Source organism: Labrus mixtus, chromosome 16, assembly GCF_963584025.1.
Source record: "Labrus mixtus chromosome 16, fLabMix1.1, whole genome shotgun sequence".
Lineage (NCBI taxonomy): Eukaryota > Metazoa > Chordata > Actinopteri > Labriformes > Labridae > Labrus > Labrus mixtus.
This window is the reverse complement of record NC_083627.1, coordinates 17,183,923-17,322,110: the sequence shown is the minus strand read 5'-3', so window position 1 is coordinate 17,322,110 and position 138,188 is coordinate 17,183,923. Positions and strand designations below refer to the sequence as shown.

The 138,188-nt window shown below is 41.0% G+C and overlaps 6 protein-coding genes across 14 annotated transcripts; 5 read left to right on the top strand and 1 right to left on the bottom strand.

Moving 5' to 3' along the window:
• The first annotated feature begins 4,651 nt into the window (after positions 1-4,651).
• Positions 4,652-23,927, top strand: LOC132990781 (oxysterol-binding protein-related protein 3-like). 6 transcript variants are annotated; one of them, XM_061059210.1, is made up of 22 exons: positions 4,652-4,788; positions 13,005-13,197; positions 13,578-13,694; positions 14,601-14,654; positions 14,746-14,859; positions 15,004-15,156; positions 15,304-15,394; positions 15,575-15,678; positions 16,424-16,513; positions 16,606-16,765; positions 16,857-16,975; positions 17,087-17,218; positions 17,798-17,891; positions 18,513-18,748; positions 19,246-19,383; positions 19,886-19,949; positions 20,455-20,533; positions 20,675-20,819; positions 21,414-21,558; positions 21,673-21,799; positions 22,516-22,638; positions 23,108-23,927. In XM_061059210.1, exons 2-22 carry the CDS (start codon positions 13,135-13,137, stop codon positions 23,202-23,204), a joined length of 2,445 nt encoding a protein of 814 aa, XP_060915193.1. In that variant the 5' UTR covers positions 4,652-4,788; positions 13,005-13,134; the 3' UTR covers positions 23,205-23,927. The 6 variants fall into 6 exon arrangements, with proteins under 6 accessions (XP_060915193.1, XP_060915191.1, XP_060915190.1 ...); XM_061059208.1 differs by having other exon boundaries at positions 13,554-13,694; XM_061059207.1 differs by having other exon boundaries at positions 16,857-17,218.
• Positions 23,928-27,035: 3,108 nt separating this feature from the next.
• Positions 27,036-33,503, top strand: LOC132991274 (gasdermin-E-like). Its single transcript, XM_061059983.1, has 10 exons — positions 27,036-27,352; positions 29,012-29,240; positions 29,344-29,536; positions 29,896-30,073; positions 30,467-30,587; positions 30,962-31,108; positions 32,150-32,271; positions 32,481-32,649; positions 32,756-32,826; positions 33,153-33,503. The coding sequence occupies exons 2-10, from the start codon at positions 29,030-29,032 to the stop codon at positions 33,387-33,389; spliced, it is 1,449 nt and encodes a 482-aa protein (XP_060915966.1). The 5' UTR covers positions 27,036-27,352; positions 29,012-29,029; the 3' UTR covers positions 33,390-33,503.
• Positions 33,504-36,008: 2,505 nt separating this feature from the next.
• nup42 (nucleoporin 42) lies at positions 36,009-39,896 on the top strand. 4 transcript variants are annotated; one of them, XM_061059960.1, is made up of 8 exons: positions 36,009-36,338; positions 36,945-37,049; positions 37,125-37,320; positions 37,423-37,511; positions 37,645-37,721; positions 37,909-37,995; positions 38,106-38,208; positions 39,154-39,896. In XM_061059960.1, exons 1-8 carry the CDS (start codon positions 36,137-36,139, stop codon positions 39,675-39,677), a joined length of 1,383 nt encoding a protein of 460 aa, XP_060915943.1. In that variant the 5' UTR covers positions 36,009-36,136; the 3' UTR covers positions 39,678-39,896. The 4 variants fall into 4 exon arrangements, with proteins under 4 accessions (XP_060915943.1, XP_060915942.1, XP_060915941.1 ...); XM_061059959.1 differs by having other exon boundaries at positions 37,122-37,320; XM_061059958.1 differs by having other exon boundaries at positions 37,119-37,320.
• A 5,577-nt stretch (positions 39,897-45,473) lies between these two features.
• Positions 45,474-82,975, top strand: rims3 (regulating synaptic membrane exocytosis 3). Its single transcript, XM_061059411.1, has 7 exons — positions 45,474-45,703; positions 59,746-60,094; positions 78,385-78,526; positions 78,615-78,727; positions 80,383-80,484; positions 80,580-80,719; positions 80,828-82,975. Exons 2-7 carry the CDS (start codon positions 59,830-59,832, stop codon positions 81,038-81,040), a joined length of 975 nt encoding a protein of 324 aa, XP_060915394.1. The 5' UTR covers positions 45,474-45,703; positions 59,746-59,829; the 3' UTR covers positions 81,041-82,975.
• A 4,721-nt stretch (positions 82,976-87,696) lies between these two features.
• On the bottom strand, positions 87,697-107,713 carry smap2 (small ArfGAP2). The gene is made up of 10 exons (XM_061059039.1): positions 107,640-107,713; positions 107,266-107,541; positions 96,172-96,305; positions 94,215-94,379; positions 94,005-94,064; positions 93,533-93,590; positions 93,179-93,336; positions 91,993-92,173; positions 91,452-91,867; positions 87,697-91,331 (listed from the first exon to the last, which is right to left on the bottom strand). Exons 2-10 carry the CDS (start codon positions 107,369-107,371, stop codon positions 91,206-91,208), a joined length of 1,404 nt encoding a protein of 467 aa, XP_060915022.1. The 5' UTR covers positions 107,372-107,541; positions 107,640-107,713; the 3' UTR covers positions 87,697-91,205.
• A 767-nt stretch (positions 107,714-108,480) lies between these two features.
• trappc3 (trafficking protein particle complex subunit 3) lies at positions 108,481-114,416 on the top strand. Its single transcript, XM_061059791.1, has 5 exons — positions 108,481-108,656; positions 110,179-110,276; positions 111,737-111,836; positions 112,953-113,135; positions 113,716-114,416. Exons 1-5 carry the CDS (start codon positions 108,615-108,617, stop codon positions 113,833-113,835), a joined length of 543 nt encoding a protein of 180 aa, XP_060915774.1. The 5' UTR covers positions 108,481-108,614; the 3' UTR covers positions 113,836-114,416.
• The last annotated feature ends 23,772 nt before the right edge of the window (positions 114,417-138,188 follow it).

The following is a 138,188-nucleotide window of genomic DNA, read 5'->3' as shown; positions in this document are numbered from 1 at the left end:
CCTCCGACAGAGCTGTAATCAATAGGAAATGAGTCAAACTAATAACAGATTGCGTTGGTGTGTGGTAATCTTGTAAAGCGTGTGAGGGTCTATATTGTGCATTTGGGTGTGTTTGAACTTTTTTTAAACTACTTTTTGTGTTCTTCATTTGTTAAGGAACAAATGTGCAGAGACAAAGAAAAGACAGCAAAGTAAAAGGAAGGAAAAGAGGCAATGAGGAGGTTGGCTAGTGTGTGTCTTTATGTGTGTGTGTGTGTGTCTTTATGCGTGTGTGTGTGTGTGTGTGTGTGTGTGTGTGTGTGTGTGTCTTTGTGTGTGTGTGTGTGTGTGTGTGTGTGTGTGTGTGTGTGTGTCTTTATGTGTGTGTAAGGAGAGTTTACATGAGCAACAGCTGCTGGGATCATTAAGTGCTTTAGCTAAGTCTGGGAATATCAGATCTAGTCCGTGTTCATGTGCATTAACAGTATGTTTGTGAGTGCATGAGTGAGTGTGTTTATGCTCTTAGACAGAGATGGTGAAAGACTGTCCACTCAGTGAAACGTGTCTGCAGCTCCACTGACATGTGGCTGATAGCAGAGATGGAATATGTTCAGTGTACTGTTTTTCAAACAGAAAATGCAGCCACAATTTTAGGCACGAAAATGACATAAACTATAGAACAAGAGTGGAAGGAACACCTGGGTCCCTGTGCTTGCGACCCTCCACGTACCAACTGCTCAATTGCTCAACTCCCCCAGGTGGTTCCAATCCAGGAATAGGAGAAAAGGAGGGAAAGATGGAGGGAAAGAACAAGGGGAGACAAAGAGGAACTTCTCTACGAATCATCACTCTGAATATCCACATTCACATCAGAGCAGCAGAGCATGTCACACAAACAGCACTGCGGACCGAATGGCTGATTGCAATAAAACAAGCACATCATGCAATGTGGGAAATGCGTTTGCCTTTGCATTCCTTTCTGCTTTGGGAGAGCTCCAACCTCTCCTCTCCTGCATGACCTCCCGGGGTCATGTTTTGTCGTTGCGACCAATCTGCTGAAAAAGTCTGGGGGGGAGAAAGAGGGAAGGAAAAAAAAAAAGAGAGCGAGAGGGAGGGGGGACGGTGGAACTGTCAGGGTTTCAGTCGACCCTATGAGAGTTCAGAATGGAAGGGAAAGAGCAGGGAAAAGAGGAAAGGGAGGTACTTGACATCTGGAAAAAATTACAGAGCATGCGATTGCCCTGTTGAAAGGGTGGAGTGAGTGGAGGGGGCGATAAGGGGAAGGAATAAGGAGAGTGCAGTGTAAAGGATAGAGTGTGTGTGTGTGTGTGTGTGTGTGTGAGGACAATGCTTTGATGCAGAGAGTTTGATAGAAACTGTCTGCATGCACATAATTAACCTCAATCACATAATGACACAAAGAGAACATAATGCCTCCAGATCTAAAGAATCCAGAGCGGCACAGAAGATAACACTCACGCTCAAGGACTTGGAAGTCTGTACAGAGCTGCATAAAAAACATCTGCACGCACACACACACACAATCACGATCATGCATACACTCAGGCTAACACAATGCAACGTGAGTAAAACAAGAGCAGAGACAACGTTGGCCTTTATGACTCACATAACAAAGTCGCCAGTCAGTAATTTGGAGAGCTAAGACATCTGATCTGCAGCTGTCGAGTCTGAGTTCCCACACACTGCTTTTGTGCAACATCGCCCTCTGCAGCTGAGGAAATGAATAGCAAGCGAAGGCACCAGTTAAGTTCTAATGTTTAAAAGTGGTGATCCTTTCTGAAAAACCTTTTTTCCTGGTATCCTCCTTCATCATAGAGAGGTCAGAGTAGGATACTACAGAGAGGCTGAACATGGGGCAAGTGTTTTCGGGCTAATAATGAAATGAAAACTCGTTTTTTATATGAATGCAACACAACAATGTAATGTAATTATATATGGTTAGGTTCTTGAGACATCTTTTTTCTAACCCAATGTTGTGGCCCCTAAATTTAAAGGAATAGTTCAGCATTTTGTAAAAAAAAAAAAAAAAGAAGAAAAAACTGCTTCATTGTGAAGAGTGAGATAAGGAAACTGATACCACTCTTATGTCTGTGTGCTAAAGCAACCTAGCAGCGGATAAGCTTAGCAAAAAGTAACAAATGGCAAGACTGATATGTTAAACAAGTTGTAGGGGGGGAAAAAAGGAAACAAAATCTGCCCACTTGCACTTCTAAAAGCTCATTAAGTAACACATATTTAGTTTGGTCAATCAATGCGATACACTCAACACAGGACATTATGTCCTGTTATAAAATCCAGCAGGCCGTTTTAACTCTTTATCTCCCATAGGGTTTGGTCATGGGTTTAAAGTTATTGGAAGTTTGCATGTTGCAACACAACGCATGGATTAAACAGCCCAACTAAGATAACCTCTGCTGGCTATGGAGCTTATTAATGTTGTGCTTAAGTAATGCGATTTCATACGATTTTATTTAATACAATTCTGCTAAATGAAACGAGTTGCAGATCTCAAACTAGTACAAACCCAACACACACAGAGGGGTCAGGGTTTTCGAGGGAAACTAGGGGTCAGTAAGACCCCACACATAAAGCCCCCTTGTTGGTTAATTGGCCTCAGGAGCAAAGGTCATGTTCAGCTGTGGAACAGGGATGCAGTCAGCTCAAATGCTCCTACACTTTTAAAATAGATGTCCTCAAGTTAAAGGGAACTTTTACTCTCTGCTCTACAATTTGAGGGAAAATTGCATAGTGCATGGAGAGCTGAGTAAATGACCCATTTTTTTTTATGCTGGGAAAACCTCATTCAGACTTTTTCCTGCAACTTGTGCTCTTTTTTTTTACAGGAATCCACATGTCCTCAATGACAAACTGCAGCGCTTAAGGCAAGCAGCATTTTGAGAGTACAGCAAAAATCTGCCAACAGTATGTGTTCAATGTGCAGTAACTGTATTCAACCTACAGATGACACTATAATACACAATCTGCTCAGTGCTCACACAGAGTGTGTGCATTTCTGTGTAAGTGACAAATGGTGATAGGAATCTAAATAGAAACGCAAAGCAAAGACTTAAGGAGTGTTATTTATCAGATAATGATCTCACTTATGACGGTCTCTTCTTCATTTTTCCTTTGTCCTTAATTATCATGCTTGAAGAAATTGTTTTTAAGTCATCACCTGTGTATGTCGTGCGGCTTACTTCTTCACTGCGTATCTGTGTGTGTAACCAGGTGGGGTTTGTCAGGTATGTCAAGGTGTGTTTCCTTGTACGATTGTGCGCTGCTTTAAGGGAATCCACCTGGCGTCTGGCACAAACACATATAACAATTTCCCTTCATTTGTGTGTCCTGCTTTAAACATCACATTTCTGCATATCAGACATTCCTTTCACCTCCAAACACTGCCACTAGTGTTGCTGGCTCTAAATCTCAGGACACACCCGACCTTCCCTTTCAAAGACCTTTTTTCCCTCTATTTTATGTTTTCCCTTCCCTCTGTTGCCATAGAAATACGCCTTGGCAGGAAGTGACAGCCTCATGCCCATGCAAAGGAGGAAATTTGTTTTGTTGGGTAAACAAATTCAAGACATGAAGGTGGTTCGCAAGGACAATGGAGGTGAACAGACCGAGCAAGGCTTTCTGTACAGATATCTTCAGTAGCGAAAGTAGGGAAAAAAAAAAAAAAACATGCTCATTTTGTTCACCCACACACTCAGTCTGTCTGGGGGCATTCACACAACTTCTCTCACTTACTCATCGTCTCAGCAAACAGTCTGCACTTGTTGGTAAAGTCGGCTTTTGCAATCAGAGAGTCTGAGGAAAAAGCACCAAACAATCTGTCATCAGACATGCAAGACATACTGTATCTCTAAAAACCAACTGGGTTTTATTTATGAACAAGCTGTTAACATCAATTCATAATAAGTCATAGCATTTGACTTGTTTTTGAGCGAAAATGACAAATATCCCTCCACAGAGATAACAAAAAGCCGATTTCCTGTGCCTTTATTGATACTCAACAAGGTTTTAGAGAGATGTTCACACAAAATCAGCAACTCAATGACACCTCCCTGACTATGGGAAATTGTAGGCCTCCATTGGTCCTTCTTCACTATTAGTCCATGGGCCAGACCAGAATCTGGTACCACTCAAGGTGGCAAAACTTAGTGATGATTTTTGAAAATGTCCATGTCTGTAGATCATATTTTGGTATGATAGACTTTCCTGAGTGGTAGCTGAGTCACAGTAACCAGCTCTACAGCTATATAGACCTAATTCACATGGTGTTCCACACACATTGATTGTTCAAATTGATTCACATTAATCAGTATTCAAAACAACTGGATTGGGGATCTTGCTACATGACGAGTGACTTTCTGACCTCTGACACCAGCACGTGATCCCAGCTTATATTAACACACAGCAGCACGTTCAGTCGTGCAGGCACTATTACCATGACTTTACATAACTTTAACAGTTGAAGCTCGCCTGACTGTCCAGCCATTGTCTGCCGCTCAACTCTCACCTGGTTGCATCTTTCATTCTTTGACAATATCGTCTACGTCACTCAATGGTCCGTTCAAAAACGTTTCTGCCCAGCCCTTGTCTACCGGTCCCTTCCTAGCGTCCTCTATTTCGATTGGCTTAGACGAACGTCAGTCACTCCTGCCCACAGAGTTAGCCCCGCCCCTTCCACGAAGCTCGCGTACTGAAACGAGGAGCAGAAGCCCTGAAGCCAGGTACAGTGTGTCTCCAACACTGTTAGGATGCTGTAGCTTTCGCCACACAACCGTAAGAATGTTCTTTCATTTATACTTTTACTCCAGTGATGTTTAGACTGTGTGTTCTGCTGGCTTTGTGTCGCTTCTGTTTGGATAAAGGCGTCAGAGTTGACAGCGCTCCTGTCGTCCCTTTAGCTCACCGTGTCAGTGCTCAAGTCAAATAACGCTTTCGATAGAATTATTAATGGACTTCCTTGTGACATTTGGTGCGGAATTTGGTGTGCGAACCAGTTTGATGATGTGTTTTGGGATTAATCGAGGCTGTTCAGCCTTTGGGACCACATGGGGAAAATAGGCTATGAGACATTTTTCGTCTTCGCTGGCAAGTTTGAATTGCTGTGTCGGTAACAGGAACTAAACTGGGGGCTGTGAATTCAAACGGGACACCTGTGGTTTCGGCTTGCGGAGTTTTCCCGACAATGACTATTTCATTTCACCAAACCCGCATTTGCTTCAACGCTCACACTATCCCCAGCAAGGCAAAGTATCATTCTAAGTGTTTCATTGTGTATAGTCTAACTTCAAAGATCAAATATGGCTTAGAGAGCATAGGCTATGCTTGGGTTGTGATGTGAGACATTCATAGTTGCTGACAAGTCAAGTTGTTTATGTTGTTCAGCACAGGTGAGATGCTACACACCATTGAGGATGACATTATTTATTTCCTTTATTGATTGACAAATACAAAATAGGAAACAATTCTGATAATACTTTCAGTCATTTCTAAAGCAAAATTGATAAAATTTATGTTGCCCTAAAACTTCTAAAATACGGGCCTACATTTTGTTTTAGCTTCAGCCTCATTAGTGTATTTATTATAAATACCTGTGTGTAATAGGCTATTAGTTTAAAAAGAAGATATGACTTGAGTATCTGGGATATTCTAATGGCTTCTTTTCTTTTGTCTGAATTGAAAACAACATTGGTTGTTGCATTTTGCTGTTTGCATCCCCATATAAATCATTAACAGGTGTGAGATGACTGTGAGCCGTTCATCAACCGCTGATCTCTTTAACCTCGGGCCTTTGTGGGGCTTGAGTGTTTTTTTTATTTATTATTAAGAGCTATTGTAATTCAGCCCTTGGCCTTAGCACCTCTTAGCTAGAACAGGATCATGTTATGCATGAGTGTTGGTTGGTGGCATCACTATCACTATGTCATTCACAGATTGCCTGTGCAAACACCGTGAACGTATATCAGTCTACACACATTGCCAGCTGGAGCGTGCGTAAACAAATCTGAAGCCTTGAAGTATTTCAGTGAGGTTGGTTCATGAACATCTAACCACTTTTTTAAATGGGAAATCATGGAGGAAACGTATACAAGTAAGGATCTGGAATGCAGAAAATATTATGAAAGAAAAAGTCCAAAAATGAATTTGCACTTATTTTGTTGTTTTCACTGAAGTGCTTTTCAAACCAAAAATGCCCATAATGCTTAAATGCCTGTTTCATGATTGTGCAGATTTGCAGCTTCGAACTGGTTTATTTTGAACTCAGCTTTGGCTTTAATATCTTTGGGCTGTTTCTATGAAGAAGAAAAAAAGGACACTATAGACCAAACGATAAGTCAATTTAACTAAGTTCTTATAAAAAAACAAGTAGCATAGTAGCAGCCATAGACTGGGTGTGCCTTGTGATTCAAACAGTCTATGTGCCTGTTGAAGGGCAACGCACTGAAAACTGAATCCCTCCTGACTTCAGGGGGCGCTGTTCCAGGCCCGTCTCCCTGCATTTGTGTGATCTCTCAAACCAGCAGAGAATTCCACTGAAGCAATCAATGGAGTCTGTCAGTCAGCTGATTTCTTATTCCTTCTTTAATATTCTGGGTGTAAACATCCAGCGTGGCTGATGTGACTCACACTGAGTTGTCTCTGTGTCACTCTCTCCTTTACACAACACCCACTTTAAAGCTGGTTAACACAGCGCTCCCTGCAAGCCTTGACTAATTCTGCAATGACGGCCCTGAGACTACCCTACCCTGGATCTCTTTTGGCTTCCCACGAATTTAAGGGTGCTTTTCCCCTCTGCAAGCCAAGCCGTCAGGTCAACACTGACACTCATGTAAAAATCATGTTCATGCTGTTAACAGCACAGCTCTATAAATAGCCCCATGTATTATGCCCCCAGATTTCACGTAAAGAACAAACAGACTGAATATATATTCCTGCCGTTGCCTTTTTGTATCCATAGCAACCGGGGATTGGGCAGTAACAGAAGTGTCCCTTGTCTCCACAGGAAAAAGGCGTTCTTTTTTGCATGCCTTTTCAAAATAAAACATTGGACAAGACTGCATGGGCATGCTGGCTCCTCATATTGTTCTCTTTCTGTCACGAGTGGTAGGAAAATAAGTGACTGCTGAATGGCGGATTGGGGCTGCTTTTTGCTCTTTGATCACTTGCTGTTGCTCACATAATTTTCTCTTCAGGCATACAGGAAATACCAGCACTGAATTACTTTGAGATCAAAAAAATATTAATAGAAACAGCACACTCAGCCAGACGTGAAGTCAGAGGTCGGATTAGTTAAGTGCTAATGCTGCTAAAACCATGTGCTTCCACAAATCTATTCCTCTATTTTTTTTTTTATAAATTTAATTTAGGTGTTGAATGTTGATGTATCAAGTAGCCTGAAAATGTGGACAGATGCGGGTCTATTTAAAGCATCCTATGCTGGCTCTCAGCTTGATTATCAGTGGATCATGCACAGCTTTAAGGATAATTCTGTGAAGCCATACTGGAAGACGATTTATTGGAGGTAGAGGCACAGATGTGCCATCTGTGTGAGGACCTCTTTGCAGTCCCAGTCAGCCTGTAATGGGGAGGATATACTGCTATGTGGATTGCTGTGTTGATGATGGCAGTCCAGCTGTTGTAAGAATGTGTATGGGCTGAAAGCAGATGGTCGGACTGGTAAGTCAACGTCTGTGTGTTTGTCGTGCCGGACTGGAAACGCCAGTCTGACAGTTCCCGAGGCCGCAGCCTCTTCGTCTCGAGATCCTGTCATGGAAATTGGTGAACAGCAGATGAGGCTTTGCTTTCCTTTTAAAAGCCACGGGGCTTTCTGTGAATACACAATTTCTCCTGTACTGGTAACCAACACAAGAAGGATGTAATGATGCATCCGATGACTTGTTGTATTGTTGTTTAAGTTGATGGATTGATTGATAGCAGCATTTCTGAGCAATTCAAAGGAAATTCCTGTCAATAAACACCAACAGTTATGTGCTTATGCTCCACCAAGACTGAACACACTGATATTGATTAAAGGCAACCGATGTTTTTTTTTTTTTTCCAAGCTGCAAGAAAATATAACATTTCTGTGTGAATTGTGCACAGATTATGTACCAAAACACAATGTGAATGCATACTCAGAAGGGCGCTTTCAGATAGGTATTATTTAAGAACATTAAGCATTATTACAATGGTCATCCGATCTATAGTGCAGCCTACTATCTGATCTGCCGTCATGCTCTGCTACATCCACTGCAGACAGTGCTGTGAGTACTGTGACCTACTCTTGGAAATAAGAGCATACGCAGCTGGATAACTAAAATAACTTTCATTGCACAACCTCAAGCAGTTAATTTGCATTATATTTGCAAAAAACTGAAATGTTGACACATATTTTAAAACATGTAAACTGATACTGATGTACCTGTGATGTAGTCATATTGGTGGATATTATCCACTGACATATTATTTTGATCTACACATGTACTGCTTAAAGAATGTCACGCGAAAGCTTTGAGGGAATGTGAAAGGTTGTGGGTAATTTTTGTATACCAAACAAACTTGGTTGCTATGAAAAGGACAAGTGGAAGAAAATGTCTATTTTCATCTCCTGCAAGTATTTACATCAAGGTCAATCCTCAGGCTACAGATTAGACTTCTACAGAGAAGTCAATGTATATATGTGTAAATAGCTTTAAGCCTGTACTGCTACCTTAAAACTGAAGCCTTGCATGCTCACTGCTGTTCACTGGTGGACTTTTCCAGGGTAAACTAATATCTCCTTGGGTTTTTTTCTGTCAGTAAGTAAGTTTTCATCATTTGATGGACCTCACTGTTGTAAGCCTGAAAAGACTTTCTAGCTGCTTTACATACGTTACATAACATTGGCAGACAAAGACAGTCTATAGTTGCAGAACATTCAAAATGTCTTTAAACTGTATACACTCGATCAGTGAAGAAAGATTATTTCTGGTAAAACATGGGGATTTTTCAAGCATCATAAAAAAGTATGTCTTTGTATCACTGCCTAGAAAACTTGCTAATAAAAGACCCCACATGATATCAGTATCAAAACAAGTCTTTTCGCAAAGAGTGACTGGACATATCTGTTCTCCTTAGTTAGTTAGTAGTTGGTACGTTTTCCTTCCGTACCAACAGGAAAAACACAGATGAAATATGTTAGGGGGAAGAATAAAAAGAAGTTGGAATAATTCACCATGCATAGGTCGTCTGTCAGAGCACACAGCACTTATTGTGTTACGGTAAGTGTTACCACTATTATCACAATGTCATATGACAAAACACATCCTTTTCCACCTCCATCTCCTCCTCTCTCTCATCAGCTGGTGTCATGAATGCTGACAAGTGATAAAAAAACGAAATAAAAACACACAAAGCGGCCTCGTCCTTCACCTTTAGACCTTCTCTTACCTTGTTTAGGCCTTGTGACTCTGTGGCACTGGCCCGGGCCACGCTGCAACAATGACCCCTTTTCCATCTTAACAGATCATTTACAAGGTGTTGTGCCATTAATCATTGACTTCCATTACGTAAGTCTGAATGCAAAACCTCAGCACTTCTAGTCTTACAGGGCAGGAGGCTCGTTGCATGGTGTACAATACTACAGTAATCACTCAGTAAGTAAGTAGGGCACTCGGTTTGGGGACTGACATCTCCCAGGTTCATTTACAGAGTTTTTACAGTTCATCTGTGGAGGAAAGCATCCTAGACGAGCAACTTCCACGAGAGCTTTCAAAGCTCGAGGTAGTGACACTTCAAACAGAATCTTTGCACTGGTACCGAGGCATTTTTTGAGGTTTTGCTCAAAGGAAGTTTGTTGCAGACGTTGCTGCGAAGTTGGGTGAAAGGAAGAAGAAAAAAAAAAAGAGAGACTGAGGATTGGAAGGCAGGGCTGAGTGTGTTATGTAAGGTGCATGGCGCTTCATGCTGCTGCACTTACTCACCAACTATTGTGTTTATAATCATGGTCGCATTCATCCCAGAGTGCAGTTAGAGCTGGAGATTTACCACGGAGGCCCTGAGCACCAACACTACATGCCAGATCATCATGTTTCACATATTGAGAGTCTAGACTACATACAGTTGTATTTACACAGATGTAAATGTGCAGGAGGTTACGTGTTCTGAATTCCTGAACTTGACTTACATCCATGTAACGCTTCAGCTGAAGACGGCAGACATGTCACAGCCTGAAAAGTGCGAAAACACAACAGCTTGATGAGCTGATTTCAAGCTCCCAAAGTTTCTCATCTGCAGCCTATACTCAAATATGTTGCCTGTCCTTTTTAGTCTGTGCTCCCGAGCTGTGAAGTATAGTGGGCCGTCCAGTCTGCTTTTAGCCCAGTGTTGACTGGAGCTAGCTGTGTGTTATGGTGTGTCGAGGGGGTATCGAAGCAGGGAGCACATTCTTTCCTGTTGATGACTCACGTCCTGGGCATGGCACTGACTGTAAGCCAGGCCTTGGGGAACTACAGAATACACAACAAACACACACAAAAAACACCAAACTGTTTGCAGAGGATGTATGAAGTTGGCTTCACAATTCCAAGAGTTTACACACATTTGCATGCCAGCTAACACAAAGCAAACAAGGCATTGTTTTTAATACAACTAGGCAAGGTTGTGCAGTAGCCTATATACAGAATCCACGCAGGCACTTTGGTTAGGTCTTCTGGCAGTGTCAGCGCACAAAGGGAGTGGCGTTACCACACATAGATAAACACAGCCAGGTTGTGGCATGAATAAGGACTGAATGTTACATCCCAGTGAGAATGTGGTGTTCTTATACTCTACCCTGTACAGCCATAAACATGTGCAGTACATCTCTGTAGAGACGTGAGTTCATGTGACACCCGCTTATCGTGATGATGGTTTTGAAGAAATAACACACACTTCTAATCTGATAGTGTGAACGCAAAGCGAGCTCCTTTTAAAAGACATGAGCTTACAGGAGGACTGCCTCATATTGGTCAGTATTACAATGTGGTAATTAGATAATACCAGAGTGTATACTCTTACTCACAGATTCTGTCTATCTGCTGTTTGCAACATTTCCATCCTGAATCCGAATAGAATCCCCAAATCTCTTTTTGTTATATTCTAAATTGGTAACAATTAAAGTCATAGTAGTAGTGATAACTTGAGCTTAATCTGACTGTATCAAAACGATGTGAAAGCATGGCCGTTATTGCCTAGGCCTCTATCCAGAAGGAAAGGGTCTTAAGCAGGATAAGCATGGGTTAAAAACCTTTGCTACATGAAATCATTTGTCTTTCTTTCTTTATTTGTGTGCGATACATTGAGATCACTGTGGTTTGAGTATTGCAAATGCCTCATATCACCATAACGATGAAATGATTTGCCTAGCATACAGGCCTTGTAGTTAAGATTCAGATTCACAGCACAGGAAGAAGTCAAGATTCACATACAATCCTCAGAAAGTGAAATACAGCATTTTCAGACTGGGGGAAGTACAATTAATAGAAAGTAGTCAGTGGTTAAGCTCATGCGACCAGTTTCTACTTTTGCAGTACGCAGTAGTTGTTGTTGTTGCATTAGTTGACGCTGTGTCATTTAAAATAGGTTTCAGTTTGGAGATACAAGCAACATGAGAATATAAAATAGGGCTGCACAATAGATCACAATTTCATTTTTAATAATAGGAGCATATGTATTAAACACATCCCAAAAGACTAAATGGATTGCAATATATATAACAAAGATGATTTCATGTTTGTTAGTGTTGTGGTACTGGAAATCGGTCTTGGTCTCGGGGCCATTTTTGAAGATCTCTGTCTCGGTCGAGGACTGGGCAGACTCCAGATTTTAAACCCAAACCGTTAAAGACCACCACTGACAGGATATTATTTCTCATTATTGAGATTTGAAGGAAAAAGCTACTTTCTTAAAGAACAAAGAATATGTAGTTTGATTTTCATCCCCTGGTTACGGTCGCAACCTCCCCAGTGTTACGGTCTAAGAGAGTGACACGCCCAATGTGCACAAGTTGATTCTTTTTTAGTGATTTTTATGGTCTTTGTCTTGTCTCGGTCTCAGAGCACTCTGGTCGTGACTACAACACTAATGCTTTCTCACTCAGCACCAAATTGCATTTTGGATTTATTCTGGATTCAGGAGGGAAATGATGCAAACACAGGTATTGTGTAAAAAAACACGCAATACGAGAACACTATATAGTCAATCATTCTGAGTTATGGGTTGTATGCACTCTTTATTTTTTGTTTATTAATCACATATACACTACAGAGAGGCTCTTTTCATGAACAGCTTTTAAATGATGGGCTCAGTGGATTGTTTGGGGGTTTTGACTTTTCATATGTGGTAGATATGGAGATTGATACGCCTCTGAAATCATAACCTTTGATTTTATTATAATGAAAGTCTTGTTCCTATGATGATAAATACAATTGAGACACTTTTCTAGTCTTTCTAGGTCACACCTACCTATTCACACCACATTCACACGCTAACAGCCGAGGCTGCTATGTAATGTGTCCATCAGTATTAACTAATCCAATCATGCTCATTCACACAAGCAATTAGCGGTTCAGTTTTTACTGAATTTTTTAGGACACTTTGACATGTGACTGCAGGAGCTGGAGTTATTTATCATAAAGCTTATATGGCACTATCATTGTCTGACTTTTACATTTGTTTTGGTTAAACATGTGATCTAGAATACTCCATGTGATGTTTCACAAAAGGGCGGATTAAGAGCACATGATGAAGATCTATTAGCGTCTCATGTGTTTCTATTCTCGACATGTCTGTTGTTTCCTTGGATTTTGGGAATTTCACATCCTCAATTAGGCGTTCCAGTTAGTCAGAGGCACAGTGAGTAAGTGATTCCTCTCCGTTTTTACCCGCCGCTCCTCCACACCGCTTCTGCCCTCCTATAAAAATAAGCTTTTGTTCTGCTCCGTCATCCATTTGTTTCGACCTCTCCTCTGCAGTGCTGACTGTCGCGGCGTGGCCTTCAAAAGGTCAGAGTGATGCTCCCAGCGGCTCTCTTGTGATCTCTGTTGCTGCGGTTTCCACGGGAACGAGAGGAAGGTGGACAGAACGCAGTCAAGTCGCCAAAAGATGACGTCGCTGTCGCCCACTCACAGTGACAGCAGCGGCTCCTCGAAGCATGACAGTAACCAGGTATGTGTGGGAGGGTGGTACTTAAATGTACAGTATGAGAGCTTCTGTTGTGCTAACAGCTACTGTTCGCATTTCTGCATTTGTTTTTATGTACGCTTCTCTGTTTTTGTATTATTTGTACTTGTCTTTTTGAATAATAAACCGGATTTCAAAATGTTCCGAGTATGCAAACTGAACTCTCTAAACACTGAAAAAATGCTTAAAGAGCAATAAAACAGTTTTCTCATTTACCAGCGCTGCAGTCACATCAGCATTGCACCTGAATGGGATGTGTGGTGATGCTAATATCCTGTTTATGTTTGCATTGTGTTATGCCTCAAGGGAAATATGTTCACCTGTCTGTCTAACTCAAACAGTACTGTGTCTGTGTGTCCCTGCAGGACAGCTGGGAGATTGTCGAGGGGCTCAGGGGGGCTCCAGCCAGCATGCAGGAGCCCGACAGACAGGAGGGCCTCCTGCTCAAGAGAAGGAAGTGGCCCATGAAGGGGTGGCATAAGGTGAGCGCCTCAGCAATCCTTTTAAAGCCCCCAGACAGAAACATGTCTTATTATAGAACAGTGCTGCTCCTTTTATTGAACCAGAGAGCTATTTTCTCCCCGAGCTTGATTGCTTCTGAAGCAAGACACGTTCAACTGTGTGCTATATTTCGAAGGTTGTGAGGGGTACGTTTGGATCTTTGGTGCTTAAACTCTAGGGCTTCTTTTTTTTCATCAGGTGTTTTTAAAGGATGTATAATGCTCTAAAATGACTCATATCCAAATCTGAAGAAATACTGTAGTCATGCAGTTTAAATCTGAGAGATGCTGTACATGTTCCTGAGCTATCCCAGCTTTAAGTCCATCCCAAATGTCTAGCTACAGATCTGACCTGCTATCTTTTAATACCTTGAGCTATTTCTACATCCCCTCCTCCTCACCACAATGGTCCTCTGTATTTCCTTCTTTCTATTCTTTTTATTCCCAGCTGATTATACTGTAACCCTGACTCATCGTCCTCCCCCTCTTCTTCTCTGTGACTGTGCTCAGACCTGGAAAGTTCTGCATTACAACACGAGTGAATTGCCTCTTAAACTGGCAACGTTTTTTAAATGGAAAAAAAAAAGTACTCAAGTACTGTCAAAGTACTTTATCAGTGTATTCTTTTTATAGTAAACCTTCAAAGGTTTTTCTACGTCTACTCAAGGCCATTGTCCATTCTGCTGATCACTTATTTCATTGCTGCTGTTGTAAAATGTGAAGGTCAAGGGAAAGTGGTTTTATTGGTGTAAAACTACAGAATGCCTACATAACATTTTTTAACAGGGTTTTTTTTTTCTTCTATTATGTAACCAATCAACGTTTGATTTGAAGGACTGAAAAAGTGTGAGAACAAAGGTTGACCCAGTTTGATTTCCTTCTTCTCAGAGGTACTTTGTGTTGGAGAAAGGCATCCTGAGGTATGCAAAGCGGGACACTGATGTAGGTATTTCCCTCAGCAGCACCATCTGTCTGTCACTCTGGCATTAAGACCCATGCAGACACATGCTTAAAAACAGTGTTTCATTTACAGCTGAAGAAGGGGAAGCTCCATGGCCGCATCGACGTCGGCCTCTCGGTCATGTCAATCAAGAAGAAAGCTATGTGCATCGACCTGGACACTGAGGATAACATCTATCACTTAAAGGTAACTCCTGACCCTGACTTTAACAATCTGAAGATTTGTTGAAATCAATACTGAGTCTACTCGGAGAGTTGCGCATCAACACTTGTGCAAAGACACTCTGCAGCGTCAGAGTTTCTGCTCCTAATTTGACTCCGTGCCACCCAGGTGAAGTCTCCAGAGCTGTTCGAGGAGTGGGTGTCAAAGCTGCGTAATCACCGCGTGTTTCGGCAGAACGAGATTGCTGTGTATCCCCATGAGAGGCACCTCTTCCACCCACACGCCTCATCCTCCCCCTCCCTCAACGACTCCCTTAGAAAAGTAAGATGTTCCTGCACTCTTTTGTATGAAATATTTAAACAAAGAGGAGTTTTTTTGTTGTTGTGTCTTTTAAAGTCGACGCAGTAGGGATTTAGTGATGTTAGCTGGTGTGTGCGTCATTCATTCTGTTCTTGTTTTATGGAACAGAGGGCTACTCTGACAAAGCAGGCGTCAATCCAGCAGGCGAAGGTCAATTCTTGGCTCCATTCCTCAGAGGACATGGATAAGTGCAGCAAAGGTTGGTTTTTTTGTTGTCTCATGTCTTTTCTGTTTCCCTGCCTGTCAACATTTTTTTTTGTTTCAAGTGTGTCTCTCTGCAGTGAATCTTTTATGTTATTTTTTTCCTCCCCCTTATCACTGTGCCTGCATGCACCCGATCTTTCATGTTCTAATAATCTTCTTGTTTTTTTCCACTCAGACTTGGAAGAATGTGAGTCGTACCTGCTGGAACTCAACCTACTGCTGAAGAGTATGGAGGTCCTCCATCGCACTTACTCAGCCCCAGCCATTAGTGCACTACCAGTAAGCACAGGATAATGATTCACTTGGTCATTGTGCAAAATGAAGAGAGAAGCTTTGGCTTTATTGAAGCTGTTTGTGTTGAAATCTCAAGACTGTGTTGGTTGTAAAGGATGGAGGTAGATTTGGTTTGTTCAGCATATTCCCCTCTGCCGTCTTTTATTTTGATACCAGAAATCACTTTATATGGATGAGAGGGTGGAGGGTATGCTTTGTTCCCAGGTAGTTACATCCTAAAGCACAGCCTGCCTTATCTTCAGTTAAAACCTAATGGGATCATCATTTACAAAATGAGCATTATGCTGTATTAAATATTACTGTAACTACTAAATAAACTACTCAGAGGAAAGTGTTTCCTGACATAATAAATCACCAGAGAAGGTGGATTTTTCTCATCTGGTTTTGTACTATTGTACTTCTTGCATGCAATTAGTGGAGTGTCCCTCTGCTGGCCACAACAGGTAATGCAGGTATACGGCAGTTTCCACATCATATTCTGTTTAGATTCCATTTTGAGGCTACATTTCACTTATTATATGGTCTATGGCTGACATCCTGTTCAAATAATAAGTGGTCTTAGATGAAGAGGCAGTAGAGTAACTTGAAATAATCAACTAACTGATTTAATTGATGTTGGAGTAATAAACTGCATGACCCATTTTTGGTGATCGGGTTATACTTGAAGCAGTTTTGTTCACTACTCCATCAATATATTTATATATATTTTGTGTCTTTTTGCAATACCCAGGGGTCTAATTTTGACATCCCCAAAAAGGAGAAGAGGCCAAGGAGATGGAGATCCAAAAACAACGGAAAAGAAACCAAAGCCACACTACAGGTACATTTACAGGTTTTATGTTGTGCACAGAGATTTATTTCCCAAAAAAAGGTAACAGTAAATTTGACACCTTCCTCTGTTTTTTCTAATAGGTCCCAAGCTGCATCTCCTCCCAATCTCCTCGCCTCCACGCCTCCAACCCGAACCTCTCCACCACGGAATCGAACACTCAGGAAGTCTGTCCCGAGTCCCCAGACTCACCTACAGATGTGTCCCGTTTACAGGAGGACTTCTGCCAGCTGGCCAACAACAGTGAGTCCCTTTGCTTTCTGTTTATCTGCTTTCTGTGGTGAGATATAGTTTCCATGACAACTCTGTACTGTCTCTGTTTGCCTCTCTCCAGTCCACGCCACACTGAAATCAGCCTTTAGTTCCCTCGCAGCAGAAAAAGACAGACTGAAACAAACCCTGCAGGCCCCACAGCCGGCACAGGTCATGGGTCTGAAGAGCGCCTATTCCTCAGTGAGTGTCTCTGTGATTCAGATTATCATGGGTCTGCATCACACATCACACATGTCCTTTACATTTTCACCAGGGATCTGTTTCACCCACTTCGCTTGTTCTCATTATCAGGAAAGTCCAAGTGGATCCCACTCTTTGGTTCACCAGACGTCCAATGAGAGCAGAGCATCAATCCCAGAGTCCATCTCCGAGTTTTTTGATGCTCAGGAGTACCTCCTCTCCTCTTCCTCCTCGGAGAATGAAGTGAGAATTCTACTGCTTTATTCTCTTCCTCAACTCTGTGTTTGAATCCAAATGCATTGCTATGATGATTATGTTGTACGTATAAATAAATGTGACAAACTGATGGGAATTTTTTCCAGCATAGGGGTCACTTTTTCATTTGACTGTTTTCATTTCAATAAAAGTCCAAAACTCAGAAGATGTTGGGTTTAGAATGGTGTTTTAAAAGCTGCTTATTATAAGATTTGAGAGTTTAGGGGGTTTTTGTGTTCTAAAGGACTTATATATTCAAAGTCATTTTAACATTTTTTGAAATTAATACATATTTTAGGCTATTTTTTTTAGCACTAAATTAAGTGGAAAAGCTTAAATTCAGGTCTAATAATTGGATGTTTGTGCAGGGAAAGTAATCAAGAAGGGGCCTGGATAGTTTTGACAAACATCTGTACACACTGCGGGAGTTTTTCTATTCTGATGATTTAAGACAATTGGGGATGTATGTTATTCATGTGCGTGTGCGTGTGCGTGTGTGTGTGTGTGTCTTCTGATTCTATGTCCTGGTCGCCCACTGACCTTTCATCGTCCATTCTCTGTCTCCAGGTATCTGACGACGACTCGTACATCAGTGATGTCAGTGACAGTGTTTCCATGGATACCTACAGCAATGAGGGAGGAAGTGAGAGACACAACTCTGGTACTTGAAACAGTTACTAGTTGTGTGTGTCTGTGTATGTCTGTGTGAGAAAAACATTAATCTCCTGATAAAACAGAGAGTTGCACAGAGCTTTATACAGTCAAAAAGAGGCGGGGCTTCTCCATCTTTGTGTGTGCAGGACCTTACCTCTATCCTAAAATATCCTCTATTAAATGTTTGTTTAATGTCTGGAATCCTTGTAATGACTCACTTGTTAAGACAATGTGTTTAACAATGTGTTTAACACGACCACAGTCAGTCTCCAGACTTGTTTACAAACTTGACATTTCATCATTCATTATTTGACAATGCATCGGTATGCATGCATCATTCATTCACTATGACAGATGGTGTTAGTTTTATATAAAGACACAGACATAATGAATTCATTCAGTGCCAAAAAGCAAGATTTTCATGGATTTTCCTGTTCTTGATTATAAATGTAGAACCTGTGCAGGTCACTTTGAGAATTGCTCTTTAATCTACATTTCTCAGACCAGGTGTTAAATTCCCATTCAAGCAGCAACCTCTCCTCCATCTCCCTTCTCACACGCACTCTTCCTGCCTTCTTCCCGCCTTCCCCTCTTACCACCCTTCCCTCCACGCTTTACGCCCCTCCAGTTAGCAGTGTGGTGACCTTGGCTCGTCGGCGCTCCACACTGCCCTCTACCAGCCCGACCAGCAGCGTGAGCCTGTGGAACATCCTGAAAAACAACATTGGTAAGGACCTGTCCAAGGTGGCCATGCCGGTGCAGCTGAATGAGCCGCTCAACACCCTGCAGAGGCTGTGTGAGGAGATGGAGTACAGCGAGCTGCTGGACACCGCCAACCAGACCCATGATCCCTACCAGCGCATGGTGAGAGGACGAAAACACAGATAGATGCATGACAAAACCAGCAAGAGCATGTTGCATAGATAGGGAATGTGTTGACCAGGAAGCTTGTTGAATAATACTCTGATGTTCCTCATTTGCTCTGTGGCTAGACTTCTATTAAACACTTAAGAAGAAAGTTGTTATACCTTGACCTTATTTCCAAAGGATTTGAAGTACACTTATTGTTACTAAACTATAGTTTTTTAAGGAGGCGTTCGCACATCCAATTGTCTCTTCAGGTAGCTGCGTAGGGCAACAAACTATGACTTGAAAAGAAAAATCCTGCACACTACTCTTGCTCAGTATCACCAAATTTAATAGAAAAAAGTCATACTATACTATAGTAAAATAGTATGTATGTAAATTATTTATGGTTTCTACAGCCATACAGTTTTCCCATGTAAACACAATCACATCTGAAACACAATATGTAACAAATGAACTCAACAAATGGAATCAATGTCTTATTTTCTGTGCAGGTGTATGTTGCTACTTTTGCAATATCTGCATATGCGTCCTCCTACCACCGAGCAGGAAGTAAACCCTTTAACCCGGTCCTGGGAGAGACGTACGAGTGTGACCGGCCGGACAAAGGCTTCAGGTTTATAGCTGAACAGGTAGAGATCACAAAATTCCCAACACATGTGATTTACTGCATGAGATTACACTCTCCTCACAGGATAGTCTACCTTAAAGATGAATGTTTGAGATCTTGAGAACAAATGAAATATACAGTAATTTAATATGTGGAGTAGTTGAAGTCAGATTTTTAAATGTATTCCCTTTTATCTGGAATCTTGGTTTAATTAAGATTCTACATTTAGGTAATTTTAAGCATCACTATAAAATGTAGAGTTTATACTTATCCTTCTTTTTACCTTAAAGCTATTTAGTAATGCACTGACCTGTCATTCTTTTCTGTGATCCTTTGTTTTGTAGCATGTTTACTGATATCTCAGAGTTAATAAAGTAATTGGTATTTACAGGAAATTAATGGTGTCACCATGTCACATTTACTTTTTAACTGATAAGTAATTCCAGAGCCGCAGTGTGTACTGTTGTGCAACTTTTGATGAAGTGTTGTGTATCTTATCTGGCGTCTCTTAACTTGTTTCCTAGGTGAGTCATCACCCTCCTGTGTCAGCTTGTCACTCTGATTCAAAGAACTTCAGCTTTTGGCAAGGTGAGCAGCAGACAGCCTGTTTGGAAATAAAGATCTCCGTTTCTCCTCCAGTTAAATTTGAGATGAATCCACTGCTGCCACATACTTTTTTCTGAAATTTTCTTACTTGCTGCTGATTATTTTTAAGGTAGAAATTGGTGTATTGGTAGATTATGTGACTTTTTTTAACCTAATGACACCTCTGTAATCGTTTGTAGAGCACTAAATAATCATTTAATGGAAGGTTACACTAAAGTAACCCTATCTGTAAACTCTGGCACATACAACTCTGGTATTTTGTTCCAAACAACTTATCAGCTATCTGTAGTGGATGTAGGGTTGTTGCCTTGTTTGACTTTCCTCTGTGCACACAAATAAAGATCAGATTTTTCAAGAGATACTACTGTTTACTGAAGAGACCAGATAATACCTCAGAGATTTCAAATTGAGAGAATGTGGCAATCTTCATCATCACAAGCGCTCACTTTTTCCTTTGTGATCTGTTTTTTTTTTTTTTTTTTTTTAGACGTCCGATGGAAAAATAAATTCTGGGGCAAATCCATGGAAATTGTTCCCATGGGAACCACCCATGTCACGCTACCTGCGTAAGTCCTTTCCTTATTGTGCATAGGTGTGTGTTCTGATCTGCACAAATGTTGAAGGCGAGGGTACGCTGTATAGGCTTGTAAGTATTTGGGAGAAAAAGACAACATGAAAAAAAAAAAAGGCATGTGTGATTTCTGCAGCTTCGGGGAACACTATGAATGGAACAAAGTGACGTCCTGCATCCATAACATCCTGAGCGGTCAGCGCTGGATAGAACACTACGGAGAGATGTCTATCAAGAATATCAACAGTGATGTTTGCCAGTGCAAAGTCACATTTGTTAAGGTCAGAAAACACAGATATATGTTTTATATATATATATACATATATATATATCTTAACAGCATCACAAAGCAGAAACAAATGGTTAAGTTCTGATGAGATGTGTCGAGCTCTTTTCGCAGATTTGTTTGTGTGGTCAATTGTAAAGACAAACTGTTCCTAGTTTTCTCTAAACATGCTATTGTTTTTGTTTCCCTCCTGTTAGAACATGAGACTCTGTCTGCATTCCCTGAGCAGACATGCTGAATAAGCCCTTTAGTAAAAAGATGCTGCAATATGTCTTGCTGTCTTCTCAGATATATGATCTTACTTTTCTTGCGATCGCTGCCATCTGCTGGACAAATATAGGAACTCGATTCTTTTTTTTTTTTTTTTTTTTTTTAAGATTTATTTTTGGGCGTGTGGGGACAGTGGATAGAGTCAGAAATCAGGGAGAGAGAGAGAGTGGGGGATGACATGCAGGAAAGGAGCCACAAGCATGAGAAAACCTTTATACGTGTACAACATCATTATAGAAGCGTAAAATGTGTTTGCCCTCATTGAATGTAACATTTACCTTCCATCTCACATATACTAACTTGTTTACCTTGTTTTCAGGCTAAATCCTGGAGCTCTACGGTGAACGAGATAGAGGGCGTGGTCACAGATTCAAATGGAAAAGTCATGCACTCCATTTTTGGAAAGTGGCACGACTCCATTTTTCAAGGAGACCCACCTGCGGCCACCTGTATCTGGAGGACAAGTGAGTGATTGGTCCTTGGAAATGTCACAGGACGTTTTTACGACGGGAGACTACAAACACACAAGAAAACTGGCTTTGCCTGACGGTTTTTAAATTGTCTTTCTTTTTGTTAAGATCCCATGCCAGTGGACCAGGAGCAGTACTACGGCTTCACCCAGTACGCAGTGGAGCTGAATGAGCTGGACCCCACCCTGAGACTTCTTCTGCCCCCCACAGACACACGCTTTAGACCGGACCAGAGGTTGGCACTTTTTATTCTTGTCTGAAATTGTGATTTCTACGAGTCAGTCCACATTTATAATTTCAACACATTTTACAGACTTCATACTTTGTTACTGTTTTTTTTACTGTTTTGTGAAATATCATGAAGGCCTGTAAAGATGACTCTGTTGTTGAATGGATTTAAAGTTGCTGAAGTAGAGCGAACTTTCTTTACAAAAAGGGTTTTAAGGGGCGGGACATGTTGGAAACATAATATCTCATAAAAAGAGAAGCAAAGTGTGAGGGAGGGAGTTCTGGTAGAAAGAACAAAGACGGTTAGGTAGAGAAGTACATTAATATTGTGGATTTATTCAACTGAAATGCAGAAAAAAAGTTTCAAAGTCATGACACTTTTCCAACTCTATCGACTATCCTGTCTATCAAATAAATAAAGACATAAAAATCCCAAACGTTAAAACCTAAACCAGGAGAGGACATCTAATATTGTTTTATCTACAGACATGTTCTAATGTCAGTGTTATATCTGATGCCACATTTCAATCAATTAACACTGGCCAAGATTGACAGATCCCAGAGGGTCACTCAACTAGGACTTCATTGTTGTATGAATGTATTAAGTTTGTATTGTAAAGTAGTTGTACTTTTTGTCAGCAAAATGTAGGATGAATGGTGGTGTTGGAACTGAATATCTCTTCTTTCATTTCCTCACTCACTCTTCTTGTCTCTTCCGTCCAGGTTTCTGGAGGAGGGGAACACAGAAGAAGCTGAGGAGCAGAAACAACGAATCGAGCAGCTCCAGAGGGAGAGGAGGAAAGTGCTGCAGGAAAACAACCTGACCCACCAGCCACACTTCTTCAAGTACGAGGCTGTTTGCTTATTTGTTTGTCTGAATGTCTTTGTGCGCAATCAGACACAGCAGTTTGTGTGCGGTTACATGTGTCCACACATGTTCAGAGATCACCTCCACCTCCTGACCCAGAGTCTCATTTGATCAAAATGTCTGTGACTGTAATAGTCTGCGGACTCGTGAACATGTGAGGAGAAAGCAGTTGTGCTCATCCTTACCAAAAAAAGTTTTTATTGTCAATGACATCACATCAGTTCCATAAGTCACATTGCGTGAGATATAACTCATCAGATGCTCTAACCGTAATGAACTTTGTGTTACACCCCAAAATAATTTCCACAAAGCCCATTTTGAAGACAAAAACCTTTTTTTTTTTTTTTTTTTTTATTATTATATGATTTAACCATTGATCATTTGACATGTATAAATTCATTTGGAAATGGTAGTAAAAACTGATTTCTTTTCTGTTTTTGTCTTCAGGAAGTCTAAAGACGACACGTGGGTGAGCAACAACACGTACTGGGAGACCCGCAGAGACCCCGGCTTCAGTATTTCTGACTTCCCTGTGTTGTGGTGACCGTTGGATTTAACCAAATCTCTCCACCACAATCTATCATAAAGAGGGAAGTATAAAACTGAACTGAGACCAGTCTGCCATGGTCCTGACCTGGTGAACATGAATCAGGAGATGTCATGTTAACCTGAACTTATATGGAGTTCCTGCTTCCTCTTTCAGGACTGAGCGGAGCCTGTACAATTCTTTTTTTTTTTCTTTCTGTTGTTTATAAAATTTTTCCACAGGTGCACATTTTCTCCTCACATTATACTGACTTTTATTTACACAGTATCAGTGTAGACTGTAGAGGCATATCATCATGTTCTGTTGCATCTCAGCATTTACCAAAGTGCCTTTTATTGCAGTGCCTCACTAAATCTGCTGCTCTTGCATTAATGCAAAAAAAACAAAAACTTTTTAACCTGTTAGGATGATGTCAGTATCACATGTGGACCTCGCTGGAGAGTAAAGGATCAGATTTAGAAGTGGACTTGTTCTTTAGGTCCAAACCTGTTCAAGTATTACTCCATCAATGCAGCATCATGATCCGTGGATGTTTCCATGACTTCAACCAGTGTCTGACTGGAGGATATCGTTCTAAAAGAGGGACTTCAGCCTTTTTATGCTGCCTTGTAATAATCCGTCATGGCTGTCATAGGACTGTATACCATGTTTGTCAAAACAGCAATAATATTCCATGTTTAAAGAAAATAATAATAAACTGTACAATGGATGGACAAGTTATTCTGTGTCACTCTTTGTTTTAAATTGTTTTGCTCGCCTCCACAAATGCTGTTAGAAAGTCTCTCCAAGGATAATGTCACGTAGGTGGCATGTAGAATTATAGAATGAAATACAATCCCCCGACCGAAAAAAAACATATTTTTAAATTTTTTTTATTTAACCAGGAAAGAAACTCATTGAGATTAAAAATCTCTTGTTCAAGAGTGTCCTGGCCAAGACGGGCAGCAGCACAATTAACAGAGTTTCACACGAACAACGAGCAGCCAAACATCCAAATACAAAAATACATCATTAGGCATTAAAAGACACCAAAAACAAATCTGAACAACAAATGTTTGTCAAATATCAGCCTCGAAAAACATCTGGGGGAACATCTACAGCCAGATGTGTCCGCCTCCAAGTCATTTAACATGCTGGAGATCAGGTGGCCCTGTTGTTGCTGTCCTTGTCTGAGTCCACTCTGTTGATCGATACAAATGATCTTTATCCTATGATGAAGCGGTGCCTCAATCCATGGGGCACAAGTGTTCACCGACTGATTTAATGAGAATGAAAATGATGTCAATAAGGGCAATTAATCGCAACGTCTTCATTGTCGAGATTTGAGCATTTGCAATAAACACCTTAAATATTCTGAATTTATATCAATAAATATTTACTTTTACATAAACAAGCAATGATTGTGCACTCATGATGTGTACATTTTTACCATTTACCCACTGGATAGAGGCATGAGCATAATGGCCATGCCTTAACACTATTATGATGCAATAAGATGAAGCTAAAGCTAGCTATCAGCTAACCTCGGTGTGATGGGTGCCAATTAGGTGGTGAAAAAAGTTCTTTAATTACATGAACTGAGCTTTAGCTTATATTCACTATTACGTTTTAGTTATTGAATCAAAGTGAGTTGTTATTTTTTTGTGATTTTTATTTCTAAGATGTACTTAAAAGAATGATCAACAACAAACAAAGGAGACCACTTAAACATCTACCTTCAAAAATGCATTAAAATGTCCAATGACATAAGCATTGTTATAATTATGTGCAGATTCATAGCGATTGTAAAAATGTTTATATTTTTCTATGTTTAATTGCGTTGATGTGTTGGTCTATTTCCTATTTTACAGAGCTTTTCCACTATGTGCAAAAGACCCTACAGGAAGTACTTCCTGTATATTTGGGGCATTTCTGCCCACTGTGCCCATGTTTGTTGTTGATCTGTAAGCTGCTGCTCTGCCCCGGTGGTACTAACTTCAAAGGTTATGAGTGTGCTGACTCTTCTGTTTCCTTCTAGCCTATATGAGGTTGTGCACTTGCAGATTTATCACTGATTGAGTTTGCCCCTTTTTCTGCTCTTTAAAATATGTATGTAATAGCCTTCCTATCCTTGCATTTCCAAACCGTTGACACTACACATTTTGATCCACAGGTTAGCTCAATGTGTTGATACGACTCACAGAAACGCAGAGAGAATCACAGATAGTTTGTGTTATTATGCTGACACAGACTGGACAAAATGAGCACTTCTAAGAAATAAAAATAAGTTAGACAAAGGATACTAATTTGCCCAAAAATAATTACAGTGTGTTGTTTTCCATTTTAAAAAAACCCCACAAAATGACACAATTTCAGTAGTTATTAGTTATATCGCTTTATTTGTAGTTTGAATTTTCTGGTGTATAGTCTTCTTATTATATCTGTGTGTTTACGGTTACAAATATAAGATTCAAGATTCCAAGAACTTTATCGTTTATCACACAGTAACATAACAGAAAAACTTTCACACCCATTAGACTCACATGAAATCATACCAAAGGTTCTATAAATGAAAGCACATGACGCAAAGCATGTTAAAAGTTAGTGTTTATCTAGCCTTGTTTAAAATTAGTATTGCAGTGGAAATAAAATAATTTTATACCAGTTGTAACCATTGATAATAGTCATTTTTAACACGGTCAGATAGGATTATGAGTGGGGTTGGGCATGTTTGGACCGCAGAATAAAAATTTGACTCACACAGAGAGGTGAGGTCATCAAGCTTTATTAATAGTTAAGTATGCACTCAGTTAACCGTAACAGCCTAACCAAAGGGTTTGACCTCAAATGTTTGGTTTTAATTTCAATTTGTAGAGACTGAATTATATCTTTACCCTATCCTACTACAACAGTACATAAATGCTAATACAAAGTAATACAGGAATATTATTAGTGAGTTTTTGAAACTGGCAACTGTCTCAATATCAGTCTTGTTACTTGATTTTTGTACATTATGCTGCTACAGCTAAAATTTAGCGTACCACTTAATGATGAAAAAAAAAAAAAGTAAAGTACCTTTATGTCTGTAAAACATTTCAATGCTTCTTTCACCAAAGCCCCAAATAATGTGACGACATGTGTGGCTATTTGTGTATCCATAGCTCAGGGGGACAGAGGCCTGTTATCACTACATCTGTTTGACAACTCCCTGTTAGTCTTTACAAACCCTCCACTTATCACTGCTACAAAGCATGTGATGGAACAAACTACACCCTCCTCTTTACACTTCTGGCCCAAGTCCTTGCATCATCACATACTATGCCAACAACTACCCACAATGTGGTTTCCTTCACTGTTATTGTAACCCATTTCAAGAATTACCACATGGTATGTTTTAATTGGGGTTACTGAAAGAAAGGTGAACGTGTGCCGCTCTCTCAGGAGGATAATCATCTTGCTCTGCTCCATGAGCAGAGAAGGTATAGGCCGACTGATTTCATTGAGTTTGGGGCTTTGTGTGATTTTTTTTTTTTTTTACCTTTTTGACAAAGTTTATAAACTCTAAAGTAGTTTGTTTGATGAATTCTTTTTCTCATTAGTCAGGATGTGGTGTTGCAGGGGAAAACACCACCTGTGCTAGGTTCAAAGCATCACCTTTGTGCAGATTCAGAGCAAGAGGGAATTAAATGAATCAATAAGGCACCATTTACTGTATTCTCACATATTCTCTACTTTTTTTGTCTAAAAAAATAAAAATAAAAGAGGCAAGTCTACTCATGTCCAGTAGTATCAAACACGCACGCGCATACAAAGAGTTCATATGTTCATAATTAACTCCACAGTGAGAGTGGGAGGGGAGGCGGTCTCTGTCTTGCGCTGTGAAGTGAATAACGGTACAGTACAACCTTCTCCCTCCATTCAGCCACAGCTCTGACCCAACACAGCTGCTATCACAGATTATTATTATTATTTTTTACTTTTTCTGTTGTTGTACCTAACGGACAATATCGATTCAGTGATTGTTCCAACCAGGGGACTATCTTGTGGGACACATTTGGACACTTTTACGCATGACGACTTCGATGACACTTCTGGGGTGACAGCAGGACCTCGTCGCGTCACGACTCAAAGCCCTGAATCGTTCGGGAAGTTTTAAGCTAATTGAGGTAGGCTAAAACTTCATTTTCTAATTAAGAACATTCGTCAATGACTTTGAGAAGCAGAACTAATGACTCTGTTTTCACTCTAGTCGGATGAGAAACGCATGTTAATGTTTTGAATACACTTTGTTCGTCAGAAAAAAAATGTTTTTATTTACTTTTACACTCATAATCCGAGTCATGCGTTCCCAAGACTCGAGCACAACTGACCTCATTAATACGAGCACGCGCAGCTCTGCAGCCGGGATACATTAGAGAAAGTGGACTGCCGGGAATCAGACACGCGCGCTGGGCACTTGCGGCAGGAATGTTGTGGGAGACATTTTTTGCGAGTTAGGTTAACTGTTTGTATTGACGAGGTTTTTAATGGGAATATCTTTTTTTTTTATTGGAGCTTCCTTTGAACTTTCGCTTTTGTGAATCACATTTCAGCTCTTACTTATAGTGTTTTACATGAGCTTAATGCTAAAAATAGGACAATACTTTTTATAGAAACATTTTAATGTACTTTGCTGTTTGCTTTATGGTAATATGCTTCCGATGATATTTTAGGAACCATTATAATAAACTTTACAACACTAATATAAATACGCTTACACATAACTTTAACCACGTAAACTAGCCTAAATGGAGGTTATTTCTATCATGTATTTTGCTCTTTCACGTATAGTCTTGTTTCAGTTTTGTTCATCCTGAAAGACAGAAACATAAAATATTTGGATAAAGCATATTTCAGCTTTTGGTACTGGAGTTTGGGGTTATGGCGTAGAGAAAGGTCCCAGCTGATGTACTCCTAACTCTTCAATAATTCAAATCTAATGACTCAACACGCTGAAACCATGTCGAGTCAAATAGGGTTTGTGTTTACAGTGTTTCCCCTACCACCCCCGCCCCCGGTCCCCCCCCCACCCACCCCCCTTGAAGGTCAAGTAAAAAAAAAAAATTAAGATTTATTTTTGGGCTTTTTGTGCCTTTATTGTAGAGATAGGATAGTGGATAGAGTCGGAAATCAGGGAAAGAAGTAAGGTCATTGTATCCATTTAAGGATACCTTTCCGATAGAAAAGGACAGCTGTCATTACAAGTAGCATGAACAGCAAGATTCCTTCAAGTGTTTGTGATGGCGTGTCAGCATGCCCCCCCCCCCCCCAATGCTGTAAACCTAGGGGAAACACTGGTTTATGCAAACCAGGGGCTGTTCTTGAGTTCATGAAGGGAAAAAGCATCAGAAATCTAAGCCTCTCCCTCTCTTATGTATTCACCCAAACTGACTTCTCCCTCGGTCCTCCTGCCAACACTTAGAGTTTGTTTAAACATACCTTTAAACTTTCTTCCAAACCGTCTGCTCTCTTTCGCCTCACAGCACAAATCCCCTTTGACGCCTGATTACTTTAAATATTTAAGCAATAAAAGCTGAGCTGAGTGTAGGGGAACTTCCTTAATGCCAACTGAGTCACTGTAACTGCAAGAGTGGTGCCGGGTTACGGGAGACCCCACACAAACAAAAAGGCTGCAGGTTTCTGAAACTGAATAAACTACATCAGGAGGGTTAAAATAGGGAGAATACCTACTGTAGTCTTGAATGGAAACCCCCCCTAAGCTTGGTTCTTGCTCTTTGTGGACAAAGTTAAAGCCTTTAATTCCTCTCTTTTGCAGCTGTCTGCAGCCCTCGTCTGCTGAAGCCATGTTTTCCAAAGCCACCGCCAACTTTGTTCGCGACATTGACCCCGAAGGAAGCCTCATCCACGTGTCCCGAGTGAATGACTCACACAAACTGGTTCCCATGGCGCTTGTCGTCAAACGCAATCGCATCTGGTTCTGGCAGAAACCGAAGTACCATACCACAGATTTCAGCCTCAGCGACTTGTTGCAGGGAGACAAGGGACTCAGTCCTGGTATGTAGGTGTGCACATGCACAAAATATAAACTTCTCTGTAGATATTTTCACATTGCACGAAGCCACTTAAACCCATCCTGTCTGTCAACATTTGTTTTCAGGTGTGTCTGAGGAAGAGTTTCTTTCCTTCGAGGGGAAGTATTGGGACAAACTCTCAGCGAAGCTGGACACTGAGGCTAGCTCCGTCAGCGCCACACTGGAGGGGTATGGCACCTCCAAACTGAAGTCGTGTTTTGGCAAGCTGAAGAAAGAGACTCTGGATGTGAAGAAGCTGCTGGAAGACTCCAGCAGCAGGTGTTAAAATATCCCTTTGTTAAGTATTCGCACAGTGCAAAAGCTAACAGGAAGATGATTCCATTATTAATGAGGTGAACCCTTTCTAAATGTAGTTCAACTACAGACTTTTGATTTCAATCACCTCTGTCAATTTAACTATTTCTAATCTCACCTTTTTATGTGAATGCAACCAAGCCCATTAATGATTTATACAACCCAAAGGTACACACACACACACACACACACACACACACACACACACACACACACACACACACACACACACACACACACACACACACACACACCCACACACACACACACACACACACACTGCTAAGCAGTTGTAGATAAAAGCCTTTTTTTTTCTTCTGTAGGCTGGTTAACATGGAGCATGTGCTGGTGCAGCAGCTGGAGAAGCCAGCTGAGGTGCTGGCAGTGGTGAAGGAGCGCATCTTCACCACCGACTCCTGCTCCGTCAGCCAGACCAAAAAGGAGCAGTGCCTCTTTCAGGGGGTGCTTGGTCTCATTGGCATGCTGGGAAGCCCTTTTAAGGTGGGTGCGGATGACACTGATTTAATAGGATAGGATAGGATAGTACTTCCCGAGGGGAAATTCGGGCGTTACAGCAGTACAGACAAGAAAGCTCAAAAATACACATTAAACAGAATAGATAAGATAAATAAAAATAAAAATAAAAATAAAAACAGGGGCCAACAATAAACACTGAAACAGTGCAAAAATACTTAATAAAAGCAAGAAAATAGACAAAATAAAGAAAAAAGAGTCGGAGCTGCTGCAACAGGCTGCCGACTCTCAGCGCCCGGAAAACGGTTATCGGTAATATGGGTGCTCTGCAAACAGTCGTTAAGTTACTGGTCAGAACATTGATGCAAAGCATTTCCCCTGGATTCGATGAAAACACGTGTGTATTATGTGTCTTTTAAGTTGTGTGTTAAGGAGAGAAACAAGATTGAGGCTGACAGCGATGTTTCCTTGAAGATCCCCTCCGGTACAGTTGTCGCATATAGCGTCCTTGAGCTGGAGATTAAGAAAAATGGACACTATGGTGAGTATTTGTGTGTGTGTGTGTGTGTGTGTGTGTGTGTGTGTGTGTGTGTGTGTGTGTGTGTGTATGTTTTGTTAAAGAGAGGGAAACTTTGATTTATGACACTTCTCCATTGCTGGTTGTTTTCAATGATGTCAAATACGTACAACCAAGTTCCCTGAAAAACTTTGTCATGTTGCAGCTTTGCATCTTAAAGATTATGCAATGAAAAACGTACAGTGTCAAGATGTTGAAATAGCAGATAACACCGTGTCCACAGTAATAAAGCGCTTGGAAAAGGGAAGTGGATCACTTGATAGTTTTGACTTAATTTTTTTTTCACTGTAAATGTCCTCCTCTGTATCTTTTTAACACGTGTTTTTCCATATTTTCAGGTATTTGTCTAAGACCTGGAGCAATAGGAGGAATTGAGGCAGACTCACCCGTGACAACGCCATCCCATGATTTCTTGGACACAGTAGACGGACAACGCAATGGGCAGAAAGCTCCAGAAACAGTACCATTGAGTGCGTCACAAAATGGTTTGTAACAGTTAATTCATTCATACATTTGGCCAGTAACACAGACGATAAAATTCAGTTATTCAGCTATAACTTATCTTTCCCATATTTCTCTTTTTCTGTGAGGAAGTGAGGATTTTGTGGGACCCCAATGAGTTCCTTTTTTCCGGGAACAAATGACTTTGTGGCTTCAATGAAAAAGTGCCTGTCATTTAACTATACTACTACTTGTATGGAAGCTGGTGTTACGATGGTTACAAAAAAATACTATGATCACAATACAAAGAAAAAACTGACTTCTCATGGTGCTCAGTTGGGTTTATTTATTCCCCTGTAACAATTATACATATAGTTACTTCATGTTCTTATTTTGCTAGAGATCTCCGTTTCCATTCCCAGATTTCCAAATGACCTTAAAATACCAATTGTCAAACCAACCTACACATCCAAAAACAAATCCATACTTTGTTCCCAATTTAAAGAAAAACACAATTCTCTCATTGTGTCATTTTAAAAATATTTTGAAGTTATGTCATCTTTGTCTTATTTGTGGAACTGATTCAAAATCAAGGTGGTGATATAAACTGATGCTGGTTTTGTTATGCGTCCTCATTCCTGGGAGAAGTAAGATTTTATAGTGGAGTAAACTGTGTCACACTTATGACTATACGGTAGCTTAATTTAAATGAGTAATGTTGCCTCACTAGAAATTTAAGCAGCATTCAAAAAATGTTGATCGCATAATGCTGTGAGGAATTACAATAATAAGCATATGAACCACTATTATCAATATCAAAACTGATGGTCATGTGAGTATTTAAAGGGCAGATTTGGACAGATATGTGTTGAAACATTACATTTGTTTATTTTAGGATGATAGTTATTGTAAAAATAATCTTTAAATCCTAAAAAAAGATCATACATTTCTAACAAACTAACAAGGATTATACAATTATCCAGGATAATAATAAAGGTGTAAGACTTAGGCTAAGATCAGCCACATTTTCATGCTGCTGTAGCTTCTGTTTAAATCCTGATATAGAATGTTCCTCTCTCTTACAGGCTCACATGAGATGGACCTTTCTCCTCTGGCAGAGCTGCCCGAGTCTGCTCGATTTGCCTTGTTCAAGCGCCTCCAGGACACTCTGAGGGACAGAGGTGCTCTGTCATACCTGCAGTGTTTGGTAAGTGATACAATGACAGCAATACACCGCAGGTTTTTATGATGGCCACTTGTTGTTTTGGGTTCGTTTTCAAAGTTACACATGTAGATGATTGTGTTACAATTGGCTTCCCCAAACAGAATCCCAGAACAGCAGTTTAATAAAGTCAAAGACAGAATCTGTGACACAGGAAATATTCAGTTTTCTCTGTTGCCCCACCCCTCTGTCAGCTGGAGGACTTGTGTAGCGGTGAAACACTCGACATGGCCGAACATGGACAGCTATCGGGCAGTCAGGAAATAACGTTTTCAGCCATACTGGACGGTTACCCTGAGGACAGCCAGGGTGGTGTACCTGCTCACCTAATGGCTGCTCACCTGCTGGTCAGCGCCATGGAAGGTAAGGGGGTCAGCTTCAGGCTGAAACATTATTCCAGAAACATTTTTGAATTAAAGAAAACATTTCCAAAACCTAATCATGTGTGTCATATTTGTTGTTTTATTAGAGTTGCCTGATAAAACTCTGAGCCTCCTGGCGGGAAGCTGTCCTGAATTCCTGGAGGCCTTCGACACACTGGTCAGTTCATACACACTTTTACACTACTGACTTCAAAACTGTTGAAAATATAATGATCAGTTATGAATTTGATATGAAGCTAAACAAGTCTAATATTTGAATGTGTATTGGCAGAATACATATATGAGTTTATAGTTTGGCCTTTATAAGAAATATGCTTATTTGATTGATACCACTCTTGAGTGTGCACTGCAGCTAGTTAGCCTAGCTTAGCATAAGGAGAAAACAGCCTATGTGAAGGTAACCAAACCAAACCAAAAGCAAAATGTGAAAAATTCTACATGTATTTTTTTCCAATCTCTCCATCCATTTATCCATCAAACCAGATGACCAGGTTAAAGGACAGCAGCGAGCCTCTCTCCATCCAGTGTCTTCCGGTCCTGCTGCAGGACAACCAGACCTTCCAACTTGCTGAGCAGCTGCTCAGTTCCACCAACGTGGCTTTGAGGAGAGATGCAGACTGGCTACAGATGGAGACAGGAAACCAAGCCGGAGTTCCCTGCGTGGTCCTCTGTCTCAGCATACGGGGTTTGTCAATGCTGAGCAGAGGGCTGGAGGAGTAGAGGTGTCTGCATCTGCACTTTCTTCCAATTTCTATAGACTTTATTCAAGACGTTTATTTCTTTATTGTAAAATGAATTTGGATTAAGCTTATTGGAGTCTGTTATAAAACATTTCTTTGAAAAAACAACATTTTATTAATAAGTATGTAACGTAGAGATATTATATAATTGTATTGTTCTCCCAAATGTTTCTATTACCAGGCAAAGACTTCGTATTTTTGTATAAAGAAATAAATATATTTTATACAATGAATTTGTGTAAGTTGGGGCAGCTCATAAATGGTTCATACGAGTGTCTCACTAGTATTGCTTGTAAGCCATTGAACTTTATAATGCACCTTATATTAATCTGTCCAACAGATGATTTGTGTATTTTAAAAATCCAGTTTTTAAAAAAAACATATGCTAAAACTTGTTTTTACACCAATACTTACCATTACCTTGTTGTATCGACTCTGTCCAGCTTTTTGGAAGCTTGATCCAAGTGAAACTGGACTTGTGAAAAGATATTGAAGACGTTTCACCTCTCCTTCAGTTCTAAACTAACTGGTGGATGGAGCTGGAAATTTAAGCCTCTGAGGATCATCAGCTCCGTCCACCAGACAGTTTAGAACCAAAGAAAACTTTCAGCGGAGAGGTGAAACGTCTTCAAGGTCAGGTCAAGAGAAAATCAGGTCCTGTTGCCTTTGGATCAAGCTTCAAATTTACTATGACCTGGAGGACTGAGAACCTACACAGAGTCTGTATTTTATTGCTGCTACTGCTCTTGATTAAACCATGCATTCATTTTCTAGTTTTATTTACGAAGAAAACAACATTTTAAGCATTCCCTGATATATTGGAATTTAATGCAAAATCATACGAAACATAATGTTATGATTTATGATTTGTATTGATGTTTTATTGTTCAAATCATGTGTACATGAGCTATAAAGTTTATGAAGCTACCTTTGAAATGCAACTATTACCACTCTCGGTTAACATTCATATTTCATATTTTGTGTTAAGAAAAGTACTTTACATATTTATTTCATATTCTTTGAAAAACAAAGTTTTCATGTGAGTCTTTGGGTCAATGTTTTAATAAAGTTACAACAGTATATCATTGATCCTGAATCAATGTATTTTTGGTAAACGTTTATCATTGGGATTAACCTGTGTAGTCTATTTAAAAAAAGGTCGCATCAGATACACTTTTATCATATTTTTACATATTTTATTGAAACTGCTCATTACAGAGTTTTAATGTCTGAGGTCTCAATCCGCCTTTGTATGATGTTTTGATATAATTCATTTTCATATGTTGTCAGAAATCATGTTTATTTTCACATACTAAATAAACCACAGTCACCCATGTTGTGTTGGGTGTGTTTCTTTTATGGCTGAAGACCTTTTGTGTGAACACGGCTCACAGACTATGATCATTGTGTTTGCAGCTCCTGTTAGTATGAGACAGGTTACATCATCTATTGTTATTGTGTAGTCAGAATCCAGTTAGTTTAGCTTCAGGGCTGAATTACTAATCAGGTTTTAGAGGACAAATATCCTGTACATGGCCTTACGAGCCCCAGTTCAACCTGTTTCAGGGTTTGGGAAATGAGTAATTTCTTTAGTTGTTAGAAATGTTGGATATCTTCTTGTCTTGTAAAATTTCAACTTTGAAAGTATAGTTTCAAAAACATAGCTCCTCCCTTTTTAGGAATTATAGTCAGACAAAAACATTGCACACAGCTGTGTGAGTGTAAAAGGGCCATCAGTTTACATTAAAATCACGTCAGTTACATCAAGCATTTTTTTCTGGATTGCAAATTTGCAGCAATGTTACACAGCAACAATGAAAAACTGCGCTGATGAAATACTACCCATGCTTCAGCGGGGATCACTGATGTAACATTAATATGAGAAAAAAAAAATGTAAGTAAAGATTTAGGTTCCTGAAAATTACCATTGTATCATCACCATAGACCAGGGGTGTCCAAAGTGCGGCCCGAGGGCCATTTGTGGCCCTTGAGGGGATTTTTTTTGCGGCCCGTGACTTCAAATAAAGAATCAGAAGATTTTGGCCCGAGGCCTCGATTAAGATTGGCACATTATCTTATTTTTCTTTTTCATGTTAACAAGGGCGGAACAATATTCCTAAAATAGAAAATGTTCAGTAACATGTATGTTGTTGTTTGTTTTTCTACAGTTTTTACTATTTTACACACATTTTTGTAAACTATGAAAAAAACCGTATGCAAAGTTTTTTCAAACAAGCTGACTGTTGTTTAACCATTTAATGACCTGAGCTAAATGCAGAAAGCTTTTCTAAAAAAATGAACCACGTTACAGGCTTGATTCTGAGAAAAAAAACAAATAAAGTAGAACGAAGAAATCTAAATATTTGATTTCCTTTTATTAAAAGGTTTCTTTAGCGAGCCTTTTGATTCTGATCTACAAAGCCTTACTATTTTTTCAACTATATTTTAAAAAACAAAACCTGTGGCCCGCGAGCGATTCTAACACGACAATTTTGGCCCGCAAGAAATAAAGTTTGGACACCACTGCTCTAAACTGTAAGGTAAATATTCATATCATCACCAGAGGTCGCTGTTTGTGTTCTCGTTGTGATTGGCCGATGACGTAAATTCTCTGCGACGGCAGCTCATTCTTCTTCCTCGGTCGCATGAAAACATGCTGCGCTGTTGATAGGGGGAACTATTGAAGAAAGGGTTTGTTTATTTTTTTACAAACAACATCGTGTGGAAATGCCAGTGTGCAATTTCTTTCTTCAGGGACGTTGTCGTTATGGCGAAAAATGTTGGAATGAACACCCGAGGGGGGGAAGCCGAGGAGGAGGAGGAGGAGGAGGTGGTGGAGGTGGTGGAGGAGGTGGAGGAGGATACAACAACAACAACACCAACTACAACCGCTCCTCTGCTCAACAACAGCCCAGAGGAGGAGGTGGAGGTAACGACCAATAAACTCACCAATAAATAGGTCGTCAAGTTTTCACTTGGAAAACAAACAGTAATGATAACACTAGCTAGACATTCTCAGTCGATTTAAGACTTTTAATGAACTTTATTTAATCATTACAGCCTCTTTACAAAAAAAAGACTAGCTGCTCATTATTCATATGAATGCATTGAAGTGAAGTCAGCAAGGCCAGTGGACAAAAACAAACAGTAATGGACAACTAAACATGCAGGGATTCAAATGTTAGAAAGTAGAAGGCACTATTTGCTACTATCTGTCATTCTGCTACCAGATATGTCTCGGAGCATAACAATCTACAAGTCTGTTTACTATGCAAAATAACAAACATACAGCATCCACTGCTTTTGAACCCTCATTTCCGATAAGGAAACATAAGGACACACAACCCACTTATCACAGGGCTGAAAGATGGATGAATGGAAGAGGGATCCCTCTCTCTTGACAGACAGTCATGCTGTTGTAGTGTATTGTTGTTGTTGTTGTTGTTGTTGTTGTTGTTGTTGTTGTTGCTGCTCACTGGTTTAGGATCTACATCTTTTCCCTCTTTAATGACTGTTGTTTGCGTTTTGATTTCAGGGTATGGAAACCGAGTGTGGGTGAATCCTTCACAGCAAAAAGGAGGCTATATCCAGCCTTCATCCTTCTCCTCTCAAGGGAGCAATGACTGGGGAGGTGGAGGAGGTGGAGGAGGAGGGAATGACTGGGGTCAAGCAGGAGGAGGAGGAGGAGGGAATGACTGGGGTCAAGCAGGAGGAGGAGGAGGAGGAGGAGGGAATGACTGGGGTCAAGCAGGAGGTGCAGGGAGAAGAGACAACTTGAAGTCCTCTGAATTCAGCTTCTCTAATCAGAACAGATTTTCATCGCTGGCTCCGTCCAGTACCTTTGACAGAGGAGGAAGAGGAGGTGGAGGGCAGCAGGTGCCGACTGGAGATGAAGATGATGACAAAAAACTGTGAGTCTGCTTGATTATTATTTTTTTTTAGGGGTGGCAAAAAAAAAAAGACAGTTTTGAAAAGGAATTCACTCGTGTGATGTCTGTCTTACTGTCCCACAGGGAGATCATTCAGATGGACATGGACATTTGGGAAAGCTCAGGACAGTGGAGGTTCTCGTGTTACTCGGGCTCAAAGGACCCTTTATCTGGTCCGTATAATGTGTACATTTGAATACTTGATTTCTGGTGTTGTTTGAAGTCACAAACAATCTTAGTTTTGAATGATAAAACCAATAACCAAGACACAACAACTGAGTAATGTGTGATATTTCTTGTCCACAGGTTTCACTGACCTCTCTCCTGAAGAGCTCAGGCTGGAGTTTAACGCCACAAGAGTCTCAGGAGATCTGCAGAGTTATGTAAGTGTCTAGAATGTTACTCCTGATGTTTGTGTCCAGGCCATTAAGAAAATAAAGAGGTGAACTTCTGCAGTGAACTTCTGTAGACTCTTGACTTCCTGAATAAAGTCTACTATTCCAAGGTAATCTCAGAGTCTGATCAGACAGTCATTTTCAAAATCAGTCTAACAATGTTGAATGTTTTTAGGTTAACGGGGTCAACCAGTTGTTCAACCAGTGGAGAAGCAGAGTCCAGGAGCTGAAAGTCATGAGTCCAGCCACCCGCACAGCTGTGGTGAGACACAAGCACACACACCGTCTAGTACTCCTGTTTATGTTTATGAAGGCTCTTTAAGAAAACGGTAAACATGTCATGATTTTTTTTCTGCGTTTACTCTTTTACAGCTTGCAGAGTTAAACAACCCAGCACCTCAGGCATCGTCAGGCGGCTTCGATTCAGGGACAGTGACTGGATTCGGATCCTCTTCATCTGGCTTCGAAAGCAAAGGTTAGACAGAGTTCTTTGCGTTTGTCATTTTGACACCAAGCTCCATTTTTTTTTTTTTGGAGCAAATGTCATGACACCCCAATCTATGCTGCCATGGCCTGGTGGGTCTTAAAAATTAAATTTGTCAGGTGCATTGTCGGACTATTTCTGCCATTGATTAAGAGAAAAAAGCACTTCCACTCTGCTTGTTACACAAACAGGGATACACTGCAGCGCTCCCACTCCATCTTTAAATACCTGATTATTTGCTCATCTGCTGTCCAATTGATTTGCTGATTGCACACAGGAGCACAGGAAGGCAAGCTTGTGTTACAAACATCTCCATGCGCCATTAAAGCATTTTGGTTTTGTGCAATCGTTGTGGTGATGTAAGCAGAAAAGGACCTCACATCAGGACGCTTTAGTAGCTGTTAGAATCCTGCACAGAGCCAAGGCGGCAGACAGAGCCTAACCGGTTCCCAGACAGACGGCAAGATTCCTTTTAAGCCGCCCTGTGTCTGGAGATTTGTATCTGTCCATGAAGTTACGCAGCTGTACCTTTTTATAGGTAAATGAACGTAGTGTCCTTCTTTTTTTAGGGAGACACACTTATTGTCAAAACTTTTTATTTGAACCACAATTATTTCTTTTTAGATGACCCTACAGACCCAGACTAGCTGTTTTCATTGTTCTACCCTTGGTGCTTCTGTCTGTAGCGTTAATTCAACTTACTCCATAATAACCTATGACTATAGTACTGGAGCAAATAACTGAACTACATGTGAGATGTGACTTTCTGACTGCCGTGCCAAGTGATTGTGAAGAACATGACTGCATCTGAATTTGAGTGTGTAGGTTTATAGATCACAATTTTCTTTCTTCATCTTGTCTGAATATGGTAATAGGATTTAATATGATCTGCGCTGGCTATTCCTCGTCTTTGAACTGTAATTTCTTATCATGTAGGTTTTGGAGCTGCAGCACCAGCCCAGGCCAGCACTTTCAGCTTTGCTGCTCCCAGTGGGGGATTTGGTTCCTCAGCACCACCGCCATCATCGTCCGCAGGTTTTGGCAGTGCCTTAGCTGCGCCTACACAGCCTCCCTCTGGGTTTGGTCAGTCCTCCTCGGCCCCCTCTGCTCCCTCAGCTTCTTCTTTCTCCTTCAACTCTACAACTACAAGCACGCCGGCAGCCACTTCAGGATTCGGCTCGGCCTCCGGGTTCAGCTTCTCCTCGACAGCCGGCACAGGAGGAGGATTCGGAGGCGGTTTCGGGGCCGGAGCACCAGCAGCATCAGCAGGAAGCAGCAGCGGTTTTGGTCAATCTGCTCCACCTGCAGCAGGAGGTGGGTCCGCTGGCGGGGCGTCAGACTGTCTTTTTTCACCAGCGAGCGAACTGACTCCAGAGGAACTGAACCAGTTTAAGGCGAAGAAGTTCACTCTAGGCCAGATCCCTTTAAAACCTCCTCCAGTAGACATGTTGACAGTATGATGCTTTGGGAAAAACCTCCAAGAAGTTTATGAAATAAAACAATAATTTATACAAAGCTAAGATTTCTTATCAGTTCCTTCTGAGTAGTGCTACATTTAAACCAATGTGGTTATACTCTTTATAAACATATGGCTTATATAAGGGGGGAACTTTCTTTGTTTACATCTTAGATTTTTGTGTGAATGCAAAGTGTGCTTCATATAAAGCTGCTTAAACACAGCATTTATTTTTGTATTTTTTTTTTGTCATATTGGCTTAGTTTTTTCCAGATGACTGAATGTCTTTTGAATCGGATTACCAATTTCACTTTTCTCCATTTGTGAAGATGCTGACACTCAACAATGAATTTGATGTGCGACATTTCTGCTCATCAATTTGCCTTTTTATGAAATCAAGTACAATCTTAATAAAAAAAACATACCTTTCACTTGATTGGACACTTTTATCTGCATAATAAAAGTGGAGTAAATCATTCATAATATCCTTAGAAACAAATTCACTTCACAGGATTTATTGGGAGTTGATGCCATTTCTTCAGAATCTGTTCTCTTATGTCCACGTTCATTCATTTTATAAAGTTGTAATAGCAACACAGAAACAGAAGAGGGTGTCATGCTAAAAAAGAAATAAAAAAAACATCTGTCTTTAAAGAGGCTACAAGAATAAACAGATATGGTAACTGTAAATACCTGCACAACCTAACACTAATTTGAATGCCATGTATTAAACTGTTTAAAGTGTTATTGATTCCCCATTGGGGGAAAGTTAGTTGCCACAACAGCTAAAAAAAGAACAGGAATAGAATCCACAGAAGCAGCAAGAAGAGTGCGAGCTCAGATTGTACCATGACACAATATTGAAAAAACTCGTCGAGGCCCATCATTCCAAAACCATCCATCCACACCAGCGTGACAATATTAACGATGGTTTTGTTGCTGATTAGAACTCTCAAGAAAAGCTGTCGATGTTGTTAATGCAGATATATTAACTTTTTTTTGCCTCTGTCCATTACCTTACAGTCCCGGGTTGTCTGATGGGACTTAAAGCTGTTCGTTAGCACTCACTGACGTTGATTCCTTCTTTCCAGATTCTTGCTTGTGTTGTTCTTACTCTCTGATGAACGTAGCTTTGGATAAAAGCATCTGCTAAATGAATGGGGGGGGGGCTAGAATTTGGCAGTTTGTGTATATGACAGTGAGTGAGTGAACCATTCACTACGTATTCATTAGGTGTTGAGCATCCAGTGGGACCACAAGAAGAGGAAAGAGACAGCAATAACCTATTCTGCTGCTATAGGGGCTCCTGCTCTGCTGACTGGGGCATATTTTCAGCTGACAGGGGGCTTGTGATATCAGGAGGGGGTGAAATTGGGCTGTGTGTGTGTCTTGGTGTGGGTTGTGTGTGTGTCTTGGTGTGGGTTGTGTGTGTGTGTGTGTCTTGGTGTGGATTGTGTATGTGTGTGTGTGCGTGCGAAAGTATCCCAAGTCAGTATCTAATTGATGGTCAAGGAAATTGTGTTTGTAGGCACCTTCAAATGCCAACACACACACAAGTAGATTTACCCAAGCACTGCACTCAAATACACATTTAAAGTTCTATTCTTGAATATTTCCATTTCATGCGACTTCATACTTCTATTCCACTGAAATTCTTCATTCGAGCATGATTTTTAAAATGCAGAGATTTACTTGTAACAGAGTATTTTACGTGCCGCATCACCTCTTTCACACTGCCAGTGACGGTAGGCAACATAATTCTCCATCCTACAACTCAGTCTGTCAGCAGTAACCTCCCACCCACCCCCTGCCTGCAGATAACACATAAATAATGCAGCAGATTAATGAGCAATTGAAACAGACTAGCTCATGAAAAGGCACTGGCCTGCTCGTTTGAATGCAACTTATTACAAAAAAATTGCCCGCCCGGTGACGCTTTAGTACGTCTTAACGGAGAGATATAGGCATTTGAGAATCAGCTGCTTCTGCAAAGAAAATAATCAGATTTAATCACTAACTGCTGCGCTGACAAACTGCAAGACTAACTGTGTTTATGCAACGTATGCATGAGCTGAACAGGGTGGATGAAAATTAAAGATGAGTGATGAGCGTGTGGATGCCTGCACACACACACACACACACACACACACAGACACACCTCATGAATACCTGTATAACACTAGGGCGCACGTTTCAGTCATTTTATTCTAAGGATATCACAGTCCACCAACCTGATTTGTGAGTCATTCCCTCCTGGGGATTCTTCAGTATTCCCAACAGGGAGCTTGGATTTGCAGGGATGACATTTGAGTTGAAATGAACACGCGCACACACTCACACCTTTCATGTACTGAACACTCTCCTCGTCTCCTCTAACCTACCCCACCCTCCTGTGAAAGCGTAGCTTACACAAACCTGATCACATGACCATCATGTGTACTGTAATTCAATTGACTGTGACCTGACTCCAGCTACACGGAGCAGACACACACTGTAGCCATACTATGCTTTAACTTTTTTTCCATAGGGGCAGTATAGTCAGCCGGTCTAGTTAACTCCTGGTTTTGGTTTGTGCAGCTGTGTATGTCTTTTCCAAGCTGTGAACGGATCAATCCTTTGAGTTATGACTGCTGCTGCAGCTATTAAAATTCCTCCTCCTAGGGTGGCTCCTCCAGATCACTGTGTTTTATTTTGCGCTATCTAAATGCACACTTTGTTCATTGTGATTACAAAGCCATTGTGGTCTCTGCATCAGCTGATTGCAGCAACAGATGCTCTCACCGTGGCTTGAATCCCCGCTCTCTTCAGAATGTTAATGAGCTGATTCGGATTCAGCGCTGGTATTAATGTTGGTTGGGGGCTTATTCCGCTCGACCCTCCTTTCTGCTGCATCGGGGAACGAGAATTGATTATGCTGTGCCACATCGGTTTCGCCTATGGGAAACAGGGCATTGATCCAAGGCCGGTGATATATGCCTATTATAGTGACTTGCCACATGGCTGACTGAGTGGCACATATTTCACCTACAAGGTCCTGGAACTGAATTTCTTGTGCTGCAGATGTTTATGGGTTCATATAAGGATCAGTGCACCGCGTTCCTCTGACAGTAATAACACACCATAGTGAGTAAATACTGTCAGCAAAGAGAATATATATGTGCTGTATATGATGGCAGAGCGGGAACAGCCTGGATCCTCTGACCTGGAGAGGCACGAAAAGGCTTGGCAGAAAATGATGTTACATACATTCATTATGTTAATTTCATCTGTGTATGCAGACGGTGTTGCATGCTCCCTAAGCAGAGAGGGGAAAAAAACATCTAAAGCCCTCTAAAGCTCTCTCTTTATGCATCTGGTTTATGCATTTAAAGGTTTGGCATGCGTTTCCATTTCTAAAACAAATTACGAATACTTTTCAGGGAACATCATGTCTGCTCGCTTTGTTTTCTTCTTCAACGTTATGATCATTGTGCAACGCAGACAGAGCGACACAGATGAAACTCCGCCAGCATTATGTGACAGGTTTTCTTTTCCAAGCAAGACCAAGTTAAGTTTATTAAATTAGTGAGTGGAAAAACACGTTTGAAATGTAATTTGCAAAGAGATCAAAACTTAAACGCTTTATCCACTGTACTTCATAATAGTTGAGCAGCTATCTGGGTTAAAACAACATTATTTCCCTCCTTCAATGGGCTTTACCACTTTCACAATCTCCACTTACTCTAGTTGTGTTTCGAGTTAGCTACCGGTATTTCTGTTGTCAAAGAAAAACAGTTTTGCTTTTGCTGTAAGAATGTCCTGTGTGTTACATTTCCGATTATTGTTACATAAACCTGTAGACATTGTTGGTTGTTTGCTGTGTATACAATTCTACAATTCTACAATTCACTTAGCAGACGCTTTTATCCAAAGCGACATACATCATGTGGGCGGCAGTAGCTCAGTCTGTAGGGACTTGGGTTTGGAATCGGAGGGTTGCTGGTTCAAGTCCTGACATGGACCAAGTCCAGAAATTTGTCTGGTAGCTGCAGAGGTGCCTGAGCACTGCCAAGGTGCCCCTCAGCAAGGCACCCCCCCCCCCCCCCCCCACCAGCTCAGGAGCACCCACTGTGGGCAGCCCCCTCCCTCTGAAACCTCTCCATTAGTGCATGTCCATAGGCTCCTGTTTGTGCATGTGTGTGTATTTCGGCCTATGTTTGTGTAGCATGTTAACTAGACAGAGTGTAAAAATGAATTTCCCCTTGCGGGATCAATAAAGTATAAATTATTATTGTCAGAGAGTAAGTACAACACAAGCAAGGATCTAGAAAAAAGGGAACAATGTCAGAGCAAACGATCAGCTTTGAGTCCGATTGGACACACAGGTGCTGACAGGAAGCGACCAGAGGCAAAGCACAACATTGACGGCAGTTCTAGAGAGCTCTAATCAGTATAGAAACCATCTTATAAGTCATTGTTATCAAACAAAAACAATCGTCACAACCATCATCATCATCATCAATAATATCGAAACCATCATCATTAAGTTAGTAGGTATTCATGAAAGAGCTGGGTCTTTAGCTTTTTCTTAAAGGAGCAGAGGGACTCTGCAGATCGAATGGAGTCTGGAAGTTCATTCCACCACCGGGGGGCGACAGGCTGTATAGGCAGCTCCCATGGTCCCAGTGTGCTTTCATATCACATGTGGTGTTAGCATTAACTTTAAGGTTGTTGTTGCACTTGTTATTTTATTTTGTAAAGTGTCCCAGCACATCTACAGCTCATTTGATAACACAAAATGTGTCATGTGCCAGGCTAGTTATTGGCCAAAGGTTTCTCTTTCTTGAGCCTTGTCAATCAGAAATTGCCACATAGGTGCCTCCTAGTTCATATTATTTAATGTTTTATCGTTTTGTTTTTTGTTGTTGTTATTGTAAAATATGGCCCTGTTTAGTATTCTCTTTTATCAAATAGGCTAGATGCGCTTTGGAGTTCATGCAGGTCTGTATTTTACATATAGACTGTAAATAACTGTTACAGTCTCTGATTTTTACACAGTGGTTCTACATTGCTATTTCTTGCTACTTCCTGTCTTAATGTTATGCAAAGCTAACATGCTAATGCCTGTAGCTTCATATTTGGATCATGAACCTAATCTACCTCTCAGCACAAAAGTTGATAAACTTGCTCCACAAAATGTCAAACAATTTCTCCACTAGTAGGCCTATATTTCACTATCAGGCTTGTTTCCGTTTAGCCAAATTCCAAAACCGGGTTGGTGAAAGAGGCCATTTAAGTTTTGCCATTATAGCCCTCATGCTTTTTAATACGACCATGCACTTCTGGGGCCAAATTATTGAAAATGTGCTGTAGTGCAGGGGTGGGCAACTGGCGGCCCGGGGGCCACATGCGGCCCATATCAACCATCAATGTGGCCCTCAGGTCAATTTTTACATATCAATTAATTGGAAACATGAAGAAAACATGACAAAATCTGCCATGAAATCATGAAAACCAGAAATATGTCAATAATAATATTTGATCACTGGCATATGTTGAGTTACGTTTGAGATATAAATGACTGTAATCCTTTTGTATCCTACAATTTGGCCCTCTGGCAGTGAGAATTAAATGAATGTGGCCCTTGCTGTGGCCAAAGTTGCCCCATCCCTGCTGTAGTGCATCTAATTTAGTTAAATTATAAAACTACAGTGCTAACAAATGCTTTTCCCTCACTAGGCCACACGTGGTCGCTGACAGCTCCACAATCTCTTCCCTCCTCCTCCTCTCCTCCTCTCTACCTCCTCTCTCCTCTCTCCTCCTCTCCACAGCAGCGCGTCTCTCACCGCGCCTTGGATGCCGTGTGACCAGCAGCAGTGAGCGGAGAAGCCGTCCAGCACATCGCCGTCAAGAACACCAGCACCGCAAAAAAAAAAAAATATATATATATACAACCTAAACGATGACATTCTTACAGAAAAGACAGAAGCAAACAATCATTTGACAACTTCCGAGTCCGCACCTTGCCTTCGCTGCTTCTTGCTGTAAGCGGTAAGTGCTCTAAAAAAAAAAAAAAAAAAAAAACATTTTTAGTTGCAGAGCTCGCAACGCTCAATTTCCCGCACGGAGCATCGATAGCGCCAATGCACTGATGATGTGAATAATGTCATTAATAGCAGAGCAGATGATCGATGACAAGGGAAGCATGTCGGCTTATTAAACTGGGCGCAGTCATACAGAAATGTCTTTAATTATTACAATGTACAGGCCCATTGTAAGCAATATGCACCAGATTAGATGTAATCAGCTGGATATACTTCATCGTCTTTTATTCTCTCACCTTGGAAACATTTTAAGCCTCGCAATGCCAAAGCAGTTTACGGCTTCAGTTTCATGCCTTCTGTTACTTCAGTCAATCTCATTAACTGTTTAAATGGGAGATTGTGTGGACTAGACATTGCAGATTAAGGCCGTTAAGAGAATGTAATACCACTTTCCCTATTTAGCCAATAACTATAATTGATAGCATATTGTGCTTTGGCATTTACATGTCCCTGCGTTGGTGTTGGAGAAATAAGACTCTAATTGTCAGTATTGATTTAGGAATGTAGGGACCATGCCAGAGTTCAGCTCTGCCCTTTCAGGGTTAGGGTTAGGTTCATCTATGGAAACACTGCAAGGGGTCAAAGGCACAGAGGTGGGTTTAGGAAAGGTGAGATTTTAAACTGCTACTCCAGTTTTGATTGTGTTTGTATGTGCGAGCGCATGTAAGTGAGGGTGTCAGCGTGAGGGGGTGGGAGAGAGTAGAATCACATTTGGAGACGCCTGAGCCAGCACTCGGTGTAGGCCAAGAGCATGCTGAGGTGTTAGATTATATCAGATGGCTGCACGCATGCACATGAATGCATACGCAGCGGCAAACACAAACACAACAAAGTCCAGATCTCAACTCAAACTGTGCGCCTCCACCTGGGAATGGGGGGGGGGGGGGGGGGGGGGTAGAAACACGTGATGGGGCTTGCACAGTCTCTAAATGTTGAAGAGAATCTGACAGAAGCTGTTGCTCACATTTTTGTTTGGGTTAAATAGAGTCAGACTCATTTTACATTATGTAAAATGTGCAGATTGGAGATATGGCACCCAATATTTTTTTGTGGTGGAAAAAAAAAAAGCCTTGAGAGGAAGCCTGCTTTCTTTATTCATAACTTCAACAATGGATACTTAACATTATTGTACATTGGTTATTAGTTTTGGTGTGTCTCAACTCGCATGCGCAGCACACAGTGTTGACATTATTGCGTCGAACTGAGCTCTGCTGGAAAAAACAACAAGACAACCCCAACGAATATCATGGCCAAATATTTATCTGTATTATATTATATATTATATGTCAGAAAACACATCTGTTATATAAACCCAATGGCCTTAATTGTATTGGCTGACTGATATACTGGTCAGGCTCTAGTGTTGAATAGAGTGTGACGCATACATTGGGTACATTAAGCAGCTCTTAGGAGAGGGCTCTCCTTGGATCGCGTTGAGGAGAAAGAGAATAATTATCCCTGCGCTTAACTCCTAAAATCCTTTCCTGACTCATACTTGATCCGCTGAATAATCCATTGAGACAGAATTGAGACAGTAAAAGCTGCGCAGAGACTCACCCCTCTATGTGGAAAGTTTAAGTTTCTATACCTACATGTAAATATTTCTAAAACGTATAAAATCTGAATTTTTTTCCATAAATTCTGCATTCTGTACCAGTGTAAAAAATGTTTTTACTGAGGTACAATGCAGTGAAATGAATGTTTATAAAGAATATATGTATTCATGGAACACTGTAGGGGCTGTATGGTGGTGCAGTGGTTAGAGTGGTTGCCTCACAGCGAGGAAGGTCCTGGTTCTAATCCCCTTCGGACAGGGTCTCTGTGGAGGTTGCATGTTCTCCCTGTCTCTCCGGGCACTCCGGCTTCCTCACACAGTCCAAAGACATGCTCGTAAGGTTAATTGGTGACTGGAAAATTGCCCGTAGGTGTGAATGTGTGGCTGGTTGTGTGTCTCTATATGTTAGCCCTGTGATTGTCGGGCGAACAGTCCAGATCCAGCCCCCCCCCCCCCACATCTGCAAATGGAAAAAGCGGTATTGATAATGGATGGCTGTGACACAATAGTTTCATATTTGGAGAGGTGTGGCTGCCAATCACATGTGCAATGTGTTTGAAACAGCTTCAAAGGGCAGAGAAAACTATGCCTTTCTTTGTATATGTCTATTTACAGAAAGAGATGTGTCAGATTGTTAAAGAGAAACCGGCAACTCAAAAGGCCAGACTTGCTGGTTGTTCAGTGTATCATCTTCCATCAAAGCTCACATGCAGCGACCGCACGCACTCCTCAACATTTATAGCAGGAAAGGGCAAAGGCAAAGTCCAGTACAGCTCCCACACACACGCACACAGACACACACACACACACACGCTCAGATATGCAGTGACACATCTGACCACACTTCAGATCTGTAGCTGGCAGCTGCTGGTTGTTTCAATGAAAATAAAATGAAAACAACCAAGGGGCAGAGCAGACACTTATCATAGTAATGAGCAGCCTTTGTGTGTGTGTGTGTGTGTGTGTGTGTGTGTGTTGTTGCAGCAGTGTACACTTGAAGACAACCCTCTGCACAATTTTCTGGCCAAGTGGTATACGCATCGTCAAAGAGAAGTGCTGTGACTGGCTGACAATGATTGGTTGCCCCGTATCTCCTCTCACTTCCCTCTTCATACTGGGCTTGCTAATGAGACTAGATAGTGTAAAAGAGATTATGTTACACACTCGCGCACACACACACACACACACACACACACACACACGCACACACACACACACACACACACACGCACACATTGAACTCGCATCCAGATGAGCTCAACCCGTATAGATGTGGGTGCTGGTATTGACCTATATTTTTGAAGTATACATTACACAGAGTCAGGTGATCACACAGTTGAACACGGCTGTATTTTTCCAAGCTATACAGCAATCCTCAGAAAATCAATTCCACTCAACACATGATCTGTGTTTGAGGCTGCTGCAGGAGCAAAGGTGACCTCCATGATATGCATGTGAGTCACTCACTTGCTGGTCGAACAGCTTAGTAGGAAATAAAGTAGGGCTTCATAGTAACTCATAATAAGTGATTAATGCATTTGCAATGGCCACAGCAAAAGTCTGATTCTTTTTGCAATGAATTAAAAAAATATATTTCATGTTAACATGCAATGCTTTCTCACTTTCTCACTCAGCATGTGTAAGTTGTTCACATTGGTCGGTTGCCTGGATCCACACTATCTTAATGTAGTCAGATGAAGCTAAAACGAGCTAACTGCAACCCTCAGACAAATAGGTGGAAATTTAGTGGAAAGAAAGAAATAGTGTTGGATTGATTTTGGCTTCAGGAGGTTCATGTAGCAAGCACAGGGATCGTGTAAAACATGGAACACAGCAGAAAGACAGAAAGTGTGAGCTTGATTTATCCAAATACTGATGTATTTGTTGAATTACTGCACTGCATACCGTTTACGCAATATTGAACAATTTAACTGCAGATTGCGTAACATGCAAGCTGACTTATTTCTTTTTCTTAGAATGAATTATTATGTAGGTCATAATCGTAAACCAGAAAAGTGTTTTTTTTTCATGGTGCCAAATCACAACAAAAGTTCTCACATAGAGAGGGGCTAGACTCTACTATTAAAGCCCACTACCAGCTTGACTGGTCAGCCATAAACACACAAGCAACCATTGATGGAGATACATATAAAAGCAAGACGGTACATATTTAAATTCATAATTAATGAAATAAAGCTTTAGAAAGAAGTCTTTTAGTGCAGAGAGACAGATATACAGCTTGTATCTTGTCCTCCTGCAGGATCAGACTACATTCCAAAGTCCAGAGTCTAGCTGTAAATAAGAAAGGGAGGCGAGCTTCTTTGACCCCGGCCTCATCCCCACAGGACTGTTGTAGCCCCCCACCTCAGGACCACACAACTTGTGCTTTTTTTAACTGGAACTAGTGATCCAGGCATTGCACGCACTTCTTCAGCCCAGGCTGGTTACCACATCCCAGGTGGGATTGAGAGACGAGTGAAGGCGGGGAGGAGGCGTGGCTTAAGGGGTAGTGAGAGAGATGTCACTGACCACATTAGTCATCAGAGAAAGCAGGCCATGAGTCAGGAAAGCTCCAAGTCTCATCCATCACGCCCCTCTTAACCCACTTTCCTTCCAGTCCAGCCACTCCGACTTTTTTATTTTTCTATTTTCTGCTAGCGCTCCATCCCCCAGCTGCTGACAGAGTCACTTTGCCATCCCTCTTTTTATTGTGATGAAAAGGAGAAGCGGGAGCGACGAGAGAGGTTCGGTGCTGGACAGATTGCAGATTGAGAGGAGATTTAGGGTCGACCTTTTAGGCACACAGTTTAAAAAACCGTGCGTTGTTTTCCTAAATTTGAAGAAAAACGAATACAGCGGTTAGAGCCGGTTTGTTGAATCTGTGTGATTGTGGAAAGAAAGAGGATAACACAGTGACATAGTGTGTCTCATCCTCACACCAGATTCCCTGTGGTGGTGTGTGGAGAGAAACCCTGTAAGCTGGTGAGACTACTGAAGAGTGATAAGTGTGGATATTAGAGCGGTCTCACTTCTCGAAAAGACTCCTGGCTCAAATCCTGGATGAGGTATTTGATTCACTGCAGAGACAAAACATTGTATTGCTAGCTCAGCAGTGGAGGGATTATCCTGGAATATGGTGGGAGCAGGGGATGAGTGAATGAACATTTGAAATGATACTCAGCACGGCAGTGATTTAATGGCTATCAATGTGGTTTAGTGCCAGCATTTTTTAAATTGATGTTACTGTTGAAACTATGAACGGCCAGCTACCATACCTTAAAGTGTGTACAATTTAATCTCAACCTCTTAGTTGTAGTGACTGGCTTTTCCTCTTAATAACGTGTTTAAATGAATCCTGCTGAAGTGTAAGCTTGTTCTCGGACTGCTGCATGTTCCACATTCAGATTTTCCTTTGTAGTTCTCATGTTGCTGTTGGCCCACATGTCATTTTCTGCCGGTCTATGTTGTAAAAATTGCTAAAAATGACGGACAAATGACGCTTTTGAAAAACCATGTTTGTCCTGTCATTTGATCACTTTTTAACCTGATAACTTTTTCAGCACCTTCAAAACAAAATTAGTGAAATATGAGCATGTTGTTTAGCACATAAACTAGAGTTGACATAAGTGTTTTGAAATCTTGCTAAACAATGATTTTTTTTTTTTACTTTTAAAAGTAGCCCTCCAACTCAAACTAGTCTTTTAAAGGAGCAATGTGTTACTCTGACACCTAGCGTTTAAACTGGTTACTGCAGTCCAAATTCAAAACATTAAAGAGTGCTTTCTACCCCACTCCTCCCTAGAATCGATGTTTCCATGTTGTGGACACTTTGTGGAACCTGTCTTCGCTCGCTTCATTTTTCAAAAGCATCTCCAATATTTATCCAAGTGTTGCCATGTTTATGGTCGTGAATCAGTTATAGCTGAACCAGTTTGCTTGCCTGCTTTCATCGCTGAAACACCTGTTGGTTTGACGTTTGTCTGGCAAACCAAGGGGCGTCCAAAACAGCCTTATGGGTTTGCCTTCTCTACTACTACTACTGTTTGCCTACTTCTCTGGTCAAAACAAAAACAAACCATTCAAGACCGGAATCAAAACTTGGAAGGAGAAAATACTGGCTGCTGCATTGTTGACAGAGAAGACAACACTTCAACATAGCGTGTTTCCTTAATGTCTGATGATATAATAAGGTCATGTTATGATTGAATCCAGTAGATTTCTTAGATATAGATCCTATATTTGTTACCTGATAATGTATTTGCTGTGTTTTTGGTGCTCCCATCTTCGCTGAATCGAGGCAAACTAATCAGGCATGGGCTATAGTTTTATACTGCCATGTGTATGAAGGCGTTTAAAAAGCACTTTAATGTAAGCTGCTTTCGTGAAAAAATGCATTTGCATGCACAGATTGATTTTATAACATTTATAACACAGATTGAGTTGATGTTTGTCACATACTGGTATTTGCCTTATAGTAACAAGAGGCATATCGATGTCCTTGTCTACTGCTAGCACTGCTAACATGTGTGTGGCTAATATTTTAAATGAACCTTTGCGATGCCTTATTGCATTTTAAACCTTCTCAGTCAAGCTCATTTGACCCTTTAATTGTAGCGCTGAGGGAGAAAATGTGAACTGTGGCTTCAATGCCATTGCTGATTCAACATGATCCAGGCAATTTGTTTGAAAACATGGTGTGACGGATCGAATTTATGTCTGCTGTCACAAGGTGATGTAGAGGGTCTGACTCAATGACTCACCTCATTAAAGACTGAAAAAAAAGGTGTTGATTGGTCCACTGGGGGAGGCAAAGCGAAAGCTTCTCATGTACTCCTTTTTCTGTTCATTTCATGGATGTTAGGATTTGATTCAGATTTGTGTGTGTGTGCGTACCCGACATAATATCCCTCTGCAAAGTGTGAAATGGGTAATTTGTTAATATCTAATGGTCCTGTGACTGTATCTGATGTTCTTCTTTTTATTGGGTACACAGAGCACTCTCGGTCAAAGTGATACTGTCAAATCTAATTTTGTGTTTCATTTGGAAGTCATTTCAAGTCATTTAGCGAAGACACCAGTGTCACTGCCCCCATCATTTCATATTTTGTGTCTTTCTTCGGCCACCCTTCTGGCAAGTCCGTTCAGTACAGCATATGTTTGTTTGCGCTACACTGGGTTTCACTGTGCGTGATTTTGTGTGTGATCCATTTGGCTCCGAGTCGTCCAACAACCTGGCACTCTCACTCCGTCTCTGTGCGGAGCTGCAAAACCAGCCTTCTGCTTTTTTTTTCTAGGGATGCCAAGATAGGAGAATCTGGTGGAACCTTTGTAGTCTTAGAAATAACCACTGTTTCATTATTATCACTATTATTATGCGTAGTTGAATTTCATAACATTGCTAATGTATAAAATCACATGGACAGAATTTCGAGACTTGAATAGGTTATTAATTGCTGCCATTCGAAACTGAAATTATACAGCCATCAAATAATAAACAAAGTCTAAACAATAAACAAAGATGAACAAAAAGTAATGAATGATACATTAATGAAATAAGCAAGCACTCGGATTGACTGTATTGATCTGTCAGTGCAGATGGAAAGTATTCCTATTGTAATAAACTAAAACATGATTCTTATTAATACATGACTGATTTTTTTTTTTTAATTTTAGATGAGACCAGAGAAAATCATATCTGTTATGGCTTTTTGTATGTTTGAAGCTTTAGTAGGAACGATAGAGAGATATTGAAAACATCTCTCATGCAGTTTTATTGTTAGCTGAATTGCAATGAATTCAATCTTATGATATAGTGCTGGAAGTCTACGAGGTCTATTGTTATGTTAGTGTCTACAGCTTATAGGTTAAACTACAAAGCAACACACACACATGCACACACACACACGCACACACACGCACACACACACACACACCCACACACACACACACACACACACACACACACACACAAACACGACACCAGGCCAATCACAGTGACCCATGCGCTATCATGACCTGGGAAGTATCCATGGTAGCCTCAGCAGGAAGTACATTACAGCTCCTGTCTGTCCTTGTGCACTGCCGGGGTGATTATCCATTATCATGAAAATGTTTTTTTTATTCCAGCTATTTTCTCTCTTACACTCATTACAAAGTGCATGTACACACCATACAACATGTGCTATGAACATGTTCAGGATTTACTCAAGACATTTTCATGAATTCACTTTTTAAAACCAGTTCCTTGTCTATTTCATCACAGCTTTTCCACTCCAGCTTTTTTCTTCCCATTTTAATTTATATATTTTCTCCTATCGTTCAAATGAGCAGATGCAGGATGCACCCCTGGCCATGTAAGGAAAAGATCAGCTCCTTAGTTGAAATAGAAATGCTTTGTTTTATTTCAGTCATGGCCTTAATTAAATTAAGGCTGACGCACAGCTTCATTAAGGGAAACACCGGTAGTTGGCAGGTTACCCCACACAACAATTGAACAGTCAGGACAGATAATTGACATTGATCATGACATCCGAGAGATGACAATTGGCTGATAAGTCTTGGCGTTCTGTTTTCGGAACATTAGCCAGGTCACTTCACTTTTTAAAACTCCCACGTGGAAAACTTGGCTTCCAGAAGTCTCAATAAAACTTTGCAAAAAAAATTCAAAACGTACTTATTCAACAGGAAGCACACAAAAGCATCATTTAGAAATGGTTACATGTCGTAGTAAATAATGAAGACATATTGACAATTGGTCAAATCTATTGTTAAGAACATAAATGTATGTTTCAGCTCTGTGTTTATTAACATTAACCACCCTGCCTATTCATTGTTTGTGTCCTGTCAGACTGTCAGGCCTGCAGTCTATCTCCACCATCTACTTTGCAGCTAACTCTTAATTAACTGACCAGCAGTGTGAGAGTGGCTTCAACGTTATAGAGCGACTTTAAACAGACCATTAATGGATCGCTCATCCATGTCTAATTACAAGGTTGTGGCACTTGTGTTTGTGGGAGAAACTGAAGGGAGAGATCACATTTGAACTTCTTGCTTCGCTACACCAGCTCACACTGACTGCAGCTATGCTTGGTTGACTCACAGCTGAAGTTGTAGTTTTATGGTCTTATGCTAAAGCATGGCAACTTTTTTAAACCAGTTTGTTGTTTTTCAGTTAAATCTGTGACAGCTTTACCCATTAGTGAGTCACTGTAAAATGTTTGGAGAAATAGCCATAAATAGGAAATATTATTATTAAGCTAATTATCACAAACTCTTAACTAGGGCCCGACCAATATAGGTTTTTTTGGGGGCTGATGCTGATATTGATATTGGGAAGAGAAGAAAATCTGACACCGATATCTTTCATATATCTATGTTCAATCTATAGAGATAGATAGATATAGATATACACATTTATTGAAAGTGATCCCTCAAATCCCTCAGTTATCAAAAACTTGTCAGCACACTCTGCTGGTGAAAAAGAAAGGCTAGTGTAATACAATGAACCTCAAATGAAATGATATTTGACTGTTGAATAAATGGAGTAATATTAACGGCACATGTCTGCGATAAAATTAGCCGATACCGATCATCACTGGATAAGCTTATATCGGCCGATATTATCGGCTGGACGATTAATCGGTCAGGCTTTACTCTTAACACAGAAAAACAGCTAGCATGGCCTTTTCAAAGATGAGAAAAGCCTACCAGCACATCTAGAACTCAGTAATTCACAACTTTTTGTATACTGTTTGTATGTTCAAAAAAAGGACTATTGTTTCATTGAATGTGTATGAATAAATGAATTAGGCTGCTAACCCTCTGCCTCCCTTACGTGTGGACAAGGTGTTATACCTTTACAAATAAAGACGATCCAGGTCATACATGGCAGTGGTCTGTGTGGGAGGGAGACAGGTGGCATCAAGGTGCAGAGGAGGAGCTGATGGCAACCACCAGGCTGGGTGGAGTGGGACAATTTGCTGACAGGAGGAGAAATAAATGAGCTCTGAGATGAGAAGTTAGAGTGCACAGTGACATATGGCAGAGGAGCTGTCTGGCACTGAGATGAAGATAGATTGGCTCCGGGTGAACCTCCAGGTACACAGTGTGGGGACGAGGTACATGGTGACATCTTCATCTGTGGACATTAGTGAGTAAAGGACCTGCAGGGATGACTTTTAGTGTAACTGTAATTAAACTATAATGTATCTCCAGATTTATTCAAGGGTTTAAACACAGGGTGGATTTTTTCGGCTCATGTTCTTTATACTGAAAAAGAAGGGCTACTTTAAATACACAGGTTTTGATTTGTTCTTTTTGTGGTTTGATTTGTTAGACGTGATGTTCAAACAGCAGATAAGTAAATAAGCGAACAAGTAAGTCACTCAGTATTTAGAAATGATCTTATAAGAGCACACCTAAAGGACGAAACAGATTGTAACAGCACTGCTTTTCGTATAGTTTTCTCCAAACTCAAGAATAAATTCAAGATAGGATTAAATTAGCAGCAAGGAAACCAGTGAGGTGTCAAAAAAATACAGTACCTAAAAGGCCCAAAGCTCTTTTTTAAAACAATTTTAGAAGTCATTGAATTTTTTTTTTGCTGGAAACATGAAGTAAATGCCAATCTGAAATCAATGATCTTTTTTTTCATGGTGGAGATAAATCCTTCAAAAAAGTCTGATCACGATGTATGAAGAGACAAATAGTGTGCTTGGAGTCTCAGAGGGGGGTGGGTCAAGGTTGACTTGTTATGTCATTTAACTAGAAGTAACTTCAGCCCTTTACATAACACATCAATACATTCATTAACATAACCTGAAGTAGTTTTATGTTCTAGAATCAACAAGGTAACAAAGCCTCACATTACATGACAAAGTAACGTCTAGACAAATAGTAATGTGACTTGATGTTACGAATTGTCGACCGTACGAGAATAAACATGATGTGATGTGACGTGCATGTGATGTTAAATCAAGTATTGACCCTCTGTCATGTTGTATCAGTGTTGTGAATTGATGTCAAGGGGTAGGTCATTCTTTCCCTAAGACTTTTATATTTCTCTTGCACACTTTGCGTTGGCCATTTTTGTGCGAGCACTATGTGATGCTTTTTAGAGGTCAGGGTCATTTTTTTTGTATTTCTCTAAAATTAAGCTGCAACATTACCAATACCGGGGCAAACATATATACATTATACTATGTACAGGGTTTCACTCTGGAGCATTTCTTCAGCCAAAGACAGACAGGTACACACACACACACACACACACACACACACACACACACACACACACACACACACACACACACACACACGCACATGACCTGAAGATCTCATCATTAAGAGGCATGGATGCATGTCTCATGCTTGTCCCCATCAGTGTCATATCTTCCCTCTCCTTGTCTGCCCTTCACTCCATTAGTCCACACAGAACCAGACCCCATGCTTCCTTCGGTGTTCTTCTCTGTGTCCATTCATTATGAAGCGTCCCCTCCTCCTACGGTTCTCTCTCCCTGTCCTCCGTCTTCCCTCACTTGTTCTTGTCAGTCCTTGTGGCTCTCTGGAAGCAGAATTATTCTGTTTATCTCCCTTGTCTCAACGGAACTTCCTCATCCCTCCCTTATCCTCATTTTCCTGCTGCTCTGCTCGCTGTGCGTTCAAAGTACAGAGGACCCCCCGGAGAGCTGCAGAGAGGAGTGCGTATGGGCCGGAATGAAATAAGAGTGTTAAAGGAGGGAAAAGGAAAATGGGACGAAATTAAGGTCATGTGGAGTCACCTGAATTTCAGATTTTTATACCCCTCTCGCTCCCTTTTTTTTACCACTTTGCCATAATAACAAATGTCACGGTAGCTCTGTATAAAGCAGTCAGTCTTCTTCCTCCTCCCTACTTGGCTATTATAATGAGTTTTAACCCATAATGCGGAAATCTGCCCTTTTCTAACATCCATTGATTGTACATGAATAGCACCCTCTTCAGTTGTTTTGGTATTACTGAATGCATCCCTCTAAAAAAATGCCGTTCAGCCGTTCTTTTGGTTTAGAAGGATCATAAACGTGCTGGTGTGACAAAGCAGGGCAACCATGATGAGCACAGAGAGCCTTTACATTTGATATCCAAAGACATATTGAGGCCACTGGAAAGTGTTCACTGTACTCTGCATGTATAATTTACGATAACAGCCAATGGGACTGAGTGTTTCAGTTGCATGGAGAACATGTGCAGCATTCCCTTGTGTTGGTGGTATGTCGTCGTTACCTTTAAGTCACACAAGAAGCATGGCGCTCGAGATTCTACTGCACGGTTGCCATTCCAGTTTTGTTCAGAGTGAAATATCTCAGCAACTTGACAGGAGTTCATAGTCCTCAGTTGTTGAGTGCGTTTGAATCCCCTTCCTCTTTCTTTTTCTAGTGCAATCACGGCCCACATCATTTCATCTCAACACGATGAATTGTAAACACTTTGTTGATCCCTTTACTTTTTTTTTTATGTTTGGATTATGTTTTTGGCCTTTCTCTTCTTTTTGATAGAACAGAGGATAGAGATAGAAATATGCAAATTGAGAGGGACAGTCCACTTTTAAAAAATGGTACAATCTGGTCTCCTCAGTTCCAAAAACCTGAACAAAGTGTTGTTAAAGGAAAAGTGTATACAACAGAGTAGCAGACATGACCCAAAATGTGTTGTATGCATCAAATTCAAATTGGGCATAACATTTTTAAAAAACAACAACATTTCCTAATTTCAAGATTTGGCATGTTCTCTTTGGCATGTTCTCTTTTTATAAAATGTAGGGTATGAATGTTTTGCAAATCATTGCATATGGTTTTATTTACATTTTACAAAATACTCAAATTAATTAATTAATAATTAGGAATAAGGGTTGTAGATCATGATCATCTTTAAAGAGTAAAACTACAAATCATTTTGATGGGATGAATTATAAAAATAATTTGGTCAGATTCCCCTGATTATTTGTGCAGCTTTAGTTTGGTTTACAATCATAACATCGTCTGTTGTGTTCTCTAAGCATGTGAGGTTGCCTCGTGGCATCGACTTCATTTAGCACGGTTCTTTTTAAAGCGGGTTCAAAGACAGAGAAATACTGCATTGCTGTACTTTCTTCATAACAAAAAAGGTGAGAAGACAGAAGAAAAAAAAAAGAGCATACAGCGGGGACTGTAATAATTAACACAGTGAGAAAGCAGGTGGCAGGAAAAGTTTTATGGAAGTGTTAAAAAGAAGAAAGAGAAATATTAAAGAGGGCGCGTGAAAGCAGGATGTTGGCCACAGCGCAGATATATATTTTATGCACCCTTGGGCCGTTGGTTTAGCTTCAGTATAATGAAGCGGGGCGAGAGAGAGGGAAGGAGAGTAGGAAGAGTGCAGAAATGAAGAGTGACACAAGTTCATTTTACTGAGTATGTTTTGACATGTCGCATTGGGCAAAGCTCAGGAGTAAATGATCAAATCAAAGATGGCTCAATTTCCATGCAGTTTGCATGCTAGTTCACTGTGGTGGATTACCGGGACGCAGGGCCGCCGGGGGGGGGGGGGGGGGGGGGGGGGTCAGGAGCAGATCCCAGCTGTGATTGGGTGAGAGGCGGGGTACACCCTGGACTGTTCACCGGACAATCACATATGACATATACTAACTCCACACAGAAAGGCCCTGTCAGACGGGGGTTTGAACCAGGCACCTTCTTGCTGTGAGGTGACCGTGCGGCCCATTTAGGTTATTTCATCATCTTTTCCAGCCTTAAAAAAATGTCTGTGGTTAGCGTCACTTGAATATTACAAACTTTTCAAACTTTTGAGCGAATGTGTGCACAAACACACACTTGTACCCTCGCAGGATTCAGCCAACCTGTCATAACTTGGAGCTGTGTGAGTTGATTATCTGTCACTGTTTAAGGTCAAACACGGACTAAGATTCCATAAAAGAACACACAAGACAAATACCAGCTGACAGGGTCACCCCTCAACAGCAGGCCAGCCCTGACATTTGTGTGTGTGTTTGTGTGTGTTTGTGTGTGTGACTGGAGATATTTCTTAACTCACTTGAACAGTCTGCTGCCATCTGCACTGTCCTCATCTGCTGACCTTTCTCTTCTTTGTTTCTCTGTTGCACAGCTATTTGAGATTTTCAAATAAAAGTACTTTTTCAGAGTGTTTCATTTCCCATCCATCTTTTCATGTGTGAGAGTCAGTTCTGCTGCCTCTGCAATAACTTTGAGGATTTAATTGAAAACCAAACTGTGGTTGAAAGTTAAACTCGGCCTCCTTCAGCCTCGGGGAGCTACGTCGGCTGTAAGATGAGTTTTTAATTCTGTATTTCACGAGACACGCTGTCCTTTTTATTTGAGCTCCCCCCGTCTCTCTTCTCTACCTCCCATCCTTACTTTATGTCCTCTCTCATCTTCTTCCCTCAGCCCTGCTCCAACTCTCTTGCCCTCCCCCTCCCCCCCCCCCACTCCCACTCCCCAGCCGATCGGCCCCTCCAGTCCAGCAGGACCATGATGCTCAGCAGCTCTGTGGAGGTGCCCAGCCCGGGTGGGTTAAGCGGCCTTAGCGGGCTGAGTGCGGCGGCCCGGAATGTGGTGCGCTCCTCCAGCATCTCAGGAGCCATGTACAACCTGGAGAAGAGTCCCGGCAGCGGGGGCCCGGACTCCTCGTCACTGAGCGGCAACAAGAAGCGGCGCTCAAGTCTTGGTGCCAAGATGGTGGCCATTGTTGGGTTGTCGCAGTGGAGCAAGAGCACACAGCAGCTCAACCAGCAAGGTCAGTTCCCAGTCTGAAAAGATTCTCTTGGATGTTGCCTCTTTCAGTAAAGGTTCATGAATGATGCAAATGAAATGTGTTTTTTGTTTTTGGAAGATTTTTTACAATGAATTAATCTGAACTTTCCTAACTTAGCTGAGCTGTTTTAGTTTAAGTAACAGGAAACTCCAAATCCACTTTAACCCTTTAACAATTAAATTCATTGTCTTATAAGAATAATAATTACTGTAGACCCCGACCGATTCGCCCACCTGGAAGGTCACTGAGGATAGTGTGCACATGGGGGGGGGGGTCTTGAAAGAGACAGCAGCTGAAATGAACCCTTTCAGGCTGAGGCCAAAATGTTTTGTTTTTTACTGACACCAGTATAAGATAAATAAGGAGGTTTTTGAGCTACACATCTCGTAATGCTACTCAATAGATAATTAAAACATTACAGTGAAAGTGAGTATAATAGATCTCCTTCAAAGAATCATTTTAAATTCCTGGTCTGATTCTGAATCCCGCAGCCAAACAAACAGGACTTCACTGATTGCATGCACTTAGTGTTTATTAAACAAAACAGCTAAATTAGCTGGTTTTGTAATATTTTAAACATTTATTCTCATCCGATTACGAGGATGCTTAATGAGACTCTCAACTATGATGTCATGCATGCTTTTGAACTATTTCAAGCTAAATATTCTGCGGCTGTAAATCGCTAAACGGATGTTAGCAGACAGTGATTTTTGAGTGTTTTCACCACCAATTAAATTAGCATAAACCCCTTCAAAGCTGATTTTGTAGTGCACTTCCATTGCCATAATACCTGTAATATCTTACTCAACAAGCCTTTTACCTTTTTTCCTATTATCATTGTAATGAGCTCTTTTAAAAAGCCTGTATCAGCATTGTGAGCATCATTGTGTGTTAAACTCTGAAGTGGGAAGTGCGGCAGGATCGGCTTGTATACAAGGTGCCTGTACGTCAATGATAACAGTGCTATGTTTGTAGGTTTGTCCTGTGGGGTACAATTAGGGAAACTGTGCAACGGTAACTAAAGTGTTTTGTGATGCAGGGTGGAACACAAACACAGTCACTCCTGGAGGGAGAAAGGGAAAACATGTCACACACCAAGTCAGTTCCTGGGGCGGGGGGGGGGGCAGAGGTGCAGCTTATTTCAATGCAGTTATCGTTCATTTTTCCACATCCTCTTAGTCTTAGCACACTCTGTTTCTCCTTACAGCACATTGAACTGTAACCTTTTCAGAGCAGCGTCTGCACGCTTCTTTCTGCTCGGATGCTCGCTTTTATTTTTGTACAGTCTGTGCGTCTTTGTCTGAGAGAACATTCAGTCTTCTTACAAGGTATGTGGGTTCTTCAGTTTGTGTCACAGCAGGCTGGCTCCCCAAGGATAAGTGCACCCATCCAGATATGACAAACTTTTTTTTTTTTTAATGTGTTAGTTTGATTTGCTTTCGTTGGAACAAACAAGCTATTCACCATACAATCTAAAACAAACATGATGGAAGGATCCAGCTTTTCGAATTTTCTTTTGGGCGGAGAACATTTTCAGTCATTCTTAGCATTGGGCTTAGTGCTCCTTTGATCGTTCCAATAATTTATAGAGAAAATATTCACACATTCACATTCACATTCACACGAACCAAACCACACACAAAAAAACACACTTTTTCTCAGAATCATGAAATAACGTTGATGACCCCCTCTGCACAAAGTTACAAACATGAACCTTGAAAGAAATGCCTCAGAATTTCTGTTTTTCCTTCCCCTGTGACACGAAGTGCAAAGGAGATTGCTAGCTCTTTTTTTATGCTGTTGGCTACTGAAAGTGGTCACCTGACGAAGAACGTGTGGTAGAAATGTATGATTATTTAAAATGTATGTGGTATTGGGTAAGAGTGCAGGCTTGTCCTCCTTTGTCTTCTACTGTAGACGTCAATTAATATCCAAAGAAAGGTCCCTCCCTTGTTCCCTTTTGAAGTTATACCGCTCTCTGCCTGCTGTTTTATGTCATGGGTCTATCAAAATATGTACATACAGGGGCACCAGTGGCCTAGCGGTTAGTTGGCGGGCACCATGTACAGAGGCTGTATGGCATGGCGACATGGTCAACATTTGACAAACACACTCTCATCTAAACCCTGTATCATATTAGGGTGTTACCTGTTTTTGGCATGTATCAGTTTGAGAAGTCTTTTAATACACTAGTCAACACACACACACACACACACACACACACACACACACACACACAACAAAGCTTGGTGCATTCATGCACAGCTGACACTTGTCTGACGCAGGGAGAGCTGTCGATATTTTCAACACAGGGGCTTTCATGTCTCTGTGTTGGTGCTGATGAGGAGAGCACTATGGAGGGGAAAGGGTGGACGAGGAGGGGCTGAAGATAAGGAGAAGAGGAAGGGGAGAAGTGGGGTGTGTGTCTAAATTTAGATGTTCTCAGCTGCCGTAAGAGCACATTAAGCCTGAAACATAGAACGTATGAACCACTCCCTCCACCTCTTCCTTGCACAGCGTATACCATACCTACTGCCCATACTGTGGGGATATGCCTCCTTTCAGCTCCTATTTGACCTTGCAAACAAGTTAGCAAGTTAGCAAAAGGCAAAGTGGTGGTTGTAAGTCGAACAAAGAAAAACAGGGACAACTTCACTTATTACTTACAGTATGACTGCGATGCACGTTATCCCTTGAGCTTATTGTGATATAAGGCAGACAAAAATGTGACTTCTACGCACTGAAGCAGTTCGACTTCTGGTTTAAAGCCCAGCATGGAGACTGTGGAGCACCTCCACAAAGCCTTGTCCAGATTGGGCCCGATTGAAGTTTATACATATGTGTTATACACAAGAGTTAATCAATCTCCTACTTCATTATCTAGGTGTGTTAGTTCCACTTGAGAAATATTTGGTAACATTTCAGCATGACTGACATGTTCACATGAATTTTAAAAGTCCAGTTTTTGTCGGACTAACACAATAAATCTTTTTTTCTGACTGTGTGTAAATATACCGACTGTTCAACCAGGAATTTGCAATTTCTACACAACATCTTGCTCCTTGAAATCAACAGAACCATTGACTATGTTGTCTTCTTCACCTCTGTAAATTACTGCAGCTACGGAGGCAAATATTTGTTGCGCATTATTAAGAGTTAGTTCTGATGAGACAGGCGGGTCCCAGAGCGAAGGATGAACAGAGCGCCAGGCAAACATTCCGGCTTCGTCGGTCAAGTTCGATTAGGGTCCTATCTTCTCCCTTCTGATGATCATTAACGGCTTAATCTGGTCAGCTGTCACTGCTCCATGCTCCCAGACACATTCATCGATAGGCCACAGGAGCGGGTCGGCCCCCTGCCTTGCTTGGTTGCTCATCTAACAGCTGAAGAAAAAAAACACAAGTTGAACTGGTCCCCAGGAAGGAATGATGTGTGAGAGTCATATTTGAGACTTTGGTTGCAGAAATTGGATAATGATAGCGGTTCATTTGATTTATTTTCATATCTATTAATCAGATTTATGTTGAATGTCTAATGTGTTTAAACACAAGGCATGCTGCTGATGACACAGAGATATAGAAAAGACAGAGTGAATGGAGTCGACGGGGAGATAAGTCAGTGTCTCACCATTAAAGTGCTATTAAGAGCTAATGTGGTTATTATGTTGTTTATTGTGTCACAGTTTCTTCAGGGCATGTTCTCGTCGTGCCTCCATTTGTGAATTGGATCGGGACAAATTTAGCAGAATCTGTCCTGGTGAGCTCTTAAGCAAGCGGTGTTGTTGTGGAGCAATCTGAAGTGTTTCTAAAAAAAGTATCTCCCCAAAATAAATCTCAAACGAATACAATTAATGGTTGCATGTTGTGAAAAACAGATGTGTTGATATAAATGTATGTAGGGGTTCTTAATGCAGCTTTGGCTTGATTATCGTCCAGTGATGCAGCAGTCAATACTTCACCTCTTCAGGTGGCAACAACAGTCCCCTTTATCATCCTTTATCCTTTTAGTATAGTTAGCACTCCCCCATATGAAGCACTTATTGGCTCTTTTATCCGTCACAGCTCTGAGACAGGTCAGAGAAACATCTGCCTTGGCCAAACCTGTCATGATATACTCCTCTTTAGTTTGTTTTTCCTGCTGCTTGTTTGTGTGTTCTGTTTAATTTAGTCTTTTCTTTTCCTTGTGTTTCTCACTCTTCTGTGTATTATAACTGAGTTCTCTGTGTGTCTTCAGTGTTTCCTGTTTTATTTTGTAGTTCTTGTCCATAGTGTTTCTTGTCTTACTTCCTTTTTTTTTTTGTTTTTCCATTTTGTGGATTCATGGACTATTTGTCGGACTCTTCACGAGTAAGCGTTTGTTTTTCCGTTTTGCTATTTTGTTACGTTAAATATTTTTTTGTAGCACCGCATTCGGACCTTCCCCCTGTGTTTGTGAAAGTCTGCAGTGAATTCAAATGACTTGCATGGGTTTATGCAATACCAGAATTAAACGCTGACACACAAAGCTAGTACAGAAAACCCCTCTTTTTGCACAGTTGTGAAAAGTAAAATATTCCTCTTAATAGGAGAATTTCCTTTTTGTAATATCCAAGTGGCAACCTCTGATGTTGAAAAAGAAAGCCAGTGCTGAAGTGTAAAAAAATGCAGTTCCTTGACTGTCCACTTGAGGCTGGCTCCAGAAAACATGGAATCACCTTTAGCTTGTTAGCATGTTAAAATGCCCATTGTTACAGCAGAAATAAACATGTTTACAGTCTGGTACAAGAAAACCGTATTAATCTCTTTAGCTCATTTTTTTATTCCCCAAAAACAATACAAGCTGAAACAGTATATGCTTTTATATAACTTGTCCGTTCTGATTACATTAAGTCCAAAAGTTGAGCATAAATTAACATAATTAGGGGTGCAGATGAGTTGACTGACAGATGGTTGCAGGAGTCCTAAGGTACGCTTTAGCACCACCTCTTTGCCTGTTTCTAGATTGATTGACAATCAGTCAGAGTCGGCATTTCTAATATGGCCACCGCCATTATGGTTTTCATAACGCCTCTTCAGAAACCAATGGGTGATGTCTTTGAGACCACAACCATGTTTTAGTCTTTTCTAAAATCGCCCATAATCAAAAAAGGCACAATGAGCTGGGAAACATTTAAAATGATGCTTTTTATGAAAAATATCAAAGAATAATTTATTTTGACAAACCCCCAAACCAACTCCGCCACAAGAAGGTCACAACACAAGAATGAACAAAAATAAAACTACACCACCGACAACTTTGCTGCCTTGTCAACATGTTCACGCAGCAGCTGAGACCTCAGACAGTTTTAGTGTTAATGCTTGTCTTTTAATTGTGCCCTCTGGTGTTTCCAAACAACAATGTGTAAATTGAAGGGGGCCATCAGATTTATTTATTACCAAGAATCCATTTTTCATGAAACGTTTTCTGAACACTTCAACAGCTACACTGTATTTTACCATCATTAATCATATCTGGTCAGTGGGGTCTTATGTGCTCAAGGTTATCTATGTGAATATGGTGAATACAGTTTGGTTGATTATAGTTAAAAAGACAGATATGGGTTCATAAAATAAACCTTCAAAAATGAAAGGATCGAGGGAGTAGAGTTAGATCAGGATGTTATATCTTTGTTGTAGTTATAGTTCGATAAGGTTCGCTTCCATATTTAGTTCCCTTGATACTATTTTCATGCTTTGCGGCAGATGTGGTGGATGTTTTTATTCCATTATGTTTTCTCATTCATAGCCCCACCACCCACTTTGTCGTTGTCTCATTATTACTGGTTTTGTAACAGGCGAGTGTTTCTGGATGGTGTTTTGGTTCTGTCTGTTCTATATATTATCGCCTATTATTAGCATCAGTGAGGATCGAGCACACACACACACACACACACACACACACACACACACACACACACACACACACACACACACACACCAATGGTTCCCCAGGTTTATGGATGAGTCACTCCTCCGCTGTTCGTATCTCCTGAGCAGGTTTATCCATGACTGTGAAAACAGAGCCAACAGAGCGGCTCCCAGTACACCGTCAGTCTGTACGGAGGGACGCGGCTCACAAAGAAACAAGCGCCCCCTGATGAGATGCAGTGCACCACGGAGAGTTAGATTAAAAGAAACCAGGCGAACATGTGTGTGTATGATGGTTTATGCTGTTTGCTTGTTTCCCAGTGCATGGCTTCAACCTGATCCCCCCTCAGGTTTATGTACACTGTACATGTGTGTGTGTGTGTGTGTGTGTGTGTGTGTATTTACTGGTGCACATTCACACACCATTGAGCTTTCACGCATCCCTCTCAACACCCCTCCTCATCTTTTGTCAACTTCAGTTTCTCAGTGTCTTTAAATACTTTTCTTTCCGCTGCGTGTTTATTTTGGTGCTGCAATAGATGCTGTTGGAAGAACACCAGAGACACAGAAAAGAAACAGAGACAGAAGGAAATGTGTCAGACAATGCAAGAGCTTGCTTGTTGGTTTTGCACATTACTCCAACCTTGTTCTTAGACAACAGCAAGCACATATTTTGTGTGTATTGTTGATAAACAACAATTTAAGGCGGCCTGGCTGAAAATCCAGCTCCATCCTGGGAGTAAAGATATGTGAAGAGGCTATCCTCGTCGACTGCAATCTTATAAAAAAAATGTATCTCAGTGAAATAAACACAGGTGTTTCTGTTTTATTTGCCATGCGATAAAAAAACATCCGAATTCAGTTTTACAAGAGCAGCACAGGTCCATTATGTCAACAGAGCTACGGAAAATGTCTGACTTCAAAGTAGCATTTCTGCTTTGTATATGATTTGCATCCACTGATTGTGTCATTGAAAATCAGAGTGGTGACAATTTTAGTCTTTTAGAGGTCTTTAAAAGCACTTAAACAAGAAGAATTTACTCTTAAAAAGATACGTGCCATGTTAACTTTAGAGAGGACATGTACCCCTTTTCCACCTTTTTAAACAGTCCCCTGTGGTCTAAATGAAACATCTGTGCTGAGCTTTGGTCAAAGTATAACATGAATCAAGCACCAGAGGAGGTTTCTGACCCGGTATAAACCAGCTCTCTCAGAACGCTCCGTTTTGGTGTGTGTGTCTCTTTAAATGCAATGAGCTCCCCCTGAGTTTTCCCAGTAGACATCACTCCTTTGCAGCGAGAATAGAAATGGCAGACCTGCGCAAAAGTTTTGCTCTAGACTGGGGATGGAGTCCATGGGTGGAGATATCAGGGAAAGGGAGTTTTTTTTTTTTTTTTTTTCTTTTACAGAATCCCACTGTGATGTCACAACTTGAGCAAATTTGAAACAGAGCATTTTTCTCTGTTGTAAGACCTATGCAGACCACAAACAAAGGACTGGATGGATTTATTTCTCAGGTTTAAAACTCAGGTTACCCAAATATATGTTCAAGAACACTGTAAACATGGATTTTTCATAAAATGTCCCTGTAAGAACATAAAAATGTTTAAGTTTTTGCAGTGTGCTGGCACTAGCACGTTTCATGCTTGTTTGGTATACTAACAAATGCTTTGTACATTTTTAGTTATAGACTGATATAATTGTATTGTTTAGAGTTGCTTGCATACATGTTATAGGAACTTACACTATCAGGCAAAGGCTGTAATGTTTAAGGCTTTTCTATCTTCAGCTTACATAAGCCTGCAGTTCTGGTTATTACTTGAGGTAAAAAAAAAACCCAGCGCTGACATTATGTAACTCTGTGTTTGGTTGAAGCTCTGCTTTGATCAGTTTGCAATGAACATCGAAATTCTTTATTCTGTACATTTTTGAAATGTAAACATTGTGTTCTCCAGCATAGGAAGGATAGGACAGGCTGATGTGATGCAGACAGGTGATAGCTATACATAACATGTTCAACCCTGCACCCGTGTTTCATGATCACTCACTTAAGAGAAGCAAAACACTAAGCTGAAAGACTTCCACTGTAGTCAGATGAAGATGTATGACGTTTATTCGTTGGATCAAGATGCTGCTATGTCATTACAATCCAAATTCCAAGAGACTGAGTGTTTTTTTTTTTTTAAATGCAAACACAACAAAGTACAACAATAACATGGTGAAAGGCCACAGTCTACTATGTCCACTAGATAACAACAGTGACCCTCCATTTATAAAGCTTGCAGTCTGGATTGCAGCAGACCAGAAACTAAACCTGGCATGGGTGTTTTTCAGGGTGACTCATTCATGCCCTACTTTTAGCTCAGTGTCTGAGTCACAGCTAGGAAACACACTTGAGGAATTTTGGCAGACATTTTGGAAAGCTTATGGTGCTCTCATCCTTTGAGGGAAACTTCAACACCCCCCCCCCCCAACCAACCCACACCCACCCCCCAAAAAGAGAAAGTGTTCTTCACAGCAAGAACAAAAAGTTAATTAAAATAAGTATAAAAGACCTATGAAGAAAATGAGCGGCGTGGTATAAAGACAAGAGCTGTCACTTGTCTGAGTAGTAACAATGGAAGATACGTCTGAAGTGCTGTATCACTTACAATACCCTTTCATGTAATAATAGCTATTTTACAGGATGACCTAGATATTTATATCTGCTATGACTAACAGAAAAAAATCCTCCTTCTGTCTTCCAAACTGCTATTTCAGGTGAGACTGCTGCTCTGTTGTCTCCCTCAAACCACCTCCTACTCCACCAGCACATTTTTCCTTTGAAGTGTATTGAGTCACTGACTCTCCTGACAAATACAAACCGAAACCTTACTCATGTCTCTAAAAGCTTTCTCTTCCCCTCTGGTGCTTTTAGAGGCTACCAAACAACAGCTAAAGCTGCCCGGCGATCACTTTCTCTCCCTTCTCCCTCTCTTCTGTTTCTCATCTCTCCTCCTGCCAAATACCCCCTTCTCCCTCTTTGTGTTTCCTCCATCTCACTGACATCTTCATTTTCCCTCTCCTTTATCTCTCCTCCCGTCATCGCACTCTTTTGTTACTCTCACTTTCAGGCAAGGCTTATATCATGTTTTCTTAATCTCGCCCACCGACTCCTTTCTGCTTAATGCTCTATTCTTAGCGAGACAGATTGCTGAAGCACTCAGCTGTGAATCTCTTTCCTTTGTACCTACAGTATGAATCTGCTATTGTGTGCACAAACGTGTGTGTATAGCTAGCTTCTGAATGTAATACACCTGCCTCTCAACCAGGAGTGACATTTGTTTCAGTTGAAAGGCACGTTACCTGCAGTCTCATGCAACGTTCTCTGGAAATCTGTATTGTGAAATGATATAAATTTGCGTCTTTGCTTTATTGCAGATGATTTCCAAAAAATCATGTAAGTGTGTAAATAGTCGGCTATATGAATCCACTACTAGGAGCACTTAGCTTAACTTATCTTAGTTAAGTTTAACATAGCTTAGCTTAGCCCTGGGCTTGGAATGAGGCGGACAACAACAACTCTTGCCCTGCCAAAAGGTCACAAAAGTCTACATCACAGTTTAAGGATAAATCTATCTCTATCGTCGGTTGACGGCCTGCCAGAACAATACCCACCCCACCCCTACCCCCTCCCCACCGGATCGTGGGTTGGCGGCCTGCCAGAACCCCCCCACACACACACACACACCCCCTCCCCTCCCCACCGGATTGCTGATGGACGGTCTGCCTCCCCCCACCCCCTTGCTCTCTATCCCTCTTCCTGCATCTTATCCCATCTCATTTTTTCTTACCACTGTAACTTTTGCTGCTTTGCTAAAGTGCTCATGATGGATAGGCCGGATCTTTGTAACATAACAAAGAGTAAGGTCTTTTTACCTGCTTCTTGTAAAGTGTCTCGAGATAACACTTGTTATGAGTTGACGCTATACAAATACAGTCTTAAAACAGTCTTAAGTGATAAGGCCTTAAAGGCAGGGTTGGTAATTTTTTTTAAAAAACTAGCATGATTTTGAATGTAGCATTCCCTCAGTGCTCCGTCTGCACCCAACCCCTCCCCTCTGTGCTCCCTCACTTACATGCACAAGCGCCATTGGTCCAGAAGCGGACCTCGGCTCATGTTTTGAGTTTGGGCTCGTGCACGCATGGGGTAGAGAACGAGCAGGGAGAAAGGGAGGCATGATTGGTTCATCAGATTGGTACCTCGTGGCAGACATTGGTCGAAGTTTTTACAGGCTGCTACAACTGCTACAGATGACAAAAATACAAAACTGTTTTTTTACCCTTTAATTATTGTACCAATTAAGCCAAACAGATATAACATGTTAAATATGAAGCTTAAGGGTGGCTGGTTGTCCAGTTTTCTACATTTGAACCGATCAGGCTTGTAATGTCATAACCTATCATACAAGCTGAAGCATCACATTAACATCTTCATCTTTAAACCGTAATTCAAGGATGCCAAACTAAACAACAACATCACAGTCCTTCTCTTAAAGCTTGTGCTCTGTTCATGAAAATATTTGAATTGCCATTTCTCTTGATATGTGTTATAAATCACATCAATGTTTTCACACAGCAGAGCCAGCGGAGGTGTTGTTTCTCGTATATGTTGGGGGTTTAAAGTGAAACTGGAAAACTGCTCTATTAGAGTAAGAGATCTCAAACGGAGCAACCTGGGAAGAAAATGAGAAAGAGCACTTAGTAGAACCCCAGCAAGGCTTTAACAGGCTGTAAAGTGTCACCAGGCTCAAAAGGTGTGTGCGGTGATTATGTGTGTGATTTCTATGAAATCCTGTGTGTTAAAGACCTATAATCAGGCTGTCATTACAACGTCTCTCGTCACAGAGTGTTGTAAACACACTCTCAAAAGTAGGTCGCGGAGTCATTTTTGTAGGTCGCAAATGTGCGTGTGAAAGAAAAAAGTTAGTCAAAAAGTTTGTGAAGCGCTTTTTGTTCAGTTTCTTTCTTTTGCCACATGTAAGCATCTGAAGTCCAAACTGCACAATTTTTCATTAAATGAATCTGATTGGTTGAAAATGATCAGAAATCTGAGTCGCAGTCTCTCATGGAGGATTTGGTGGTGGGTCCTGAGGCGAGACAAGTTTGAGAACTACTGGTGTAGTGTATCGTGCTGTTAAATAAAATGTGCTGTAAGTCATCGGTAGCAGCATTCGGTACATACGATCAACTCACACTTAGGCCTCAGTCAACGTGAACATTTACAGGTTTTTTTCTAAATCTGTTTCATGGCACAGAGAGGCTGCAGCTGCACAGCGGGGTAAACTGAATGAGGGGTATTGTTACATTTTGAGACTTAAATTCTGATCAGAGAGCACAAAGCTGCCAAGGTAGTGAGATATTTTCCCCTCTGCTCAATGTAGGTCAATTTGTCTGGAAAATTTCTTGACTTATGTCTAATTTTTTCCCCCCAGAAAGGCGAATTGTTCTACTACAATAAGAAAAAGAAGGAAATGGATATAGCTCATCTTCCTCATCTCATTTATGTTCTTCTTCCAATGGTGTTGTTTCTTTTTTGTCCTTATGCTTCCTGGTTTGATCGGTGCAAAAGTAACGTTTAGCGCTTCACATGCAACGAATGACTTCATGATTGTCTCCAACAACCGTATTTCATCTGCTTCTTCACACATGTTTCGGCCATCTTGCGTCCTTCGCTCATCAGGAAGAGCAGAGAAAAGACATCAAGAGGAAATTACATCTGAATTAGATTACTTTGCAACTAATTGTTAGTTAGAGCGGATCCCGTGTAGCATATTAGCTTGCCCACAGACGTCCTGCCGCACATAAAGGTTGAAGATTTGAAGAAATTATTTCCGATGCAACGTGGTGCTGAGCAAGGCTTATCGCTTTATATTGACCGCTGATTGACCTGAGCTGATAATTGTGATTCACTCTCACACACACACACTCACACACACACACACACACACACACACACACACACACACACACACACACACACACACACACACACACACACACACACACACACACACACACACACACACACAGTAATTATCGAAATGGGGCGTTAACCTGACTGGTGCAATTGTTGCTTTTTTCCCACCAACATCAAACCAGCAAGAAGAGCACAGAAAATAAAAAAATTTAATATTACTGTTCCATGCTGGATCCAAAAAACAAAAGTAAGACGCTTGGATATAGTTTTAGTTTTCATGGCTTTCAGAGTATCTACAAGTTAAGCTTGGCAAATAATGTTTTTTTTTTGGTACTTTACATTAGTCTTTTCCTCAGAGTTGTAGGGCCTGAACAGCCAAGCGTTGAAGAATATGGTTGCAGATTCAGTATACTAATTGTGCTCACAGGGTTTTGTTACATCTATGGATATCCTGGAGGGTGAAATCATAAAATCTGATTTTCTTTTTTAATTTTCAGAATAGTTTACTGTCATTTGTAGAAAGATGTGGCCCTAATTTTTCAAAATCTTAATCAAGTTAGTCTGTTCTAAGTTACATAAAGCTTTGTATGTTATATAGTTCGGTAAACAAACAAAATATGAATGTATCTGTTGTGTAAACCACCAAACCAGCAGCTGTAGTGTTATGAAACTATGAGATACATAAATATGAATCACAGATAATCTCTCCTCTTACTTAATCATTTACCTTGAATGTCCCTTTTCTTCCAAATTTAGCCAAGGTACCGAGGTAAAGATACCAGAACAGATCCTTCATCTCCAACACTAGTGCTTGGTTACTGTTGCTATGCATGGTGGATCGTTGCCGTCACCGGTGCATCCAGTTGGCATGTCGGGGCAGCCGGGGAGTCTAAAAACAGCATCCTATATTACAGCATATAATGAGAAAGGCTTCATCAGGGCTCTCTCCAAATGTCAGAGCAGCTTTAATGATCTACTGAGCACACACACACACACACACACACACACACACACACACACACACACACACACACACACACACACACACACACAGAGGATATATATCATGTGTGCATGTGCATGCAGTCACACTGTGTGGCTCTTTTCTGCATTGCTGGCGTTTTTAGTATTCCCACCTTTCTTTATTGCCTTCTCTTGTATTAATTATCCCCACTGGAGCTTTTAATTCTCTTCATCCCTATCACTTCTGTCTTTCTTCTAGCCTAATCTTCTTCCCTGTTACTTAAACTTGCCTTATCCTGATTATCAGCCCTGACTTGCGGAAGGAGCTTCGAAGAATACCTTGGTATGAACTCACACATAGAAAGTTTTGAGTGTGCGATCTCTCCCCGGGCTGCAGATTCCTGCGTTTGAGTCTTCAGGGATGAGGCATTACTCATCCTAGTGAAGCCAACAGGAGACACTTCTAACAGTCCTGTAGAGCACAAATACCAAGGAACCCTTCACTCTTGCACAGTAAAGCACAACAGCTTATGTAATGTTGTTTTTTTTAGCCGCTCAAACGGCATATACTGCATGTCAAACTACCTCTAATTACTTCCTCCAGGATGTGTGTGTATTTGATGTTAACACTGAATAACGGAGTTACTTCAGCAGAGGGGGAAACATGCTAAATAATTTAGACGGGATGAAGCAGGATTTGGAGGTAAGAGTTGTGTGGTAAAGATGGACAGAGGTCCGAGGAACCGGAGAAAGACAACTGAAAGTGATTTGAAAATGTGACACCAAATTTAATGAAGGAACTTGTGTGTTGTGAGTGTGTGTGTGTGTGTGTGTGTGTGTGTGTGTGTGTGTGTGTGCCCTGGGAAAGGAGGAAGATAGGACGAGGACAAAGACAGCAAAGAAACAAAGAGCTAGAGATAAAGATCAGTAACAAACCAAAAGAAGAGGTATGGTTTGAAATAGATGAAGAAGAAGTGGCTGATCAGACTCATAGAGAGGACAATACGGGGGGAATAAAAGACACAGAGAGGCAAAACACGCCGGCCGGGGCTCTTGGTGCAATGCAGACGGCATTGCCATGGAAACGAATGGAGGGAAAGCGCAGACGAGGAGGAGGGGATTAAATAGGAAGGAAGAGCTTCGCACCATGGAGGGCTGCAGGAGGATGATGGGGGGGGGGGGGGGGGCTTTTTGGATGAGGGGCTGGCTGAACAATGAGTAACAAGTGTGGATATGGAGTTAAATGGACTGATGGTTCAAAGATGGGAAGAGTGGAGATGTGCCACTTGTGTGTGTGAACTGGGTGTTTGACTGATTCTTTGTCATTATAAACTCATTTAACCGCCTCAATGCTGACACTTCGTATCTAGTTAGGTTGAAATTTAAAATCTGAAACAAGTCTGTTAATGACCAGCAGACCTGTGTGGTTCAAGCAGACGTGAGTGCTGCGTTGTTTACAGTCCAGTTAGCAACTTGAGAAGCGGTCGTGTGTTCAAGTGAAGCAACTTTCGCCCTCTCCAGATATGTCTGCAAAATGAACAACTTCATTTCATGGTTCAGTCCACAGAGTAATGCCTGTTTATCCATTTCTGGTGAGTCTCAGTTTAACTGCAACTAGTGAATCACACAGAGGCTTCACACTGGCTTATTCCCGCAGAATCCAAGACAGAAATTGATATTTTTATTTGTGTTTACATGCAACTAGCAGGTCTTTAGGTTTGCCAAAATGACAACATCTTGATTCAGATTTTAAAAATGGAAAAACGCAAGCTTTGTCAGGATGAAAAATGCTTCTGATTTTAATGAAGGTCAGATTGATTATCGTAATGCATTCAAGAAAACTGGGAAATCTAAATGCTGATTTGCTTTGTTGCACACATCAAGCAGCTTTTTTGCTGAGGTAAAAATTACAATTGCATGCTGATATCCGTTTGTATAAAAACTAATAAACCTTCTGAGATGACCGTGGATTGGAGCTCAGATGTCTCTTGGACGGATTGCGTTCTGCCTTTTTTTGCTCCCCATACAGACTGTTTTTTCTGCATGCATCAAATCCTGAGATGGATCAATACTACTCACATTCCAAACATGCTACAAGCTGAACCCCCCCCCCCCCCCCCCCACATCCATACACAGTCTAGTCCCGTGTGTACAGATTCTGGATTTGTATGTTGAATCTGTGAATAGGGATTACTTTGGCAGTCACTGTGTGTCAGCCTAAAGTGCAGGAGTTTCTGTGAAATGTTGCCTCCATAGAGCAATTAAAAAAAAAAAAGTGATGGGGGATGAGCCTGTCGCCATGGCGCCAGTTGTCTCAGGTGGCATTGTCTGGGTCCAGATCTGAGGGCGGGGGTTGTCATGGCAGCAGGAGTACATGGAGTTTGTCTGGATGTGATATGCTGCACACACACACACACACACACACACACACACACACTCACTCACACTCAAGCACACGCACGCACACACACACGCACACACACACAATGTCTGTTAGCAATAGTCTTGACTGCAGGATTAAAAATAGAAAGAAGCAGAAGGCAGCACCTCATCTCCTGCACCCATGGGACCCCATCATTCTCATCTTCTATCTCACCCGTTTCTCCTCCCCTCTTTTCCTCTTTTTCTCTTGTCACCCCTCTTCTCTTGCAAACACTCTCCCAACTCAAATTCTCATCAGGTGGCTTTGTTTGCTCTTTGTTTATATCCATAGCAATGGTGATCATGTGGGGTGTCTTTTGTTGTCATGGCGACGCGATCATCACCAGGAAGGATGCTTAATGAGCATGGAGTTGCTCAGGCTAATGAGGTGGGACGGCTGTACCTGGGTTTGCGCTTAACTGGCAACAACGAAGAATGGCTTGTTAAACGTCTCCTTTGGTGACTTCACTGCATCGCTCAACAATCCGAGCTCCTCGTAGAGGGAAGATGTTCAAGTTTGCACTGCAACCACAGCTGCACTCTTAATGAGCTGCACAGGTGCAGCACTAAAGCAGAGGAAGCATAATCCATTTCTTCCTCTTGTTGTTGCAGTGATTTAGAACCCAATTGACTTGATTCAAACTTAGAGACATCTCTAAATAGATATTGTCAGGACTCTAAATCCCTAACGCATGATTAAAAGCGACTGTCAAAATAAAGTCCCACGAATTAGCCGTAGCCCCTTTTCACACCCGAACATTTCCTGACATTGTTTAGATATGTTGTATGTGTGAATGCTAATGGCCTACTCTGCTCCACCCTGACATGCGGTCACCAACATTATGGAAGACTCCCCACCCCCCCCCCCGGACTATTTTCAGTTGTGACAGCCCTTTGGACACAGATAACCCTGTTGAGAGGTACAGGTGTAAAAGACAAGTTCTGCCTGAATTTCCTGAAATGATCAAGAAAATGTACAATAAGAGACATACATGGTGAAGATATTTTCAAGACTCTAAATCCCTCCTCTTTTTTCTTTTTAATCCTTAAAATCCTTAATATGCTATTTTTTTTGATCCAGCAGATGTCGCCCTTGAGCACCAGCATGAAACCAAAATAACTTGCGCTGCATTGTTGTGTTAGCATGCTAATGCTAGCGATCTTTATTATACTCGTATATATTCACACTGCATGTAAATTTACCCGAAATGACCGTGATCTACGCTTACGTGACATTCAATTAAGCAGTGAGTACAGTATGTTATTCTTCTTTTCTCTAGTCCCTCAATTAAACAACTTTTATACGCGAGGGGAGGAGCCGGCCGGCCGTCCCGGCGATGTAAACAAACTGCAGCTACGGCTAGGAAAGCTTGGAAAACATCACAGACAGTGGGATTCGGGTGTTACACCCATTGTAGACAGTCAGGACTCACAGAGTTATTTTCAGAGGAAATACTTGATTTCTATTACATTTAAGTCTGAAAAACCTTTTAAGTATTTAAAAAAAATATTCCTTGATAAAGTCCCACACATTACTCCTAGACTCTGTAGAGGTCTTTAAAAAGAAAGCCTTGCTGAAACAAACACTCTCAGTAGCAGCTCTGCATCCTTGTTTCTGCACAGCACACTGTAAGTGTCATCCTGAAGCCCAGACTGCTCACGTGCAGAGTGTAACTGTCGCACGAAGGTGTGAGTGTACAGACACTAGTGCTGTCTAGTGTCAGCATGACATGTGTGTATGAATGTGCGCACGGGTTGTCTCTGTGGATTAATTGTGGCGAGCCGCTTTCTTTCCTTCCATGTCGCTTTATTATTTGCACTTGTTGGCCTCAGGGATGTTTATTTCTTATTAGCAGCTCTTTTTGACATCTCCTTCTCACGGGACTACAAATCCATCCCCTAAGGGAAACACTGTAATCACAATGGCTGTAAACAAGTGTTTCATTAATTCCATTTGTTAACCTGATAACTAAACTGTTACTCCTACAATTAATGATTTTGTCTGTAAAGTTTCAAAAATCAAAAATAAAAGTCTTCATCATGGTATAGACGTGACCTCTTTTCACCCTAAGAACTCGGGTTAGCGAGACAAGGACAGGAGCAAACAAAGTGGATAAGGAAACGGCTGTCTGGCAGTACCACGCGAGAACCTGCACAACCTCACACACGTCACACTACTTGGAACTCGGCGAGTCAAGCCGCACGGCGATTCAGTGTGTCATTACAGGGGTGATGACCTGAAAGCCTCTTCTGGCATTAGTGGCGCTCAGGCTCGCTCTCGTTCTTAGCGTCAGCAGAGCAGTAAAGCCACACACAAACACAGACACACACACACACACACACACACAACAGCTCTGCGTCCTTACCCTCTTTCTTCTTAGCCACACTCAACAATTCTCAAGCTACATATTTGCGAGTCAGGCTCAGGAGTCCCCTATCTAAGCTTAGTGCCCCCTGTCCATAACTACCTTTTTTAAAATGAGCTTCATGTGTTTACAATGGGCCGTAGTAATACCTGCGAATCACTCCAGTAGTGCAGGGACATCCCAGTGGAAATTAGGTGAGATTGCCTTCTTGCCTTAGTGTATATGCTTCAGAATAAATAGCAGAGAAATTTTTGTTTTCTCAAGGCGGATCTGAACTAAGTCCTACTCTAGTGAGGGTGTTTTCTAAAAGGCATTGAGGGTTTAAAAACACCCAGAAGACAGAAACATCCATCCTCTGTCTGTTGTAGGCATTTCTAAATGCATTCTCGGAAACTAAGAAAGCATTTAGAGATCTGAATACGACCTTCTAATCCTCACTCTAGGAAACATCTACTTTCGCAGAACAATAAAGTCAGGGCTCAGAGATTTTCACACCGACTTCTTTTCCGCGCACATCCCAATAAAAGGCTTATCACGCAGGTACAGATCCTGTGTAATACCTGACTTCCTTATCAGACAGCTTTTTGACTCCATCTGATTATTGGATTATCCTGCTGAAATAAGGGCACTAAGAGAAGGAGCCGTGACCTCTCTCTTTGTTTTTTTTTTGTTTTCCAGACGGTGGGACGAAGAAGCTCCGCAGCACCATCCGGAGGAGCACGGAGACGGGCATCGCCGTGGAGATGAGGAACCGGGTGACACGGCAAGGCAGCAAGGACTCGACCGACGGCAGCACCAACTCGAACAGCTCTGATGGAACGTGAGTATCAAACAAAATCAGCGCTCATTCATCTATATACAGTATCAATTGAGCGATCATTATATTAATTCTATGTCCACTCTGTCAGGTTTGTCTTCCCTACCACACGCCTCGGGCCTGAAAGCCAGTTCAGCGACTTCCTGGACGGACTAGGCCCTGCTCAGATCGTAGGCCGGCAAACACTAGCTACACCATCCATGGGTATGCCAGAATGACGATGACCAATGATGCCTTTTTTTTTTACTGTTTCAATTCATCACTATTGTTGATTCTTTCTGAGATTTCAAGAAATACTTTCACCTTTTTAAGCTCAAAATGTAGGCTTGTTAAATCATAGCTAAATATATCACACATGTTACAGTACATTTTAATACAAAATCAACCAAGCACTCATGGGTAGTTCAATCCCGTCCAGTAGATGTCACCCTTGAGCTCCAGCATGAAACCAAAACAACCTGCTGTTTGGTGACACCTCTGCCATATTTAAGCCTCCACTCCCCCCCTAGCAACACATCTACATCTCCCCTCCCCTCGTGTTCAAACAAAGGAGTCAAGCACAAGCAGCGCTGCAATTGCCTGTGGCCTGAATTGCTGTGTTAACAGGCTAATGATAGCACACTTAAGTTAGCCAGTAGCTTCACATTGCATGGAAATTGACACAGAATTGAGCGTGATCAGAAAAATGCTTGTGTAAATTTAGGCATTTATGGACGGCAGGAACTTCTTCATAGTTCTAGGAACCATTAGAACTATGAACTATTTGAGTTACTAGAACCCTGTTAAGAGGAACCTTTAGCTTCAGAGGAAGGTTGGCGGTGCGAATGCAGACATAAAAAAAAAAAGATCCCATGATGTGTAGTTCTCAGGGAACTCCCCAGTGGATAGTTCCTCTTCAAAAAGTCCTCAGAACTTTTTGGTGCGAAAACACCTTTTGAAATAAGCAGTGAGTATGTTATTCTTCTCTCCTCTAGTCCAGGGGTCATCAACTACATCTGTACAAGGGCCAGCTTTTTGCTTGACAGACAATGTGGGGGCTAGACTTTAAAACAGCAGAAGTTGGTGACACCTAATGCGAGTATTTTAGCCATGGGTATTTTTTCTATTTTTATTATTGTTTAATCACCAAAGATAATTTATATTCTAAGGCCTGGATGGGGAGCTTTGGGGGGCCGGATCATCAACGGCCGCCTGTTGATGATCCCCTCTCTAGTCCTTGACTAAAACAGCTTTAATATGCAAGGGGGCTGGCTGTCTTGTCCATGTAAACCTGATGGAAACAGGGCTGATGTAAACAATCACACAGCCAGCAGGACTCACTCTTCTCACTCATCGTAGACAGACATAACTCAGAGAGACATTCACAAAGGATATGCTTGATTTCTGCTATAGTTATGTGTACAAAGTGGCACATTCTTGCTTTTATTTCTGTAAAACAAAAGTATCTAAATATTGTTGGATTGTAGAATGACAGAGAATCAAATCACCAAACACTTCTACACCCGTATACCAACATACGAACTGTTAGACGCACAGCAGAATCTAAAAATACAGAGAGAGAAAAAAAAGTCTATTCACTCAGCAGGGAAGATGTTATTCTTGCATGAGGTATAAATCTTTCATGTAAAGGTCACTGCTTGTGAAACACAGCAGAGCAGAGTGTTGTGCTCTTTGAAACCTGATGGTAAAGACGGGGGTCACGGTTCTCTGTCGCCCTCTGCAGTAGGATATTTGCCATTGCAACAAAAGCTAATAGCACAACAGGGTGTACTGAACAACCACAGTGGTTAAAGTCAGTTCTTTATCGTTAGGATTGATGTTGGAGGTTTACAGATAGTGTGTTTTTTTTTCCTTTAAAGGGGATGTCCATGTGGGCATGGTGGACAGAGGAGGCCAGCTGGAGGTAGAGGTCAACCAGGCTAGAGGATTGACCCCCAAACCGGGCTCTAAGAACATACCAGGTATAGCTGAATGTATATATGAAGAGCTTATTCGTCAATCTGTTGACCCATGTAGGATTTATCTCTGAGTTGTAATCTTGTTGCTCTGCGTGCAGCGACCTACGTGAAGGTGTATGTGCTGGAGAACGGTGTGTGCTTGGCCAAGAAGAAAACCAAAGTAGTAAAGAAGAACCTGGACCCCACCTACCAGCAGGCTCTGTTGTTTGATGAGAGTCCTCAGGGCAAAGTCCTACAGGTATCCTTCCCTACTTCCTCTTTTAAGACATTTATTCCTGCAGTATACAAATGAATCCCGAATAAATACAATGACCACATGTGAAAATGATTCTTTCCGCTCCTAAAGGTTATAGTGTGGGGGGATTACGGGCGTATGGACCACAAGTGCTTCATGGGAATGGCCCAGATCCTTCTGGAGGACTTGGACCTGTCTGCCACGATCAGCGGCTGGTACAAGCTGTTCCCTACCTCCTCTCTGGCAGACCCCAGCATCGGACCCCTCACCAGACGCCTCTCCCAGTCCTCCCTGGAGAGCGCCACCAGCCCCTCGTGCACCTAGACACCCAGTAGACACCCGCAAAATAGGGGGCACAGGCAGAGTCATGCAGACATGGACACACGTACTGTATATACACAACGACTGTATTTGAAGTGCAGGACAGGTAGACATACACACACATACCCATCTGTACAAGATGACACATTTTTAAAATGTTTTCCTTGGACATTACACACACACACACACATTCTCACTCACAAATCAGTGTTTTCAGTTTAGAGTTAATCAAACTTGACGTAGACATAACTTAACTGAACATGTAGCATTTTTCACCCTCTCATGTCAACATTTCCTGCCACGATACAGCGATCCACAGGGTGCCGTACTCTGCATTCAAAAGGCACCAGATTCCCATCACATGACTCATCGCAGGGCCATTCTGATGCCAGTTTCTTAACTCTCTATGCCAAACTAAGAAAAAAGACCTACTTTATTTTTAAAAACCAAAGCAATTGTTCATGTTGTTATTCTAAGCATATGTAGTAGTTGAAGTAGTATACATTATAAAGTATGGATATGTAGCAGAGTCAATGACTTAGATGTAATGCAAAAAAAAAGAAGATACATTCTACACACATGAGCTGAGAGCGGCGGGACGAACACACACACACACACACATACCTGGGCAACAGGCCTGGATATTCACATAATGGCTATTATGTGAGGTAGCAACACTGCTATTCTATAATTTCCACAGGGCAGAGTTTATATATATAAATATACATGAATATATATAAATAGATAGTTCCAAACTTATTTGTGTTTATGTATGTATCGGCTGCATTCTGCATGTTTACTTGCAACCCTTGTTGAGACATTTTCAAGTGCTTGAATCTTACTTTTTGATTTAGCTTGCCTTGACTGAAGTAAACAGGAGAGTAGTGCCACTTTATTTGAGAGAGAGAGAGAAGAGCACTGACTGCAGTTAGGGAGAAGGATGAGGATTTAGTGACGCTATCATCGCCTTGTGCAAAATAAAGGGAAGCAAATGATTCAGTTGGCCGACAGTCAACACATCTCTGATCCTGTTTTCATCATTAGATCATAAAGGAGTGTTTCATTACACAAAGGGAGTCTGGGAAATGTATCCAGTTAGTCAGTCTGGGGATATTTTTTTCCCCCCCACATCCAGGGGGTGCAACATTCTCACTTTCTCTCTCTCTCTTTGTATACCAGCATCTAGACTTGTTTGACTGTCCCAGTTGTTTTCCAAGTTTGATTTTTTTTTTCTTCCTAACTGATTCATCTCATCGGTTCAGATCACAGACAAACAGAACTACAACCTTAGTGCTCCTACTTCTTTTTCTCCTCACACTGACTTACAGTCAGTCTCCTGTTGTAGAAGGGGAAACACGTATTTGTTTCCAGATGTTCTGACTATTAACACCATTTGTTACTTTGCTAGCAGGTTACATTGTTAACCTGCCGTGTTGTATTTTAAGTGCAATATGTCATGCTTCATGTTACCTGTCAGGCAGTTTCTTAAGATTGCACTTTAATGTAAAATAATGTGTGTAATTATTCCAAACAAGCAGTGGTTGACCACCTGTCGATTGATTGATTTCTACTTGTATCGGTCGCACTGCAGTGCACCTCTGGTTCCTTTTATTGAATGCCAGCATGGAAATGTAACTTGAGTGTATTATTTTTTTTTTATTTCACTGTGGAGTTCCACTTAGACAGCTGAAAAAGGGTCAGTTTTGCAAACGATTATAAACTTTAATATGAGCATGGGGGAAAATTTCAATTCCTTTTTAATCCTTTTCATCATCACGTTAATTTCTTCCTAAAAATGAACGTATTTAAGAATAATTTCACCTGTTCCAAAACATTTTAAAAATGACCTTTACATATGAGAGTTATTTATAAGAAATAAGTCAACCAAAAATAACCGTTTCTTCAAAATCATTTATTGGCATTTTAAAACACACAAAGATAGAAGTCGAATGTGCAATGGCTGAATCTTTACTGAAAGGGCAATCGAAGCTTCTTGTCTTCAATGTTTTTCTTCAAGATGAACAATTTATTTTTTCTGTTCATAATCCGTCGAAAACCAAACCTTGTTTCTGGATAAAGACACTAAACTGTCTCGTTGTTTTTAGTAGTTTTAGACATGAGTGTCTCAGACTAGAAGCTATTACGAGGACGACGCGTTTTTACGAGGCTCACATTTGGTTTTATCACCACCACCATATGTTCTGTCGTCTGCTAAGAACTTACGTAGCTCATTCCCCTTCTGGTCTTTCTTCACAAAGGGAAACATTTGTGTTGTGGTCGCGGTACCTCAGAGAAAACAGAGTTCACACTTCAGCGCTCTTTGAACTTTGGATAAAGGGATCCCTGGCATTCTTGAATTTTTTTTGGTCGGAGGATGTTTAGACCTCCCATCAGGTAAACAAACCATCATGGTGTTAGTTGGTATTTCTTTTTGATATCTCGGAGATATTCCTTGCTGTAACTGTACGGTCAAGTATATGAATCTGTATCTATTCATTTGTATCTATTTTTGTGGACGGCTGGCATGATGTAAAAAAATAAGGACTTGTACTCTTGATATTTGCACATATTCTCTTCAGTGGGCACCTTTTGTGAAGACAGGAACAGCGTGGTTAAAAGACTTGGAGAGAGATACTGAAGGAGCAGAAAACTCAAACTAGAAAAAAAGGAAAAGTGATGTATAAATATTTCTAGACTTTCCCTGCTGAATGTTCTTGGTAACGCTTTAAAGTACTGTTAATATGAATACATGTTATTTACAATATTATGGAGCTTATATGAAACCTTTATGTGTCCTTTTATTGAATTTTGAGTAACATTACTGGTTTCAGGGGGTTGAAAGCAAAGACACAGAGGAATTATTCTATAAAAGTTTATATTGAGAGCAGAGAGCGTTTGCCAAATTTTTTAATTCCTGCAACCAAAAGGAGAGTTATTAGATATCGTCTTTCTTTCGGTGTAGGTGGGTGATGTGTCATTTTGTGAGGTGCACTCACTTAGCTGCAGGGTGCACATGACATGTCAAGACACTACAATGTGAGTGAGAGAGATTTAAATGTGTAGATATTTATGAAAAAGCAAAAAGTCAAATTCAAGCATTGCATTATCCCCGTGAAGAGAATTTCAGGATCAGGGATTTCAGAACATTTTGACTCCTTTCCTCCAGTTATAGCATTTACCATAGATTAAGAATAATTTATTGATGTATCACATGATTCTAATGCATTGTCTCATCACATTTGATTCCGCAGACTCTACATTTTGTCAGAGTCAAAAAGAAAGAAGAAGGAAGAAGCGGGTTTAGCAATGGCAGGGCGGGTTTTGTGCTGTAGAGTGTCAAGACGCTTTACAGCCGTTTATTGGAAAACAGCATGTAGCACACAGTGTTTCAGAGAGTATAAAGTTCAGTTGGATGTGGCTCAGTAAAGGTTTGAGAGTGAATGCTTGGGAATGTAAAACCCCGTTTTGCTTGCTTGCTTCACTGTAAAATCCACCCCGAGCATTCTCCCAACTTATTGTGTGTAAAACTTTTCTAATGTATCTTCAATCAAGCGGAGTCGTTTCTTGAGCGCTATGTCGAAAATGTATTTTATTTTTGTACGATGGAGAGAGCGAGAGAGAGGTATTATTCAGACGAGGAGGCGAGTGAGGCGGTGTGTTCAAAACCTGCCTTGAGATTTTGGCAGGGGGAGAGAGAAAAAAAAACCGAGGGCTTGTTCAGTTTACAATGGCCTTATTTTGTGTAGGAGACGTCGCTTCACTATTGTAGCACACAACTGAAAGTTTTGACAAATGTATTTTGCTTGAAATATTGTACTGAAGTTCTATATATGTGTATATGTATAGTTTTATGAATGTATTTCTTAACTCTGACACCAGAACTGAGTGTACATTTCTTTGTCATCTTGTTTGCTATACCGTCTCTTTGAAGACTTTCCAGGGACCCTCGCCTGCGTTAAGCTCAGGCAGCCCCCTACTCTAACTGTACTGTATACTGTATGTCTTATTCTTTGTGTGTCTGTTTAAAAGAACAGCTCCGTGGTCGATATAAGCATGAACCCTTGTCAGGCGAAATGCATTTTATTGATATATAAATCGCCACAATGGGTTTCATAAGAGAAAGGATTGCTCTCCCTCCCCTGCACTGATTTAACTTTTCTCCAGCTGATGGAAATGTTTTTTTTATTTTTTTTTTTATATTGAACTAGAGGATGTTTGCAGCATGGTATCTCTGATGACTTTCTTGTATTTAATCTTTAAAATTGAATTATTATGAAGATAAAAACGTATATTGAAAAGTGGTGAAGAGGCAATTAGACCCAGTACAAACAGGAAGCAAATTTGTCAAAAAGAAAAAATGCTGTATCTTAAAGTAGCATGGACGTAGCCTTCCGTTTTCTGAAACACGTTTTTTTTCTGGCAATAATCATGAACTGTAGCGATGGGGCTGTCACTTCTGGACCTGGCCTCTGTTTCACTCATTAAAAGCTGGGTCTGCTGACTTTAACGAGAAATATGATTTGAAGTCAAATCAGATGCTAAAGCTGGACTAGCATTTTAGCAGCAACAGGACATGCAGAGCATTATGAACATCTGATATTTTACGATAGACCCTAATGAGCTCTCATCTTCTAATGAAGCATGTAGTCCATATTTCTATTTGCCGATGTAGCAGCTGTAAACAAGAACAAAACAGACGTGATTCTGAGCCGAGGGTCGAAATTGAAGTTCTTTTATTTATGCTGCTGAATATGCCAGTTTGTCTTCATCCACGTCTATAAATGTCTGTAATCACAGCACAAGACTCTTGAGTAGCCATCCTGTCCTTTTAGCTGTCTGTCAGACTATATTAAGGCCACTGTAGCTCCCCTATATAAAGACAACCTTCATTATATCAAGCCCAGCAAAGCACAAACCTCACTAACACAACCCTGAACTAATGCCTGGATCTGGATCCTGTTAATCAATTCATCTGAAGGAGGTTTTTTTCTACACTATAGCACATGTAGTAGACCTGCACCTTGGAATCAAATGCAAAGATGCACAGGAGCATTGGAAACATTCAGCCCAGTTCAATTTGGTTTGCTGGTTTTGGTAGGTGAGCGGTTGTCTTCTCTAAAACCAGCCTTAACTTTCCACCGAGCACTATTCTTCGAGTATGTATTTAAAGGGCAAAGCGTAGCAGTCTTAATGAGAGGACGAGATTTATGGCAAAGAGGACAAAAAGGGGGAGCTGTAATTTTCTACCTGTGCTTTGTAAATGTTTTCTATGTGCAGTATTTGATAATGTAAAACTGGTATTTTTGTGGTTTGTACGCTGCAGAATTGATTACTTAAGGTGCACGTAGTTTTGTAAGAAAATAGAACCAAACTGAGGGTGGGGGGGAAAACTGTTTCGGATTCAGAAGCCTGTATTTGCATGCCCTTTGACATCTGGACGCAAAGTCAATAAAGTTAATTTGAATCACAAACCAATTGTCTCATTTGTGTTTTTGCCTTGTCAACCTTAAACATGTTCAGTTAGACATCATCCATTGACCTTTTCCCTTCATTCTTAAACAGCTGACTTCTCGGCCACTTGGGGGCAGAAGTCAGAATTTGCAAACACTGAAATAATAGACTTATTTACACGGGGAAGTGACTAACATGTCCTGTGTATCAGCAGGTGCACTGCAGCCAAAAAATGGATTCTGGGTTGTATGTTTTTTGCCATTGTTAACTCTCTTTAACCTTGTTTTGCTCTCCTTATATTCTCCAGCACAACCTGTTGCTTACCATTTACCAGGATTTTTTCAAAATTGTTTTTTTTTTTTAGCTTTTAACAGCTGCCTGCTGTATCAAAAAACAAAATGACACTCTTAAGTCACAAGAGTGAACTAAAAACAATCTGTCAACAAAAGAATCAGCTGATAATTATGAAGAAGCTTTGTTGAGCTGAGAGGAACTGCTTCACCCAGAAAGAGTCTCCTATTGAACAATTTATGCACTGACTCAGAAATGATTATAGCCGTTTGAATCTGGAACTGCTCTATAATTAGCTACAAGCTTGGATTTCTTTTTATTCAAGGTTTATTTTGAGGCTTTTTTATGCCTTTATTTAGAGAAAGGACAGTGGATCGGGTCAGAAATGGGGGAGAGAGATTGGGGAATGACATGCAGAAAAAGGAGCCACTGGTCCGATTCCAACCGAGCGGCAACCTCGGGTCTTGAAAAATGAAGCCAATGGCGGAAGTGCAAAATCCTACAGTTCATTGATTGTCCGCTTAAGACTGGCTCCAGTCACATTCACACCACAGCCAATGAAGCCAGTTTTTACAGCAGAAAGCTGTTTTGATTTTATGAACGGCTGAGAGTGCATTTCCAGCATGGCGGCTGCTGCTGATGAGCCTCCAGATACCCCAGTAGTAACAGATGGCTGACGTCACTCATGCCTTGTCCATGAATATTTACGGTCTATGATTCAAACCCAGGCCACCCACTAGAGAGGGCCAGATAGCCTCCGCACATGGGGTGGGCGCACTAACCACTGGGCTACCTGGTGCCCCCCAAACTTGGATTTTTGCACATTTTTTATTTTTTATTTTTTTTATAACTGGGCCCAAAATAATCGTATTAAACATTTTTAATCAACATTTGAAATCAATGCAAGATACATATACTTTAATCAAAACAATATTTATTTTGTTTACTGTATATTCACAGACAAGTATTGTTTGTTACAGACATATTCTTAAATGTGAATGACTAGTTTGTACGAACATGAAATCAAACAGGCCAAAGCAGAACTAATATACAGTACGGTCAATGTTCATCAACCTTGTTTTAGAAACAATATACAGAGATATTCTGATAAAGAATAAAGGACACGTTGTCTTGATTGACAAAATACATAAAAAGATACATTCAGTCATTTGCTCTTATTTCACAGAAAATATACGCGACCTAAAGTTGAAGTTTTTACAAAATGAAAAAAGCTCTGTTGAAGCCTTAGAGCTGGACCTTTGGCTGATTGTACCAGAAGCTTCTCATCTCTATAGCTGACAGATCTGCTGTCACAGTGCAGAGTGACACATTGTCGTCTGGTGATATTGCTCTCAGCAGACATGGTGACTGCTGCTGCCACCACACTTTTGCCTCAAATATCAGAACAAGCTCAAATGAAAAAAACAAACAAACCCCAGGAAGGAATCGATGAGTTTCTGGGATTTAAAGGCTTTACTCCTTATATGTTGGCAGCAATCAATACAATTCTTAGTATGCTATGAATCTTATATGATGTTAATTTATAACTTTTACCAGATTGCCTTGGTGTTATATAATGGAAAGACTGAGATTATTTACACTAGTGGCTTCATGCATTTCATGAAAACAGACGTACAGTATTTAGAAATAGCAAAGTCTTTCAACGGAGAGGAAGAAGCAATGTTAAATAAACATGAGGGGGTGACAGATTTTGGTCGTACATTCACAATGTGGTTCGGCCAAATTGTAAACCTGGTCCCAGTTTCTGCCATCTTGACGGTAAGACAGTTACATTAAAACTGAACAGAACCGTTCTCCAAAATCAGAAAGTCCACTGTTTAGCACAGAACATTCAAGGGACAGGAGTGCACAATGTTTGACAAGAGTCATAGAATATCAAAAAAACAAACACACCCAAGCAACGCCCTTGGGTTAGTGCAGTTCACGGTTCATGAAAACATTCATGGACACACATTCACCGAGATGTTTTGTTGGTCTTGGTCTGTTTTTTTTTTTCAGAGAGAAACATTCAGAGATACACATTCGGATATCTTAATGAAGATACAGTACGTACAAAAACACATTCTCTTCATGCAATTCAGTGGAAGAATCTGAAACATGTCTGATATCGCACCTTGAAATGTCACTTTCCCTCAAATACATTCTAATTTACAGACATTCAACGTTATTTGAGGCCTCTATTGTACAAGGTAGATTAACTTGAGGTGTGTAGCTTTAACTCCACGTTTACGTGATCACACTGCATGCAAGTGACTTTGAAGTGTCCCATCCTTTGCTGAGGATATAGCACAGTGATTGATATGCCTTAACATTAGTTTGTATAATAGTTATAAAGGACTGAGGATTTGAATGTTCTACGTATCACTAGTTAAGTGGTTACACAGGCTGTAGCAAAGCACTAGAATACTGCACAACCATCGTAAAGCTAGCATTTGTCTTTGGTCTCCCAATATTAATTCTTACGTAAGCCCTCAGTGACTTGAGTAGAAGACATCATCATTAAGAGCTGTAGCTGCTTTAACTTGTGAGACACTAAGAATCTAAGAACATATCAAAACTTAAAGGGATTTTCTTAACAATAATATTGGTAGATATGGATAGTTATAAAATTATTCAGTAAGGTGTATATCGTTTTTATTAAAAATGTACCTTTAATATGCTTAAAGGTCACATATTATGCAAAATACACTTTACTATGTTTTTCTGACACTAATAAGTGTCTCAAGTCCGTCTAAAAACCACCCAATTATGAGAAAAGGCCATCCTCTCCATCTTTTGTCTGCTCCACTTTTTAGAAAATGTGTGCTCAAACAGGCCATTTGGAGATTTTCCCTTCATGACATCACAAAGGGCAGTAACCCCTCCCCCAGGTGGATGACACTGCCATCAACAATAGGGCATGGAGCGAGAAAGTCCAAGCCACCCAGGACCTTCCAGAGAGGGGCGTGGTGAGACACAGCTCATTTGCATTTAAAGCTACAGACACAGAAACAGCCTGTTCTGAGCAGGGCTGATTCAGAGGGGTTTATAGGCATGCTCAAATACAGGATCAGAGTGGGTGTTTAGCGAGAAACTTCACAGACATGTTTTGAGGACCTTTGAGACGCATTTAAACTTGTTGAAAAGGAGCATAATATGTGACCTTTAACACTTAAACTTTTGACATCCTCTTACAAAAAAAAAGACTTGATGAGACGTGTCCTAAAGCTAACATTAGCCTTGTTCTTGAATGCCACTGTTCAAGCACGTCAATCATAGACTGTATATAAAGATGGACGTAGCACCTTCACCCCCTACCGTTGTACAAAAGTGAAGCCAAATTACCTGCTGGACAGGCACTGACATATTGCGCTGGTTTGGTGTTGGAGTCTGTGCAGGATACTTTGCTATGGTTATGACGTCCTGCTCCTTCTGATAACCAAAACATTCATTTAACTTTTTAAGTGATAAAACAACAGAGATCCTTCAGGCTGGTACCGTCTACAGCAAAACAGATTCTTGTATCGGTTTTGAAGCGGACACTCACAGTTATGGAAAGTTTAATGACTCTATTGTTCGTGTTCTTAAAGTGGTTCCTCTCGCACCGCAGGAGCCGCATTTGCTGACAGAGCAGTCAATCATTGAATTTGACCTCTTTTATAGCATCAAATAACTGATATAAACTAAACTTCTGAAGCAAACACACTCAGCACAATAAGAACACAGTTACAGACACTGTGCTTGAAAAAAAAGGATGTGACTTAAGTCTTCATTGACCATCTTTTATCATGGAGGAGGCGGGCCTTATGACCTGTGTTGCAGCCAATCAACTGGGGGAGCTCAAAATGTTTTGGTTTTACTTTTGGGGAGCTGTCATGTCGTCCATCTTTGTATGCAGGCTATGCCATCAACCAATTGAGTTTTCATAGACTAACCTCTTGTCTTGTCTGATTTTGACCAAATATGAAAAACTCGAAAAACTCTCAAAGTAAAACAACTGTTTTTTTTTTTTGTTTTTTTTGTTTTTTTTAAATCAAGCAGTCAGTGACACCCATAAAGAGCAGATGTGCTGGGCTAAAAGTACAAAGAGGGAAATATACTCCTCAACAGTGAACATTTGAACCCTGTTGTCTTGGTCGTTTTGAGAAAATGTATTGAAGGCAAGCACGGAGATATGCAAAACATGGCCACGGAAAAGACGAGAAGAGGACGCATGGGCAGAGAGGAGAGAGAAAGAGAGAGGTAGCAATGGTTTCCTGAACCTTATTATTCTTCACACCTGTCTTCTCTTCCTCCTCCTCCTCCTCCTCCTCCTCCCTTGTATTAGAAAATATCTCTTGGGGAGTCTAATTCACAGATTCCTACTACTCAGCTCTCCTCTCTTTTGTGGCAAATTGGCGTTGCACCACCTTCAGGACGGATGAGATCATTTCCAAACGTGAGCTGTCATGTGTGCTGAGCTTGGAGCTGTTGAGCCTCCCATGTGTTGACTGCTATATCCAGTCATGCCATTGGTGTTGTACACATTCACGCCTGCCATGTGCTGAGTCACCTGAAAGCCATAAAACACACTTTGGTATAAAACAATGTTTTTCCACTTTAAAGTTAATATGGTCAGAAACAAACACACGCACACACACACACACACACACACACACACACACACACACACCTGAGCCAGGTTCCACTGTAGCTGCTGGGCTTGTTGCACTCCATACACCTGCTGATGAGGTAATGCGCCAACACCTCCAACCTGCTGTTGTCCCATCATCCCGCTCTGCTGCTGTCCCATAATCCTGCTCTGCTGCTGTCCCATAATTCCATTCTGCTGATGTCCCATCATGCCCTGGGTCATGTAGGGTGACGACATAACACCCCCAGGCTGAGCCATGACGCCCTGGGCACCCATTAGGCCATTCTGCTGTCCCATCATGCCATTCTGTTGGGCTCCAATCATGCCTCCCTGTTGCTGCCCCATCACGGCCATGTGAGATGTCATCATGGCACCTCCCATTCCACCTGCCTGCGCTAAAGAATGGTACGATCCGTACGGGTGCGTCGGATATCCCATTTGGTTCATATACAAGCCTGTTGAAAATAAAAAGGAAGGAAGGATGCCATTTTGGCAATCAATAAGGAATATTTGATGCAAATTCAAGACTCAATAACACATGGAGAAAACAACATTTGACAGACATTTCTCCAATTCTCACCGTGAGTAGCCATACTGCTGGCATGTATCGAGGGGGTGGAGGCATACAGGGAGAGAATAGAGTCCTTGGACAGCTTCTTGACAGTGCCCCCCTCTCCTTTGCGAGCAGGATCCAGGAACAGACTGAGGTTTTCAGGCACCGAGGCAGTCACTCTGTTCTGAGGCATGGAATTGGAAACAGGCTGGAGAGGCGAGATCAGGGATGGGTAGGGGGTAGACAGTAAGAAAGGAGAGTGCGACGAAAGGGAGGGAGGATTCAGTTGTCGTCGAAAAGAATATAAGCAAGGGTGACAAAGGGGGGAAAGATAGCATGCTACAAACACAGATTTAACGTGGACGAGAAGTCTCGGTACCTGCAATTAGCACCATGAGAACATATTTGGGCATTAGCAGATTAAGGGACAAAGTGACTTTGCATGGGCACAAAAATATAGAAGATCCCAACCCTCCTATATCACAAAAAGACCTGCATGTATCTTGTAATTAAGTTTTTTATTGCCTTGATCTTCTTTCTTATCTTTGGAGTTCATTGGTGTATCGATGATCCATGTTGTTGCTTTTCCTCCCTGGGTAGCTTTTATATGTCGTTGTGGTCACAGAGACTGTGGTCTATTCCCCCCCCCCCCCCCATTCCTTTCTCTAATTCATCTATGAACTAAGGGACAGTGGTGCTTTGACCTCAATGCCAACTTTGGCATTCTAACATATTTACTATGATGTTGCAAACATGCTACTATAAGCTAATTGGCCTAACCAAAGTTCATCCGAGGTTATTGCGCTTGCCTTTTACTTTGGAGGTATTCGGCTATAAATGACTAATTGAAATTAAATGTCATGCCATGGCGAGATAAAAAGTAGGATTCCTACATGTTTGCCACTCATCCTGGTGGTAACATGAACATCTGAGCTTATTTTCAATCCATCCAATAAACAGATGACAATTTAAAAAAAAAAGGATAAGACTGGCAAATTGAGTAACATTTATCCTTCATTAATAATGTCTGTAGAAAAAATGATAGCAATCCATATAGAAGTTGTTGATGCATTGCAGTCAAGACCAAAGTGTTTGACAGCCTATTAAATCCACACTGCCATCCCCGTAGAGCCCCGCTGCTAGCATGCCTAAGAACATAAAGGCTCTGTGGAGAGCAGACAGAGTACAGTATGTACGGTGTGTTATCTCCCACCGTGGTTTTAGAGGAGGACGCAGAGGAGGGTGCTGGCAGGGAGCTGAAGAGATCCAGTGCGGAGTGTGCCAGAGTTGGATTGGACACCGCTGGGCTCTTATTACTGTCTGGAACACATCCTCCACCATTAGACACTGCATGGCAGGGAGCAGGGGCATCTAATGGAGGGTAGATGGAAGCATTATAATGATTATTTCCAGTGTAACCTGTCAATAACTTCTTATCATAATTCAAATAGTCAACCTTTGTGTTTTGTTTGCCTACTTGCCTCTAAAAAAAACCAAATAAGTAACAAAAGTTTTAAAGGCTATTATATTTCTAGCTACAATGGATGTTGGGTGTGAGGTGCAATACCTAATCCAAGCAGGTCAGTTAGACACAGGGTATTTGTCTTCGGGCTGGCGTCTTTTTTCTGTCATAACATAGAAAGTCGGCAGAATGAATGCCGCATGTCTGAATTGACGAATGAGCACAATCCTTTTTCTGCAGACTCTCTCATGCTGAAATGACAATCCCACTCTCGTAAAAACAACAAAAAACACCCCAGCAGATTTATTCCCACTTTCCCCCTTGCTGCTTGCTAACAACCTAATCTCTTTGAGATATACCTGGTGTCCCCTTCTCCTCACTGACTCAAACCCCGTCTGCTTGTTGTTTTAAAAAAAACAAACTCTTAAGGCCGTGTTCCTAAGTAGTCTGGACGTATACAAAAAGAATCCAACTTTGGAATATGTCAAGAAAAAATAAAGCTTCAACTTCACTGCAGCTGAATAAATGTTATGATGAAACAAGCATAAGTGTCAACTTTGAGGTTTTGCAAACTCACCAATTTCATCTTCTCAAACACCACTGGCTCTTTGGGTATGTTGTCACAGCTCTTTTCTTTCTGTAAAGACACAATACATTTTTTTGTTCAGCAAGCAGACAATTTTAGTGGACTGGCCTTGTTCAGGGGAGACTAGACTAGAAATATTCACTTGTTATTTCTGCTGTTTCGGTCTGAGACATAAGCTCACAAGCGTATGTGAGGACTTACCCTGAGCATCTGGATGTCAATGACCTTATCAATGTACTTCTTCCTATCATACTTGTCCCTGATGAAGATCTCTGCAGACTGGTCCGTCTCAGGCCTCTGGAAGCACTCGGGTAAGAAAGCCTCATACAGGCGTCTGGCTTTGGCATTTCCCATCTCCTGAACACACTGGTGACAGCGAAACACATGACAAACCATTTCTCATTGTGAAGCAGGGTAATAAAAGAATGATTTAATATCCAAGGCCTTATTTCCAGCCTGTGGGGGAGGCATGCTGATAAAACACTGTGATTTTTTTATTGTAAGAGACTAAAATAAAGATGCTGAGTGTAGGGAAAATCTCACTGGGAAGCATAATGCTTACATTCTTGCCTGTCAGACTCTGACAAGCTGTACAGCATACTAATAAGAAAGTGTCTCCTTCTCTACTGAATGTGTATGTGCAAATATTCAGAATATGGCCTGTGTCTGCAGCAACCAGTCCTTTTTGTTAGATTGTCCTGCACTCAGAAAAATAATATTTCTCTGACTGGTGGTCATTCCTAACACAAGATTTTGTTTAATTTGGGTATAATGTAAAAAATAAAAGCCTGCAATTAACTGCATGAATACACTTTGAATCACCTAATTAAATATCTACTGTCTGCAACACAGTGCTAAAACAAGTATGGAAATAGGCCTGGCAAAGCAAGACATATTGGCACTTAACTGAAGGTACTATGGAAGAAAACAAGACTACAGGGAACAAGGGAGGAGAAATTGGACAGGAAGAGGAAAGAAGCAGTAAGATAAAAAGAGTTGCACAGTGAATTCTAGGAACTATTTCTACACAGCAGTTTTTTTTCTTATTTTGGCGAAAGTAGAAATTACTGGTCTTCTAGAACTTCCTCTATTACTACTGTAGAAGAAAACCGGACACACACCTACTCTGTGGTCAAAGAACATTTACTGGTACCAGGGCATCAAGTGGGTTTAAAGTTTGTTTAATAAAGTTAGTCTTACTACCAGTATATAAGTATGTTTATGTACTTTGTATATGATTGACAAGTCCTCATTATTCCAAGATTGGATTCTAGGAGCTTGCGATTTCCAATGCCATTTTTTGGTGCTATCAGAATGCAAACAAGTACTTTTTCCAGTCCTTAGGCTAAGCTAAGCTAAGCTAATTTTAGGGGGATATTTTTCTCTTCTAACTATTTTGGCTTTGGTTCTGTTTTCAAAATGCATTTTTTGTTTTTGTTCTTTACATTTGAAATTAGTGACTGAAAACATAAACTATTTTTTTTTTTTTATAGCATATGGTAAATGGACTTCCTGGTCTTCTGACTACTCAAAGTGCATTTACGCCGCAGGTGACACACTGACGGCAGAGTCTGCTCCTTCCCAAGGACACACCGGACATGTGGCCGCAGGAGCTGGGGATCAAACTCCCACCCTTTCGATTGAAAGACAACTAAATCTACCACTGAGTCACAGCCGCCCTCTGTATTCTATTGTTGTATACTTGTGTGTTATTTTGAACCAGATCGGAGCCGTCCTGTATTACTTGGCAGCCTTGATTTGTCTTACTGATTTGGTGCAGGCTTGCTCCGTCTCCTCTCATCCAAACACGAGGTTGACTTTTTCGCTCACAGTTTAGTCAACAATGACACATGTTGTAACATTACACAGTTTGTGGCTATAAATATAGATTATAATAGATTATGATTATAGTTAACTTTCTCATTAGCAGCCATTAAAAAGTCTTGTATATTAGGAGCAATACAAACTTTAAGGAAAAACATTATGACTGATGCTGACTAACATAAATGAATACAATAACCGTACACTGTATGTATCACTTTCATATTTTTGGAAACCACATGTACTGCTTGTTAGACCCATGACATTTTGTTAGATATATTAGCATGCAGCAAATGTTACCATCTTGAATCTTTGAATGTGTGCTGTGACCTTTTACCTGGACCTGCTCCTGCGTCCACTGGTCCAGATTCACAGACTTGACTTTGGAGATGTGGACCCCCAGGTTTCTGTGGATTCCAGCACAGCGGATACAAATGAAGATGCCCAAATTCCAGGATGCCCATCTTGGACCTGGCAGAGAGAAGAGGGCAGAGTGAAACATATGTGAGCAACAGAGGGCCAATAAAGACACCAGGCAACAGATCAGAAGAAGAAGAAGTTAATAAAGATCCAGAGTTAATGTAGGAGAGTTAAAGAGTGGAAGAATCGACCTTTGAAAGGCTGAGAAATGACGAGAAAAATATATTTTAGTCCAATTAAAGACTGACAAGCCTGAAATTCAATTATGAGTTTGAATTCAGCTGGGAACACATCTAATCCTGTGTAAGTCATGCGCTGCCCTGACACATAATGGGAACCAATAGGAAAGCTAGCCTACATAACTGAGACTGAGAGGAGAGTGGGGGAGTGGGAAGTCAGACACAAACACACACACACACACACACACTTAAACACACACTTACACACTCAGAGCCTGGATACCTGCAGGGAAGATTACTCATTTGGTCATGAGCCTGTGTATGTGGGTGCGTGGATTTCAGAGTGGGACATTTTGTCCTTCTTATATGTGTGCATAATTGCTCTATAGATTTTAATTTTACGTTGTGTAATGTTCACATCTGTGTCTCTTCCTTCTGTCTGCAGAGCTGTGAGGACACTTTCCTGAACAGACAACTCTTAGAGGGCAAAAATAAAAACACTGTCAGGCTATTTTTCTGCCGGAATTATGCAACTTTCCTCTTCAGAGAATAGAGTCAGCTTCAAAGAGAATCCTGGAGCTTTTCCCTCTCATCTCTTCCTACATCTCCCTTTCTTCTTGCCCCTCCTCCTCTTCCTCCTCCTCCTCCACTTCTGTGTCCTCCATCTTTTTTTTTTCTGCTCCCTCCTCCCCTGCCCGCTCTCTGAACCAGCTGAACCACTCTCGTCCTCTGTCTCCATCTCTCCACTCATCTTCTCCACGAGTCCTTGCTGGCAACCTTTCTGCAAGTGGTTGCACTTTGGCCCTCTCGCCACTAGGTGGGAGAGCAGTTTTTCGATTTGGATTGCACATTTCCTGACAACCAACCCAGTCATGGTGCATTTTTTTAAGAGAAGCCATGCAAATGAAAGAGGAAGTTTGAGAAGACAAACATGCAAAGCCTTCTTCTTTCTGCAAGCTGCGGAAACACTGTCTGGTTGCAGAGTGAAAATAATGGCATCTTGTCTTGTGGATGCATCCTGAACTACTGCCAAATGGGATCATGCATTGTTAAAAGGCAAGCATAAGACCAGCAGTTTCTTTTGATTTATTCCTAGGTTGCCTAGTTTGCAGGCTGCACCTATATAGATTACAAAATAGAAAGGCACCAATGGGCACAAAAGCAAATTGAAGTACAAAGAGCAAAACAGAAAAAAATAAACGCACGGTCACTAGACAGTAAAGAGCGTGTCCATCATCCTGCGCCTGTCTGGCTGCAGCATTAGCTGTCATGCCGGCTCATAATAGCAGAATTACTCAGCAAAGCCAGCTTAACTGCTGTAAACATTGGCACCGACACAGAGGAAGAGAGAGATTGTCAATTGTGTCAAACTCCCAGAACACTGGAATTAGTTTTTCCTCTTCATCCTCGTTCTAGTGCTGCTCTGTGTCCTGCTCTGCCATTTTTCTTATCTCAACCCATTCGACCAGCACTGCCCTCTTACTGTCTTCCCCTGTCTGTCTGGCATCTCTTGCTCACAGTTCTAATTCTCTTTTTCTATCATACCATGAGGTTGACCTTTGTAGTCTTGTCTTAAATATATCATCAACTGTGTGATGGACACAGTGACGTTAGCTATGCATAATTATGGGGCTGAATCTGAATTCTAATCATACATCCAGGCTCAAATACAAACTTAACCCATACGAAACCCCCAACACCTAACACAACTGGACTTACAAGTCAACAGCATAAACATATACAATGGGAAACAGTGTGCAATAATGCTTAGTGTGCAATATTATCCAATATGCTATTATATTTAATGTGCAATAATATTGTTATAAAAAAAGATCATTGAACACTTGAGACTGCTTTGAATGCACTTTTTGTCTTGCTATTTTTTTTCTAACTTTATACAGCATGTGTGTAAAATGTGAATGCATTTGGGCATTCATATTTTGTCTGAAAAGATGCAAATCAAACTGTTAATGTACAATGACAATAAAGGCATTTTTCCAGATTTCTCTCCTTGCAAAATTCACTATTAAGTGCTAATAGACCAATTCTCACAAGTGAACATGTAAGATGATTAACTTGGTAAACTTTCAATCTGCTGATCATCACAATGTAAACACTCATTGTGAACATGCTGATGTTAGCATTTAGCTCTTAGCTCTCCTCGGAGAAAAATGAAACCTTGCATAGCCGTTAGCATGACTGCAGCCTCTTGTTTCACTGCAATATGTGTTCTGTTCCCGGGTATGTTCATGTGTCGATCGGTGTACGCACACATGCAGGACTAAGCAGGGCGAAGTTGAAGTTGTTTGAAGCGATCACTCCTGCTCAATGCACCACAGTAACCTCTGTTTCCAATCAATGCAGAGCTTGAGTAAGGAGCCCATATAAAAACATGTCTGTCCAGCAACAATGCACACCTCCAGGTACTTTGAACAGATATAGCAGAATGAGAGTAGGTGGAATAGACGTCTAAAAATGGAAGGAGAGCTGCAAGGGAAAAATCTGTACAAATCAGATTTTCTCTGTTGAAGAGTTTGCATTACAGCGTCCTGTTTCTCAACTGTTTGAAAAAAAAAAGAGAACAAGCTTCTTCTTGTTTTTGTAATCAAAGAAAGAATGCAAACATCATCTTTTGAGGTATAGTTAAAGATTTATTACAAATGACTAATAAATCTGTCCTCAATTTTATTTTAGGGCAAACGACCCAAAAGTGGTGGGTTTTCATCGGAGCTTGATGAATCATCCTGGCATAAACAGACTGCGTTTGTGGTTGTTCAACATGCGGCTTGGAGCACATCAGGGGAGAGGAAGGCAGAGCTGGATCGAGAGCCAAGAACAGAGACAAACAAGAGGGGATTTTTAGAGTCATCAAACGATGGACTTTTAGCTGTTTGATGACCTGCTGGGATGAAGAGGGGATATGACGAACAACAAGCGCAAACAGAGATCCGTAATTAACCTCTCTGTCACTCAGTCACCCACACACTCTGTCGTATTGCAACACTTATGAGGACATTTAGTGACCGCATTCATTTTGTAATTCAACACTTTCAAAGATGGTTCTCCCAGTAGATGATGAACTTTTATCCTTTACAAATAAACTGTTATGTGTTAAGAGCCACAGCAGTGTATTTGGATTTCTTTTCTCACAACTTCTATGTATATATTTATTATGTATACAAAACAGTATCGGTCAGATTAAGCTTTTTTATTCATTTTCGGAGCAGCCAATGGATCCTATACCTTTCAGTATTGCATAAAAAACAATGAGCAAACTCAAAACTTGTTGAGTTGTAAAGTTAAAACCATTTAAAACCAGTTTGGGAAATGTTCCGCTGAATAAATAAAGGACGCTTGTGTAATCCCCTGACAGTAAATGTTAATGCCTGTAACATCTTTTTGAATGTGGGCGATTGTACAACCTCAAGCCTCGCGGTTAGTGCGCATGCTCCATGTACGGAGGCTGTAGTCCTCCAAACAGACGGCCCAGGTTCGAATCCGACCTGTGGCTCCTCTCCTGCATGTCATTCCCCACTCTCTCTCTCTCTCTCTCTCTCCGTTTTTCACCACACCCAATTGTTTTTGAACTCTTAAAGACAATGGTACTCTATCCTCCATGATGATGAATAATTATAAAATGCCTTGACCTGCAATATGTTTTCATAGCATATCACACATGCTCACATACTTTTTCTCTCTCTTTCTCCTCCAGACACACAGATAAACACAGTATTGCCTAATTTTCGTTTTTTTTCCCTTCTTCTGCCGAGCCTCTGTTTGTTATCCAGGTTTTTTTGTTCGACATTAATTTGAATGGAGACAGGGGAAGTGGACAACAAAACAGGATTTTTGGCGAGACAAACTAAGTTAATTGATGAAGAAAATCAAAGCCACCTGTCTAATTCTACTGCTTTGAGCTGCTTTTACTCCACTTGCACATTCCCTGAAAGGTGTAGAAAAACAAGCCTTTTGATCAGCTCCAACAGCCTAAGTCAATGTGGAACAAAAATGTATAATAGAGGAACTGCTGGGAAACTCAAAGATGTCCTTTGGATTGGGGAAACAAATGTCCAAAACACAAGAGTCAATGTTTCAAATCGCCATGCAGCACCAACATGGTCCCCCACAAACTAAATATAATGCCAAAAAAATAACAACAACACACATACACAAACAGAAAGATAAGGCTCATTAGCCCATATCCCACAAGGATAAAAGGTGCTCTCTACATGTGTCCAGATAATCCCACAGAGCCTCAGTCATTAGTGGATTCTGCATCCTCCTACGCACTCCAGACAACACACACCATCGTACACTCACTCCCTCCTTCAGCCCCTCAGCGTCTAAACCCCTCCATAAACCCCGAGGCCACCAAGTGACCCAGTCCCAGTCTGAGCAAAACAGATGGACCCCTATTGATAATTTACTAATACACACCCACCATCTGTGTTACATTGCAAGAGTCACGACTGTGATGCTGCAGGTGAGTCAGTCAAGTTAAATGGGTTATACATCCAAAGATGAGTAAGACACGTCATCGCTGTTATAGAGTTTAGAGTCTCTTAAACCCGCTTTTTGCTCATCATGTTGTGCTTCATTTAAGCCTTTTACTAATACAATGGTTTTAACTCATTGTAATAAATGTGGTTATTATTTCATTCTTTCAAAAGGCTTATTGTGTTGAATGTACATTTGTCTATGTTGTTTGGCTATTAGAGCTAAATAGTACAAAACAAACTTTTTTTCATAAAACAATAGCATGTTGTAAATAGAGACTGTATAAACATTGATGTACTCTCGTTGACGTCACCCATTTGTCTCTGAGGAGGCGTTATGACGCTGCTAACGCTAACTTCCGGCTTATCTAAAAGAAGGCAAAGACGCTGAGTCGATGAAGGCCAAATGTGGCTCTTGGTTGCTGAAGCACACCCACCTGGCTCGTCCAGCCAGTCATGTTGATAGCAAGATTAGAAAGTCAGGAAAAAGCCGACAGCTAAAGGTCAGTAACAGGATTTAGCTAAAGCTACATCGCTCTCACCTGTCTTTATGTCTTAGGTATAACTCACGGCAGTTATATAGTTACAACAGATTAGTTAACAAAATCAACCACAGTACATTTACGAATTAGCTCTAAATACTAAACTTGCTGTAGACATGTTTATGTCTGCTGTGTGCAAATGGGCATTTTAACATGGGACCTATTGGGAAGTCCTTTGTTTGGGAAGCCAGCCTCAAGTGGACAACTAAGGAACCACAGTTATTTGCACTTTCATAGTGGCTTCCCTTGTCATCACTGGAGGTTGCTGCTTGGGAGTAATACATAAACATAAGAGATATTAATGCCATCTTGTAGGGTGCTAAAAATGAAAAACGGAACTTTGACAATGAGTCTGTGACAAACAGTAATCCAGACTAAATGTCCGTGATGATTCATTTTACAACGCAAATAATTGTACTAGAATTGCTAATATGTTTGTATACGATATTGAGAGAAATGTAAGCCATAGAGACCGAAACTGTTTTATGTACCAGACTGTAAATATGTTAATTTCTTGCTGTAAAATGAGCACGTTAACTTGGGGCTTAATGGAGAATCCTTGGATTTTGGAGCCTTTTCCAAGTGGACATTCAAGGAACTGCAGTTTTTTACACATCTGTCTTTATTTTTTCAAAACTGGAGGATGACACTTACTTGTACTACTCAAACATCTGCCAGCCATGGCAGTATATGAGAGAAAGATATACACAAAGTTGTACTGTATACTGAAGACTGAAACCATGCTGCCACCTCCTCCTTTGTTCTCCGGGAGTCTAACCTCTGTGCCAGTCAGGGGACACAAACAGCCAATCACCTCCTCGTCTCAAAGGAAATTCCTGCTGGCTTCTCATTGGATGAGATTTGAAAGGAGGCAGGCTAGGTGGGATAAGGCATGATATCGCCAGGTGATATCACCATGGCAATCAGGGCCAGGCGTGTACGTAAACACACTTACAATGGAGACAATAAAGGAGGAAGGCTTTTATGGAAACACACACAAGCACACACACACACACACACACACACACACACACACACACACACACACACACACACACACACACACACACACACACACACACACACACACACACACACACACACACACACACACACACACATATGCACGCTTCCCCTTGAGACTGAAGCCAGAGGTTGAATTGTTGACTACATTATGCACTCGCCTCGCCCTCTCTCCACCATCACATTGTTATTTCCTGGCAGTTTTAAGGATTTACGGTAGAAGAGACACACTGTGAGGAAGTGGTAATTAAAAAAAAATACATGTCATGCAGTACAGAGGAAGAGACTGAAAGTTGCACCACAGGTAGTAAACCACAGTCAGAGAGCAGAGATCATGTTTCATTGCTGCGCTATCGCTTCAGTTGATGGCCATGATAAAACCACTAATATGTTTTTGCGTGTTTTCATCTGTTGGTGTAAGCATGCACTTCCCTCCATATGAATGTCCACTTCCTCCTCAATCACCCGGAGGGAGGCCCGGTGACAAACGCGCAGTAATCTCTGACAAAGCAAACAAGATTACACCAAACCTCATCACCCACCATATGGCCTTAGCACCTGACTAGAGAGCAGGCATGCTTCTTAAAGGTGTGCACATGTGTGTGTGTGCACGTGTGTGGATTAGTAGGAGTGTGTGCTCGTCAACTACTGTAAAGCACGGTCGAGTAACACATACAGATTTGAAAACAGAAAAGTGCTAATCAGGTAGGAGGATAAATGCCTCTCTTCAAGCATAAACCTAGATTACAGTGTCATATGATACATTAGCTCAGTCACATGCAAGGAGGTGGGAGCTACGGCGTATGTGTGACCTTTGTGGAGACATACTTACATGTGAAATAATAAATGCACAACATGTTCTTTTAACCAAAATGTCAGAAAAATATCATGGATTATAAGTATTAAAAGCTTATGTAGAACCTCCGCTTTCCAGGTATGTGCATGCATGTGTGTGTGTGTGGTTGCTATTTTCTGCTCTTCGCTAATCTCTTCTGCAGCCTAATTAGACTCGTCTGTTTCAAAGAGAAAAGTCACGCCAATCAAAAAAGCCAACGCAGAGGCATGGGTTGGAAAGTGCATGTTTGAAAATGTGAGACAAAGAATGTAATGACAGAAATTCACATTCTTTTATATACAAAGTCTACCCCTAAACAAAAGAAAAAAAATGGCGCCTCGTGATTTATTTCCTGTGCTCTCTTGGACTGCAGTTCTAAAAGAGTCACTTCCTCAGAAAAGCCGCAAGCGTCTGATCACAGTTTTCTTTTCTTTTTTTTATTGACTTCTGAACAGTTCCAAGTGTGTTTGCTTGAAATCTAACAATGTTTGAAGGTTCTATTTATGTCTTATTATAAGAGGCATCCAAAGGCAATGTGCACTGAAACAAAAACCTTGTATTACTAAACAAAGTATTCACTGTGTTCTTGTTACATCTCTTGATTATATCCATCCAAGACCTTCCCATTACGTCATCCCAACCAGAGACAAACACTATACAAACCCGCTATTGTCTAGCAACATGGCTTGTTGAACAAAAAAAGCTAAGAAAAAAAAAAAACAGGATAAAAATAACGGTGTAGAAAATGTCTTTATGCAAAATCACCATCATTAGGATAACTAATTCAAGTCAGTGTAATGGTGATATTTTGTGTTATGCAAGGATGCTAGTAATAAATAATTCTCTCTACATCAGAGCCTCTTTTTTTTTCGGCAGCCACCTGACCCCTTAAGTGTTTCTTATGAAATATTTGTGGTGCAGCATCAGCACCTCAGATCACTTTCCCCTGCATTTGACAGCGGCCAGAAAGAGATACAGAGATGCAGACAGAGACTGGACACCGGAATTGTTCCGGCCAAAGCGTACACATCTCTACTGTGTAAATGTTTGCATCAAATGTTTTCCTTTGCCGTGACACAGCCTAAATCCAGAGAAAAGCTAATAGCTTACATCCCTCTCTGTCATAAAGCAGAAGTATTCTTGCAGGCGCTGTAACAGATCAAAGGGGATTTTAAACCATCTTTGTGCTTTTTTTGTCAACCCCTGACGCTGTTTTCTTTTCCATTTCCTCAACAGTCTAACTGTCTGTTAAGGAAGCCCTGAACCTGAAACCATGCACCACAAAATAAATGTAACCTTAGTTATTATGGGAAGCGCTCTACTCATACTATTCATGAAGTTTTCATGAGGAATCCCAAGGGTTTCACCTGAGTGACAGCATGCACTGATTTAGGTACACTCAAGGTCTGCTCTTGAGAATTTATGACTGAGGTGGAAACTGAGTGACGTTCAGCTGTCCGCTTAAATCATTTCTCAGATAAGCCATGGAAAGGCCAATCTCATTAATCTTAACACCAGCAGTGCCATTGAGTGACAACAGAACCACTTCAAACGCACACAATGGAATCCTATAAATCATCAAATAGACCAATAGTAGAGATGCTTGAATACTGTTAATAGAGCTGCATAATGAATAAGGATATGAGCATGCACAATAAACATATGGAAACCTTAGTTCAACCATTTGTGTCATGGATTTACACCCTTACATGCAAACGATTGTCCTATCAAATGTTGCAATGGATGTGTGGGCCATGCATTCATACCATTTGGCCAATCAGATGAAGCCCCTAGCTCCGTTTCACAGACACAATTTGGTTGCAAAGGTGAGGTTCGCTTGCACCTTTGCTTGGGAAAGAGAGAGGAGGAAAATGTCGTTCATAATAGGGCACGACCGATATGAGATTTTCTGGGCTGATATCGATATTGGGGAGGGAAAAAAATCTGATACTGATATATCGGCTGATATCTTTCTAAAATCTATGAAATCTGTAGTGATAGATAGATATAAATTTGCGTATTTACTGTGTTGATATACAGTATAATGTAGACAAGATTGTCAGTCAACTGCAGTAACTGCACACGCTTAACACTCCACACTGTGGAGTGATAATGCTTGTTGTAATCCATACAGCACACTCTGTTGTGAAAGAGAACTGCTATTGTAAAACAATGAAACTTAAATGAAATGCTGTTTGACTGGTAAATAAATCTAGTAATATCTGCGCATATCAGAGATAAAATTAGCTGTTACAGATAGCTACTGGATAAACTGATATCGGCCGATATTATCGGTATATGAATCGGTCGGGCTCTAATTTATAAGGACCTATTGTTGAAAAAGAACTTCCTCATACTTTGAGTTATTTGGAAATGGTGTTACAAACACAGGTACAGTGTGTACATGCTCAACAGCAGAAAGACACAGGAACTGCAAAGCTACTATGCAAACTCTATCATTTGTTTATTTAGCACATGTTATATCTGCCATCAGAGTATCGAACAATGTTAACGCACTGTATGTTTTTCCTCATATTGTGCAGGCCTAACAAAAAACAAGCAACTTGTTTCCTTTTATTGCTCTCATACGCAGACAGTATTTTAGAGCAGCAACAAACAACAGTGTGCTTCTAGGAAAGAGGGTAACATTAGTCAGAGCTAGCAGCATTTCACAACCAGTGTGTAGAAATGTTCATTTAAGATAATAAAAGTTGGTTCAAGTAGTTATGGTGATACTTTTTTTTAAAACTAGTAATGGTGAGGTACTTGGTATTAGACTGGTCAAGGTTAACTCAAGTCTAGGTTTGTGAATTAGTATCAAGAGGACCAAATGGTACTGAGACATTTAATTATAAAAGTATTAACAAATCATTATCCTAAAACTGATGTAACAACTCTCTACAACATGATATTCTGTCATCACTAACAACACAATGGAGTTGATCACTCACCATCTATAGGTTTTCGACACAAATGATTGTTATGTGGCATTGCACTTTATCTGCAATGATGTACAGACCTACCTAAAGTCACATATGTAATTTACTTATTGACAGTAAATCCTAGCATTAAACTGAGAGAGATCGTGTAGAGTCACTTTGTTGTTTCAGTCTCCAGCTCAGTGTATTTGTTACCAAAGCAGCAGTGTTTACTGTTGACCCACAACCACCAGCAGCATCATAGTAAATCTGGTTTAGCAAATGATGGCAAAGTTCGAGGCCTCAGTGCGGCGACTCTAATATGTTAAATTATCCTATAAAACATCTTAAGATTGACTGCAGCAGGTTATAGACATCCTTGAATAAAAAAAGAAACATGAAGGACAGTGTGACGTCAGAACAATGACTTCCCTGATCCATTGTCTGCCACACGTAATTACTGAGGCTGAAGGAATTACAAGAAGTCGCATACATGAAGCTATAATAATGCCACAATAAAGTCGAAATGTTGTAGTCCACTTCTGTTAAGTGTAAGGCATGCCCTTGTTCCCATTAACACTCACCATGCAGAAACAATGTGTTCAGGGTGACTCAAAATCAATCTAAGTGTTTCTATTTCTCTGAAAGAACAGTGTTCACTGAGCATCAGATTTCTAAGAAGCGCTCTTGTAAATTAGCCCAAGTAATGTTTGACATGTGGAGGACAATTTCATAGTTTCCAACTTCTCCCTAATCAAAAAAATGATTTTAGACGAGAGGAATTACTCATCAAACCTTACCTATTGGCTACATGGTGTTAATGGATACCCTAATTAATGTCATGTTAAAAAAAGCTGCCTGCCATGCTCCAGCCTTGTAAGGATGTGGCCCCGTGTCTTGCACCATTGTACAACCTAATTGGTCGATGGGTGATGAATGCAATGCCGCATTTTCTAGCGTAGTAAACGAGCAGGAGAGTCGGCTGTTTGCAGTCAGAGGAGATGATCAAGACACCTACCTTTAGATTCGCAGTCAGCGCAGAATTTATTCTCTTCCAGTGCCAGTAAAGAGTTGAGGACAGTCTGGTATCTGTCAACGTCTTTCACAGATTTACCCGTCATCATCGCACCGGTCCACCTCCTCCACAGACCCCCAAACAGTCCGAGCCGGCTATTTGTCAAATAGCCTCTAATGCGAACTAACACACAGCGTGCAGCGCGATGTGCTCCGGTCCTCTTCCTCCTGGATGGACAGCAGAGCGACTTTGTTTCACAGCGACGGGATGATTGCCTTCCTGCCAACCATACGGGTTATTAGAGATGCAAATACACTAGTCAACAACAAAAAAAATCACAATGAGACTGATAAGATACAATTGTAATTTAAACATACATCTGAAACCTATCTCTGATTGGTACTGACTCCAGCAGCTCTCAGACAGCTCCCCCCTCTCTCTCTCCCTCCCTCTCTCTCTCTCTCCTCCTCTCTCTCTCTCTCTCTCCCTCTCCCTCCCTCTCTCTCTCGCTCTCTCTCTCCCCCCTCTCTCTCTCTCTCCCTCCCTCTCCCTCTCCCCCTCTCTCTCTCTCCCTCTCTCTCTCTCTCCCTCCCTCCCTCCCTCTCTCTCCCCCCTCTCTCTCTCTCGCTAAAATACTCACATGTGCGCGCGCACACAAACATCCTTAAACACGCACACTTTTCATTTACATATTAAGAAAAACCAAAAGTATTATCAGATTTAAAAGTAACACTATTTAAAGTGTGTTTCTCGATTTGTAAAAAGAGTAGCTGGTATTGTGACTTATCTTACTATCAATTCATTTCATAGACTGTAGGCCTTTAAGAAAATGAAACTACGCCACCATGTGGTCAACCATGAGAAGGTACCAGAAGGACAGTCTCACGTTGTCCCCCTCCAAAACGCGAGACGGCGATAAAACAACGTGCAAAGAGGAAAACAGCCGAGAAAAGGTGAGACAGATGCCTAAACGTGAAGCTAGATACGCTTATACCGGAATCACCATTTATTTCCCTTCAACGTAAAGTGTTTAATATGTTTCTGCTTTAAAAATACATTTCGTATGCAAGAAAATTAAATCAACAATAAGGTAAATTTATTCATGTTAGTAGTATTTATCTCGGACGTTGTTTATCGTGGTTCTCTGTGTTTTATATTATTTAGGAATATTTCACAATCAAACTTTTAATTTACACGATAACCGGAAGTGACGCTTTGAATCTAGCTGGCTTGACGTGTACGGAAGTGCGTGACTGAACTGGTGATTACGGAAATATCTGCTCAACCAGAATAAAATAAATAAAGGATTAATATCGCGTCGCCACCTGTGTAATCCTGTAACACTGTCCACAATGTCCAGGCAATCCAACCGAACGACAGACAGCAAGAAGATGGTAGGCGACTCCCGCAGGATTAATGACAGCCAAACATAGCTACACCAGCTAGCACAATGCTAATGCCGAACAGCTAACAATTCAACTTGCGACCTAATGTTTCTGTGAACTAGACTGCATGTCATTTCCTTCTGTGTGTCTCATGAGCTTTGCTAGATGTATGAAAAGCATTTCAACCAGTGTAATGTGGCGTTATTCAATATTTACGGCCTTGTAAACAAGTGCAGTGAGTCGTAGCCTCCAAGCTAAATATCTAGCATCCTCAGTTGAACATTATCCCCTCTTTACATCCCAGATAACTTAAAACACTTTACATCCCAGATAACTTAAAACACCTTAAATAAAAAAAATGATGCGATTACAGAAAACATTGCCAAACGAAAAGTTACATAAATCAACATAGCTACTGACCGAATTGCTCTGTAATACAAGATAACACGAACACAGCCGAAACACCACCAAGTTCATTAAAACATAATTTATAAATCATAGCATATGACACATATCAGTAAACTTGTGAAGCTTTGGGTCTGTTTTTGTTTGAGCTATTACAATTTCAGAAAAGACACAACTGTTATTGTGACTACAAGTGAATAGTATACAAAGTGTAAGAAGTAAAGTTTTATAACAAACCTGCACATAAACTGCTTACTTTAATTCAAATAAAAAAAATTAAAAAAAAAACTTTATTTGTCCCCGGGGGGCAATTCAAAGGCACACAGAGCAGTAAATTAACAACAGTGCAAGTAAACGAAACATTTTAACCTAAATATAAAGTGTCAATTTAAATACAACTTAAAGCTTAAACTTAACTTAAAAATACAAAATATAAAAGAGTAGATATAAGTGGACAGTGATCGGACTAACAGATGTAAACAGATGTAACCAGAACTATGTGCAGTAAACAAGAAATAAATATATATATACAGAACTATGTGCAAGTAGGCTAAATACTAAATGATAAGTTATAAGGTGCATGGTGAATAATGGAACAACAGAACTAATATAAACAATATAACTTTAAAGGTAAATATTAGATAAATAAAGTGACCGTAGTGCAATGATGGATAAGAAACAACAGGAATAAAGTAACCAGAACTGTATGAATACTGATATAAAATGGATAGAATAAAGTGATGTAGTGCATGAGACCAGATAAAGGGGGTTTAGACTTTCCTTTTTAGAACCATGAGCAGTCCATAGCATGGACCATCAGACTTCCTGTAGCCTGTGATGGTGTTTATAATAATAAGCATAGGAGAGGCACCTACTTCTTAAAAAGTGTGGATCATGATGATAACATTTTACTGCCAAGATCCCATCTATTTTTGTTAATTATTGAGGGTGACTTGAGTCATTAAGATTATGGAAAGAATCAGATATATAACTTGACATTTAACCTGATCTGTTTTTTATAAAAAGAAACAACAACAACCTCCAACTGATTACTTCCAAATAGATGTACATAAATATTGAGAGCTTTGGTATTTTAAGAGAATGTTGTTGTTTTTCTGTTTTGTAGAACTCAGAGCTGTTCACGCTGACCTATGGAGCCCTCGTCACCCAGCTGTGTAAAGACTACGAGAATGACGAGGAAGTCAATAAACAACTGGACAAGATGTAAAAAAAAAACAACCTTATATTCTGTCATTACCTGTGTTTATGTTCAGATTATCCCATGTATTATCTTTGCTTCATTAAATGCATAGGTCTTGTACTTATCATGAGGTCTGGTGGTGTCCTGAGGCAAGACGTGATGTAAAAAGAATGACGCAGAAGTGTCAGGTGAAGCAACAGAGTCCGCTTTGCGACACTGTAATGAGAATATTTGCGTTTATATCAATGCTATGTGTAGGTTGACAGAATAACAATATCAACAGAAGAGCGGGGAAGAACAAACTGGTGAACAGAAAGCAGTTTAATTACACGCACGGAGGTCTTAGATGTCGCATGCATTCAGTCAACAGACATGCACTGATCGATGAGAAAAAAAAGTCTCCACCCTCTCCCGCTCGCTCAAGGTGATCTCTCCTGATAGAATCCTGCTGCGTTCTTACATCGGCTCACTCTGACTACATGCAGAAAAAATACCAAGGGGCTGGCAGGAAAAACTCTGGGACACAGTCCGAGTTAAAAAAATTCAGCTGTTTGCGTTCACACATGCAGCTCACCCCAAAACTTAAGGAGAATATATCAGCAAGTGTGAAAGCACTACTATACTACTGTATGTGTGTAATTTATCACTGTAGTCACTGAAAACACAGGGATCATAGTAATGTATTAAATGGATGTTTAAATGTTACTGATTTCTGTGCATTAATAAGCGGTACACCATCTGCACAAATTGAAATGTCAAAGTTTGCCCTTTGCTTGTTTAACCAAGAGGAAAGTAAAGATATATCTGGCCTCTCTACCTTTAACCCACACCTTCACACTTCTGCTGGGCTCTCCTCTCAACATCACTTGACACTACTATGCAGAGAGCTGACATAATCAGGTTTGATTTCTACCACTTCTGTGTCAGAGGTTCCACCTAAGGTCTTGGTATTTCTAAAAATGTTTAAAGTCCTTTGAAGCAGAGACTACAGTCATGTTTTTTTTTTTTTTTTTAAAGCGAGAACATTTCTTTGGAAGGTACTGCTGGAAACGTTTTTTTTTTTCCACAAAATAAGATTAAGAAAAATAGATGGGTAAAAAAAAAAAAAAAAAAAAAAAAAGTCATAACATCCTTTTAACGCTGACAGGACTTTGGCCTGGATGTACTTTGCTTTTCTGGTTGTGGAGCAACCCTAAGCTCTCTCCAAGCTAATCATGATGAGGGTTGTCTCATCTGGCCTTAGAAGGTAGTGAGTCTGATGTGCCCACTCTGCGCGTCGCAAGCTAACTCGTCCGAGGCACGCCATTTTTGGGGCTGGGACGCATCAGTTGTCTTCAGATCCTCTCGTTAGGATACGTTGCCATGGCTTTTCTATCATGATTATCAGCATCTGCCAAGTGAATGACCTTAAGATGTGTTGGAACATTTGCAACCCTCTATATCTCTGCTAACATTTTTCATTTGTGTTTTTTCCTCTCATAAGGGGTTATAACATCGGAGTGCGTCTGATCGAGGACTTCCTGGCACGCTCCAGCATCGGCAGGTGTCAGGATTTCCGAGAAACGGCGGATGTCATCGCTAAGGTAATTGGAAGGTTTGCGGGCCAACCAGAGCATGACCGTGGACTTTTTCCCAAGACTGAGGCAGGAAGAAGGACGACAGGAAAAGAAAGCTTAGAACGAATGATTGTGATGAAACATCCTAACCCCTAGATGAGGTTCAGAAGAGAAGGATGTAGGGGGGAGGTGGGGGGGAAACTGATGTTTTTGACTCAGTCCAAGTGTGCATCCTAATAAACCTGAGTACAAGATCACATTCGTCATTGCCTTTTAGAGGCTGACAGTTCTAATCTTCAAAAGGTGAGGATTCACACATGTGGAATGCAGTCTTCTCCCTCAGAGCACATTTAGTGACCTGTGTCACTGTTCAGGTACTTTTAGTTTGATTTTAATGCATGTATGCACCTGATTGTGTTTAGTACCCCAGCTGTTTCTGCAGCTCGCTCATGGAGTCGTTCCACAGATGTAACCCCACACTAGCTCAGGGACCTGGCTCGTGGTCATAGAGAGAAGGGCCGTGTCTGTAAACCGAGGACCACTGAGGGACAGCGGTTCGTATGGCCCTGCTTGAGGATATCACGTGACCCTTTAGCTAACTCAGAAACCACCACCCGTCCTTCATCGGTTCAATAAAAATGAAGGAGGTCTGTTGTATGTTCTGAAAAACATTTTTTCAAACTACCTTATCATTTCACTTATAAGCAGAAATAGAAAATCTGCCTAGTGCCTGTGAATATTTTCACTGGAGCGCCTACACTTTCTCTAATTTGAGATGATTTTGAGAAAGCATGCAAACCCTCCTGTGACAAATCACAGGAGTGCTGCAGAGGAAAGGAAGCAGGAGACAAGAGTTCTCAGATTTCAGGTGTGTGCAGGTATTCATTTAATGTTTGCCTGGCGTGAAGCAATGTGAAGTTTGCATTAAAAGCTGTAGGAACATCTGAGTTATAGTCATGAGGATGGTTAGTGCCTCTGTTTTTCACATGTTCACTGGTTTGCTGATGAACATTTAGTTACATGCGTGTGCGCTGAGTAAATCATCATAAATAGTTATCAATATAAGCTGACATATTCTTACACCTGTTTTGTCCTAAGTCCTGCCCTCATTTGTTTTTCATCCACTCCTCTCTGTGCTGTTAGGTTGCCTTTAAGATGTACCTGGGGGTCACCCCGAGTGTGACTAACTGGAGCCCAGCAGGGGACGAGTTCTCCCTCATCCTTGAGAACAACCCACTTGTGGACTTCGTGGAGCTGCCGGATAACCACAGCACGCTGGTTTACTCAAACCTGCTGTGTGGAGTCCTCAGAGGAGCCCTGGAGATGGTAGGGTCAAGAGAAATACTCATTTCAAAGAGACATTTTAAATATGTACAAGATCCATATTGACAAAGTCTACCTTTACTCACATTACGTAAAGGTTAGTAAAGTGTATTTATGTGGCACCTTCCAAGAGCAGACGCTACACAGTGCTTCACAATAAAATAAGTCAAAGAACAATAAAAGTCTAAACAGATGGGTCTTTAACTGCTTTTTAAAAATGTCAACCGAGTTCACAGTTCTCAGTTCTCAGTTCCAGTGGTACCCAGTTCCAAGTTTAGGAGCAAAAACCTGAAAAGCACTCTCCTTAAGTTTAAGTTTACTGCAAGGAAACACCAGCAGACCCTTATCAGGAGACCTCAGAGGCCTGCTGGTGTTACACGGCTTCAAAAAGTTCTTCCATATAAGAAAGTGCTTGACCATGCTACCAGCTTAGCGGCAGCATTTTGGATCGCTTGTAGGCGGTCCAACGACGTGATGCCAAGACATGTGAAAAGAGAATTACAGTAATCAATCGTCCATCAAATTCATCAAGAAAAGAACCGTTTGTGTGAATAAAAAGTGAACAAATCTGATTCTGTTTCAGGTCCAGATGGCTGTGGATGTGAAATTTTCTCAGGACACTCTGAGAGGGGACAATGTGACGGAAATCCGCATGAAGTTTATCAAGAGGATCGAAGAAAATCTCCCTGCAGGAGATGAGTGATAGAAACAACCAAACAAAAAAAAAAAACACTGAAAGGATGAGTCGGCAAAACTAAGAACATCATGATGAGCGGTAAATTAGGCAGACAGCTGTTTACTTTTCCCTGCAACCTCACTTGTCTGAAATGATTGAAAAAACACTCCTCAATTTTCTAACATCGTTACCGCCCATGATTTGCTGAAGAAGACCAGGAGTTAGAAGATACTATGGAGATGTTCTGAGAATAAAAAAAACAACCTATACACCATTGAAACACAGATTATCACACGGACACCTTAGGTGGACATAAGGTTTCTTGGCAGATCTCTGTGTTTATGACTGAGGGAAAAACATCTAAATATAACAGCTGTTGCTGTTAAGGAGAGCAGATTTATTTTTTAGTTGATAAAAGAAAAGCCTTTTTATTTGGCAATGTATAAAATGTCTTCTGTTTTTGTGTGTTTCAAGGCTGGAAAACCTGAAAATGTAATGATTTATGTTTTTTTTTTTCTTTTAATGAAATAACCCTTCACTGCTGCCAATTATAAGGCATGTTAATTTATGTTGTCGGATATGTCAAATAAAGTTGAAATATTTGATATGATTCTTTTTTCATGTTTGTGAGAGTGGAGAGCCTTGACATGTACCTGTAGGGCAACTTGGAAGAGTTGTAACCAGCCACGTTACACACACACACACACACACACACACACTGTGTCCTCTGTAGCACCTTGTCAGCTCTGCTTCAGTGTACTGTGGGAGCGTTAGTCCTTTTGATTACCGCAGCCGCTCTGCAAAGGCAAAACAATAACAGGCCTAATGCCTCTCTTATGTTTGTTCAGGGTTCATGGAAGTGATTTGCATGCTTCAGTGTGTGCGTGCGTGCTAGCTTGTGCGTTTAAAAAACCCCCCCCAAAAAACTCTGCTTGGTTCTGGTTGTCACACCTGTGAATGGTTTTACCCAGAAGTAACGAACAGAACGTCTCATTGAGAGACCCTGCTGCACACCTCGTCAATAACTGGAAACACAGGTGGCCTTTCACAAACACATGCACACACAAATCAAACCCTGCTCTTTCTTTAGAAGCAATCATCTGGCCTGGACACAACTAAAACATTTGCAATGTTTTTCTAATTCGTGGTCTTTTTTTTTTTTTTTTTTTTTTGTCTTGTTATTGTGTAACCTTACAATAACATTTGTACCAAACTCACGACTCTGCTGAAAGCACTTTAGAGGATGAGATTGTTAGATAGGGATTTCCTTTTGGAAAAATCTGTCAGCTATTAGCTGCTGGAAACCTCCAGGCTCTACACATCCTATTTTATAGCTGCTATTACATGAACCCATTTCTGCTTTTACAGTTTTGAGAACTCAGCCACTTGATGTTAAGTTCCCCTAAAAGCCACCAGAGGTTGCTGTGTACATTGAGTTCCTCTGCTGGAGGCCGGATCGTTCCCAATATAAGGCTTAAGTAAGGTAGTTTTTAGCATTTTTTGGCCAAAGATGGGTACTGTGGGAGAAAAACATTCCCTTATTTGTAGGAGTAAAGAACAGAGCTGCCAGAAAACATAAATAAAAGGTTTGTTTTAAGATCAGGAATATGGGAAGAGCAAAGAATTTGCAGCAGTTGAGTTGAGTGGTCCTTTGCCGGGTTGTCTTTCGCTTTGATTTGGCTGGAGATTAGACAAACGATGACAACATGTACTCTTTGTAGTGTATAATCCTGGGAAAGATGTATGACGGTGGGATTCTTTTGTATTATTCACTGTCTTAAGCTCCCTGCCAACTCTCGTCTGGGGGAGTGCTCATTCAGAAGGATGAAGAGTGGAAAGTGGAAGCAACCCGACAGCCGTCGGCGTGCAATAAGCCCGGCGAGCCATTCGTTTAGCTCTCAACACATTACGTGCACATATCTATGCACCCTGTAGGCCTGTGATGTGGATGTTGGATGGAAGTGGGCAGGAAATAGTTTTTGTGCAGAAGCTCAATGTAAATGAATTGGCAGAATTAGAGCCATGTACCTTGGGGATGGATAAACAGCTGGGTTTGTATATTTGTGAAAACCCGTATTACTCTGCCATATGCTTACAGGAATTTGACTTGACAAACACACATATATAAGCACACATAATGTACACTCAAGCCGAGGTGAGGATGAATTTATTATCATCACTGTACTCACAAATAGGTGTTAAAACACACTGGAAGGACCCTGTTCAAACATGGAAAAAAGGCAATTTTCTGTCTCCCACCACGTCTACCAGTAGGTCTAGGGAACGTTTTTTGTTGTTTTAAACGTTGTATAAAGACAACAAAATGACCAACGCTACACCAGGGCTTCACTCCTCATAACCTGTGCATCTGTGATTTCTAATCTCCATGCAAGAGAAGAGCAGATGTTGCAGAATGAAAACACAAGGGGGGGGGGGGAGACTTCAGGTTCTCTTACAAAACCCATGATAAGTGCTTCAGAGATATCATATTTTATGTAACGTATGTATCGTTGATATTTATTCTAGTTTCCCATATTCTTCCAGAAAAACTTTATTAGGACAGACCTGGAAAACAAGTAGCAAATGTTACGGGCCCTAGACAACGTGCGCCGATCTGCTTTGAGCCAACTAAACGTTTCCATGTGGCCTTTATGGGAAACAAATGGTGAAAGGCACGCTGTGACAGTAAAGCCCAGCGCACAGACTGTTATTGACCTTTGCTTATTGAGTATTGCATCCCTTTCTTCTACCTTTACTCTGAGTTTCCCCACTTAATTTTCTCGGCCACTTTAATTGAATTACTCTCCCTGTTTTATTACATTTTCTTGGTTTTATTTATGTGTTGCCAGCGTTTAGAAGTAGAGCCAACAATCTCGAAGCAAAAGAAAGGATGTGTGATATAGTCAACATTTTGGGAATGTCCTGCATCAGATTGAAATCGTGCTGCCTCTGAGGTACGGTAAGGGTTGACTGAAGAGGCAGTTACCCATGATTTCCAGAGGCTTCCAGAGTTTGTGTTTCTTTGCGTCAGTTAGTGGAAAGAGCTGATACAACAGCAGGTAGACAGCCCTCTTTTCGGAGAGAAATGCGGTGAGTCAGCAAACAAGTGTGCTCATGGTAAAAATCCCAGACAGCCCGAATAATTTTTTTTTTAGGCAGCGATGTGGTGGGAATATGTGGTTGATTTAACAAGCTTGTCTCTTGTGTGCACCTGAAAAAGATGCTCCCATGAACACGAGAGTCGTTACATAACTCACACTCTGTACACTTGTCTACTAAAGCACACCCTGGTGAAAGTGTGAATTTAGTGGTTGAGAGGGATGTTCGTTTGGGATTTTAATGTTCATAAACACCCTAGTAAATAAACCTGGATGTGGTTTTGAGAGGTAATCACGAGTTGATTTGTTATGCAGTCACAGTATGTACCCAGTGAAATCTGCAAACAGCATCTGCAAGCCATTTGGAATATGAATCATCACCCACTTCCAGAAAAACTGTTTAGCACTTCCTATAAATCTAATAACTCATGCTTTGCTCAACTATTTAGCAAGAACAATGCATCCAACAGACAGTTAAGAGCTTTGTAGACCTCCCGCAGTTATGTTTTGGTCATCGGGAGTGTTGGCAGGAAGGGTTTAAATGAGAAACAAACCAAGCGAAAATCACCTCTCCAAGTTTGAAAATAAAAGCATGGATCAGATCCAGCTTACTATGTACGCTAAACACAAGCATCACAGGGGAATCATGTTTACTCATGTTAAAAAAGAAAGCAGGAAGACATGTCGGGTTCAAAGTTGGGTCTCTTTTCTGTATCACAGAAGGGTTTCAGCCGGAGTCCTGGACTCTCCCGAAGCCATTTAATGCCTTGTTTTTAGACTTTCCTTCTTCTTTTTCTTCAAGGCTTTTTGGATGGGAGCTGCTAAGCTGACTTCGCTCTGCTTCCAATTTCCTCCTGCTCTTTTGTTCTTCCTCTTTTCTCCAGATTCTGAAGCAGAGGAGTTTTGAGACATTTCTGATGATACAAGTTTTACCCGTTCCAGATCCTTTTTATCTTTTGTGCCTCATTTTCCCATAGTACACTCAACTTTTTGTCTTGTTTTTCTCCCTCCTGTCTTCATCCCTTTTTTCTTGACCCTGCAGCCGTTCAAGCTGGAGTTTATGTAACAGCGTCAGAGCTTTCCAGCTTGGAACAGCCTCACTTCAACGAGGAGCAGGGAGAATAGGTGGGAGAAAGAAAAAAAAAAAAGAAGTGTCATGTAATAATATGCTGGTTTTATATGCTTGTTTTATCCTGAGGCTTAGCAGCACCTGTCCTTTGACTTAATTATTCCAGGGCCTTTTCTTCAAATTCCTATTCATAAGAAGAAATATATAAATATCAGTCTAGAAACAAATACACTAGTTCTAAATGAAAAACATGAAAGTGGAAGTCCTGGTTTGCCTAGACAAAAATCAAACCAGGCTTCCCTTCTAGAGCACAGGGTTGCCTGGAGGCTGCACACCAGCTGCAATGGACAGGAAGTCACCAATCGCCAATGCCAAGCATGAACCTACCATGTGAGTGTGCCACATCAAAATCTTTGAGGGACAAAAGAAACCATACAAAAAGCAATTTACCTCTAATGGCACTTTTTTTCCTTCTAACTTTTAAAACATGATATCCGAGCAGTTGAAAAAGCATAAATCGACATACAAGGTGTAAGGCTTTATATCTTCAGCAAGTCATTTATTATCCGCCCCCTTCATCCACCTTTCACACACAGTGTGTGTGATTGTAAGGGGTCTGGATGTCCTATTCTGCAGGTTGGATATTCAGGTCTGTGAGTATGACTTTCATATGAAACTCCTCATGCTGTCATATGGAGTCATGCTGTGTAATATAGGCTGGCTAGAATCTGACAAGTAAACTGAAGTCTATGAGAAAATCCCAAGGTGCAATATGAGTAATGAGCTTAAACGGTTTCCATTCAACTATTAACGAAATAATAAGAAATTGTATGTGTCCTTTATTTGGTTTTACAAAAAAAAAACAACTGCACAGTAAAAAGCTCCCAGTTTATCTTAAAGTTGAAAGTCTTCCAAAACGTTAAACGTCCCATATTATGCATTTTCTGGTTTTATATGCCCTTTAGTGTATTTTTCAAGTGTCCTGTACATGTTTAGGCACATCTATGTGCAAAAATCCAAAGTCCGCGGAAACGCGGCTTCTCCTACCTCCTCCTGTTAGCTGTAGCATTAGCAGCATGTAACGCTCGGTTCTAGCCCCCCTTGATAAAAATGTGTCAGTGCAGCGTCATTGTCAGTGTGAGATCACTGATCTAAGCCCATTGGCTCGTTGTGGCAAGCCCTGCAGCTCATGTTGAAATTTACGAATGCGTGCTGAGCAACTGACCAATAACGACAGAGCGGATCGGCAGACCAATCAGAGCAGACTTGGCCCACGTGGGGTCTAACAGTGTGGGCTCAACAGAGTGCAGCTGATGGACTCACCGTAGAGGGAGCAAGGAGGAGCAGTGAAAACACACTTTTTTCAAACTTTAGCTATTGTGAACATACAAAAGTAGGTACATAGATTAAATATACGAACCCCAAAAAGGGCATAATATGGGCTCTTTAAGAATAACCTTTTGCTGTAATTAATTTAAACCTATTCATGTACTCCAAGCCATGCTGTTAAGTAGAATTATTTATTTATGGCACTGCCTTTGCTTGATGTTTGCAAGCTAACCATTGAGTTAAGAAGTTTTGTTTGTGGTAATGTTATCCACAATCATAATTATTTTTATTCCATCTTTGGTGTGAAAGTGACTCACTAGTTCTTAGATCGCTTGGTTTTAGATTGTCTGCTCAGAGTTCCTTAGTTTCCCACTGTCTTCTTAAAGTGACCTGTTGACCAGTTAATGGGAATTGGGAATTCTGCCATTTTATTAAAGATTAAATAATTTAGTTTTTGCAGACATTTCAAATGGAAATCTATCCCTAAAATTCCCTTAATGTCAGCTCTGTTAGAATGCAAAAATCAGGATAATGTTACCAAGACAATTTATTTTCTGTTACATGTGCCATGGTTGCTACTGTACCTTGCATGTGCTTACAATTGCTAATGATCACTGAACACAAAGTTCAGCTAAAGACGTATGCTTTTATATTTGGTGTTGGTCTAAAAATAATTGGAAAGCATCTGATCTTGACCTTAATGTGATGCTTAATAAAAAGTCATGGGGACACCAAAGTTTATGGCAATTTGTCCAGTTGGAAACATGAAACATCGACAAAAATAGCAATGTGTTCAATAGTTAATCATTCAAAACCATAAATATCAAACTGCTGATGGTGTTACAGGTCTGGGGACAACCACATTTATGAGACTTAGGATACATCATTTAGGAATCCTCAATGCTGGCAAAAGAAATAAAAAATCAAGGCTGATCCATTCAATAGATGATGTGATGTTTTACTGGATAAATGTCATTGTCAATGTCAAATGACATGCTTGTTGCACTGGAGAAAAGTTACATATACATATTCTTACAAAATTCTTGCTGTTAACCTAAGAATGTTGCAGAAAAATCCAATGGCCTAGTCATTGGGTGTTTTTTTCTGTCCAGATTTAAAGGGGTCATATTATGCTTTTTCTGGTTTTATGTGCTCGTGTTTTCCAAGTGTCCTGTGCATGTTTAGGCACATCTATGTGCAAAAATTCAGAAAAAGTCAGCGGAAACGCGCCTTCTCCTACGTTCTCCTGTTAGCTGTAGCATTAGCCGCATGTAACGCTCGGTTCTAGCCCCCCTCGAAATTTTTTTGCCAGTGTGACGTCATGTCAGTGTGATGAGCGACTGACCAATTACAGCAGAGCCGACAGGCCGACCAATCGGATCAGACTTGGCACACGTGGGGACTCTGAACGTGGGCACTTCAGAGCCTTAGAGAGAGAGTCAGAAGCGAGCCGGTGCATGGAGCGGCAGTACATGAAAACAGACACTTTTTTCGAACTTTAGCTATTGTGAATAATACTTTAGTAGGTACATAGATTAAATATATGAACCCCAAAAAGGGCATAATATGACCTCTTTAAGTGGAGGATGTGTTGTCATTACTAGTGTGTTTCATGAAAACTATAAATTGGTCCTTGTTAATCAGAAAACTAAGGCATCATGTTACTTCTGTTACTCTACATATTGTGTTTATCAAGAACAATATTTAACTGCTACTGTTGAAGTCTGGTTGTCCGTCTGGCCAACTGTAAAGCCTTTGAAGTGTTTCTACTCCTGCCAAGTTCAAGACCTCTTGTTCACCTCGTGGGCTAAAATACAAAGGCCCCAGAATGATGAGAGATTTATGGAATTAGCCACATTCATCACATTCTTTTTTATTTTTATTATCTGTCATGAATGTCGTATGTTTCCAGCAGTATGATATTACAAAACGCAAAGTGTTGGTGAACATGCTAATGTAACAAGTTGTAGCAAAAATAAAACATATTCTTCCAATGAGGATACCTCTGTGTATATATCGTCCTTCAAATACAACACATGCATACAAAATTACTTGTTTTTAGTCTTAAAAGGCAATGTTCTTGCCAAACCTTAAGCTGAATGTTCAACTTTTTCCTTTCCGGTTTCCTTGCTTGTGTCTTTCAGTAATGCAAGCTCTGTGCCAAAAATTTGACTTAATTTTATGGCCTTGAAAACCTGACGTTTGTGTCTGCGTGTGTACATAGAGAATTCCCCCCAACACATGCACTTATATGCATCTGCTTTACCTATGTGCCTCCCTGTGTGATTTTCTTACTCATTTCAATGTTGAGGTGCTGAAAGCACTCTCAGCGGGCCTCATAACGCACAAACCTTTTTCCACTTAGCTTGCCAGGTTTGACTCAGTGGTGCTTGGATCTACTGTTAATCTGACCCAGACAAAAACACCCACTGGGTCCTGCTCCAAAGGGACAGATTGAGAGAGGAAGAGAGAGGAAGCTGTCAAAAGCTGTGTAGCATTTTGTCGGATGGTTTCCGGGCCTCTCATGCTGCAGGTCAGTGTCTGGCCCTCTGACTGTCAGCATCCACATCAGTTAGCCAGTTACAGAAATTCATATGGTTTCATGCAGGAAAATATTAAGAAAGCCAGTTTGGTCTCTGTGACCTTGTTACAACCACACACGTGTACATCTGCAGCCACAAACAGCGCCATGCAAAATGTCTCTCAGGACTGACTGAACAAGAGACATACCTCATGTCAGCAGAATGCTCTCTTGTTTTGCAGTAAACAGCAGGAAGCTGATTGTCACCAAGTGTGTTCTTTGTGTTTGTTGGTGTTTCCAGTCACTGTCATCTGAGCATACTGTGGTTTAAGTTACATAGTCACTTTGAACTCAATTTATTGGTAATATGTTTTGAGACCATGTTATTATTTCCTAGCCCTCACCCCCAAATTCTATGAATGCGTTTCTATGATTCAGAAATTCAAACCATAATTAGCTAAACCAAAATTGTATTCTGAAGAAACAAAGGAAAGTGAAACATAATAACTGAAAACAGTCTGTTTTCAGAATACCACATTTGGTTTCTTTTGCACTTGGTATGCAGAATGCACCACTGAGACATTTTCAGTAGACATAAAAGCCAGTGGAGCTGAATGAATGAGACCTGGATGTCCTTTGAGAAGTGCATTGGAAGACAAAAGCATGACTTGAACTCAGAGGGCGCATCCAAACATCCCAATTTTCCCCTTTGTTTTTATCTTTCTCTTGTCTGTCTTAGTCGTTTTCCCGCCTACCAGGTATGAATGAGTTCAGTTATGTGTGATATGAGAAATTTAGGATATCTGCCAATATAAAAGTTATACTTTCTTTTGAGCAGTACTTGTTTATAAAACGAGTAACCATGTATTAATGTATGTATTTGTCCATATGGCAGTTTTTCCAAAATATTTCTTCACATTACAAAGCCTAATAGTCATTATGAATGCTTTGTTTTAAAATATAAGTTATCACTCATTAGATTTGACTTAATGATAAGTCTGGAATAAATAACTAATCAGTTAAGGAATCCAATATTAAAATAACCAAAAAATAAAAATTTACAAAGAAAGTAACATTAGCAGCTAATCCTTTGAAACTTACATATTTCACTACACACATTGTACGGTTCTATGGCAATGATACTGAGTCACTTAAACTACTATTGTAGCCTTGCATGTTCAAGCACTATTGCATGGCTTGCCAAAATTTTGTGCGGACCTTCATAGCCATCGGAGGATATATTCTGCTGACTTTGGTGCACTGCTTACTTTACATCCACAGCTATTCTATGTATTGCATTGAAATATGGCACAAATATTGTCACAATCAGAATGAAATGGAATCACTTTTTGATCCAGTCACCTTTGATCATCAACATCATCATCAAGCCCAAATTTTAAATTTATCCAAAAACACTGTATTGACCCATTATCTAGTAAACTATTGTGGTTAATGGGTGGGCGGCTGTGGCACAGTTGGTTGCCTCTCAACCGGAATCCCCAGCTGAGCAACATGTCCGATGTGTCCTTGGGCAAGACACTTAACCCTGCATTGCTCCCACTGCTTCAGCGGCGGTGTATGAATGGATTAGTGTTGTACTTACTCTCTGATGTACGTCGCTTTGGATAAAAGCGTCTGCTAAGTGAATTGTAGAATTGTAGAATTGTAGATTAATATTAACCCTAACCCTGCTGAACATTGTGTTGAGAGTTTATAAGCACATTTTAGCATCCTAATGCCTGGTGAACTTTGAAACATAAAAAATTAGCTTGTTTTGCTTTACTGTTGGCATGTACCTCACAGAGCCACTGGAATTACTATTTGTAATTTTACTAAACTATATCAAGTCAATTTATTGGATTGTATTCAGTTTCATCAGTGTGTTATGTTGAAATCATTCCATTGGCATGACATTTGGATTTAAATAATCAAACACAGGAAGTTCACAACTCCGAAATTGTATTTACAGTTTGTACAAAACTGCCAAGGCCATTAATAGCCATAAATACATTTCACTGATGTTGCTATGTTTTTGTAACAATGGGGTGTGTTGAAACCAGAATTGAGTTGGAACACTACATTTACTTTAACACCTGAAGCCAGAGGCACCAACCATCCTGATGGCGACACCTCTCCCCTGAATGCTCGATCCGCTAGGGTGGACCTGGTAATGGAGGCTCAAAGAGGGGACTGTTCAGAGACACAACACCCCCCATTCACACCCAGCTCTGGTGGTGCACGGTCTGGTTCAACTTTACAACATCAAGGGGGGTCCTAAAAACATGCCCTGTCACTACTCAACCTCCAAAAAATGCTACTGATTTGCACATACACACACACACACCCACCCCTGCTCATGGCTCACCAGTCTTTAACAAGTGACTGAAAGAAGGTGGGGCCATGGTATGGGCAGGGTATTTATGACATCATGACATCATCAGGTCAGGTGATAGAGTGCTGTGTCACTCCTTGTTTGGTTTTCCAGCCCTAACCATATTAGCAATAACACCAGCTCTGGGAAAACATGTCAAGGGGGGAGAAAACTGAAATTGGCACACAACGGTGAGGAGAGGAAAATAAAACAATAACCCAGGTGTTACATATGTTGGAAGAAATCCAGGTTTGAACAACAGTCTGTAATTATAAGAAGGTGTCGTCAGTCACAGCTTCAGCTCCCTCAACTGGTGCCACATCCCTTCTAGCCCTTCCTGTACACCTCAGTGCCCCCTGATCTCCCCCCGCACTCACCATATCATCAACATTGTGCTCTATGTGACATGTGAGCTGCCTCTCTACACCTTCATACTTAACCTTCTGTATGACAGTCATATACATCTACTGTAAAGCCATATACACAAATCAAATACATTAAGGTTGATTTAAGACTGACAGGTGTTTCCTTCCTGCTTTTTAATTACAATGTAAAGCAAATTCACTGTGCTGTGCAATTTCATAACGTGTTTGTCATGTCTTAAAGAGATCATATTATGCCCTTTTTGGGGTTCGTATATTTAATCTATGTACCTACTAAAGTATGTTCACAATAGCTAAAGTTCGAAAAAAGTGTCTGTTTTCATGTACTGCCGCTCCATGCACCGGCTTGCTTCTGACTCTCTCTCTAAGGCTCTGAAGTGCCCACGTTCAGAGTCCCCACGTGTGCCAAGTCTGATCTGATTGGTCGGCCTGTCGTAATTGGTCAGTCGCTCAGCACAGTTCTCGGAAATGTCACGCCCCTTTTACCATATTGGGAATGCAGCCACTTTGGCTCACTACTGTGCTACCGCAGGCTACGGCATATCGTGGACGTGCTACAGAAGTTAATGGGCGTGCAACATGAGCTGCTGGGCTTGCCACAACGAACCAATGGGCTTAGATCAGTGATCTCACACTGACAAGACGTCACACTGGCAAATTTGTTTCGAGGGGGGCTAGAACTGAGCGTGACATGCAGCTAATGTTGCAGCTAACAGGAGAATGTAGGAGAAGCCACGTTTCCACGGACTTTGAATTTTTGCACATAGATGTGCCTAAACATGCACAGGACACTTGGAAAACACACTTAAGAGCATATAAAACCAGAAAAAGCATAATATGACCCCTTAAAGGAAGTCCTGTTTTTCAAGTCATTTGCTAAAACAAAGACTTGACAGAGTGATCTCACACGACATTGCTTTAGTGCCAAGCTATTAAAAACAGTGGCTACCTAAAAGGCAGATCATTGGTGGGTGGTAGCCATATAAGCTTATACAGCCATAATCAAGATTTTGATTAACTGGATTCATAAAGCAGAATGCATTGTATTGAGTAATGTGAAGCAAGTTCGGACTTTATAACATGAGTAGTCTGAAACCAGAGGTTGCCAAGAAGGAAGAGATTTGGATAGAGTGGTAAATGAGTTGTAAAGTTGAAGGTAAACCTACTATCCCTTTAATCACTGTATGATAAATTCTCATCAGAATAAAAATAACTTTGAAAGTGTCATGAATTGAGCCTGAGCTCCAATATTCATAGCACCAATGAAAACAACAGAAGGACTGTGGTCCGAGGTGCAACGTGGTGATGCTTGAATTAGCGAGGAAAGAATGACGAGTATAAAGTGGAGGACGACATGTAAGGTGAGTCATTCATTAGCACCTCTTAAAAGCGTTTTGTACTTCATTTTTAAAACACTACTCTAAAAATAGGGATACTTGGAAAACTGCATCTGATGTTTCCATTTTCACATATAAGGCACCTACGTCAAGTGTGGGGCAGGTTTTAAACAAAAATAAAGGTGGTGTAATGTTTTTAAATACACATCACACCAGTGGGTAGACCCGCCCTTGCTACTTGTGCTCTAAAGGCCAAGTAGACTGGTTACAATAACCAGCAGCTCCAAGGACATTCATAGTTTTTTCCATGTCCTGAATGTCCACAATATTTGTAGGCTGTCTTTCTGTGGCTATGTGTGTACAGTCTGTTCACATTGGTCTTTGATAGTAATAAGAAACTATTCAAGAATAAATACCTCAAATTTGTATCTTTTCAGACAGGTTGTAGCAAGCAATGTCTATGTCCTGAAAGCTGACAGAAACATCTAAATGTTGGAAAGATGTGATGGGACTGTACCAGTGTTTCCTGTCTGATGACTCGGTTGGAGGGCACCTGGGTGTAAGTTGGAAGGAGTGTCTTTCCTGCTTCAGCTGACAGATGAGAGCAATGTAGGACAGTCAAGTGGGATGAGCTTGTTTGACCTTTCAGTGGAGGAAATGTGATATTCCAATCAGTCCCACTCCTATATGCCGAATAAAAAGCCTACCATCATAGATAACAGGGTTAGGGTTAGGGAGGATTTGAATATTTTTTCCCCAAATGTGGGTAACAAAATGCTTTCATGGCATGTATGTCGTTACAGATGTAACGAACAAAAAGTTACAGATTGGTTTAAAGCACACAGAACCCTTTATTGTTTTTCCAATAAGAAGAAATAACCATCAATTTGTGATAGAGAATAGATTTAAAAAAAAAGGTTCCACTGCGTCCAAATCAATCCATTTAATCAGATAGATAAATAGATAAACTTTATTGTCTGTCCCAACAGTGACAGAAATTCTCGTTTGACAAGCAGGCTCAAACGATAAACACAACTTACACTTCAACACCTTTAAGAACACAACACAAAGTACAGACAATAAAAAGGGGACTGTTAAAAACAACAGCTGATAAAACGTGTCTATTTTATTTTGTTCGGGGTGGTTATTGCAGAGGGTGTGAAGGATTTTTTGCAGATGTGTTTTCCAAGCTAGAGGGACCTTGTAGTGGTGGTCACGGGAATGAGGGGTGGAGGGGGTGCGGGGTCCTCTGTGATCAGGGTGGCTTTCCTGATCACAGAGAGGTTTCTGTTCTGAGCCGTGTCAGGAGTCGCTCTGGCAAAGTAACGCCCCCCCCCCCCACTTGCGCATTACAATTGAACATCCTGATTGGTTTCTCTTCAAAAAAATATGGTGCAAATAGATCAGTTATACAGCCCTCCAGAAGTAATTATGAAGTCAGTGGTGCAAAATGATTGTCTTATATTACCCTTGTCTGGATTATTGAAGGCAAACAAAGCTGTCCTGCAGAGAAGGTGAACAACAGTCATAAGCCACTATGTAGTGAAACTGGAGAAGACATCCCATGTTGTGTAAGATTTTTGGCCAAAGCTGAGGAGATGAGATATGGGAGAAGAGATAAGAAATAATTTGGCAAAATTGTTTAATGAAGTTGTCATAATTGCAAGATAGAAGATTGAATAAAGAGTTAATTTGGCTGTGGTCTGGCCCCGGAACATGTAATGGTGGAAACCATACATCCATTAAGTAATTCCTCAGAGTTTGGCATAAACCACTGTTTAATTCCTCTGTATGTATAATCTGATGTCCATCACATTCAGCTCTTCTTCTCCAGAATTTCCTTTTATGGTATTATAATTCAAATTTACCTTCACACAGCATAAATCTTTTTTAACTGGTCTTCAACACGGACCCAGCCCAAATGCACTGTCTATCATAAACCTCTCGATCCTATTTCCCAGACTATTATCCTTGCATATTTCAATCGGCATGGAGCGCAAGCGAGGGGTGGGGGAGGAATGAAAAACACAAGGAGGTCAGCTAGAGAGACATTTTTTTCTTTCACACCATGTGTTACTGTAAGATATTAATTTCCTCTGTGATTCCTCTCTCTCCCTCCAGCCCTTTGTTTTTCTTCTCCATCACTGTCAGTGTGCACTGGCTGAGGTAGTCCAGGTCGCATCGAGTCCAGTGGATACTGTCTCTATCTTAGATCCATCCGTCCAAGTCGGTTTTCCCAAATTGGGAACCGTGCAGAGTGCAGCTGTGGTAACCTGAGCTTTCTGTTGCAGTTTTTTAGCCGCCAGAGTCCATTAAAAATGAGCATGTTTGACATCTGACAGTGGTTTTCTGATTGAACTAGAGGGACAAACGGGCTTATCAAACTATATCTTGATAGAGATTTGTGACTTAATTTGAGATATCTGGTTAGACATGGATTGACTGTAAGGTCATATGGCAGCAACACAATCTGCTAACGGGTTTTTCTGTCGAAGCCAGTGATATGTTTGTAATAAATGTCATACAATTAGTAATAGATTATTTAGCAATGAAGGCAAAGTATAAAAACTGAGGCTCCCTTTTCTAATCTATGTCTCATTCTTCTTTTTCTCTCAGTCCTTCCTCTACTGCCTGTCCAGTAAGCCTGTACTTATTATTTAACAGTGTGACTCTGAGTTAAGAAGTTCTCATCATAAAATCCTAAAAACACGACTGTGGTTGTAGTCCAAAATTCAAAGCATTCTGGCAATCAGTGGCTGAGTATAAGTCATTCCATGTGGAGGCGAGGGTTGCTGAAGTGTCACATGCTTATGTTGTAGCTTGTTGGTTCCCATGCACGGTAGCCAAAGATGCTTTCCTGATTAAAAAAGTGTTTTAATTTAACTCTTAATGCACTGTTGCTTGTTAAATCATCTAAATGCAGCAACATACTGAGGTGGGTGTTTTTTGACATCTAGCCTGATTTAAATTACCATCTTTGTACCAGATGTACAGTGATAAGCACAAACACAAGTTTGTATATTCACAACACTCTTACACAAAGTCAAACTATTACCCGTAGTAACCATGAGGAAACATGCTCTGTCCTGCTTGTGAGCTTTTTTTTTAAAGGTCATTTGTAGATGCCATCTCTATGTGTGTTTAGTTTAGGGCCCTTTAGGTCAAACAGCCATCCCACACATCTCCTTTGCTCTATTTTCCCACTCATTTGAAGCTGGTCCTTGATGCTATCACAGTTGAGGCTAATGCTAGCAATTTGGTGAAATTGGTAAGTTCTGTAAGTAGGTGCTATTTGCCAAAATAATTAGTTCATTCTTTGAATCTTTGCTCTCAAAGGTAAAAGTTACTAAACACTGTTTTAAGATATGAACAGGCATTTACAATATTTGTAGAGCTTACAATGATAAGACTTATTACAGTCACACAACAACATTACTACATGGAACATTGGATCGAAGCTGCCTATGATGTTGCTTGGACTTCAGTCTTCTAGCACATTGTGCATAGCCATCAAATACTTGAAAGTCCTTGTGAATGTCCCATATTTTAAATTAGCCCAGCTTGAGACAAGACCAACCAGAGACCATTTTTTTCAACCGAACTATAGGTCAAGTTAGCAAAGAGTGCAGTGTAGCTACTGCGGATAATAATTCTTTTACTTTGTGGAATCAAGGACTCTTTCGAGTCCCTGTGGTCAGTGTAAACTTCATCTCTTCTGTTTGGAGAAACCAATGAGTGGCACATCATTAATTACGATAGAATTTTTTTTCATCAGACAATACAGTCATATTTTCTGAGAACGTCACCAATGCATTGCTGAGATAATATTTAGCCAGGTGCTGAATGTGGATTTGGAGACGCTGAGTGCGTTATGGGATCCATATTCACTCCTCACCGGGGGCCCTCTTTGGGATCAGAGCAGCAACACACTCGCCTGACTGCACAATGTCCCCCAGAGAGAGACAGCACGAGAGCAAAGAGCGAATAGAGTGAAGAGGAAAGATGATGAAGAGAGCGGGAAGAAAGAGAATTCCATATAATGACAAAGACAGATCCCCCTGTGTCTGACAGTGACCGTTCAATCATCTACTTTGCAAACCTGCAAATCCAGAAATCTCTACTCTTGCTATTTTCAAAGAATCTGTAAGGGAAATTATCACAGTGAGCATCAGCATTTCCCTGCTCTTGGACATCCATCTTATCTATAATCACTCTGTGTGGTGTCAGCTCCACACCACAGTGAGGTAGAACTGAAGAGCTCTGTTAAATTCATACCTTTGGAAATTGGATTCCTGTGTTAAATACTTATGCTTATACAGTATGTGGAACTGGCCTGGGCCCATACACTGCTTTATTTTTCATGGCATATGGCATATAACACAACTGTGGTCTGAAAAGAGGGAGAGGCTTCAGTAAGTGTCCAGACCCCACCCAACTGCCAATGTGCAGGAACGATGCCTAGCACCATGTGTTCAGTTCCCAAGTGGGAGAGGCAGAGATTTTGTCTTAAAGTGATGGCCACTTCAGTGTCTGGAGTAACCACTGCTCAATAGTCCCTCCCTTCTTTCCTCCTTTTTCAAATGAACAGGAAAACCCCGGCTCTCCCTCCTTCTGAGCAGTGGTGTGTAACTATGTGCAAGATAGGTGGGTTGGAGTTGGATCTGCTTGGCCTTGGGAAAACCACATACAGTGTACTCAGCCTCCTTCATACTTCCCCCCCAAGAAACCCACACATCAGGGACATTCTAGGCCGCTTATAAAATCTACACCCCACGTTCATCTTCACCATCTCTTTCTGTTTCTTTGTCTCTCTTCCTTTCTTTATAACTTGTTTTTCTTAGGGTTTCACCAAATTAACCCTTTTTCCCCCTCTTGTTCCTTTTTTCAAACGTGCAAACATGTCAGTGGTAATTCATGTTGATAGTGGTCTTTTGTCCAAATATTTTTAATGTAACTTTAACCAAGAAATCAATGGTAAATCCTTTTAATCGAGATGTTTGCTGAGGTGGCCACAAAGTCCTGCTTTCCTTGGCTAGTTGGCAACAACCTGTTTAAACATCCGCCCCTTTCTCTGTTTAGAGTGGAGTTTTGAATTTAACCCCTCGCGCCACCAGTCATCACACCTGATGGGAACAGATAGCTGAATCTGCTTAAGTTGTCAGTTAGAGTTGGTCTTGGCTACAAGAGCAGCATGTGTGGGTGGTGTGTATGTGTAATAGATCTACAGTGTGTCAGTGTGTGTTTGCTTTGTGTGGTTTTGGTGCAGAATGTATGCAGAAGTTGTGTGGATCATCTTAATGTACCATGGTTATGAACTGTGAGGTATATTCTGCAGTGTGTGAAATTTAAGTGTCCTGTGGCCTTTGAATAAGTAAATGTAGTGTGCCCAATGCAAAAGGTTTGCCTTCACAGAGGCATGAATTTTTTGGACAGAAGTACTGATTTGAATTTCAAGCAATATTACTATTCAAACGTCACTGGCAATAATTCAAATTGCCAGTGACTCATTCTCTCATGTAGCCTACATACGTACATTTCACTATGTTAGCCTGAAGCTAATGCAATACTCTTCGCACTGCATGGCGATTACTTAAGAAATGATCAGTTTGACTAAACATTGTCAACTAAAATAGATAGTTAACAGTGTTAATTAGTGTTAGACTGTCCCAACAGTTCAACAGTCTTTAATGCAATAATTGTGTAGCCTGACACTAACTTTTTCTTCTTCTTTTGTTGTTAGCAAACAGTTTTCAGAAGCGCTACAGCCACTGTCTGGCAGTAGTACGGCATTACAGTGACAAATAAGGGGAAATTATTCCTTTTAAAAAAATGACATAACATTTGCATTTTTATAAATTCATGACTTTTCATAATCAAAAATCATAACCCATCCCCAGTCAGAAGGGCAACATTGAAATGCCCCCATAGAGGATGTACAGTACAATGTATTTTTCAACAACTCTGTCCCACACAAGGTCTTTTTACACACAAGGGGCTGCTCAGTCCAATAAGTAAAATCGACCAATACATAATTGTAAATAAATATTGACCTATAGTTACGTGAGATAACCCAGACATAATTATTATAATGACCAACTGCTGTGAGAGTCAGCAGTTTTATCTGATTCACTTTTCACATCAGCATTTGCCAGCTCCTGTGCTTAGACATCCATCTTATCTATAATCACTCTGCGTGGTGTGTGCTGCTGCATGTTAACTTAAATGATACTGAATGCAGATTCTTTTTTTTTGTTATGTATTGGGCCTTTATTTGATAGAACAGCTGACGATAGACAGGAAATGCTGGGAGAAGAAAGTGGGGGATGACATGCAGCAAAGAGTCGTGGTCAGATTCCAATGCATGGCTGTTGCAAAGAGGACTAGTGCTTCTGCACATGGGGCACACAATACAACTTCTAGTTCCATCCAGCGCTAAATCATAATACAGAATTGTACATGTGAATAACCCTTCTTTTCCTTAAAACTGATGACTTTGGGACTGTGAGTCAGAACTGTAGCACTTGACGACACACACAGAGCCACACACTTACACACAGAGTAACACATAAATAAACAATAAGGGTGTCAAGGACCTATTCATGTCACATGAACTTAAACGCTACCTATTTTTTCCACTACATTCAACCAGAATCTCTCTCTCAGAAATGCACACACACACACACACACACACACACACATACACACAGTGCAATCTATTCCCATCTGCTGGCCTTTGCAGCCCCCAGATGTTCCCTCTCAGGGTGATCTCCAGGATTTAAGGAGTGTTTTGAAGTGTCGGGCCAATGACGCGCTGCAAAGCCCTGGAGATTTAAGTGGCGGGTCCTAAAGGAGTATTTCCCCTACCTGCTAAACTCCACATAGATGCTGAGCTGCTACTGACTATAGTATCATAACAGACAAAAACAAAAACCCAAAACAATTGTATGTATTTGTGTGTTTGAGTTGAAAAGTCATGTTGATTTTCTAACTTTTTTCTTCGGAAATATTTGTCTTATATAAATCCTGTGAGCTTGAAGTCTGTCTTTATTCCCTAACTGTGTCTCTTCATTGACATTATTTACCTCTTTTTCTCCCCTAACAGCTTGTGTTTTGTGTTTCAGCCTCTCAAACCAATGAGTCATTTTTCAATAAAAACCTGAACAATTATGGGTATACAAATCTGTGCCTCACATGTTTCCTTGGTCCCCTGAAAACTTTGAACTTTCTTTCCCATTTGCACATTTTTTTTAATGATTCTTAAGCATGACATACTGTGGCTTGCCCTTTATTGCACACAGAAAAAAGTAAGAGGCAGTTTAAGTATTGTTTTCACTGCTTGCCCCAAAGGGAGGATCTTTTTTTCTTACCAGGGAAAATTTGCATCATATTACCAATAAGGTCTAAACGACATCATGTCTACACATCCATATGATTTTACTTTGATGGACACCACACATTTAAAAGTATGAAAAATAAAGCCACAAAACAAATCCAGACTCTAAACACTGGTGTTAACATTTTCCTTAAATTACATTCTGAAGGAAAGTCTGTGACTGCTTTACCAATTTACTACGACACAGATTCTTATCGACTTCTGCTTATGTATTCTTTTGTCCTTGCACAACAAGGGGTATGGCTTTATTACAGGCATGCTATGTCAACAAGACTAAAAGTCTTCTGGATTCTTATTTACATTTCACCATAAGCCATTTTATTTAGTATAATCTGCATTCTTACAAAATTATATTAGCACTCAACAAAAATAAACCTAAGGCTAAAATTGATGTAGTTATTTCTGAAGGGATTATTCAAAGTTAAAACCAGCAGGGGATTTGCCTGGATGATTTTGTTAAAACAAAGTCAAGGGTTTCTGAGAACTATAACCGTTAGTCCCAAGTAGAATATTAATCCATGTATGGTATTTCATGGCAATTCATGAGATCCCTCACCACAAATATCAACCTCATGATAGGAAGAGAACGTGTTGAAGGATCTCAAAAGCAGTGAAGCAAAGTCCTGGACCAAATGAAATAAACTAGATCATGTTAAATATCATTGTGACCATGCTGGATGGATTGGTTTTAACCAAAGGGTAGGAGAGTATGTTTGTATTCAGTCCCATTTTGTGGTTGCACACTGCACTGCCAATTTGGCTTCATTCCCTTTTGAATTAATCTGATTGCTTCCAACCATTTGGGATGTTGTCCAGTTCTGGCTGTGGTTTATCAGAGCCAAACTGGCGACAGAGGTTCTATTTCAAACCTTTATTATCGACTTCAAATTCACTAAGAGGACCTCCACTTTTCTTACAGTTTGAAATTCCAGTAACATGTACATGAATCTATCAGCTGAAAGGAATATAATACTTGAGCATTATCATTTGGACTTAGGTTGTCACACAGCTGATAGGACCGAGGGCATTTTGTTGCCCTGAGCCCTTTGGTTTCGCAATCAGCAGTGCTCACTGCTGATGAGGAATGTACACAACTGAAAGAGAGCTGGATTTGTACCCATGTTTCAATATGTTTCCATTTTGATCCTCAGAACCCACACTGGAAACACAGGGTTCTAGCCAAGACCATCTTTGAAACAAGCTCATACAAGTGAATGTTACAACTTAAAAACACGTTTTCCATTTTGTAACACAGATAATGGAAAAGGAAAGAGCAGAGTGCTTTAGGAATGACTATTTATGACTGTCTTTAAATAGATCAACTCATTGAAGGGTCAGGTCTTGCTGTCACAGACAATGTTTAAGTATCATACTTTCTCATACTTTTTGAATCTCTAGCAGGTATAAGATGCACCTCATAAAACCCCCACATTTATAATAACTGTTCAAGAACATACCCCTTCAAATATATAGAGCTCTATATCCTGATTCTACTTTGTACAAAACACTTTCTCTGTGGTTCTGAAATTTCCACTGAGTTGTTGTACAGTTTAAGCATTCATCCAGGCCATGATGGGTGTGTGTGTCTGTGGACTTGAGGATGGGATTCATTGAGGTTTGAAATAGGAAACAGACTAGCAGAGTCTCTTCCAGGAATGATATCTGTGGGATAGTGGGGTCCGTCCAGTGTATTGTTGTCTCTGCCCCTCAGGGGTACAGAGCACCTCAAGTCCAAAGGGTCTTGCTTCTTACAAATGTCCCTTGATATTCAATCAAAGTCAAAGTCAACTTTATTGTCAATTTCAAAATATGCCAGACATACAGTGGAATCGAAATTTCGTTTGTCTCCGTCCTGCGGTGCAATACAACCAAAATAAGATAAAATAAGATAAGGTAAAATAGATAAAATAAAATGAGGTAAAAATAAGATAAATAATATTTACAGTAATAAATTCTAAATTGTGCAAAAGGTACAAAATGGTAAATTAAATTAAATTAAATTTAAAGAAAAAGTAAACTTGTGCAATATGTGCAATGTGCAGTAAACTGATTGTACTTTTGAGATGTTAGCTTCAGAGTTATTAGTCCAGAGTTCTGTAAACTTGTGCAATGTGCAGCAAACTGTAAATGTGCATTAGTCCAGAGTTCTTGGTGGCAAACGGGAGGGGATTTCAACGTCCAGTGTTCGTGGGGGCAGAGGGGAGGGAAGGAAGAGAGGGAAGAGTTAAGCTTCCTGACAGCTTGGTGGAAGAAGCTGTTTCCCAGTCTGGTGGAGCCGGCCCGCAGGCTGCGGTACCGTCTCCCCGATGGCAGGAGGCTGAAGAGGCTGTGTGAGGGGTGGGTGGGGTCACGCACAATGCTGGTTGCTTTGCGGGTGAGGCGGGTACCGTAGAGGTCCAGAAGAGAGGGGAGTGGGACACCGATAATCCGTTCAGCAGCCTTCACTGTGCGCTGCAGGGTCTTGCGGTTGGCAGCAGTGCAGCTCCCAAGCCACACAGTGATGCAGCTGGTCATGATGCTCTCGATGGTGCCTCTGTAGAAGGAGCACATGATGGTTGGGGGGGCTCGTGCTCTCTTCAGCTTGCGGAGGATGTAGAGGCGCTGCTGGGACTTCTTGGCCAGTGATGTGGTGTTGGTTGTCCAGGAGAGATCCTCACTGATGTGAACCCCCAGGAACTTGGTGCTGCTCACTCTCTCCACAGCAGCACCGTCGATGGTCAGTGGGGGTTTAGGAGTGGGGACTCTCCGGAAGTCGACAACAACCTCCTTGGTCTTGTCGACATTCAGGAAGAGGTTGTTGTCTCTGCACCACGTGGCCAGTTGGCTGCCTCCATCCTGTAGTGCGTCTCATCGTTGTTGGAGATGAGACCAACCACTGTTGTGTCGTCCGCGAACTTCACAATGTGGTTGCTGCTGAAGGATGGAGCGCAGTCGTGGGTCAGCAGCGTGAAGAGCAGGGGGCTGAGCACACAACCTTGGGGGGCCCCAGTGCTCATGACGGTGGTTTTTGATGTGCTGCCGCCGACCCGCACTGTCTGAGGCCTCTCGCTAAGGAAGTCCAGCAGCCAGTTGCACAGGGAAGTGCTGAGCCCCAGCTGGTCCAGTTTGCCGATCAGCTGCTGAGGGATGATGGTGTTGAATGCTGAACTGAAGTCTATGAACAGCATTCTGACGTATGAGTTTTTGGCGTCCAGGTGGGTGAGGGCTGGGTGAAGAGCAGAACAGATGGCATCCTCTGTGGATCTGTTACCTCGGTATGCAAACTGGTAGGGGTCCAGGGTGGCGGGGAGGGTGGATTTGATGTGGGCCATGACTAACCTTTCAAAGCACTTCATGGCGATGGAGGTCAGTGCAACGGGTCGATAGTCATTGAAAGTGGATGGTGAGGGCTTCTTTGGAACGGGTATGATGGTGGTGGCTTTGAAACACGACGGAACAACAGCCTGACTCAGAAGTGTTGAAAATGTCCGTGAAGACATCTTTGAGCTCCTCTGCACAGTCCTTCAGCACACGGCCAGGAATTTTGTCTGGACCTGCAGCCTTGCGGGTGTTGATCTTGGAGAAGGTTCTCTTCATGCTGGTGCATCACTGTTGTAAACACAGACTCCACCACCTTTCTTCTTTCCTCCTTTAATGAGGATTCTGTCCGAACGGTGGCATGTGAGTTGTTCAAGCTGAACGGCGGAGTCTGGGATGCGTTCGTTCAGCCATGTCTCTGTGAAAATGTACGCGCAGCCGTCCCTCACGTCGCGGTGCGCAGCTCTCAGTAGCTCTATATGGTCCATTTTATTGTCCAGAGATCTTACATTTGCCAGTAGAAGAGTTGGAAGAGCGGACCTGTGTGGTATTTTAGCCAGTCTCGCTCTTATGCCTCCACGTTTACCTCGCTTTTGTTTCTGCTCGCACCGTTTATGTCTCCTCTCCGGGGGGTAAACCGGCTCGCGAAGCAGTCCCAAAGTTTGAAGCTGTTGTCTCAGTGATTCGGGTAATAACTCCACAGAAAGGCTGTTACTGTTTAAGTCCAGTAAAAAGCGACGGCTGTAATTGTGTTTTTCCATAGTAAAACACGGAGAAAAGTCAAAAGAAAGATAGAAAAAGAAGAAAACACCGCTCTATCGGGAGAGAGAGGGGCCGCTGCAACTGGTCGCGCCGCCAGTCAGTCAAAGATTTTTGACTGACATTAGTGCCTCCATGACACTGGCTTTTGATTGATATGGAGATAATTGTTAATCTGGTAGATCAGACATAATATTAAAAGAAGAATGTGTGCCTTTTTGATCCAGTAGTCGTCGCCCTTGAGCACCAGCATGAAACCAAAACAAACTGCTGTTTGGTGACACCTTCGCCATAGTGAAGCCTTCGCTTTCCCCAAGCAACACACCATCAACCCCCCCCCTCACATCGAGTTCACACAAAGGAGTTATAAATTGGAATGCACCATAGTTAAACACCATTTAATTAACAAAAAGTTGCACAACATTGTCCTTGGCTCAAGCAGCAATTTCCTGTGGCCTGCATTGTTGTGTTAGCAGGCTAATGTTAGCATGTTTAAGTTAGCTTGTAGCTTCACATTGCATATAAATTGACACAAAATGACATGAACAAAAACGCTTATGCGACATTCAAATAAGCAGTGAGTATGTTATTCTTCTTCTCTCTAGTCCTTGACTTAAAAAGCTTTTATATGCAAGACGAGAAGCCGGCTGGCCGTCACGTCCAAGTGAACACGATGTAAATACGGCTCAGACAACAACACAGCCAGCGGGACTCACGCTTCTCATTCATTGTAGACAGTCATGACTCAGACATATATCTTTACATAGAATGTACTTGATTTCTGCTATATTTATGTGTAAAATGTCACACATTCTGCCTTTAA

What these genes read in the sequence shown, in the direction of transcription:
- LOC132991274 (XM_061059983.1), top strand. Translation starts at nt 29,030, where the DNA reads ATGTTTTCCAAAGCCACCGCCAACTTTGTTCGCGACATTGACCCCGAA. An exon ending in TGTCATACCTGCAGTGTTTG is followed by an intron (nt 32,272 to 32,480) that starts GTAAGTGATACA and finishes CCCCTCTGTCAG; the next exon opens with CTGGAGGACTTGTGTAGCGG. An exon ending in GCTGGTCAGCGCCATGGAAG is followed by an intron (nt 32,650 to 32,755) that starts GTAAGGGGGTCA and finishes TTGTTTTATTAG; the next exon opens with AGTTGCCTGATAAAACTCTG.
- trappc3 (XM_061059791.1), top strand. Translation starts at nt 108,615, where the DNA reads ATGTCCAGGCAATCCAACCGAACGACAGACAGCAAGAAGATG. An exon ending in CGACAGACAGCAAGAAGATG is followed by an intron (nt 108,657 to 110,178) that starts GTAGGCGACTCC and finishes TCTGTTTTGTAG; the next exon opens with AACTCAGAGCTGTTCACGCT. An exon ending in TCAGAGGAGCCCTGGAGATG is followed by an intron (nt 113,136 to 113,715) that starts GTAGGGTCAAGA and finishes ATTCTGTTTCAG; the next exon opens with GTCCAGATGGCTGTGGATGT.
- LOC132990781 (XM_061059204.1), top strand. Translation starts at nt 13,135, where the DNA reads ATGACGTCGCTGTCGCCCACTCACAGTGACAGCAGCGGCTCCTCGAAG. An exon ending in ATGCAAAGCGGGACACTGAT is followed by an intron (nt 14,655 to 14,745) that starts GTAGGTATTTCC and finishes TTTCATTTACAG; the next exon opens with CTGAAGAAGGGGAAGCTCCA. An exon ending in CTTCCTCCTCGGAGAATGAA is followed by an intron (nt 17,219 to 17,797) that starts GTGAGAATTCTA and finishes CTCTGTCTCCAG; the next exon opens with GTATCTGACGACGACTCGTA.
- rims3 (XM_061059411.1), top strand. Translation starts at nt 59,830, where the DNA reads ATGATGCTCAGCAGCTCTGTGGAGGTGCCCAGCCCGGGTGGGTTAAGC. An exon ending in GGGCTCTAAGAACATACCAG is followed by an intron (nt 80,485 to 80,579) that starts GTATAGCTGAAT and finishes CTCTGCGTGCAG; the next exon opens with CGACCTACGTGAAGGTGTAT. An exon ending in CTCAGGGCAAAGTCCTACAG is followed by an intron (nt 80,720 to 80,827) that starts GTATCCTTCCCT and finishes CCGCTCCTAAAG; the next exon opens with GTTATAGTGTGGGGGGATTA.
- smap2 (XM_061059039.1), bottom strand. Translation starts at nt 107,371, where the DNA reads ATGATGACGGGTAAATCTGTGAAAGACGTTGACAGATACCAGACTGTC. An exon ending in TTGACATCCAGATGCTCAGG is followed by an intron (nt 94,065 to 94,214) that starts GTAAGTCCTCAC and finishes GTGTCTTTACAG; the next exon opens with AAAGAAAAGAGCTGTGACAA. An exon ending in CAGCAGTATGGCTACTCACG is followed by an intron (nt 91,868 to 91,992) that starts GTGAGAATTGGA and finishes TATTTTCAACAG; the next exon opens with GCTTGTATATGAACCAAATG.
- nup42 (XM_061059957.1), top strand. Translation starts at nt 36,137, where the DNA reads ATGCCAGTGTGCAATTTCTTTCTTCAGGGACGTTGTCGTTATGGCGAA. An exon ending in AGGAGGAGGGAATGACTGGG is followed by an intron (nt 37,074 to 37,136) that starts GTCAAGCAGGAG and finishes GAGGAGGAGGAG; the next exon opens with GAGGGAATGACTGGGGTCAA. An exon ending in ATCTGGCTTCGAAAGCAAAG is followed by an intron (nt 38,209 to 39,153) that starts GTTAGACAGAGT and finishes CTTATCATGTAG; the next exon opens with GTTTTGGAGCTGCAGCACCA.